Source organism: Vigna angularis, chromosome 11 (assembly GCF_016808095.1).
Source record: "Vigna angularis cultivar LongXiaoDou No.4 chromosome 11, ASM1680809v1, whole genome shotgun sequence".
Classification (NCBI taxonomy): domain Eukaryota; kingdom Viridiplantae; phylum Streptophyta; class Magnoliopsida; order Fabales; family Fabaceae; genus Vigna; species Vigna angularis.
Genome location: NC_068980.1, coordinates 11,307,579 through 11,451,757, shown reverse-complemented (window position 1 = coordinate 11,451,757; position 144,179 = coordinate 11,307,579). Strand labels below are relative to the sequence as shown.

The 144,179-nt window shown below is 35.4% G+C and overlaps 5 protein-coding genes and 1 non-coding gene across 6 annotated transcripts; 1 reads left to right on the top strand and 5 right to left on the bottom strand.

Moving 5' to 3' along the window:
• Positions 1-15,646: 15,646 nt before the first annotated feature.
• On the bottom strand, positions 15,647-19,846 carry LOC108332326 (organic cation/carnitine transporter 4). Its single transcript, XM_017567535.2, has 2 exons — positions 19,367-19,846; positions 15,647-16,979 (listed from the first exon to the last, which is right to left on the bottom strand). Exons 1-2 carry the CDS (start codon positions 19,776-19,778, stop codon positions 15,793-15,795), a joined length of 1,599 nt encoding a protein of 532 aa, XP_017423024.1. The 5' UTR covers positions 19,779-19,846; the 3' UTR covers positions 15,647-15,792.
• A 51,203-nt stretch (positions 19,847-71,049) lies between these two features.
• Positions 71,050-79,711, bottom strand: LOC108334281 (transposon Ty3-G Gag-Pol polyprotein). Its single transcript, XM_017570038.2, has 4 exons — positions 78,286-79,711; positions 78,166-78,209; positions 71,354-76,417; positions 71,050-71,178 (listed from the first exon to the last, which is right to left on the bottom strand). Exons 3-4 carry the CDS (start codon positions 74,372-74,374, stop codon positions 71,050-71,052), a joined length of 3,150 nt encoding a protein of 1,049 aa, XP_017425527.2. The 5' UTR covers positions 74,375-76,417; positions 78,166-78,209; positions 78,286-79,711.
• Positions 79,712-87,817: 8,106 nt separating this feature from the next.
• LOC108332819 (probable terpene synthase 2) lies at positions 87,818-90,181 on the bottom strand. Its single transcript, XM_017568121.1, has 7 exons — positions 90,071-90,181; positions 89,675-89,957; positions 89,190-89,562; positions 88,846-89,064; positions 88,562-88,703; positions 88,225-88,470; positions 87,818-88,141 (listed from the first exon to the last, which is right to left on the bottom strand). The coding sequence occupies exons 1-7, from the start codon at positions 90,179-90,181 to the stop codon at positions 87,818-87,820; spliced, it is 1,698 nt and encodes a 565-aa protein (XP_017423610.1).
• A 10,170-nt stretch (positions 90,182-100,351) lies between these two features.
• On the bottom strand, positions 100,352-100,454 carry LOC128194864 (small nucleolar RNA R71). Its single transcript, XR_008246313.1, has one exon. It is a non-coding gene; the product is annotated as a small nucleolar RNA R71 (small nucleolar RNA).
• An 18,391-nt stretch (positions 100,455-118,845) lies between these two features.
• Positions 118,846-122,197, bottom strand: LOC108333550 (probable sesquiterpene synthase; the record flags this gene model as incomplete). Its single annotated transcript, XM_052871165.1, has 5 exons — positions 118,846-119,368; positions 119,479-119,724; positions 119,805-119,946; positions 120,074-120,292; positions 121,818-122,197. Coding segments are annotated over 5 exons (1,296 nt in total), but the record flags the coding sequence as incomplete, so codon positions are not given.
• A 10,713-nt stretch (positions 122,198-132,910) lies between these two features.
• On the top strand, positions 132,911-136,005 carry LOC108333802 (coatomer subunit beta'-2-like). Its single transcript, XM_052870189.1, has 9 exons — positions 132,911-133,003; positions 133,108-133,271; positions 134,241-134,277; positions 134,528-134,659; positions 134,782-134,930; positions 135,306-135,374; positions 135,539-135,689; positions 135,790-135,855; positions 135,973-136,005. The coding sequence occupies exons 1-9, from the start codon at positions 132,911-132,913 to the stop codon at positions 136,003-136,005; spliced, it is 894 nt and encodes a 297-aa protein (XP_052726149.1).
• The last annotated feature ends 8,174 nt before the right edge of the window (positions 136,006-144,179 follow it).

Here is a 144,179-nt window from a genome sequence, read left to right as displayed (position 1 = left end):
CCTTAGAATGAACTTTAACATTCTTGTAGTAGCACTTCCAGTTTTGTACTCAATTTTGCTTGAATATTTGACCTGTGTGCTTAGGTTAACTCAGTTAATCACCTAAGTGCTTACTTTCATGTAGTGTTTTGAGATGTTGATGCACTTTTGTTGGATGAAAGTAGTGCAATTGCTATTTGTTTTGTCATATCATGCAGTATGTGTCAGATTCGTTTGGTTAATTGTAGGTCTAGTGCATTAGGAATTCAATTTTACACGTTGGTATTGTTTGGTCAAATTGACCTGTCTGCTTAAGCTGGTCGGTGAACTTGTTCTAGTGCAATCACAAATTGTTTGTTTTCCTTGAAAACGTGGATTGGGAGAGGACTATGTAGTTTTAGGCTGCTATGCAGGGAGAAAATTACTTTTCTGTTGTCACTCAAAGCTCTGTTTTTAATTGAATAAAAACTAGAGAAACCAAAATTCTGTCCTTAGTTCTCATTAGACAATTTCAGTTAGCTAAAAGCTCTTTTGAATATTTAGTGCACTTATTAGCATGACCATGCTTTTACTTGTACATGCACTCGTAATATTTGGTTAGTTTACTACTTCTGTTTTGGAACTATTTTCACAAATCAAGCTTTGGTTCTTAAATGTGTTGTTCATGAACATCTTCAAATTGCATGCTTGAACAAGTTTAGTGAAAAGATGAATTTTAGTGAGATTATTACCAAGCTGGGGGAAACTGAATGCTTGCAATGCCATGCATAAGGGAAAATATAAAGAACTTAAACCAGAATATATTTGTATAGCACTAATCATTAAGTACTTTCATCAATTAAATTATTAAAGGTTTCAAATGCTTGTATTTTAATTTGCACTTTTACTTTGTAATACTTATTGTAAATTACTTTTTTTTTTTACGTTTGGTTTGATTCGATATAATCTAAAATCAAGCTTGGCTAATATACTTCAATGCTTGGTCTCTAGTGCTCTTTGGAATTCATCAAACTCTTTTTCTTAAAGTTCAATCCTTCTCTCAATCAAGATAGACCTATTTTGAATATCATTGAAGCTTTCTTGCTTTACCTTAGTCTGGAACCTGATTCATACCATAATAAGCATTTTCCATTGTCTTTTGTTCAAAAGAATTAGAGAGAATAATGGATTATTTTTTATATGAGGTCTCTTTCATCAGTTTCTGTAATCTAAATTGGAATGTATTTAGAACGATTATTTCCATATGGAAGAAGTTGCTTCCAGCTATGGTTAGTGTGCCTCCACTCTTATGATAATTTTCTATATAAATTATAATAGCAAAAGGAATTAAGAAAAATAAGTTAATTAAGGTAACTCATGTTTACGTTCAAATTAACATAGTGTTGGGGATTCAATTATTTAACCGTGTTATGTATGATCAATGCAATGTTCTTTCTATTTTTTGAATGCTATATTTGATGAAAGATATTTTTATTTCAAATGGAATAACATTATAACATATATGTGTGATAAAAAACAAAATCTTCAAATATTTAAATCAAATCCATATATAATTACATTCAAAATCAATTATTTATCATGTTGTGTTTGCTGTTCTTTGACAGTTGTAATTTTTATTGTATTGTTATGTCATAGTTATTTTATTTATATATTTCTAATACTTAAATTTATTTCATATATAAGGTTAATAGTCAAATCCTTGCAGATTTTCATAAAAGAATAAATAAATATTTATTTTTTATTTTATTTATTCGAGTGACTCGTTTATATATACTGGTTGTTTATTTCCTTAACTTTGTTAATGCTTTTTATTACAAGGTTCCTTCATAGTATACACCAACAGGAAGTGATTGGAAGATAGGCTATGGGTTCCTTTTTGGTATTATGGTTACTGCAACAATTGTTCTTGAAGTATTGGCTTATTTGAAAAGATCAGAGATGCGTTCTCTACCTCCTAACTTCCAAATAGACCCTGTTGGAGGAGCTACGTTTCCAAGTAATCATGCCCTTTCTTTCTTTTTCTTCCCTCGTTTTATATAATCTATTTAGTGAAAATGGCGCTAAAAAAAAGAACTTTTAGTTCTATCTACTTACTATGTTATATACCACTTTTATGGAGCAGGGGAATGTGATTGCTACTAGTTTTACAGTTCCACAAACATTGTCTATTGTTTCATTTAAAGCAGCCCATACATAACCAGCTACGAGTTTGCCAAGTTGGACAATCCCTGTTTGGTATTCTCACTCAATTTCACCAGATAGAGGTCTTTCGGTTTTCTTATTCATTCTTCGTCGAATATCTTTTGAAGATTGCCAAGAATGTAAATGACGATTCATAAGAGCTTTCTATTTACAGTTAGATTTTATAATTTGTAGCCTTTTTTCTTCTGGAGATATATGTATTGGAATATAAGAATCATACTTTATTCTTTGTTGAATGACAAAAGATTACATTCATTATTACCTTCTTCAAGAGATATGTTCCGAAAAATGATTTAACTTGAAAGGAAATTATAGAGTTCATCGCATTACTAGCTGCATTACAATTTGCTAATGATTTTAAATGTAGTTCATTGATTCTTTATCCTTTAATCCTGCCTGATTTTTATCGAAGGTTTTTGGTCGTCAGTAATTACTGAAGGCTTTGAGCCGTCGGTAATTACTGAAGGGCAAAGGCCGTCGGTAATCGTTAGCGACAAACGATTTACCGACGGTTAACTGGCTGTTGCTAATCCGTCGGTAATAGACATTACTGACGGCCTTTTGGCTATTTCCGACGAACTACAGCCGTCGGTAATGTCCTTCTTTTTAGTAGTGTGTGGGCTGGACTAATGTGGGGTGGTCTGGGACGACGGGTGATGGAGAGGGTCGTAGTTGGGTTCGAGGGACGGTGGACTAAAGTTGTGCAGCGTTTGATAGCAATCTCATGACCAATTGTTTAAAATTGGTAAACTTGTCCTTCAATTCATTGTATTCCTGGTCACATTGTTCTAGTTGCTGCGTGACGTGGACAATAACCTTGCCAAGAGTGGTGGAAGAAGATGTTGGTGCTTGAGAGTACCTTTTTCCGTCATGTAATTTGCAGCAAGTTGTCCTGCGTCGTAGACTCGTCCTTTGTTTTTCCACCAACGACATCGACCCAACACTGTGTCCTAAGGATGTCATCGTCATGATTATTCTCGTATTTGCAGTAGAACACGACCCATGATCGGATCTAACTTGTGAAAGTCTAGTTGAAAAATCTTCCTATTGAAACATTATGCACAATGTTAGTAAATGACATAGTAACATAAGTTTAAAGTTTAAAGCAATGAATATTAAGATTGTTTGCTTACATGAGTCCTCCGAGCCCTTTCATCAACGAACTGACTAGTCCCCTTCCAAAGATGAGTTTTTGTAAAAACCTCATCAACATGTATAACCCGTCCCAACTTTTTTGTCTATAACAAAATATGAAGTTATATATGTACATAAAATATAAAATACATAAGTTATATGAAACAAAAACAAAAGTAATGAATGTTTACCATGCGAATGACATGTTCATGAATAATGATGGATCCACCTGTATGCATGGTCCCAAACTTTTCTGAAGCTTTTATTCCTTTAGATAGTAGCACACTTATTGTGAAACTCCACTGAATTCCAATAAGCCAGTAAGGAGTTCCATATGTGTTCACTAAGCCAGTAAAGGCGCTCTTCTGCATTGCGTGCATCTCTAAACATCTTTGTTTGCCTATGAGATGCTTTTGTGTGAAAATTTCTTTTAATTTGACTTTCATGTTTAGGTTTCTATTGCACCTTCATCTATAACAATAAATCATAAAAACATTGAGTAGTTAGAGTACTATGTTTTGTTTTAGAACTAACATACGTCAATAAAAAAACACAATCAGTTTTATGGACTTTCACCTTAAAACACTTTCAGAATGGCTTGCTGTCCTCTACAAGTATTGCTCCCCATGTAGGCCATAGGTTCATAAATTGTTGCTTAATTGATGTTGTGATGGTTTGAGAAGCAACCCTAGATGGAAGAAACTTGCATATAAAGAAATAACAGAGGGGGGTCAATCACTGGTCGATCATGGAGAGGGGGGTCAACACCAGTTGAATCAGGATCACCAAATGATGTTGCAATATCTGAAGGTAGTACAGAAGATGAGGACAATATAGAAGTAGGGTCTGTTGTTGGGGGAGGAGTTGGGGTAACAATCACAAGGGGAGGATGAGGGTCTGATGCGGGGGAGGAGGAATATTTGGTGTGGATAACACATGAGGGTCTGTTGCATTTGATGGCCCAACGTCCAATGGACTGGGGACAACAATGGTAGGTAGTGTAGCAGACACCCTTATTATATAGCGTGTCTGTCGTTGCCTCTTACTAGGCTTTGCTATCTCCTTCCCTTTATCACAACGTGATGAAACTTCTTCTATCATTACTGAATTTAAATGGTTTAAAATAAAGTAAAACAAAGTAAAGGATTAAAGCAGGGTTAGTTCATTCATAATATGGATATTCTATTTAGTCATAAAATAAAGTGAATGTAAAGTAATTGCATACAAATTTGAACATGGTATACAATACATCATATATTTTTGAACTTAAATTTTAATTATGTACAATAGATGTCCTAGTTCAATTATCGTCATCATCATCATTGTCTTCTTCTTCTTCTTGTTGTTCTTCGTCGTCATCATAATCATCATCATCATCATTATCTTCTTCTTCTTCTTCTTCTTCTTCTTCGTCTTCTTGTTGTTTTTGTTCTTATCCTTGTATTTGTCCTTCTAATTCTTCAACATCACCATCAAGGTCGTGCAATACAGGTATATGCAGGTATTTTTCAATTTGGTAGGCTTCGTTTATATTGCAACAAACCAACCACATTTGTCAATACTACGAAATGTTGGATATGAGACATAATAAACGTGTCTAACATTAGTTGGTAGAATGAATGGATCGAAGGGTTGATATCTTAATCATTTGTAGTTCAACAATATTAAACCTGAGATAAACTCTTGTACCAATTCTAGAAGGATCAAACCATTCACAATAAAAAAGTATTATTCTCTTTGGAGAAGTACTAGTGTTCTACTCTAGTTCATATATTTTATGAATGATGTCGTAGAAATAATCATAAGCACCCTCTGTAAGGCCTTGGACGTAAACACCACAATTAATTGTTTTCTTTCCTTTGGACCATTCATGAGTATGAAATTTGTACCCATTGATGAAGTAAGTGTGCCATTCTTTCACACATCTCATTGGCTAATTTGTCATATCTCTTAACTCCTGAATGGTGGCCCTTAATGACTGGTTAAAAACCTACAAAGATGCCAAAAAAAAATTTAAAACAAGAGTATTTAGAAACCTTGGTCATATTATAGCAAAGACATAAATACTTGATATCTAAACCAGTTACGAAACTTTGAGTGTATGCGAGCAAAAACACTTCCTTCTACGACTTGCTTAGCCACAAGAAAGGAGTTGTTACATAAGAACACAATTAGTGAGTATATCGCTTTCAGGATTGGAAAGTTATAAGATGATAACATACTCAAGGTATGATTTAACTTCAATGCAAATGATTAACACATGGACGTGAGCAGAGTTGAATTCAACATCAGTTAACCAAGGAATGAACTCCTTGCCTGCATGACGACCAACTTGAAGGAAAATGATAAAGTTGAATGCCATCTTTCAATTTGCCATTGCATTTCATTCCTAACATTATTGGACAACAACATGAAGTTCTTGAAATAATGTAAACAAAAGTATGTTGTCTCTTGGTGCAAGTAGGTTGCACAAATTGATCCTTCTAATTTGTCTTTATTTTTCACAGAACATTTTTATTGTCCCATAAACCTTTCAAAGGGATACATCCACCTATATTGTACTTGTCCCCCAAGCCATGCTTCATATGAAAGATGAACTGGAAGATGTTTCATTGAATCAAAAAATGCAAAAAGAAATATTCTTTCCAATTTGCAAAGAATAATTGGAATATTTTCTTCCATATTTCTTAGCAAATTTTCCTTCAAGGTCATGGAGCACAAATCTTTGAAGAATGTACGATTTAACATATGCATTAGCAAACAACTAAACACAACATGGATTAAAGTCTTCATGAATACATGACAATAATGACTCTTCGAACTTTGAATAACACCATATTAAATATTAGCACATCTAGACAAGTTAGAAGAATATCCATCTGGCGTTTTAACCTTCTTGATCCATCGACAAACCATTCTAGCCTTGTCTTTTGACAATGTGTAATTTTCTTTTGGCTTCAACAACTTGACGTTATCTTGTGCCTTCAATGCCAAGTCTCTTCGACCATAATATAAAGATAATCTTTTTCTTGCGTTTCATTATCTTTTGTCTTCCCACTAACATTCATGAACATATTTTTCAGTCACTTTTGGAAAATGTTTGAGTCTTCTCAAAACTTGTGATGGAGTGAGCCCAAGCAAAGGCATATTCATCTCAACTTGCCCTTTGTAAAATGCCTTTTTGTTTCTCCTAAATGGGTGATCAATGGGCAAGAACCTTCAATGACAGTCAAACCAACTACTTTTTCGACTATAACTCAATAAGAATGACTTTGTGTATTTCATGCAATGCGGACCAACTAATCGACCATGTGTGCTCCAATCGGATAACATACCATATGCGAGGAAGTCGTTAATAGTCCACATCAAAGCTACCCTCATAAAGAAATTTTGCTTTCTTGAAACATCATACATCCAAATGTCACTCCATAGCTTCTTTAAATCATGAATCAAAGGCTTCAAATAAACATCAATGGATGCCTTGGGATTAGATGGACCTGGTATTATACACGTTAAAAACATGCTTTGTCATACACATCTTAGATGGAAGATTGTATGGGGCAACAGTCACAGGACAACATTAATATGGTGATGAGAACGCCTGAATGTATGGAGTAAACTCATCCGAACATAGCTAAGTCACATGTTTCTGGCATCACTAACAAAGACGGATGTTTACGTTTGAAGTGCTTCCAAGCTTCACCACCAAAAGGATGACATAAAATTCCTTGAGTTTTGTTACCATCATGCCATGTCATGTGTTCTGCTGTTTGCATTGAAGATAACATTCTTTATAATCTTAGAATTATGGGCATGTAGAACATGAACTTTACAGGAATTGTTTTTTTTACCTTCAACCTACATATCGAGGTTGCCCATATAACTTGCATTCAAGCAACGATGCATAATTTTTTCCACTGTCGTTGACATAGAATAACATACATCCATTAACACAATAATCAATTTAATTCGCTTCCAATCCCACCTTTGAAATACATCTTTTGGCTTCATAATAATTTTTCGGCAAAGAATTGTTTGGTGATGTCAAATCTAGAAAGATTTTTGAAATGATGTCCAATGCTTGATTCAGAACCTTCCAATTAGATTTACAGGTCATGAGTCTAACACACACTGAAAATTTTGACTCAGTTAACCCTTCAAATACAGGTTGATTTGCCTCTGCCAATAAATTGTAAAACCTCTAAGTTATTTCATTTGGAGACTCTTCATCAGAACTTTCGTATGCTTCTTGTTCAGCATGTTGACTAAGAACATGGTTGACCATCTCTTGCATATGCATAAATTTATTTATATCAAATGTATGTTCAAAAGTTTTTGAACTTGAAGCTGACCTTTTACCACGAGTAGTCAAGGTAGAAGGAATTTCCTCACTATGAAATGTCCAAACCGTGTCATTTGGCATGAACCCTTTTTGGTATAGGTGAAATTTGATCACTTCATCTTTCAAAGGTGGAGGATGCAACTTCATCCCATGCGTGTATATGCAGTCGACGAAGATTGAGAACGAGACGAAGCAACAGAATGCAGAGAGGAGTGAAACATCACCAGTGCATGCAGAGGAGTCGATGGAGGTGGGTGAAAGATGAGCACCTCTAATAGTTTGTTTGTGATGCAGGTGTTCAGTGGATTGAGGTATTGTGATCGTGGTCGAGGTACGTTCGTGAAGGTGGTGGAGATTGCCAACCTCATGGAGCGTTGTGTGAGCTACGGAAGGTGGTGGAGGTTCATCAACATCATTATGTGTAGTTGGTATTGTATGGAAGTATTTGTATTTTTGTTTTGTTTGTTGATAATGAAAGGAGTTTGTGATGAGTTCAACAATGTAAGTATGAGATGTTAACTAGTTTTGATACAGTTCCATTGTTAAGAAGAGGTGGCTGGGTGGTTGCTTGTGAAGGTGGGGGATTGTGGTGCATTAGGGCAGCCAAGTGGTACATTTGAATGTAACATTGAAACTTCTTTTGAAGCTTTGTGTGCATTGTTGAAGCATTTTGTTATATAATAATTTCATATAATTATGTTTACATGTTTGGTTTGTTTTAGAGTGATAGTTTTCTTTGTAAATTGACATTTGAACTTAGCATCTACATAAGGAGAAATTGCTTATCTGATTGGAGAATCTGTGAGTGGAATTACATTGACTGGAAATTTATTGCTCAATCCAACTTTAACTCTTTATACGTCTTCAACGTCTTCAAGAGGTAAGTGTTAAATATTCATTGTTTATAATAAATATATGAATCCGTTAATGAGTGGAGGTTATTTGTAGATTTATGAGGTTGAATATATGAGGTTGAATATATGAATGCAATGTATTATGTTGATCTAATATATATTAATATATAATATATGAATGTATGAATATATTAATTAACTTTTTTTTTGTCAAAAATATATGTATTTAGTTGATAATAAATCAATGAATCAGGTTATTGTGTTACATTATTTATTTTTCTTTAATTTTAATGAATATATGAATGTAATAATGTATATATGAATTATGTTTAATGAATATAAATGCATGATTTTAATTATAGTATGTATATTTGTTTAAGTAAATATAGATGCAAGAAAAAATAGATTTATCATATTTGGTGTAGACTTCAATATAGTGGCCATAATGTTAAGAATCAAAGTGTCGCATTTTTCTTTCATCGATCTGGGTCGACGGTTAGCAAACACTTTCACAATGTGTTGGATGCTATTTTAACTTTGGAATCATAATTTTTAATTCAACCCTCAGGAAATGAGGTTCATCCATATGTCTTCAACAACAATCGATTTTACCCATACTTTAAAGTACTAATTTGAACATATTTGAAGATATTATTTTATCAAAGGATGAAAAATAATTTTGAGTTTTATGATGACTTGTTAATTTTATGTTTAGGATTGTTTAGGGCCATAGACGATACTCATGTTCGTGTAAAGGTGCCAAGATTATATGCTCCAAGATTTCGAGGAAGAAAAGATTAGCCAACTCAAAATGTGTTTGCGGCGTGTGATTTTGATATGAAATTCACATACATTCTAGCTCGGTGGGAAGGCACTGCATTTGATTCAAGAATTTTAAAAAATGCTCTAGATTGAGATGATCTGTTGGTTATCCCCCAAGGTGAGTGTGTATATTGCGAAGTTCAAGATTTTATTAATTAATGTCACTAAATACCTTTATGTGTACAACATTGTAGGAAAATACTACCTCGGTGATGCTGAATTTATGTTGAAAAGCACAATTTTGACTTCATATAGAGGCGTCAGGTATCACCTTAAAGAATATACACGTAGAGGACCACAGAATCCACGCGAGTTGTTTAATCATCAAAATTCATCGTTGAGAAATGTTATTAAAAGAACTTTTGGTGTGCTGAAAAAATGATTCCCTAGCATTGCAAGTGGCACTGAACCACACTATGGATTGGAGATAATGACAAACATTATATTAGCTTGTTATATCTTACACATCTTCCTTCGTGTCGTGGATAACGATGACTCATTACTTGATGAAGTTGATAATGAGGTGAATGAAAGGGAAGAGCATAATGTTTCATCATCTCAAGTTAGAGAAGAGGATCATAGGATTGGTAGTAGTATTAGGGATTCCATAGCAGATCAAATGTGGCGAGATTATCAAAACTCGTAGTTATTGTATTTTATTGTGTTGTATGACTATTTTATTTAAAAATGACAACAACTTCCTTTAATTGTTGTTTAATCTTAACTTCTTACCATTTTTTTTATCAATTAAGTTTAAAATGAATAGAGGGAAAACAATCGCCATTGAGTCCTCTGGTCCTACTAGAGAGTTCATAAAGTGGACAGAGGACATGGACGCACGTGTTCTACACACCATGATTGAGGAATCACGGCTCGGTAATAGGGTTGACGGAAACTGGACATCCCAAGCTTATAGTAACATTGTTGATAATCTTCATAGCTATGAGTATGTGGCAATTACGAAAAACAATGTCAAAAATTGACAAAGTGTTGAAAGACAAATGGCGTGAGGTACATGACCTCTTTGCTGGTTTGAGTGGATTTGGCTGGAATGTCGTTACTATGAGATTTGAAGCTGAGGACGAAGTCTGGGAAAACCTCATTCAGGTAAATGTTAAATACTAAGATTTGGTGGATTCTTAAAATACATAATATGATCAACATTATGTGTAATGTATGTTGTTTCAATCGAGGTCAAAATTCCAGAAGACCGCATATATCCAAGGTTTACTAACCCAATTCCACCATCACCTCCTCCATCTGTGGATGAGTATAGTCTAGGGCAAACTCAATCTATGCCTTTTGTCCCATCTGGATGAACTTCGTCCTCACGGGGTTCTAAAAGGAAGAAACCTATGGTTGATGTAATTGATGCTCAATTTATAAACTGACAACCAGCCTGGATGGTTTCACAAATGTCATTGGATCTACAAATGTTCATTTTGCTACGATTTCAAATGCAGTCGTGTGTCAAGTCGATGCAATGGAAAATAGAAATGAAATACTACGTTCCCAAACCGAGATCCTACGTCACACCCTGACATTCACATACACAGAGGGCGACATGTATGAAATGTTGAATGGTATGAATATTGCTTATGAAAACTTGCTCGAGCAATGTTATGATTTCTTATCTGGAAACCACACATGTGCAAAAAGGTTGATGTGACTTCCAGCACACAAGAGGTGGAATAAGCTATGTAACATGATCTCTGGTGATGATTGTTAAAATGCCTTAATTAATTAGTTGTATTACTATTATGACTTTAAGATGTACCTGTTATTATTAATATTGAATAATTTGTTATGAGTTAATTTGTTGTTGATATTATTTATGGTTTTGTTGAAGTAATTGTGAAATGGCCTTATCATCAACCAAAAGGTCTAGAAAAAGTTGTAAGGGAAAAGAAACTATAACTGAGGCAGAAGTTGATACCTATGTCAGACCATCTGTTGCAGAACAACTAGATCAACGTCGATTCTTCAGTCACAGCCATCAGATGGAAAACTATGCAGCTGATTTCTACACAAGGAATATTGTTCATCCACAAATTATGAATTTTTGATCATTTGCCGGTTCAGGCTTATATTTTCAACATCATCTTCTATTTCAAGGAGTGGTTGAATTTCTCACATTGCAAGGACCCTTCTATCCGGATTTGATCAAAGTTTTTTATTCAAATCTGAAGATTTCTAGAAATAGATATTTGCTCAGTGGGTCAACAAGAGAAGAATTAGATTGAAACCTGCTGATTGGTTGAATGTTGCTAATATGAAGTATGAGGGTCAAAAATTGTGTTATTTAAATATCCCAGATGACTTTCCCTATGAGCGGGAGATGACATTAGCTACTATGGTTAGACCAGAAATGTAGGGTCACCGTGTTAAAACAGTTGGTTGTTTGAATATTAATGATAGACTTCTGCATTATGTTATTGTGCACATGTTGACTCCACGACCTGGAAATTTTGTAAAGTTATTGTAGGAGGATATCTTTATGTTATGGGTGCTTAAAAATAATATAGCTATCAATTGACCTCATCACATCATGCAACATATGCTTAAATGCAAGGCCAGTGACACACCTCTACCATATTGTGGAGTATATGTTGATGTCGATGTCAACACTCATATTGAGACCAAACATCATTTTTCAATTAATTCTTTGAAGAGGTTGAATATTGTTAGTGTCAACAGTGTTTGAGAACACGACGTCGGTGATGATGATGACGAAGAGCAACCACACCATCATGACAACCCTGTGCAACCTCCTCCACATCTTTAAAATACTAATATGATGACTCAAATATAGGAGGGGGTACAAGACTTGCAACAGAGAATGCAGGGTATGGAACAAATGCAGGTGCAGGTTCATCGGTTTGAAGATAACTTGACAAACCTATCCCTCCTCATGAACCAAAAATTTTCTCACCTGAATCAGAATGTGAACTTAATTTTTCATCATTTAGATGATTAAGTTGCTTACTATTCCGTAAATGTATTACATGACTTTTTTGGTTATATTGACTTATGTGTTTCATAACTTACATTACCTATTTTTGAATGTTATTATGTTTGACATTAGTTTTCATACTTGTATTTATCGTTTAATTATTTGTTTCTTCAAATTTAATCAATATCACTTCCATAACAAATAAATTCATACTACTTGGTATAAAATTAATATTTTTAATTTTTTGTAATACTTTTGATTCTGTGATACTTTCGTATCTTTTGTTTTAATTCGTGTTCAGTGCATTTGTTAGCTATACATTCATCATATAAAGCAATGAGACATTGTCTAGCTTTGATCAAATGAGCCTAAAGCATTGACTGAAAGCTGTCCAGTTTCCAAAATCTGCATAAAAATGCATTTCTGGTTTAGTATGATCCAATTTGTTTCTGTCCAGATTTCATGTTTCTCATCCTTTGTGCAATTTTGTTTAATGTTTTTAAACATGTTTCAAGGTGTAGCAACTCATACTAATCATAGAATTGCCAAATGAGTGGTTGAGTTCATCAAAATTTGGTTTCACAACACTGTCACTGTTTCATCAAAGTGTATGCACCGTGCTTAATGTTTTGGTTTGTTCTTAGGTCACTCAAACTCTGCTAGCTGATTCTCTGCAGTTAGATCTAGTGTTTTAGGATATGTTAGAGTCATTATGATGTTGTCTTCATGTGTAATTCCCCCTCCATTCTGAATTCTGGTGTAGTGTTGGTAATTTTCATGCATATTTGGCTATAGCAAGTATGATTTGTTGAATCTTGCTGTGTTTGTGCATATACAACGTTTGAGCAAGTTTATTTTGCCATTTTAAAGGTCTGTGCATTGTTCAAATTGTCATTTTTAAGCCTATATGCAGAATCACCTTTTAAACCATCAAAATTGTGAATTAAATGGAAGTGAACCAATCATTTTGCATTGTGATATGTTTCTGAGTTGTGTAACAATTTGCACATCTATAAAATCATTTTACAAAGTTGTTTGATCACTTAATATAGTTGTTGCATCACTTCCTACAAATTTTGGGCAACTGTTACTATCATTTGATGAATCTAGCTGTTTCAATGATTTCTTCACATTTGAGCAAGTTTGTTTTACCATTCAAAACTTGTGTGGCACTGTTCATTTGGTCAGTTTTGAACCTATATGCAAAATCACCATCTAAACCATCAATTTTGCCTAAATTTGGAAGTGGACCAATGATTTTGTTGTGCAACCTGTTTCTTTGCTGTTTAAGTGTTTGCACACCTTCAAATTGATGATATAAAGTTGCTTGAAGCATCACTTAAGCTGTTCAAATGCTTCCATACATTTTTTGGGCTTAAAAGCACAACTAAAGTGTCATTTTCTGGTGCAGAATTCAATTTTGGTGTTGTTTGAAAACTTCCAATCTTTAAATTTCAATTCTTGATTGGCAAGAGCTGGTTTCATGTTTCTAAATGGAATGATATGATAAAAAAAGTATAGAACATCCATAAAAAGCAAAAGAAAACCATGCAATCCAATTTTGACCCTAAAAATCGAAAATCCAAAAATCTTCACTTCTTTGGGGACTTTCATCAAACACTTTACTACACTTCGAATTTGACCTGCGTTTTTTATTTTCTTGATTGTTTAATATGTTCTAGTGCCTTTCCTAGGTTCCTTTTGAGTCCCTCCTTTGATTCAACGCTCAAACTCACTTGAATTCAACTTGTTTGGCTTCCATTTGTGCAGTTCAATCTGTTTTGACTGAAAAAAGAAACTGGTACAGTAACAAAATTTTGGTGTGACTGGTTTGGTTTTGTGCATTGGTGTTGTGACATTTCTTGAAGTCTCCTAGCCGCAAGAACCCTTCTCTAACAGGGTAGCATAATAGGAAGTGGAGAAATTGCTTAATTGGCTTCAAGAGTTGATCTCCAAGCTATCTTTTGCTTCCTGATCCAACAACACTTCTTTGACTAGCACAACATCTTTTTCCAATCAGTTTGGATATGCACTAATTACAGCCATTGCAGTTTCACCTTTTCACTTGTATTAGGCATAATTTCAAGTGTTTTTCATTCATTATATCACAGAACCTTTGAGGGTTAATTTGCTTTTTCATTTGCAACTTAAGTGTGTTGGAAAAATTCTTTTCAAGAAATTCCAAGTGCACCATTGAACATTGTAATATCTTAGTTTCCACTTCTTAGTGTGAAAGTGTGTCAAGGGGCTCAAAGTGTCACTTGCATTTTCACTTAGGACCGTCTAGCATTTTTCATTTACATTTGTATTCCTTCTTTAAATTTGCTTGAATGTTTTTTTTTTATGTTTTACATCTTCGTGATATATAGGTGCGCGTTTCATCTAGATAAACCTTCTTTAAATTGGTCTCATCACATCATGCAGTATATGCTTAAATGCAGGTGCGGGTTTAGCGTATTGAAGATAACTTGACAAACCTATCCCTCCACATGAACCAACAATTTGCTCACCTCAATCAGAATGTTAACTTAATTCTTCATTATTGAGATGATTAAGTTGCTTACTATTCCGTGAATGTACTACACGACTTTTTTTCTTATATTCACTTATGTGTTTGATAACTTACATTACCTATTTTTGAATGTTGTTATGTTTGACATTAGTTTTCATACTTGTATTTATCGTTTAATTATTTGTTTCTTCAAATTTAATCAATCTCACTTTCATAACAAATAAATTCATACTATTTGATATAAAATTATATTACAAACAAATACTACATTTAAAAATAAATTCATTTTACTAAATTATAATTTTGTTACTTTTTAAAAATTAATTTTAATTAATATTTTTAATTTTTTACTCTTTATAAACATTTTTACAATTAAATATAACATTAACAAATAACATTTTATATTACTTTAATAACTAAGAGTATTTTGATAATCTTTAATTTTTACCAATTAAACAAATTTTTTAAATCTGTCAGATCAATCAAATCTTATACTAATTTTCACAAACTTTACTTCTAAATCGACTCAAAAAATCAATAAAAAATTTAACCACAAATTTTTTCAAATCCATCTGGTCACTCTTTCCGAAACATCTCACACAAATCTGTCAACAAAACATTAGCTAGACTTCTAAGAATTTTATGCCGTCCCATCAAACTTTTTGGCTTTTTTTGCACGAAAAAAGTGAAAACGGTTATTTGACATCCGTTATTATCATTTGATATGGATAAAATGGTTCTAATAAGAGTAACGGTATGGTGATAGGAAAACTTTTGTTGTTGTAAAAGTACCGTTGTCTGAAAAAAAAATAGAAAGAAAAGTATTGGATTTGTTTGGACAAACATGGTTGGTGTTCTTCAATCCTCAAATCCATATAAATACGCGTTACTTTTTCACTCTACAAAATCAAAATAGAAATTAAAGGATCCATGCAGCAACAAAGAGCAAATGATAAGACCTAAACATGTATAATGAGATCAGCAATAATTTACATCAAGCAAGTCCGGCTTCCATTCCGGTGAATGTATCATAGAGAGGTTGATTCATCGTCTCTGGAAGATAAAACGCAAACATTCCTCCCACTATTCCACATGCTGCAAACGCCGCAAACGGCAGACACCCACCCAAAACCACCACAAACGGCGCCAGTATCGCTCCCATTTGCGCTGCCTGCGTGGTGCATCCAAGTGCGGCGTTCCTCACCACCGTCGGAAACAGCTCCGCCGTGTAAATAAACAACAAATTATAAGTCCCGGCCATCCCAAATATCCCCAAAACACCACACACCATTCTCACCACCTTCCACGCTCCGACGTTGCCAATCAAACTCCCTATCAAACAAAACAACCCGCTGAACCACATTGTCGCCACCGTCAATGGCTTTCGCCCAAACCTGTCCAAAAGCACCGCCGTTATTGTAAACGCCGGCATCTCAGCTACGGAGTTCAAAATCACGTTCAGGTAAAGGTTGGTTTCGAGGTTCATAACATTTAAACTAAGCCCGTAGTAGACAACGGAGCCTAAGAAGTTAAGAGCCACCGCTAAGAACAACCTCACACGAGTGATGGGAGAACGAATCACGTCTACGATGGATCCCACCAGCGCGTCTTTGTTTTCCAAGTTTTCGTTTTTGTAAGCCATCAAGGTTATGTCATTACCTGAATTTTGGGTTTTTGTGGACGATGCTTCATCGTCGAGAGAGAGGAAAACACCATCGGGAAGGTTTTTCCCGTTGGAAGAAGCAATGGTGGACATGAGCTTCATGGCTTCGGTTACTTTCCCGCGAACAAGGTACCATCTTGGGGACTCAGAGATAAAGGGTAGGACAAGGATGATGTAGAGGAAGGAGGGGATAGAGGAAGCTATATAGAGATAGCGCCATGATTGGAAGATGTAAGCGATTCCAGAGAGAACTGCAATGCCGCCGGAGAAGAAGTAGAAGGTGGACATGCCCGCCGTGCCGCGCTTCGTCGGGCCGATAGGTTCGGTGGCGAGGACGAAGGCAGTGAGGCCAACGCCGCCGCTGCTGAAGCCGGTGAGGAGGCGGAGGAGTGCGTAGATCCAGTAGTTGGGGGACAGTGCTGTTAAGCAGCCAAAGAGAGTGTTAAGGGCGCAAACCACTGTGAGAGAGCCTTTTCTCCCCAGGGATGAGTCTGAGAGGTGGCCAAATATTCCAGCACCTGAAAATTTACTGTCAATATTGTTTTTGTTTTGTGCCAAGAAAAACAAAGGAAGACAGCAATTTAAAAGTATACTTTTTAATTCAAATATTCATATTATTAAATTTTTTAATATAAAATTGTTTTAAAAAGTAAAACCAACTATTTGTCCAATTTAATATAAAATTATTTTAAAAGTAGTTATATCCAAATCGAAAAGATACTTCATAAAGTAAAAACTCTTAAAAAATCTAAGTATTTTAATTTTAGAAAAAAAATATTTTTACAACTCTTAAAAAGCCAACTACTTCAGTACTCGTTTTATTAAAAATAAAATTATAATAAATGATAATTATTGTTAAGGACCGGCTTTTAAAAGGGAGTTGTAAGTATACTCTTTTACTTGATCTGAGTTTAATAAGTTCTACGTGAATGGTATTAATAATGGAAAAAGATATCTTTTATACAAATTTTTTTTGACAATAATTTGATATAATATATATGTTATTTTTTTTATTAATTTATTATTGTATTGACATATTTTAAATCTAATAACATATATGTTATGTCAAAATATTATTAACAAATTTATATTAATATATCATTGCTTATTAATAATTGCTGTTTTTATTATACAACTCAAACTCTAGTGATGGAGGTGGAACTATTTCTTTCAGCACCAAGTAATGTTAAAGATTCCACTAATAGCTTGTATACGGCCAACCATACATAACACCACAAAACTTAATACTATAAATGTTGTTTATTAATTCCAATTGAACTTTCATTTCTTATAATACACTAAAACAAATGAATTAAAAGATTTAGTGTTTTCGCTGTGTAAAACTCTAACTTTAACGGAGCGTAAGTTTTATGTCAAATAATAACACACAATGCTTATAAATAATATATTGGGAGACGCATATTTTTTTTTACCTACTCTGGCATATCCCGATCACATCGTTCAGGTTTTCCTGATTTTTCGCAAGTTTTCAATTATGTTCATGTAATTTTCAAAAATTGTCATATGTACGTTTCTAGTCTATACACTTTTAATATAAGTTATATTATCAGTTTAATATATTTTTTATCCCTACAACTACATTGTCTTTAACTTTATTGAACTTTTATTTTGGAATAATATTAGTAGACGTTTATGGACACACATGGAGCGTAATCCTGTACTTAAAACACGGCCTAACTATAGCTTTATTGAATTTTCGTTGCATATTTAAATAAGTATGTGCAATAAAAAGGGACTTTATGCAATGAATACAAGTTATAAAAAGTTACAAATATATGTAACGAAAGTGACATGTGAAAAATAAACAAAGGAAGCCAAACAAAAGGAAGGCACATGCATAAAATAAGTAGTTTTGGTAGATAGCTTAAAAGTTGTCATCCACTTGTCCTTGAGATGAGGTATATATTCAAAACCATGAACTCTCAATCAAAATCAACAAAGTAAAGTGCAACGCATCTAAGTAGGTAAAGGACAAAGAAGATAGGTGTGCTTAATAAGTCCGTTTCTCATTCACACTTTTTTCCCTTTTCCTCAATCTCAACCCAACACAACTTAATTTCCTACCTTGAGTCACTTCTAGCTGACTTTTTAATATTTTTCTAGTATACTTCTTCACGCTCATCTCGTTTTCGGTTTATACTTTACGTAATTATTATATTATTCAAACGCTACAAATTAAACAAAGGCCCTTTCCAAACCCAAACAATTACAACCACGACTCCACAAAACAACCAAACATTATGTCATCCTCGAACTTCGTCAACCATTCACAGCCTATTCTAAATTGCTTTTATTAAGAAATTTCAGAAGCTGGTCCACGACAAAAGCTACAAATTGCGAGAGATTACTGGACAAAACGTCACAGCAGAACGTTGTCTAAAAATTTATACTTTTTTCAGTAAATTAATAAAATAGAACAAAACATTATCCCACAATTTTCCTTAACCACATCCTTCGACATTTTTAAACCCGAAAACGAAAGCTTTAATTCCATGATTTGTATGTAGTTTTCATAAGGATAAAGCATATTCTTATATATTCCCTACACACACACACACACACACATATATATATATATATATATATATATATATATATATATAAATGTAAGTTTTCATCTTATAACAAAATTAATATATTTACCTAAGATGTTTTCAAAATTAAAACTAACATTTTTTAAATATTTTTGAAATTTTAAAATATATTTCACCCTCTTGAAAATGAGCGCAACGCCCCTCTTATACAAGAATTTGGTTACTTTTGCATTAATTTTTTTTTAATCAATATTTTTAGATTAACTAAATGATCATCAATCAAACAGTTAAGATATCAAACAGATTAAGCGGATCACAAATGAAGAATCTAGAAGAGAAAAATAACTGACCAATCATGCATCCGGCGAAGAACAGGGCCTGAACTAATCCCACTTTGAACTTATTACCGCAAATCAGACTCCATTCCGAGACGGTAGAGCCGTGGCGGCCGCCGACCCACTCCCACGCACCTGGCGAGAGACCGCAGGCACCGCCAGCCCCCCCGCTGTTGCAGTTGGCGCCGGGGACGCACTTCCAGTCTGGTTCGCGGTCGGCAAAGATCATGACCATGGTGTGGAAGGCCTCGAGCGCCCAGGCGAGGCTGGTGAGGATGAAGTGTTTGAGCTGCCACCGCCCGAACTCGCCGCAGTACTTCTGCAGCATGTCATCGATGCAGAGCTTCTCCGCCGCCGGCTTCTTGTCTTCCGCTGGCAGAAACGGCGAGCGGAGGTCGTCGAAGTCAGAGGGCAGAGTGGCGGCCATTACAAACTCAACACTTTTTTGCGTTCCTCGTGTTTGTTGAATGGTCTTTCGTTACTCAGCAAGACACCAATTATAATATAAGTTGAGAAATCACGTGGTGAGTATGCAACTACATCGTTCGATGTACCCGAGATAAATGTATGTTTATTTTATATTTTTATATAAAAATATTAAAAATTATTATTATTATAATTATAAAAATAATTATAATAATTATTTTTATATTATAAATAGTCATTTTAATTTTAAAAAGTTGTAGAAAAAAGCACTACATAAAAAATCATGTAAAAAATAAATATAAATAATTTTTATAGTTTTATATAAATGTTGATTTATTTTGTAAGCATTTTTATATTATAAATAGTTATTTTAATTTTAAAAAGTGGTAAAAAAAACACTAAATAAAAAAATCATGTAAAAAATAAAATTAACAAAGTAATTATTTTACTTTGAAAAATCTATTTACTTCAAGATAAAATTAGAAAAAAAGTTATATACAATAAAATGTTTTTCTACATATTACTAGTGAAAATACAAACATATATTATATATTAATGAGTATGTCCACCTATGATAATAAAAAAAATAAAAACTAATTTTTCTAATTTATTCAAATAATAAAATATTATTAAATTACGGAAACAATGTTTTTAGAAAATAATTATGAAATTCAAAAATATAAAATAATTAATAAAGTAGTTTATATATACTATACATAAAGATATTTCTCTTTTTGTGTACATATTTATTATTCTAATTTTACCTTTTAAATACAAGTTTTTTAAATTAAAATAATTATTTTATATATTTAGTTTTGAGTAATTGTTTCTTTAAATTTTAACGGTTTTTATTTTATTGTTTTTTAAAAATAACCATTTTTTAATTAAAATATTATCTACAAAATAAATAAAAGTTATTTACAATGAAACTATAAAAATTATTTATATTTACTTTTACAATTATAATAATAACAATAATATTATAAATTAATAGTTGTTCATCAATTTGTTGGATTTAATCATATGATGGATGAGATTTAAATATTTGTATTAATAATAACACTGTTACTTTCTTTTTCTTTTATATTTTTTTTTCTCTTATACATTTCTTCATTATCAGCTTTATTTTATAACATGTTATCAACATAATTCTCTGTCCCATTGAGCCAGTGGAGGCATTTTCTCTCTAAAAACAGTGTCAAGATTCTTTGTAATTTTTTTTTTCATTTACAAGTTTATCTTACATTTTTATTTTGTTATAAGTATTGTTTGACTTTATCAATTTTCATAGGACTTATTATTATTATTCCTTATATTTGATTATTTTTCTAATATTTACTATTGTTATATTAATTTCATAGCTTTGTATATGAAAAATGATTACTATTGATATTTTATATGCTAGTTTCACCAGTAAAAAAACAGCTTTAGAACGCGTCTGATATGCCTCGGTTTTGGCACAACCGGTGCCTATACGTGATACCGCCTCGGTCATTTGCAGAACCGGTGTCTAAAGGGTATACGACTTCGGTCTACAAAGAAACCGAGGCATATATAATTATTTTGAATTTTTTTAAAGATGTTTAGGCACCGGGTTTGTGTAGAACCGCTTTAGAAGCTCGCATACTGCTTCGGTTTTCTATGAAACCGAGTTAATATTCTTTGCTTTATTTTTCGAAGCCATTTAACGTTCTGTATTCCACTCTCGTTTCTGAGAGTTTCTCTTCCACCAGCACCAGCCCTTCTTTCTCTTCCACCAGCACCAGCCCTTCTTTCTCTCCCGCTGCCATCCAACCCCTGCTCGCGCTTCCCCGCTACTGCTCCCTCACCGCCGCGGCCTCCCCGTTGCTGCCTCACCGTCGTCGATCCACTACAGATCCGCTCCAGACCTGCTTCGTCCAGATCCACCGCCAGCTTCGTCGATCCGCTCCAGATCCGCTCCGTCGTTCGGCCTCTTCGTCGCCACCACTTCGTTGCTCCGCCGTCGCCACCTCTTATTCAACACTGCCGCTCCGTTTTTGCTGCCCAAAGCCATGGCTGCATCCCACCCCGCAACCCCAACCCATGACGCGATCTCAGATCTCATCTCCAGCACCGGACGCGATCTCAGATCTCACTTCACCCGGTCTAGCCCCCTTCCGGTCCAGCCCTCTTCTGGTGCCAGTGGTGGTCACGGCAAACCGATTTGGGGGTTAGGGATTTCAATGGGGTTTTGATTGGATTTGGGGGTTAGGGATTTGAAGGGGTTTTGACTGGATTGGGGGTTAGGGATTTGAACAGGATTCATGTATTGCTGATTCAAAAACATTCATCTGTGATGAAGATCACCTATTTCCTGATTCAATTTTTATTTCAATTTTTGGTATCTGAATCTGCTTTGGTATCTGAATCTGCTTGTTTACTTCAAATTTTTGACTGTTCAATTTTTGGGTTTCTGCGTGAGAGTTCTAGGAACAGAGGCTCAGAGGCTGGTGGGAAAAATTAAAAAACAAACGTTACTGCCTCGGTTATTCAAAAACCGAGGCATAAATTCTATTTTTTTTAACCCAGTCAACAACCGAGGCATAACCTCTACCTTTTTTACCTCGCTGGTATATACACCGGTTGTAGAACCGGTGCCTATAACCAAAAGTAACCGGTGTCATATCCTGATAGTGTACTAGTGTTTTAAACATCTCAAACCTTGTGAAATTTGAACTTATAGTTTCTCGTAATACGAAAAAGAATTATTTATTTTGGATATTCAATGTTTTAAAATATTTAGATGCAATGGATTTTGATGATGTCATTAAAAAAATAAATAAAACATTTGAGCAACTAATTTACTCATGTAACAACAATATCATAGAAAGAGATTTCACAAATATTTTGAATTTATTTTATGTCTTCTTGTGACTGAACAAAACAACGAGCTTTTGATGAAAAAATCATGAGATCTGTCTAACTGGTTCTGCTTCATTCCCATAAGTGAATGCAACTATATCTATGATTCATATTTTAATGGTCGTAAATCATGGCCTCAATCGTGATTGTGGTCTTGCTAGTGCTCATGGTTGATCGTTAAGGAATTTTCAAGGAGATAATTTATCATTTGAAATGGAATAATAATGTGAAAAAGTGAAAAGAAAAATGTGAACAATAAGATGAAAATATAAGTTATCATTGAGGTGATAAAGGTCATTTGAGTCGTACACCAAATTATCTTAAAAAATAAGGAGAAGAACATAGTGTTAAGATATGTCAAATATTCTATATTAGACAATCAAATATTGTGTTAGCTATAATTTAGGTTTTATTATAATTTGTGTAGATTTGTGATTGTCATTCCATTAATGGATGAGAAATTATAGGACCCTTATATGTATATATATGTGGTACACTACTCTTTGAAATAATACATCAGAATTATTCTTTAAACCTTTTTATATGGTATCAAAGCCAAGTTAGAGTCTATCCTGACGAGATTTGTGTGGACATATTATTCCACCTACTATCGGACCACCATTTATGTCTAGTCTCATGTTCAAAATGTATATACCTCAGCATGAGGGGTGGTTTGTTGGAAGTTCCACATCGACTAAAGATAAAGCCAATTTATAGTATATAAGTGGGTGTAAACCTTATCTTACAAGCTGATTTTGTGATGTTGAGTTAGGCTTAAAGTTCACTTCTTAAAATGGTATCAAAGCCAAACACCGACATCCTCTACAATATAGGAATCGATGCTTCTTTATTTCATTGAATATTTCTAATGGCTCATTCTGATAAAAATTAATCAGAGAAACATGATTCTGGGATTTCTGCTGCTTCCAAGAACCATACTTCTACTACTACTAGATTTATGACCAAGTCATGTATATCTAAATTTGCTCTTAATATTTATGTGTAAGAATGTGAAATATGTGTTTTGATATAGATTTGTGGTTTTGATTTTGTTATATTATACATTTATAAAGCTTCAAAGATTTTCAAAGATAATTTTTATACTTAGTTTAATCTGATATTATATGATAATATATGACTACTGGAATTGATTAATTTTGGGAAGTTAAGGTTATTAAGTATATTAAAATTTAATTATATGTATGATCATTTGGTATGTAATAGAGTTGTATAGACTAATAGATTGTGTCTTGCTGATAGTGCAACAACTCATACAATTCTCAAGAGTAATATTGTTTTTTCTCATGTTTGGTTATGCAAGAAGTCAATATTAGCATTATTTTTGGTACTACAAATATATTTGAAGACTCCAAAATAGCTATTATACTTCTACCAAGAAGTATAATAGAAACTTATTACGTTTCAAGGATATTCGTCTAAATGGATATTATATTGAGACAAACAAGAAAGGAGATATGAAATATTTTTATATCATTTGAATTGAGTTGAATAAAAAATTTGTATGAGAAATTATCAGCCTTCTCTTATGACTTGTACTACATCTATATTAGTACAATTGAAATGCATTTCATTGTAAGCTAGAAGCTTACAAATCAAAATGAGTTTCTTGTTTTCCATGATCGGTTAAGTCATTTTGAATCTATCATGATATGAAAAATAGTTGAAAACTCATATACAAATTTGATAAGACCATATTAGAAAAAAATAGAAATGAGTCGATCTCATTTTTAGAACGAATATAAGATGATATTTGTGGTCGATACATTCATCATTGGGATCATTTAAATATTTCATAGTTTTAATTAATGTATCAACTAGATGGTCACATATTTGTTTATTATCAATTTGTTGTCATGCATTTGCAAAGTTATTAGCATAATTAATCATGTGAACAACTCACTTCCGAGATTATCCGATTAAGAAAATTCGTCTTGATTTGCTTTTCATGAGTATTGCATGTCAATTGAAACTGAAGTTGAACATTTAGTAGCACGTGTTCATACTCAAAATGGACTTGCAGAATCATAAATAAAATGTATAAAACTAATTGCAAGACTATTACTTATGAGAGTTAATCTTCCAATGACTACTTAGGGATATGCAATTTTGCATGCTACAATATTGATTTGCATCAAGCCAACAAATTATCACAAATACTCTATTATGCAGTTGATTTTTGGTCAATAACTTAATATTTTCATTTAAGGTTTTTTTGTGTGTTATGTATGTTCTAATTTTCCCACCAAAAGGGACTACTATAGGTCCTTAGAGACGATTAAGAATATATGTTGGATACGATTCTCCATATAAAATATCTTGAACCATCAACAAGAGACTTATTTACAGTTTGATTGTCGAATGTCATTTTGTTGAATAAGTTTTTTCCAACATTAGGGGAGAAAGAAAACAATTGGAAAAGGATAACTAAATCACATATACCAATTGCTAATGTTCCAAATAGAATTAATATTAATTCATAACACGCTTGAAGCATGGTAGGCCTATTGGGCTCCAAAGATAAAACCCTAGAATGAGAAAATGATTTAAATGACAAGATGACATAATCGAAAAGGTTCTCAAAAGATTTATTTGACATAATTAATGATTAGGTTCCAAAAGAACCTTAGGCACCTGAAAATGTTGAAAGTAATGAGATCTCAATAAATTATGTCATGAATAAGATAATATGGAACCAAAATGAAGTCAACATTGATGAAACTTTTTCATATATTATAGCTATGAATGATATGAGTGACAATAAGGATCAAGAACCAATGATTATTGATGATTTTCAACAAAGAAATGATTAGCCAAAATGGAAAGATGCAATAGAAGCAAATAAATTTGCTTGCTAAACAAAAGGTTTGTGGACCTGTAGTTCACTCACTTGAGTGTGTAAAATCGTTAGGTACCAATGGACTTTTGCGCAAAAACAAAATAAGAATAGTGAAATTGTTAGATACAAAGCATGGTTAGTTACTCAAATTCTTTTACAAAGACCTAATATTGATTTTTGAAGAGACATATTCACTAGTTTTGGGTGCAACAACATTTCGATATTTGATTAGTCTAGTTGTACAAGAAGGTATGCATTTACATCTAATGGATGATGTTACAACCTATTTGTACGATTCTTTTGAGAATGATATTTATATGAAACTTCCTGAAGGATTTAATTTGCCTAACAAGGAAATTTTTAAAAAGGATTATTTAATAAAACTAAACAAGTCCCTTTATGGATTATAGCAATCAGAACATATGTGGTATAACTATCTTAGTGAATACCTTTTAAAAGAAGGATATTTTTCCTTATATTTATATGAAAAGATTCGAATATGAATTCGTCATAATTGTTGTTTACATAGATGACATATTACAAAGGCAATTGATTGCTTAAACAAAGAATTTGAGATGAAGGATCTTGGAAATACTAAGTTTATTTTGGAATTATATAAATGGACAAGTCACGTTCTTTATGCACTTTATTGGTTGTGAGGCCGTTAGATGTTGATAAAAGTCTTTTTAGACCTCAAACAAATATGAAGAACTTTTTGGTTCAAAAGTACAATATATTAGTGTTATAGGAGCATTAATGTATCTTGCGAATTATACTCAACCTGATATAACATTTGCTGTAAATTTGTTAAGCAATATATAGTTCTTCACCCACAAAAGACATTGAACTGAAGTAAAACATATACTTCATTATCATAAAGGTACAATTGTGAGGATTTGATAAATAACATGAGAGAGAGAGAGAGAGAGAACTTTTTGGTTCAAAAGTACAATATATTAGTGTTATAGGAGCATTAATGTATCTTGCGAATTATACTCAACCTGATATAACATTTGCTGTAAATTTGTTAAGCAATATATAGTTCTTCACCCACAAAAGACATTGAACTGAAGTAAAAGATATACTTCATTATCATAAAGGTACAATTGTGAGGATTTGATAAATAACATGAGAGAGAGAACTTTTTGGTTCAAAAGTACAATATATTAGTGTTATAGGAGCACTAATGTATCTTGCAAATTATACTCAACCTGATATAACATTTGCTGTAAATTTGTTAAGCAATATATAGTTCTTCACCCACAAAAGACATTGAACTGAAGTAAAACATATACTTCATTATCATAAAGGTACAATTATGAGGATTTGATAAATAACATAAGAGAGAGGAGGCTAGCTCACACATCCTCATCTCCACATTCAATTGAAAACTATTGGATACTTAAATCAATGCTGTAATTTCATATCAAAATGGAAATGAGTTTAGTGAATACCTATAAGAATGTATCAATATAAGTTATCAACAAACAATCCCTATTTCATATGGATAATAAAAAAATAAAATTTATTAATTATGTTATTTTCTTAACTATTAATCTTATTATAGTTATTTAGTATTGATTAGCTTATTCTAAACGTGTATAAATTTTGGAATTTCAACTATATTTACTTTCATTAGTAATTTGTTATCATATAAAATTGTTATTTAAATTAAAATAAAAAAATAAGTAAATCTAAAATATGGAAGACCACATTAAATCTTTGACAAAATATTACATTTTATAAAGTTTAGACAAATTATACCTATTATAAAAATATTTAAATAAATATATAATGTAAAAATTAAACCATTTAAATTGCATTTTATGAATAAAAGTAAAAATAAGTAGTTTATTAATACATTAATTTTCATTATAAAAATCTTTATATAGATTAATTTTAATTTAAAACATAATTAATTTTTTTGTTTTTTCTTCTTTTAATATTAAATATGCCGGTATATTAATTAAAACCTATGACCATGGTTTCATAATGTTGCTTATTTTGATACGCTTTAGCATTTTTTTAAAAATAAATTTAGTTATTTAAATTAAGAAATTATTCTTGGTACTTATTTATTTGACAATAACTTGATGTTTTTTATATTTAAAATCTTATTATGTATAAGAATAATTGTGTACAAGAAAATTAATATATAAATGTTGTTGATGGAAAGAGATTGTTGGTCAAGTTGATGATATCTAAATGTTTAATAAAATCTAGATTAATAAAGTTAAGTCTAAAATAGATTGTAAATCAAGCTTGAATACTCCTAGAAATCAAAGTAATTAAACTATAATTAGTTAAGAGAATATTTGACCTAAAAAGAATTAAAACATAACTACAAGAAAAGTTGTTATTACCGACGGTACATTACCAAAGGCCTAAAGGCTTTCGGTAAGTTACACTTTTTGAAGGATTTACCGAGGGCTTCTAGAGGAGTAAAATACCGAAGGATTTAGACGGTCGGTGGTAATGGAAGTGTTAATTACCGAAGGCCTATGCCCCTCGGTAAGTGGTTCGGCTATATGAAATAACAATTTGGGTTTTTCCTCCCCTAATTGCATTTCGCGAAAACACTTCTTCCCCAAAACAGCAAAGCTCTCATTGCTAATCTCACTCTGAACTACCCCTACGCTAACCCCAATCGTCAACCGACATTGTTCCCTAATCCTCCATTGCAAACCGCCGTCCCCAATCTTCAGTGTACAGTTTCTCTTCAAACCCCCATTCTCCAATCCTCCATTGTCGTCGCTCTTCAGTCACCAAAACTGCAACCATGATTTCCAACTCTGTGGCTCATAATTTGAGTATTGCAAACCCAAATGACTTTTTCTACTGTTGGTGCTGGGAACTTGAATAGCTCCAGATGGAGTGCAAACATAACACTTGTGCTCACAACTTGGCGGAATTAACCCTATCTTCCTCACTACTATGTTGTATGTTTTTTCCATAGAATCCAACATAAATTTCTTTTATAAAGTTAGACCCTTTAACAAAGGAAAATAAACACATTAGTACTAGGAAGTGTGAAATCATAATGATCTCTTTATATGCAAAATAGTATTCTTTTGTTGCAATTGAAAAGCTTATAAACATATATGCCACTGTCACACAAATTTAATACAAGTACTTAATCATTTCTCATACCTGAAACTAGCATCCACTTATAAAACTCTAAAATGGGATAAGGGTGACAAACCTTTTCTGACTCTATAGTATTTTGTGGTGAGGACACTAGTCTTAGTGTCCTAAGAGTAGTTTGTTTCACCTTAAGTAGCATAAGTTTCACCTTCTTTTGACACCTCACTAGGTGCTCTAAGAGTAGTCTGTTTTCCACTCCCTTTCACCCTTAAGCCAAGCCAAGCTCACAAAAATCAGTGTTTTGTCTCTTGTTTAATGCACTCAGATTAGACAAAATGGAATTTTCAGCACTTGAAATATAGTGCAGAATTCTCTTTAGGCCAAAGTTATTTTGACTTCATGTGCATCCACTCAAATCCATTTGTCTTAACTATTTCAAGGCATCTTCACTCCACTAACAAATTTGTTTTGGATGATATACACTCAATCTCACCATTACTCAACTATTTGGCTTCTATCCCAAAATTTGGCTATAAGAGTTGCCAATTTTCACACTTTTGCATTCTGGATAACACACTTGAATTCTAAGATTCTTGTTCCTCTCCATTTCCTAAGATGCTACCCTTGTAGGGAAGGGTTGTGCAACTTGAGTTCTCCAATTGGACTTCACAACACCCTTGAAATGAGCCAAAACAATCACCAAACAGATTAGTTAACTTCACCAGATTTTGCACCAGATATTGGTTTTAAAATTGACACTTAGCAAGCCAAAAATCTTTAAAGCAATGAAAAAGGGTATAGAAATGAAGGAGGCACACAATTAGATCCTAGGAATGGTTCTAGAACAGATTAGGTAAAGCAAGAAAATTGGTTGGTGAATTGGCTTAAAATTGGTGTTAAGAGCAACTGAATTAGTGAAATTCTATTTTGGAAGCATTTAGCCTCTGCTGGCAGTTTGCACAAGTCATATTTGGTAAAACAAAGTTGCTTAAATAATCAAATTCAGAATCTAAACTTGTTTATGCAAATTGGCCAATTAAACCACAATTTTTTTAGCACTATATGGGTTTAAGTTGTAGATTTTTGGTATTGAAAGTTTGTTGTGATTAATGCATCAATTTTAGTCTCAATTTGGTAGCAAAAGCTTGGTTCAATTGATTAAAAAGACATGCACTATTCAAGAATATAGAATAATCAAGTGATAGAAAGCATATAGAACCTTGAAATCCATATTAGAGGCCATGAAAATCAAAAGCTCAAAATCTGAAATTCTTTAAGGCATTTCATCAAACACCTTTAAAAATATCAAACAGTTTGCATCTGGAATGAATTTTGAACTGTGATTTTGGTTTTTCTTGCTTTCTTAATCTGTTTTAGAGCCTTTATTAAGTTCCTTTTGAGTGGTTGTTTTTATTCCATCTTTGTTCCATTTGAATTCCTCATTATTGGTTCTAAGTTGTCAACATTCAAAGAAATTGGTTTGTTGAATTCTGGTGCAATATGATAAATTTGTTTGGTGATGTTTGATTTGGTTTTTGGCGGTTTGTGACATGTGGTGCACTATGTAGGTTTGCTGTTCCAACCTTTATTTCTTTGAAACTTGATTTTGGTGGTATGATGGTGTATTTTACTGCATATTTGGCAATAGCAAGGGTTGATTTTCGGTTTATGCTTTTTCTGTGCTATTGGAAAGCTTGAACATGTTTAAATTGGTGTTTGAAAGTTGGTAGTATTGTTCATTTGGTCATAGTTTGTGTTATATGAAGACTACCTTTGTAAACCATCACTTTTTGAGTTAAAATGGAAGTGAAGTAATGATTTTGAGTTGCAAGCTGTTTATAATTCACTTTAGAGTATAAACACAATTAAAATCATCAAACAAAGTTTCTTTAACATTCAGTTGTGTGTTTAAGTCACTTCTATACGATTTTTAGTATGAAACCACCAAACTATAGGGACTTTCTCTAGTGCAGAATTTATTTTCCAGCTACTGTTTGATTATTTTGTTTGCCCAAATTCAATTATGGATTATTAAATTAATGTAATGAAATGTAATGAATAAACCTAAATACACTTTTATTTAATGTGTTAGGGTGAGTTTTTAAAGGAGTTATAATTGTGGCTAGAAGGAGAGGAAGAAAGTGTACAGAGAAGACTTGAGCAGGAAAGAAAAGCAAAGGTGAAGGTATGATGACCTAAACTGAAATTGCATGATTGTATGTGCTATGTTCTATTATTTACATTCTTGTCTCATGAATTTTATCTTGTTCTAAAATGTTGTGAATGTTGAGTTTCAATGTTAAGTTATGTTGATTGGAGTTTTATGATGTTGTATACATTGAGTTTTGTCAAACTCTTGAATGGTTTGAAACTGATTAACAAATATGTAAGAGGTTTTAGACTTAGAACTTAGTATGCAAACCTGAAAGCCTGAAAAGGTCTACTAGAAATGCAGTACAATGGTCAAAATGTGCAAATAATACTAAACTAGCCTAAGAAACAACAAAGAAACTGTCCTAACAAGTTTAGAATGGTAAAACCTATCTAATTAGAAACTCACACTACAAAAACAACCTAGAACTCAAAATTTGGCTATAGGAGTTGCCAATTTTTACATTTTTCCTTGTTGGATAGCCCTTTGAATTCACAAATTGTGCTCCTTGTCCACTTCCTAAGATGCCACAAAGTCTTCACAACACCACAATTTCATACAAAAATGTGCACCAAAGCACATAAAAAACTACACCAGAAATTGTCATTGGACAACACCAAAATATGACTTCAATTGGACAATTTTAAGATGCCAAAAAGCTTAAAAGCAATACAAATAATTGCCAACTTACCTAAACTAGAATACTTTTAAGTAATGTAAACATCCTAACAAGTCTAAAGTATTGAAATCAAGTTAGGAAAGTAGTGAAATGCAAAGAATAACCTAAATATTTGAGTATTTAGGTTGTAAAAAGTGTAGTTAAAAGGTCATAATTTGTCAATTTACCTAAAGTAGACTATTTTTACTTAATGTAAACATCCTAACAAGTATAAAGTATTGAAATCAAGGTAGGAAAGTAGTGAAATGCAAAGAATAACCTAAAATCGGTAGTTTGATTATTTAGGTTCTAAGAAGTGTATTTAAAAGGTGAGAATTTTCCAATTTACCTAAACTAGCATAGTTTTAAGTAATGTAAACATCCTAACAAGTCTAAAGTATTGAAATCAATATAGGAAAGTAGTGAAATGCAAAGAATAACCTAAAACTCAAAGTTTGAGTATTTAGGTTCTAAAAAGTGTACTTAAAAGGTGAGAATTTGCCAATTTACATAAACTAGCATGGTTTTAAGTAATGTAAACATCCTAACATGTCTAAAGTAGTGAAATGAACCTAGGTAACTATTCAAAAGCAAAGAATTAGGTACAACTCAAAATTTGAGTAGTTGGAACCTAAAAAAGTGTACTTACAAGGTGAGAATTTGCAACCTGACCTAATATACACTTATTTTAAGTAATGTGAACATCCTACCATGTCTAAACTAGTGGGATGAAGCTAGGAAACTTGTCAAAAGCAAAGAACAACCGAAAACTCAAAGTTTGAGTATTTGGCACCTAAAAAGTGTGTTCAAAGGGTGATAAATTGCAAATAGACCTAATGTAGAATAATTTTAACTAATGTGAACATCCTAACATGTCTAAAGTAGTGAAATGAACCTAGGAAACTATTCAAAACCAAAGAATTAGGTACAACTCAAAATTTGAGTAGTTGGAACCTAAAAAAGTGTACTTACAAGGTGAGAATTTGCAACCTGACCTAATGTACACTTATTTTAAGTAATGTGAATATCCTAACATGTCTACACTAGTGGAATGAAACTAGGAAACTTGTCAAAAGCAAAGAATAACCGAAAACTCAAAGTTTTAGTATTTAGCACCTAAAAAGTGTGTTCAAAGGGTGATAAATTGCAAATAGACCTAAGGTAGACTAATTTTAACTAATGTGAATATCCTAACATGTCTAAAGTAGTGAAATGAACCTAGGAAACTATTCAAAACCAAAGAATTAGGTACAACTGAAAAAGTTGTTAGTTTTGATCTATAGTTGTTGTTGTGTGATCTTGAATGTCAAACCACCAATTTTTTCATTTGTGTTTCTGTTTGGCATTTAGACCATGGTTGAACGTCTTGCAATTTTATATCCTTGCAGAAATTTGTTATCAAACCTGCAGCCTACCAGGGATTTGTCTGCTGATTGTGATTGTGTAGCTGGTTCTTCACTAAATTTGGTTTGTCACTAGATACTTTTATAGCTATTTGATTGCCTAAATTATGTTAATATGTATTATATATCCATGCTTTTATAAATATTTGATTGCCTAAATTATGTTGATGTATATATTGTATGTTCATGAATATTGTATTTCATTTATTAGGCTACAACTTGATTAAGTTAAGTAGTCATTTAAAATCCTATGGTACTACACACATTCTCAATGCAATGAGAAGGGTAAAAGTACTATAAACACTTAGAAACTACAAAATATTTGGAAGTACTCTATAAAAGAGAAGTTCAGTAGTAATAAGTTGTCTCCCCCAACTTTAATACACAGCCCCTTAGGATGTCTAAGGCATTTCAATACTAAGGACTTCTCTTTGCATATACTTGTTGTATGCTTATGACAGTAGTGTTCAAATTGCCTTCCATGTTCAACTTAAGTAGTAATAGGTTTATTACTTATGTCATATGGAGTGTTACTGTTTTGGCTAAGTTTTTCTTTGTTTGGCTTGTCACAGAACATGGCCCATTTTCCAAACCACCGTGGGTGGATGTACGACTGTTGTTATAGTGGAAGGAGAGGTTTAAAGGAAGCTTTTGTCATCGGAGTTGTTATAGTGAAGAAATTACTTCAACCTCCACTACAGCTAAAAATCGGCTTGAATCAGGTTTGAATATTATTGTACATACATCTGAGATAGATTAATTTTCCTATATGCAAGAGACGATTGACAATGCTCTTCGTCGACATGCTGAACAAGAAGCAAACGATAGTCATGATGAAGAGTCTCCAAATGAAACCACTCAGAGGTTTTACAATTTACTGACAGAGGCAAATCTACCTGTATTTGAAGGTTCATCTAAGTCAAAATTGTCAGTGTGCATTAGACTCATGGCTGGTAAATCTAATTGGAACATTCCCAATCAAGCAGTGGACTTCTATACAAAATTGATGTTAGATTTGACACCACCAAACAATTCTATGCCGAAGAGTTATTATCAAGCCAAAAGATGTGTTTCAAAGTTGGGATTAGAAGCCAAAAAGATTGATTGTTGTGTTAATGGTTGTATGTTATTCTATGACAATGAAAGTGGCAAAAATGATGCATTGTTGGTTGAATGCAAGTTTTCTGGCTCACCTCGATATCATACGATGCATGCTGGACGGAGGCAAAAAAAACCAATTCCCTTAAAGTCCATGTTCTAGTTGCCTATAATTCCAAGATTACAAAGAATGTTTACTTCAATGCAAACATCAGAACACATGACATGACATGATGGTAACAAAACTGAAGGATTTTTGCGTCATCCTTCTGATGGTGAAGCTTGGAAGCACTTCAATCGTAAACATTCATCCTTTTCTAGTGAACCGCGTAACATCTGCATCACCATATTCATGCTGGCCGGTGATAGTTACCCCATACAATCTACCACCTGAGATGTGTATGACAAAGCCTTACATGTTTTTAACGTGTATAATACCAGGTGCATGTAATCCCAAATCAGCGATTAATGTTTATTTGGAGCCTTTAATTGATGATTTGAAGAAGCTATAGAATGGTGTATGGACGTATGATGTTTTAAGGAAGCAAAATTTCCTTATGAGGGCAGCTTTGATGTGGACTATTAATGACTTTCCAGCGTATGACATGTTATATGGTTGGAGCACGCATGGTCGATTAGCTTGTCCATATTGCATGTAACATACAAAGTCATTCCAATTGAGTTATGGTCGGAAAAGTAGTTGGTTTGACTGTCATTGACGGTTCTTGCCCATTGATCACCCCTTTAGAAGAAACAAAAAGGCATTTCGCAAAGGGCAACTTGAACGGATATGCCCTCGCCGAAGTTTACTGGATCACACGTTTGGAGAAGAGTGAAAGACTTGCCAAAAGTCATTGTATGTGGTCAGAATAGGATAGAAGGGTTTGGAGAATGACATAATTGGACTAAAAGAAGCATATTTTGGGATCTTCCCTGTTGGAAAGACAACTTACTAAGACATAACCTCGATGTCATGCACATAGAAAACAATTTCTTTGACAATGTCTTCAACACAGTTATGAATGTTATTGCTAAGACAAAAGATAATGACAAAGCAAAAAAAGATTTACCTTTGTATTGTGGACGAAAAGACTTAGAGTTGAAGGCGCAAGGTAACGGCCGATTCTTTAAACCAAAAGCAAATTACACCATGTCAAAAGACGAGGCAAGAATAATGTGTGGATGGATCAAGGAGCTTAGAATGCCAAATGGATATTCTTCTAAGTTGTCCAGATGTGCCAATGTTTAGAACGATACTATTCAAGGGTTGAAGAGTCATGATTATCATGTATTCATGGAGACTTTCATCCCTCTTGCGTTCAGTTGTTTGCCAATGCCCGTGTTAAATTCACTCATAGAAATCAGTAACTTCTTTAAAGATTTGTGCTACACGACACTAAAGGAAAATTCCCTTAGAAAGATGGAAGAAAATATCCCAATTATTATCTGCAAATTAGAAAGAATATTCCCTCCTACATTCTTTGATTCAACGGAGCATCTTTCAATTCATCTTGCATATGAAGCTTGGATTGGGGGACCTGTGCAATACAGGTGGATGTATCCCTTTGAAAGATTTATGGGAGAATCTAAACGTTCAGTTAAAAATAAAGCTAGAGTAGAAGGCTCAATTTGTGCAGCTTACTTGCACAGAGAGACAACCTATTTTTGTTCACATTATTTCAAAAACTTCATGTTGTCCCCCATTAATGTCAAAAATGAAATGCAATGGCAAGCTAAATCACGTCAAGGTGCATTATCAATTTTCCGACAATTAGGCCGTCATGTAGGGAAAGAATTCACTCATTAGTTAACTAATGCTGAATTCAGCTATGTCCAGGTCTTAATCAATTGTAGTGAAGTTAAGTCGTGCCTTGAGTATGTCATCATCCAACTCTTACCTTTGCAATGGTTAAATTGTTATACACTAATTTATTTCATTTGTGCCTGCTCATTTCTTGTGGCTAAGCAAGTTGCAGAAGGAAATGTCTCTGCTAGAATACACTCAGAGTTTCCCCAATGGTTCAGAAATCAGATCCGTACTTTTTCCTATGTTTTAAGCAAGGTTAATTTGACTCTTGCTTTTGAAATTTTTTTGGGGTCTTTGTAGGTTTTTAATCAGGCTACCACAGTTCAATATTTAAGACATCTCTCCAATTGGCCAATGAGATGTGTGAAAGAATGGCACACTTACTTCACCAATGGTTACAAATTCCATATGCATGAATGGTCTAAGGAAAGAAAACAACAAATTGTGGTGTGTACGTCAAGGGCCTAACAAATGGTTGTTATGATGATTTATACGGCATCATTCATAAAATATATGAGCTAGAGTACAACAGCACTACTTCTCCAAACAGAGTAGTACTTTTTTATTGTGAATGGTTTAATCCTTCTAGAGCTGGTACTAGAGTGGATCCTAGGTTTAACATTGTCAAACTCCACCTGAGATTAAGATATGGACCGTTTGATCCTTTCATTCTAGAAACTAATGTTAGACACATTTATTATGCACCATATCCATCATTCTGCAATATTGACAAGCGTGGTTGGGCTGTAGCAATACAAACCAAGCCTAGAGGTCGCATTGACTCAAATGAGGTTGAGGAAGGTGTTGCCTACCAACTTGACCAAATGTCACAAGCACAAGACATTATTGAAGTTGAATGTATAACTGCATTACACGACCCTGATGGTGATGGAAATGAATTAGAAGCAGCAATACAAGGTGATGAAGAAGAAGAAGAAGAAGAAGAAGAAGAAGAAGAAGAAGGAGAAGGAGAAGAAGAAGAAGATGATGATGATGATGATGAAGAAGAAGAAGAAGAAAATGATGATGATGATGATGAAGAAGAAGAAGATGAAGATGAAGATCATGATGACGATGATTGAATGTTGGACATCTATTGTAGCAAATTGAACTATCATTTCAATTGAGTTATGTAAAATATCATCTTAAAAGTTGTATGCAATTATTTTACATTCATTTTAATTTGTATTGATCATTCCTTAGGTGGATGTATTGTTTCACTTTATTTGTAACCATTTCAATGCAGTAATGATAGGACAAGGTTCAGAACGTCCTGATAAAGGAAAGGGGGTAGCAAGGCTTAAAAAGAGGCAACAGATGTACTTAGGGTGCCTGCTACACTACCTATCACTGCTGCCCACATTCCATCATCCGTGGGGCCTCCTCCTACCCATGCAGTACACCCTCCTCCTACCCCTGCAGTAGACCCTACTCCTACCCCTACAGTACACCTTTCTCCTACCCCTATAACAGACCCTCTTCCTCCTCTTGTGATTATAACCCCCACTTCCCCCTGTGCTTATTACCCCCACTCCTCCCCCTGACCCTAGTTCTATACCTTCCTCATCTTGTATACCGCCTTCTGAGACTGTCACACCATCTGCTGATTCAGTTGGTGATGGTGAAGGTGTTGACCCGCCCCTCCATGATCGACCATGGATTGAGCCAATGGTAAAGGGTAAGATTTTAATCCCTTTTTTTAACCATTTTGATGTTTAAAGATTGCCTTAATTCAAATGACTTTTATTATGCAGGTTTATTCCATCCAGGGTTGCTTCCCAGGCCATCACACGATCAATTAAGCAACAGTTTTTAAGTCCATGGCCTTCTTGGAGAACAATACCTAAAGAGGACAAAAAGCCATTCTGGCAGCGTTTTTTAGATGAACAACCCATTAAACTAATTGTCATTTTTATTTTAGTATGTTCATTAATCAATGTTTGTTTTGTTTAATGTTACAGATGAAGGTGTAGTGGAAACCTGAACATGAAACACAGATACAAAGAAATTTCCACATGAAAGCATATCGTCGGCTATCAGAGATGTTTAGGGATGTTCGCAATGCAAGAGAGCGCCCTTATTGGTTGGGTGAGCACATTTGGAACTCTTTACTACCTCATTGGAATTCAGTAGAGTTTCGCAATAAGTGTGCCAAAGCCCAGAGGAACAGAGCATATGAAAAGGGTGGCACCCTGTTGAGACTTCGGCAAGTGTACCGAATCGTTCAAGTAATAAAACCGGTAAGACCGGGTATCGTTTCCCAAGAGACTCGTGTCCTAGACAATCGTATAATATCTAACTAATTTAGACTAAAGAATGATTCCATGTTTTTGTGGTTTTCATGCAATTGAATTAAAGATAAAACATAAATTGTAAAAGTGATCTTTGATAACGCAAACACTTAGGAATGGAAAGATTAGAAATGCTATGGAATGATATTGTTGGGGGATGATTTCACCTACTTCACTCTTATGTATAGAAAATCACTTCCTCTTCATTAATTAGCCAATGTCAATCTTCTAATTTACTCAAACCCAATCCCTTGGTAGAGAGAGCCTAGACTTACTTCTTAAACTCCAATCCCTTGGAAAACCTAACAAGTTCATCCGCTTTAAGAATTGAGATTCAAGACAACCAAAGGTCCTAGTTCTATCCCTAGATACTATTTCCTTTAGGTGTTTAATCCAGTTCTAGATTCACCCAATATTTCCCAATATCAAACAAACCCTAAAATCATGATATGGTTGAATTACTCATACAAGCTTTAAGTAGAGGAATTAAACACTAACAATCAATGAAAGAGGCATATAATCATTCAAAACAACTGTAATTACATAAGAGATCCGTGGTTACATCAATCCCCAACAAGAATGAAACTAGCTCTCCATGAATGGAGAGCTTGAGCTTACAACAATGGTGGAAATGGAAGAAGGAGGAGGACCCAAGGATGAAGAAGGGTTGTTCCCACAGCTCCTAGCTCGCCTCTGGACGCTCCAATTGAGAGAATTTGTGTCTGGGATGCCAAAGATGTCAAAGCCCTTCTAATTTGGGGTTAAATAAACCCAATCTGCCAAATCAGCAACAGGCGCGCTTGAGACCGCGCTCCAGCGCGCGAAGACTGGAAAAAGGGCGCTCCAGCGCCCTTTTGTAGGGGGCGCTCCAGCTAGCTCCAGTCCTGGTGCAGAGCGCGCTCCAGCGCCCATTGCTCAGGGGGGCTCCAGCTAACTTTTTCCAGATTCTGGTTCTTCATATTTTTGCTGTTTTTGTTGTTTTCTTGTTTTCTCTGGTTCCAGCACTCTTCATTTGATGCAGAGACTTCTTCCAACTAATTAACTTGTATAAATAAAGGGGTTAATGATCAATTTATCTAATTAAAGCTTAAGATGAAACCACTTCTTAAACTAAATGAAAACTAGGATTTACAAGGTAAAAAGGATGAGAAAGAGTTGATATTTTCTCTAATTCAATACTGAATTCATAGTAAAATATGCCACTATCAACTCCCCCAAACTTAGAACCTTGCTTGTCCTCAAGCAAAAGGTATCTGACTGTCAAACAAAACATATTTCAAAGATTACAGTTGGATTCATAATACATTGCTTAACTTGAAACAACTAGAAATGAGTATCATGTTAGTTTTCCACTATGATGCTCACAACACAATCAATCAATCAAATGCCATAGTTTATAAGAGATCAACAGTCATGGCAGGATGCTTTACTAAATTATGTAGAACCAATCCTCACTTAAGATGGTGTTTCACTCTAATGCACTGGTGTATAAGGATGTGTGTCTATCACTCTACTATCAAATTGTCACACAAATCAACTTTGCCATTTGTTTCAACCAAATTAAACACATTCACAAGTAAGTCAACATCACAAGGACTTTCATTGGCTTGTATTGTGGCTGGGCTAAGAAGGAACATGGTTTTTCTGGATAACAAAGCACCTTGAGCTAAGAGATCAAACAATTACAATCATGAATAAAAGTTCTCTTTTGCTTCACTTAGATTACCACCAATGTCGAACTTACACCCAACTGTTTTTCATTCAGTACTTTTCCTTCTCTCTTTTTCTTTCTTCCTTTTTGTTACTTGTATCTTTTAAATTTTTCTCAATTCATCCTTTCATAACAACTCCCCCAAACTTAAACCATTCTCCTGCAGTACAGATGATTTCTCCATTTAGCTCAAGGTAAGGAAAATAGGGAAATTTCATTTGGGCTTTAAGGTTCAAAAAGAGTCATTTATCAATCAAGGTCGAAAGGTTTTGAATTGGTTTCTTTTGGCAATATGTGGAAGAAGTAGGAGAGCAAGATGGCCTTGATCATGTGCAACTAACAAGCAAATGGTTCATATCAGAGAAACTCAGGCAAAGTCAATTGTGATCAAATATGATAGCATTCACAAGAAAATTCTAAGGCACAACATCTCACAAGGTCAACTCGAGGTTCGACAATAACATCAAGCAACATCAAGCAACTGCCATGAATAATGATCTCAGTTAAGCATACAGCATTCTCAGACTTTTTCATGAAGGAAGCAATACAATTTGAACTAAATTGACCCATCTCAAGCATCATTTCATATCAAACCATAAGCATTATGAATCAGCATAAGTCTATCAAGCCAGATAACTAAAACAACTTAACTAAAATTGAAAAACAAAAGCTAACTAGCAACCAAAGTAAAAGAAAGCAAAATAAAAGGTCCTGTGACTCATGATTTGTAGCTCATTGTCAGACTCCTTCATTTTCTGCACCACCTCCCCCAATAAGTTGGGTTGGTCCCCAAGCCATGCTACTTGGGTCGCATATTCCTCTGTTGACATCTCTACTTTGTGGCGGCGTTTGTTTTTATTCTCTTGGAGTTGGATGAAGAAGTCATTTCTGCAAAAAAGATTGAAAATAAAGTTTGCAAATGTGAGCTCACAATGTATGTATTTGTAACAAACAATCATTAGATCACATGATCATGAGTTCACAAGGTCAAACGCACACTAAATATGCAAGAAAAATCACAAAACACAGCCTGGAGCATGAAAAATTTGAAGCAGAAGAGAAAAATAGAGTTGCTGAAAAATCTGGTCTGGTTGGAGCTAGTTGGAGCGCCCCTAAGCAGAGGGCGCTGGAGCTAGCTATGGGTCAGAATGCCAGAAAACTGGATTCGTGCTGAGCGCGCTGGAGCGCCCTTGAGCAGAGGGCGCTGGAGCGCCATACCAGATTGCAGATTTGCAGAATTTCACAACTACACCTACGATTTTTGGAATTTGGCACTTCTTGATGCTCAATTCAGCCCAGATTAACATGTTTTCACTATACAAACTTGATCAAATCCATAAGGATTGAAATTGAGTGCAAGAATGCCAATTTAGGTGCACACTTCCAAAGCTTTATAATTCTACAACTCAAGGCTTCAAATTTTACACTTTAAACATACCTAAACTCAACATAACCATTCAGAACAAACTCAATCACACTAGAACACATAAAAATAGATTGAACAATTCTAAAACACATCAATACACAATAAAACTCAACATTACACTAGTTAACCATTAACAACACAAAAACTACAATTGAAACTAACATGCTCCAAAATAACCAAATCAAATCAAAACATTCTAAAGCAAAATCAAACAATAAAAACACACTCAAATAACAAAATCACACAAAGAGAAAGGGTTAGAAAGCTGGGTTGCCTCCCAGTAAGCGCTTGTTTAACGTCATTAGCTTGACACCATTAAGCTCAAGTTTGATTTTTGATGTTGGAATGCTTCTTCTTGTCATGACACCAACATCCTCTCAGTAATTTCCTAGTCACCAACTTCACTCTTCTAGAATATGGAGCCTCTATCTCAAGCACTCCATTTATCTTTATGTTCTTGATGACCCATAACCTATTCCTGAATCTCACTGGTTTTCCAAGTTTGGGTTCATCTCTTTCCATCACAGGGTTTTGGTGAGCTAGTTTCTCTTCCTTATCTTCTTCGTCTCCCTTCACTTTTGGAGAGAAGCAATTAAGGCTCCTCTTGACCAACTTGGCAGCTTGCTCTGTTAGACTAGTAACTAATAGAAGTTCATCTGTAGCTTTAAGACTAGTCTCTTTGTCTTGATTTTGCTGCCCAGCTTCAAAGACATTGAATGTTACCTCTCTATCTTGGTCCTTTAATTTCAATATTCCCTCTTCCATATGAATGACAACCTTGGCTGTCTTCATGAAAGGTCTTCCAAGGATGAGTGGTATCTCTGCATCTTCCTCCATGTCCATAACTACAAAGTCCACCGGAAATTGGAGCTCATCTATTTTGACTATCACATCTTCAACTACACCAAATGGACATTTGATAGATCTATCCGTCAATTGAAGCATCATTCTTGTTGGCTTGACTTCAAGACCATCAATATTTTTAAGCATGGATAGGGGCATCAAATTGATGCTAGCCCCTAAATCAATAAGAGCTTTCCCTATATCATAGTTTCCAATGGTGCATGGAATAGTGAAACTCTCCGGATCTTTAAATTTTGGAGGAAGAGTCTTCTGCATGATAGCACTGCAATTTCCTTGTACTTCAATTGTTTCCTCATATAAATACTTCTTCTTGCTGAGGATTTGCTTCATGTACTTCGCATAAGCAGGAATTTGTTGCAGTGCTTCGGTCAAGGGCATGGTAACTTCAAGCTGATTGAAAATTTGCTTGAATCGAGCCAATTGTTTCTCCTTCTCTTTATTAGAGGGTATTTTAGGATAAGGAAGGTGTTTCTCTATCTCTATTTCTTTCTCTTTTTGGTTTTTCTCTTTTTCACTTTTTTTATTTTCTTCTTCTCTTCCAACAATCTCTTCTTCTACTTCATTTTCGTTTAGATCTTCTTCTTCTTCATTCTTTTCTTTTTCTTTTTCTTCTGGCTTTTCTTTTTCTTCTTCTTTTCTTCCAACTACTTTCCCACTTCTAGTGAATATGACATTACATTCTTCCTTGGGGTTGACATGCGTATTTGCAATAAATTGTCCACCTTGTTGGTTTGCTAATTGCTTAGCCAATTGACCAACTTGTACTTCCAGATTCTTTATAGATGCATCAGTGTTTTTCTGGTTTTGGATGGACTGCTGTATGAACATTTGCAAGGTATCTTCTAGCTTTGAAGTCCGATCATTCTGAGATTGATAATGTTGGGCAGGTTGATACAGATTTCTACTGCTAGAAGCTTCTTGAGCTTGTCTCCACCCTTGATTTGAAGGATTGGGGAAATGATTGTTGAAGAAGTTTTGCCGTCCTTGATTTCCCATATAGTTGACTTCTTCATGTTGGGAACTACTAGGAGCTTGACAATGACCGTTGGGGTGGCTATCTCCACAGAAATCACATCTCATTACTTGATGATGTGGTTGATCATTGCTTGCAACTGCTGAGGTAGTTTGGCCATATGTTGAGTTAGGAGTTCCATCTGTTGGGCCAGAATCTTATTTTGTGCAAGTAAAGCATCCTGGGCACTCAGTTCATACACTCCTCTCCTCTGTGCTGGAATTCTCCCATGTTGGCTCCTCAAATCAGTGGAAGCCATATTTTCTATCACAGCAATGGTTTCATCAGCAGTCTTAAAAAGTACTGAACCACCAAAGGATGCGTCTAATATCATCTTTGTATGAGGTTGCAAACCATTACTGAAAGTTTGCACTTGCATTTCTAGACTGAATCCATGGCTGGGACACTTTCTCAATAAAGATTTAAATCTTTCCCATGCTTCACAAAGTGGTTCATCTACTCCTTGGACGAAAGTAGCAATGGCCGCCTTCACCTCTGTGCTCTTTGATGGTGGAAAGAAGCGTGCTAGAAATTTGTATTCCACATCCTCCCAGCTCGTAAGACTTTGATTAGGCTGTGACTGGAGCCACGCCTTTGCTTTGCCATTAAGAGAAAATGGGAAGAGTCTCATGTACAATGCTTCTTCATCCTCCCCTTGTACACCCATAGTACCACATAGCTCATAGAAAGTGACCAAATGAGCATGGGGGTCTTCATTGTCTAGGCCAGAAAATTGATTGGAACTAATGAGCTGGAGTAGAGCAGGCTTCATTTCTGCCAGCTTGTCACTCATAGTGGGCCTCACAATGCTTGAGAAATTTCTCGGGCTTATGTAGGTTATTGAGTCCCCTATGGTTCTCCTTGGAGGTGGTCCTGCGCCAGCCATCCCGTTCACAGAAGAAGAATCAAAAGATTCTATGTCTTGATTGTTGAAAGAAGATGAAGATTCAAGAGCAGCTTGTGCTGCTAGAGCTTTTCGTTTCCTAGTGTCACTATTGTTCCTTCTAGCTGCTTTCTCAATCTCAAGATCCGCATGGAGTGGTTCAGATGACACAGTCCTCCTTGTACGGATGTTTCCCTGCATACACTAGAATCACCCAAGCTCGAAGCACAATTTAGCTCAAAAAAATATATAAATGATAAATACAATAAACAGAAAGTTATACACAAAAGATAAAGTCTAAATCGGTTAAAGATCACACAAAAGTCTAGTTTAACACGGGTCCCCGGCAACGGCGCCAAAAACTTGTTGAGACTTCGGCAAGTGTACCGAATCGTTCAAGTAATAAAACCGGTAAGACCGGGTATCGTTTCCCAAGAGACTCGTGTCCTAGACAATCGTATGATATCTAACTAATTTAGACTAAAGAATGATTCCATGTTTTTGTGGTTTTCATGCAATTGAATTAAAGATAAAACATAAATTGTAAAAGTGATCTTTGATAACGCAAACACTTAGGAATGGAAAGATTAGAAATGCTATGGAATGATATTGTTGGGGGATGATTTCACCTACTTCACTCTTATGTATAGAAAATCACTTCCTCTTCATTAATTAGCCAATGTCAATCTTCTAATTTACTCAAACCCAATCCCTTGGTAGAGAGAGCCTAGACTTACTTCTTAAACTCCAATCCCTTGGAAAACCTAACAAGTTCATCCGCTTTAAGAATTGAGATTCAAGACAACCAAAGGTCCTAGTTCTATCCCTAGATACTATTTCCTTTAGGTGTTTAATCCAGTTCTAGATTCACCCAATATTTCCCAATATCAAACAAACCCTAAAATCATGATATGGTTGAATTACTCATACAAGCTTTAAGTAGAGGAATTAAACACTAACAATCAATGAAAGAGGCATATAATCATTCAAAACAACTGTAATTACATAAGAGATCCGTGGTTACATCAATCCCCAACAAGAATGAAACTAGCTCTCCATGAATGGAGAGCTTGAGCTTACAACAATGGTGGAAATGGAAGAAGGAGGAGGACCCAAGGATGAAGAAGGGTTGTTCCCACAGCTCCTAGCTCGCCTCTGGACGCTCCAATTGAGAGAATTTGTGTCTGGGATGCCAAAGATGTCAAAGCCCTTCTAATTTGGGGTTAAATAAACCCAATCTGCCAAATCAGCAACAGGCGCGCTTGAGACCGCGCTCCAGCGCGCGAAGACTGGAAAAAGGGCGCTCCAGCGCCCTTTTGTAGGGGGCGCTCCTAGCTCCAGTCCTGGTGCAGAGCGCGCTCCAGCGCCCATTGCTCAGGGGGGCTCCAGCTAACTTTTTCCAGATTCTGGTTCTTCATATTTTTGCTGTTTTTGCTGTTTTCTTGTTTTCTCTGGTTCCAGCACTCTTCATTTGATGCAGAGACTTCTTCCAACTAATTAACTTGTATAAATAAAGGGGTTAATGATCAATTTATCTAATTAAAGCTTAAGATGAAACCACTTCTTAAACTAAATGAAAACTAGGATTTACAAGGTAAAAAGGATGAGAAAGAGTTGATATTTTCTCTAATTCAATACTTAATTCATAGTAAAATATGCCACTATCACACCCTGCATTCTGGTGGGTCGATCACGATTCATGAGCATGCCATTCGTATGGTAAACTTTCATTACTTTTCTGTTTCTTTCATATATAAGTTATGTATTTTCTATTTCATATGTACACTTCTAACTCTAAATTATGTTGCAGGCACAAGCTCTGAGACGGGCGGTCCATGTTGATGAGGTTTTTGCACAGACTCATGTCCGGAAGGGCACTAATGAATTCGTTGATGAAAAATCTTGGAAGACTCATGTTTAGAAAATAACACTGTTACTATTAGTAATTTTTCATTTATGTTATTTTATCATTCCCTATCATTGCTTTTAATGTTTGAACAGGAAGAATTTTCTACGAGACTTTCACATGTTAGATCTGAACATGGGTCAGCTCCTGTACCGGATGATGCGAGTAATGCAGAAGACGACATCTGTTGGACATAATGTTGGGTCGACATCGTTGGTGGGAAGAAAAAGGGACGAGTGTAAGGTGCAGGACAACTTGCTGCAAACTATACAACATCGGGAGGAGGTACTCTGAAGCACCAACCTTCTTCCACAACTACTACTGACGAGGCCGTTGTCCGCCTCACGCAAGCATTGGAGCAACGTGACCAGGAAATCACTGACTTGAGAGCAGAGTTTATAAACTTTAAGACCCTGGTCATGAGAGTGTTTCTTGAAACTTCACAGGATGAATTCATTATCCCTCCGACCCAGCCACGACCCTCCCTGTCACTTGTCGTCCCTCGGCAGTCCACATTAGTCCAGGTCTCGTCAGTCCAACCCTCATCAGTCCAACCGACATCAATCCAACCCACACCAGTCCAGCCATCTATAGAGAAGCAAGATGATGAAGATCATTCTTATGATAACTACGTAGATTATTAGTTTTATTTTGTTATTGAACATAGTTGTTATAGAAACATTTGGATATTAGAACATTTGGATGTTAGATCATTTGGATGTTAGATCAATTGGATGATTTGGATGTTAGAACATTATGTTAGATTGTTTTATGTTTCATTTATAAATACATGTTCTATTGATGATTGGATGATTCAGATGTTATATTGTTTTTCTGATTAATGATTGGATGATTGAGATGCACATTATGCAGTTTGTATGTGGTTGGAAAATTTTATGCAGGTCTGTTTGTGCGGTGAACAGTTTATGCAGGTTTGTTTGGTTGGATAAGAAATACAATTGTGCGTGAGATTTGACTGGAACTTACCGAAGGCTTTACCGAAGGGCGCAAGCCTTCGGTAATTACCCACGGTCTCTTGTCCTTTGGTAATTAACGAAGGCCACTGTCCTTCGGTAATTACCGATGGCTTCTACCCTTTGGTTATTACCGAAGGTCAAAGCCCGTCGGTAAATGTTAGCGACAAGAGATTCATCGACGGTGTCACGATCGTCGCTAAGCCGTTGGTAAATGGACATTACCGACCGCATCTGGCTGTTACCAAAGGATTATAGCCGTCAATAATGCTCTTCTTTTTTATATAATCTTAGTTGTCTTCATGGGTTAACGTACTTATATAATCAATTAAAACAAAGCTAAATTACAAAATTCAAATATGAAGGATATTAATCGATTTTATTTTCATAATCGATTAATAATATCTATAAGATGTTTCCTTTTAAAATCTAGTTTTCTTCTCATTCCAAAGATACAAATTTTCATATGTAAAAACTAATTGTGTAAGAAAAAATAATTCTAGATTTATTGAAGAGAACAACAATTGAATTTATATAAAATTTATCAAGAAACTATTGAGATGAATTTGATTCTAGAAACTCTTACTTGACATAGGACTGATACGTAACATTTACATTCTCATTCTTTTTACATTTTACATTTCTTTCACTCTTTTTACTTTTTACATTTTTCTTTTCATTCTTTGATTTATGTTCACCATGTAGGAGATAATCTTGATGTAATTGTGTAAAACATTTCGTCTAAAATATTAGTTCTTGATATTCTATATAGTCTAGAATTATTGAGATGTACTTGTCATTGTGTGAACTCTTTTATTATAGTGAAAATCTTCCAAACTCAAATTACTTGAAAAGGAAAAAGATATAAATTCAAGTTGAATTGAATATAAAAATTGTGTGTTGTTTTCATCTTTTATTAATCTTATGTTTCCTTTATGATTTAAAAAACATATAAAAAGTCAACATCTCAATAAAAATTAAAAAAAGTATAATTTTTTTAAACCAATTCATTCCTTCTTTTGATTAAAAAATATTAACTATTAGTGTTTTTTTATAAATGTAAGTTATTCAAAGTTAGGTTATTAAAATAAAATATTAATAAAATTTGTAAATATCTACGGTTAAATAATGTTATTTTAGATTAATTTCTTTTACAAGAAAATAGAAAGCCTTATACCAAATTTTGAAATTCAAAATATCTAAATAAATATCTGAAAATTTATCAATATATTTAAATTTAGTATCTATCATTATTTTGGTTTATAAATAGTGTCAATAATGTTTTAAAGTCACAATTTTATGATATTTCAAGCGATAGATATGTATTTAAAAATTAGTTACTATAAAATGTAAATTTTTTATATATTTTTAATGTATATAATGATAATATTTTAGCAAATAGATAATTAGAAGTATAATTAAGTTTATTCAACTTATTATTTCATTACTTTAACATAATTTTTAATATGAATAAAATATGTAACATCCCAAAATATAGTATGAACTATAGTAGAGAATCATCATATACATGATAGGGTAGAACAATTATCCAATTAAAATATACAATGTTAACTTTACTGTTATCCAAAAACAACTAAATTAAAAACTTTATATACAAACTAAAGGATGATCAAAACTATATACAAGGTTATACTATACTAACTACTCCGCAGCATCACCTCCATCCAATGCTTGCTCTAGAGACACCTCTTCTTCCGCTGCTCACACCCAAAGGATAATCATTGCAGAAGTAGAACACCAAAACATACAAAATACAAGCACACAACAGGGTAAGCTAGTTTAAACAAAGATTAATCTCATACTAATTTACTAAACTTCACACAATCATACAATTCATTCACATCACATAAACTCTTCACATATAACACCACATTGACTTTGACTGTCCGAACTTAGAATGATTGCCGAGCTATGGCGAGTCATGCACTCATGGTGGCTTCTACTGCTTTGCAAAGTCATTGTCAATGGATTTCACCTTACCACACTCACGAGGTTAGTCCGTTATCACTCACCTTGGGCCATACTGGAAGCACCAAGGATTGGGACCTCCTGTTACTCCTCACGACATGGATCAATCCTCTCTACTTGAGAATGAAAGACCATTGGAGTTTCAGGATAACCCCCAAGACTAAGCTCTTGCATTCATTCTAAACTTACTTGAATCTCAATAAGAGATTGCACTTTGAATCACAACATAGGGCACCACCATGTATCCTCTCCTTGAGGATCATGGAATTACGTCCATTAACCATACTTTGAACTTTACACTTTGAAATCACCAAATTTCACTTTGAAACACAACTTACATCAGTAACCAATGATATTACATAATACAACTTCAACATACTTCATAAAGCATTCAATGTTTCATTTAAAACAACTTAAGATCAAAAGAAAAGTGAACTAGAACTGAACCCCTCGCACAGCGCACACATTCGCATAGCGAAACTAGAGGCTTCTTGTAGAGCGTTGTGCGAATAAACCACTACTTGAATCAGACCCCAGACCCCTCGCATAGTGTCCTAGCTCGCTATGCGAGAACCTCAAATAGTGGCCCATGCTCCTTAAGCACTCGCAGAGCGAAACCCATTTGTTGTTCGAATAAAAAGAATAATAGTTCCAGACCCCAACCAGTCGCATAGCGACCTGATTCACTATGTGAATCATCAAACAAAGAGAAACTCTCTCAATCCATTCGCACAATGCACCCATTCACTGTGTGAATGCCTTGGCAGAGAGCATATCGCCAAGGTGACTCGCTGTGTGAATCCATTCGCACAATGAGTCTGCATAATCTGCAGAATTATGCAACTCAACCACAACTTACCAATTCTAAACATTTTTCTCAACTTCTAACAACCCTAGATTGTTGTATATACCTAATTAGACTTGACTAAGTGATTCTAAACCTTCACAACATCAATCTAAAATGTTTATGTACCAAATTATATTCCAAAACTACAATTCTCTCAACCTAGAGGCTCAAATCGAATTCTACCACTTTCCACAGTTTCTTGAACCACTTAAGGACTCAAATAAGTCCCAAATAACTTGTCTAAGCTATCCCAATTAACCAATACCACTTCCAATCCCAAATTCACAAATTCACTACTCCACTTCCTCAAAAAGACTCTAAACCAACACAATTCACTTCACTTTCTACCTCATCACTACCACAACAGATTACTCACAACCAGTACCTCCAACATGAACAATTACAACAATTAGATTCATCCAAACCAATTCATAATAATCATTTTACAGTTTACACAATTTGACGTTCAAATAACACACAATTAAATTGATCGGTCAAGATCGAAGTCCTCAATGCAAGGATCGCCTAAGCACCTCCTGATCGTCGAACAGATAACTCAGTAGCAAGAGATGGTAGAGAGAAGTCAGAGAACTCGGAAAAATAGTGCTCTAGAGAGATGAAGTGTTCTTAGAATAATGAGACGTGTTTAATTCTATTTATATTACAAGATTATTTTAAAATAAAATAATTTGTCTCATTATTTTAAAGTAAAATAATCTGTCTCATTATTTTAATACACTTATCTGTTCTAATCCTCTATTTTCTAGGTCTTGAAATTAAATGTGATAATAAATTTGCTACCATGCTATATTTTTAATTCAATTAATCAAAGATTAATTTTATTCACAGTACTGTATTTTGTCTACAATTTTTTTTTTTCTAAATGATCTACATGATATGTTAATGTTCTTAAGAGTGTATTAAGAATAACAAAAACAAATATTATATTTTAAAAGTTTAATTTTTAATTTTCATGAAATTTGAGTGAATACTTTTTACGTAAAATAAAAAGTTATTTTATGAAAATATAAATAAGATAAACATCTATATTTTAAATTAAAAAAATGTAAGATGATCATCATTAAGCTAAAGATAATTTTTCTTATAATTTTAAATAAATGCAAGTATAATTGAAAAGATGAACCTGATAAAACAAAAAAGAAAAAGAGAAAAGGTGCAGATTGTGGGTCATGAAGACCATAGTGGGTTTGCGAAGTTACTGTCACATCCACTGGAAATGATAGACACTGATAAGTCATAACACGTGGAACATAAATCTCCGCACACTCTTCCTTATGTACCTTCTTTAAGTTCTTTTTCTTTTTCAGAAAAATAAAATCTATAATGAAATTTTTAGTTTAGTAAAATATTATAAAATTTTATATTTCATATTTTATTTTTACACACACACACATATATATATATATATGTATATATATATAAACTAATTAAATTATTAAGTAAAAAGTAAGAATATATAACAAAATAAGAATAAGATTTCTTCATATTTTCTTCTTTTTCTTTTCCGATTAGCATTCAGAACCATAATGGAACATTCTATTGGATTGTTGTTTTATTTGTTTTTTTTTATCAGATTTCATTTTTTTCTAATTTACTGTTCTTGATTTCTGGTGTTTCTCTCCATAATTGATAATTAGAAAATACAGTTTAAAAAACGATCTTTTAAAAAAGTTTAAATTATAAGTATTTTCTACGAAAACTCATTCTCTATATTAAAAACTATTATCTTTTAGTTTAGTGTTAAATCTTATAAAATACAATATTATATTTAAGATTCCTGTTCAGGATATTAAAGTAATATACTATAAAAAGGAGGAGATTATAATTTTGTTGTGATTAGTCTGTTGGGACAAAGTGACCTGGAAGGAAGAAAACAAAATCATTTAATGTCTTTAGTGATTGACATGATTTGATTTGGTTGGTTGGAATAGTTGGTATGAGTTGTATCCAAGTAGATAAGGGAAGAAAGAGAAATAATAAACTAAAGTTTACGGCATTGTAATTTATTGTTCGTAGAAAAAAACAATCTACAACTTACTATAAACATATTTTATTATATAAAAAAATTTAAATTACTTTCACAATGTCCTATTTAAATAACGGATATATAAATCTATTTGATATGTAACTCAATATTTTATATTTTCTTTAAATAATGTTCCTATAAAAAATATTAAGATATTTATCCTAAAATAATATGTATATAAAATTAAAAGTGGTTAATATTTGTATATCTATAATATAAACCTTCTTGCATTATTAAAAAATTTTGAATTATTGATATTATAATTCTTATATAGTTGAAGATGTGATTAGTAAAAGTTTTAATTTTATGATTTTTTTAATCTTTACTTTTCAAACCACTCATTCTTCTCTTTTTGGACAATATTTTTTTTTTGGAAAGTGAATAAATATTGTATTTGTGAAAAATATTTCAAAAGTTAGTATTAAAAGTGAATGAAAAATTAAATTGTAATTAATGTAAATGTAAAATTTTTATTATTATATTATTTATAATATAATTTAATATTCAAATATCCTTACTTGAATGAATTTATGAGTTTAATGGTCCAATGATTCATTTATTTTTATTGAAATAATGTTTAATCAAATTTTGTTAAATTTTAATATTAGCGACATATTAGATTCAGTAAGTTGATATGTTTTCAACTAGAGCATTTTGGTAAAGGACACTTAACTTTAATAACCGATATCTAACTTTAATAGTCAGACAATTAATTTTAATAAGCGATATTTAACTTTAATAGTCATAATCTAATAAGCGATAGATGATATCTAATTCTAATAAGCGATAGATGATATCTAATTCTAATAAGCATACCTAACTCTGGTAATCTATTCATGATAAATAACACCTTTTGATAAACAATACTTGAATCTACTAAATCGACACTTAATAGGTCACATGTAAAATATAATATATCCTAATTTGTCGAAGGATAAAAATCAATGTTAATAAACAGAAGCGTAATTCTGTACGCTTCAATGTTAAATGTGGAGTGATGTGGACAATTCCATGCTTATCTTGTACACGTAGTCTCTTACAGTACAAAGTTGTCATGTGAAGCTGAGCTAGTACTATATAGAATGGTTTTGTCCAGAAATGTTACAACACTTTGAACTTTTAAGAGTGGGTGAAAAGTGGTTGTGGGGGAAGAAGTCACTGTACTAATTTTATGCAAAACTTTTTACTTTTTCTTTTTTAATTTACAATGTTTCTTGGGATGACTTAGCCTTTGTTCACATAAGGTGATTTGTGGGAGATAATTTAGAGAGAGTAATTAAATGAATTTGAGAATAATTTTGTTTTTGTTTTTTTAGTGAATTTGTGGGTAATTGAAAGTGAATTTAGAAGTAAAATTTTTTAGAATTATTATAGGATTTGATTGATGTGACATATTTAAAAAATTTATAAATAATTTATAATGTAGTAAAATGAATTTATTTTTAAATGTAGTATTTGTTTGTAATATAATTTGTAATGCCCCGGCAACTTACTCTAGGCTAAGCACGCTTAATCATGGAGTTCTTATGAATTAAGCTACCGAAAAAAAAAATACATTTTAGTGAGGAGTAATCAAATCAATCCCTTTAAGCTATCCTTCAATTGTATAGTCTCATACCTATAAGTCTCTAGATCCATCTCATTCCGGTGTATGTTCGATTCATCCATGTGTCCCTTCCACTGGAAGCCTGCCAGAAACCGTTCTTTGTTTGTGCCTTTTGCACCGGTGATCACTCCCCGCCCTCGTCAATGTCCGTATGTCACATAATTTACTACCAAGTAGTATCAACTTTTTTTTGTAATGGTAAAAATATTATATAAAATAATAATTATTAATATTATTATTATTACTACTATTATTAATAATATTATTATTATTATTGTTATAACAATAACATTGTAAAAATTATTAATTCCATGCAAATCTCTTCTATTATGAGAGATGAGAATAAATACTTCATCCCGCAATTCTATCTGTACCCGTATTTCATCTCAAAGGAACAAAAAAAAGTTTTCTCTTTCCATCCTCTTAAATCTTCTATTACAGAACGAACAAACGCTTACATACTACAAAAATTGAGTTATTTATAAGTGGATGGAAAGTAAGATAAAAATAATTAAAAATTTAAGGTAATTTTAATTAATATAATAATATAAATTTTTGTATGATAATATATATTTTTAAAAAATTTGTAAAATAATCTGTGAAGATAATTTTATGTAAAAGATCATTTTTTAAAATATAAATTTGAGATAAAATTTTTGTTATAAAACCTTACTAAGAAAGGCATCATGTTTGTTGAACAAAAGTAGGGGCGTAAGAACAATAAACCAAAAGGAGATGTAATGAAAGAGCATATTCATGAACAAATTGTCAACTTGTGATACTCTTTAATGTGAGTAAGAAAGGAATGTTGACAATTTTAAAGTTGGTAAGAGAATCATCACATCCATGACTTTATGGTATAGTGAGAAAAAACGCACTTTCTTATCCAATAAGTAAATTTAAATATATGATTGGAAAATTGATTAAGTAAAATGGAGTAAAATAGATAATTATAATCGGGATTAAAATTTTATAAATATTTAATTTAAATTGAATTTCTATTTTAATATTTTTAAATTTATAAATATATTTAAAATTTTAATTAATTTTAAATATAATATTATTTTGATAAAATTTAATAGTAAGTAATATAAATTTATAATTTATTATAATAATCCTTATTAAAATTATTCATATAATTTATTTAGTTAAAAGTTAACTACATTTATGTCATTTATTCAAAACAAACTTTTATGTTAAAATAATTTAATTTAATATAAATTCATAATTTGAAAAACTAGACTTAATTAACTAGTCATTTAAATAATTTAAATTTGAATAATATGACAAATTAAATAAATTAATATAAATTTTAAATTATAAAATTCGGATTATATTAGGTTAATCAAATTAATATAATGCCCTAATTTGTTGGTGTAAATCACTAATGACAAAGTGTCGTGTTTGGTTTGTTTTACTACTTTTAAATGGTTATTCAAAGTGTTCTTGGAGAGTGTGTGAAACAAAGACAATTTTTAAGGACGAAGATGTAGCCATGGCCTAAGCAATTGGAGTGGTGATGCCAAATGCACGTCATAGATTATGTTTGTAGCACATAGCTATAAAAGTGCTTACCCTTTTAGGTGCTCTTAACTCTCAATGTAAGTTTCAAAGGAAAATGCTTCTTGAGATGATGAATGAATACACGTCTCATGATCATAAATGGTTAAGCAACATGTACAAAATTCATTACATATAGAAAAAAATGTACAGTATATATTTTCAGCTAATATTAAATCCTCTCAAAGGAGTGCGAGCAAAAATGATACGCACCGGATGAGATTGTAAGGAAAACAATTCTCAACATAATTCTTAATAACATTTGTGAATAAGGTAAAAAAGTAATATCAATGAGAAACAAAAAGTAGTTCAAATTATTTGTCACTAATTATAAATATTAGTGAAATTCACCACTTCTTTTATACTTAAGGCCTTAATTGGTATAAAAGATATTACTTTCTATATTGGTTGGAACATTAACGAATATAAAATGCCACTTTCTATATTAATTTGAACATTAATCAGTATAAAAAATCACATTTTTTATAACAAATTTGTATGTACTACATACCACGTACAAACGTGCATAAAATTCAGACCATAACTTTCCTAGAATAGTTTGCATAAACATATAAAAGAAATAAAATAAAAACTATTTTTCTTACTATTTACACATCAAATAATAATTCGTAACCTCATCATGAATACATATAATATTTACACAAAAACTTAGAAAATATCTAACATAACCTTCTATAAACATTTAAAAGGAACAAATCTCACAGCTTCTGAACTTACTTTATGACCTCTTACTCCATTTGGAGACACGTTATTGAAAATCTAAATAGTGAACAATTTGAGTCAATTTATAATGATAAATACTTAAGATATTAGTTATAAAATGTTCACATTACTAAATTCCGTGAGTCAATAACGTTTGCAGATATGATTTTCTGCATATGCCTCATCATAGAATATCAACACTCAAAGCTCCCAGATTGATGTGAGCACTAAAAGTTAAATTCATACAATATCATAAACTTTATAATTTTATTTTCAATAATCTAAAAAATTAACTACTTACATTTGGCGCAATGAACCACAACTTCTTTCAGGTGATATGTGTTCCCTACAACCTTGAATAAGCCTAAACTACTTTGTAAAAGTTAATATACATTGAAATTTGTGCCTAGTATGAAACTTAGTAAAATTAAATTATGTGTACACAAGAAATAAATTATTCAAGAACTTACGTTATTAGTGCACTTTTAATTGTCAGGTTTCTTGTGTAATGAACACAAGAAATAGTTGAGGAATACTTACTAACAAAGGTTAGTGACTCCTGCAAATTCAAACAATATTAGTGTCCAATAAGATTTACATTAATAGAATTTACTTTATAAAAATACATACTTATTGTTGCAAATAAGGTGCTAAGTAGACTTGTTTTTTTTCCTTTTCAAAGACATCTAATAACTCATTTAATTATAAATTTTTTTAAATAAAAAAATTACAAACTTTTTGTAATTCAAAACTAAATAAATTTCACTCCTAAAATGATGTTAAACTCAAAACAATTCAAAATAATAATAAAAAAGTATAATACAATCCACATATAATACGGTTTCATAAGATAATAAATTAATAAAATAAAATTAGGTGGGTTGGTAAGCCAACCCGGCTCACCACGGGTTCAACTCGGATGAGCCGAGTTTAAATGAACCGAGTTGAAAATTGACCCACATAAAAATTACATTTTTTTCAAACCCAACCCGGCTAAAACCAATGGTGGGCAGGGTTGGCCCACGGGTTATAACCCATTTTGACAACTCTAATAGAAGTGAAAGAGATCTTCATTGCCAACTCACCAAGTTGTTCTAGAATTGTTTGTTATAGTAGCTGTGGTGACTATGGCGGTTGTGGCAACAATTCATTCACATTTTCCTCTCCTTATGCTCCAACCTGATATATTTAAAAATCTTAAAAATGATTAGTATACATAAAAAAAGTGCGTAATTAAAATAATTATCTCCTTTAAAATTGTTTTTGCTAATCTAACTGGTCAAAGGATAAAATTTCCAGGGGCTTGCCCCATTGTGTCAACTTCTTGTGTGGCCCCAAGACTCGAGCTATAGCATCTCGAACGTCTACAACCACCACCCTCATCATATCAGTTCTAATGGTTTCGTGGTGTATGATTGACCTTATTGTATAGATTTGGCCTGAGTTAACCAAATAATATTTGTAAAATAAAGAATATAATTCAACAAACAAGTACATCCAAACAATATAATTATACAAATTACCTAAAGCCACAAAGCACTGTAGGGCATCATCATTGAGTCACTCGTAGTCTACATGATGGCATACCCTTGCCATGACCTAGCACATTCATGAAGAGTTGGAGGAATCTATGGAAGATGGGCCTAGATTTTTGCTCTTGGGTCATCTTAAGTCATCATGAAGATTTAGTAGAGTAAGAATAATTTTGGGCCAAGTAGTCTAGATTTTATTTGGATTTTGTATTTTGGGTCAAATAGTTTAGATTTTATTTAAGCTTTGTATTATGGGCCTAGTAGTGTAGGATTTTAATTAGGCCTTTTATTTTAGGCCAAGTAGAATAAGATTTTGACCAAACAAGTCAACAAAGGGGCAAGGCTCAAAGTTGACTATGCTTGGACATCCAAAATGGGTGTGTTGACCAAGGAGTCAACATTTTGGCTAAGCTTGGAAGATAAGGGAGCATGATTTCGTCCAAGGCATGTGGAGGCTTCCCATTGGAGAGTTTTCCTCATAGTTAGTGGTAATGTGTCACTTTAAGAATGAAGAGTTTTTTCATAAGTAGTGGCCACATGTCACTCTCTCATTTGAGAGGATTTTTTCCACTTGCCTCCCTCCTATTGGAGAGAATTTCTCCTTGCTCTCCAAGCCAACCAAGGTGGCTCTTTTGGTTAAAGTTTCTTCCCATTTTGAGACACCTTAGCCTATAAATAGAGGTGTCCTCCATCATGTAATCACCTTTGATTTAGAGTAAAGTTATACTGTCATTTTTGTGTCATACTACTCTTTTAAGGTCATCCTAGGCTAGAGCAACCCAAGTGGCCTCCTATAGCCACCTTCCTCCAAAATTTGGCCCAACCTCTCTTAGGGAACCCTTAAACACATCTTCCATCACCATATATCACTCCAAAACCTCAACCTACTCAACATTTCACACCACCACAAATTCCGCACATCATTGCCTCCATGAACATGACTTGGTTGCTTCTAGATTTGGCTTGTCCTAGCTAGAGCATTGCCACATCAACAAGGGAAAAAACTTGTTCAGGGGAAACATCACAAGTCCCCTTCATGCTTATACAAATAGGAGAATGTTGTTGAGGGGATTCCTAGGCTGGGCTGAGGGAGAGGCTAACTTTTTTCGCACTTCTTCTAAAAATTGTGCCAGCTGTTAAGAAGTGGACCTTAAGCCTAACACAACCCCACAAAACCGGCTTGTAAGGTGAGGTTTGCACCCACTTATATACTATAAATTAGCCTTATCTCTAGTCGATGTGGGACTTCCAACACACCCCCTCACACCGAGGTATATACATCTCGAGCGTGAAACTAGACATTAATGGGTGGTCCGATAGCGGGTGGAACAATATGCCCAACAAACAACAAATATCGCTAGGATAAACTCTAACTTGGCTTTAATACCATGTTAAGAAGTGGACCTTAAGCCTAATACAACCCCACAAAACCGGCTTGTAAGGTGAGGTTTGCACCCACTTATATACTATAAATTAGCCTTATCTCTAGTCGATGTGGGACTTCCAACATGTTAGATATATTATATCTTTTATCTTTTAGTTAGTTTATTATTATTTCTCATTTGTATTTTGGGCTTAGCCCATATTTCTTCTATTATAAATAGAGAACCCTATGTGTGTATTTTACACAAGGGAGATTAATCTAAATATAGTTTTTCACTATATTCAACATGGTGTCAGAGCAGGTTCTCTGATCTTCTTCCGGGGTATCTGTTGTTTGCCGGCGGCCGGCCGCCATGGCCGCCGGCAGTCCCTAAAATTTCAGTGGGCAACCCTTTCTCTTCTTAAATCTCTGCCACAGTCAGCACTAGTCCAGACCTAGTGTGCCACTGCTGTCGTCGCCACTTTCCGCTGCCGTCGCTGCTAACTCCGTCGCCGCCGGCGCCACCACCGCCGGCCACCGTCACAGTTTCGACGGGTGACCTGCGGATCTGGACCGTCTCTTCGAGCGACGGCCAACCACACCGGTTTCGAGAGCCACTTCTCAGTCACGCGCCGCCATGCAGCGGTTCTTTCCGGCCAGTCCGCCGTCACCGCCGCCACCGAACGTCGTTTGCTCCGGTAAAGTCAAGGGTTAGGTTCGCCTTGAGAAGTGCAACCCAACCCTAGTCGTCCCGTCCTCCGAAGCCTCTACACCAGCTGTCACGCGCCGTCTGCCGTTGTCCAGCGCCGTTTGCCGCTGTCTAGCGTCGTTTGCCGCTGTTCCGCGCCGTTTGCCGTTGTCCCGCGCCGTTTGCCGCTGTCCAGGCGCCGTTTGCCGTTGTCTAGGCACCGTATGCTTCCAACCACTATAGGCCCCCATCATCTTGTCAGTTAGTGATTGCATTCCCTGTAGTTTTATCGCTTCCAGCCACTACAGGCCCCATCAATCAGTGATGGCAATTTAGTCCCTACAGTTTTATAGCAATCAACCGCCGCTACAGTCGCTACCGCCTCAGACAGACGCAACTGCGTCAGTTCTTCTTGGGCTAGAGTTTAGCCCGATCTTCTTGTGATACACGGCTAAGTATCACCACTTGGGAGTTGTCCAGCAAAGAATCTTGGACCTCCAACATATCTTTGGATCTTTGATGCCTTTGTTTCAGCATTGTAGCTTAATATTTGGTTTTGTTTTAGTGGTCCAGCAACTGTGATATTCCACATTTCCACCCTTCACACTAAGGGGGAGTACGTTTCCAAGACACTGCAAGTCACATATATATGGGTGTAATCCCTGCAGTTTTGTAGATTTCAGCTATTACTGTTGATCCCGTCACCCATCCATCATTGATGAGGATTTAGTGTAGTCCCTGCAATTTTGTAGCTCTTAGCTTTCAGCTACCACTGTTGATCCCGTCACTCTTCCATCATTGATTGGGAATCAGTCCTTGCAATTTATCATTGTCCACACGGCTCTCCTTCATCCACTTTTGAAGTTGAAGTTTCACAAGCTGCTGTTAGTCTATCTATGTTTGCCTCACACTCTTGAAGACAAATCATCTAGTTCAACACTGAGTTCATCTATTTCAAGCTTAGTTCATACAATTTGTATGTTCCAGCTTGAGGGGGAGTGTTAGATATATTATATCTTTTATCTTTTAGTTAGTTTATTATTATTTCTCATTTGTATTTTGGGCTTAGCCCATATTTCTTCTATTATAAATAGAGAACCCTATGTGTGTATTTTACACAAGGGAGATTAATCTAAATATAGTTTTTCACTATATTCAACACCAGCATATTAGAGCACTTTTTCTTCAATTGTGCTTGCATGTCATAATACTTCTTTTTCATCTTGCTGATCTCCTCCCTTATCTCCTATCTGATTTCTTCTCTGATAGACCTGAGAACTTCCTTAGTGACATGGGCTTTACTATGATGACTTGATAGAGGACTAAAGAATCGACAAATGCCAAATAATTTGTGAAATCAACCTTATCAGCCAAACCACATCACAAACTATTAATGAATTAATGTATTTGGCTATTTCCATCTAAATTCAACATACTTTAACTATGTGTTTAACACGTTAAAAGTCATAAGACTTCAAGAGATGAATATCTCATTAGGTACTTCACAATGGTTGAGAAATATCTTCCTAGATATTCTTCAGGAAGATGAATATCTTCCTAGACTTTGTGAGAACTAAAAATAAGCCAAATAAAACAAAGACATCAATGCCAAAACAATGTAGATATTAAGTTCATATGTTAACCTTTTTTAATGAAGAAAATGCAGAGGAAGTGGACGACGAAGGAAACACGACAACATCACACCACGTGAAGGCAACACCACAAGAGTGCACCACGCCCAACCACCATCGTGAACGTCACTGAAAAGAATGCCCAAACACCTATGAACGAAGAAGTTATTGATGTTGGAGAGGAGACATGAATGCGACAAGACCCTATGTATGAGTAAATGAGTATACATCATTGAGAAGAACGCTCAAACATCACTGAGCAGAATGCCTAAACACCTGTGGATGAGAAGACGAATGTGATGGTGACGACAAACGGAGGAGGGGCAAAAACTACGAGACGATCTCGATGTTGGAGGAGTGCGATGACAACGTGATGAATAAGATGGAAGGAGGAGAGCTCAAAGTCGAGAATGAGAGGAAAGGAGGAGAGCGAATGGAAGATTGTTCACAATGACGAATGGGAGAATCAAAGGTGAAAACAGTGATGATGATATGTAAAGATGAATGAGGTAAGGTGCGAAAGATGGGAAGAATGAAATTAAACATTTTGTACTGGTTACAATGACTAACTAGTATAAAATTTCAATTTCTATACCGATTCTAGGTTTAACTAGTATAGAAAAGCTTTGTAATTTATTACACTTTTGCTATCGTGCCATTTTCTATATTGTGGGTTTAGGATCTAACCGGTGTAGAAATTTTTCTAGTTTATTATAGTTTACCACCGCATTAGTCTTTAAATCAGTTATAGGTCTAATTGACAGAAAAATTATGTAATTTATTGTAGTTTTGTCATTCTGCCATTTTTTATACCGATAGGATATAAAATTGGTATAAAAAGTCTTATAATATTTACAGTTATGTCACTTGACCACTGTTTTTACTGGATAGATTATAACGAATATAAAAACTCGTTATAAGTATTTTTGCGCTAACTCTACTCATGTATCTATGATTTATAGTTAGGATCCTTAAATTTTTTTTCTAAAATAATAGGTTTAATGTCTTAATAGGTCCCTATTTTCGTCCAGAATCTCAAATAGGACCCTTTCTTTTTCGGTGTCTCAATTGGGTCCTTATTTTTGTAAAATTGAATCCAATAGGGCTTTTCTGTCAAATTGATCAGACGGCGTTAAAGAAGGTGATATGTGACGCGCTGACGGTGTAATTTTAATTGACATGGCTTTAAAAAGGTGTGTCAAGTGTATTTTTTTTTAATTTTTGAATTAAAAAATAGAGTGCATGTTGGGAAAATAAAATTTAAGTAAGGGTAAACTTGAGAAATCAAATTAAATTGATAGATGAGTTTTAGGGTTCTGGGAAACTTCATTCCCTTTCTCTTTTATTTTCTTAAACCAAAAACTCCAGCAGTGGGAGTATGGCGGTGCACGTAGGAAAATTCTTCCTCTTCCTCTTCTTGATTCTTCGTACCATGGTTGCGACCTTGTAGGGGAGAAGATCTAATTGTGGTTTTCGGCAGTGGCGTGTTTCGCTTTAGAGCTTGTTGCTCCTTTCGACCTTGTTCGAACTCGCGGAGTAGGAAGAGTAGACGTCTTCCTTACTTCTCTTCTTCTTGGGTCTGTTAGGGGTTTTGTGGGTAGGGGATAAGCTTACCGGTGGCTAGGACGCGAACCCTTCCACATGGCACGGTGAGGGTGCGGCAGCGATGGCGTCCCGGCAATGCTCTGAGGGGGTCGCGGCAGCTTTCCTCCTTCGAATCAACCCGCAATGGTGGATGCGGGTTCAGTTCTGACCATCACTCCTGACGCATTGATCTCTAGCGACAACAGTAAGGGCGAGTGATTGCCTTATCCGGCGATGACAACGTCAACGACGAGTTGTGATTGAGAAATTCTTGACTCTACAATTTAGGGTTCCTTTTGTTATCTGATTTTGAAGATCAAGTTTTGCTGAAAGTGGGAAATTAGGGATTTTCTGATGTAATTGAAATTGCAATGTTTGAATTGGGATCTTGATTTCTGTTTTCGTTTCTAAGCTTCAAATTGATTTCTCAGTTGCTGGGTTGCACTTATTTTCTTTCTTTTCCCACTTTGCCCTTTAAGTAAATATGATTTCCCCTGTCTAAATCTGATTTCCCCTGTTTGCAGTCTTTTTTTAATATAAAATATAATTCAAACATGTTTATAATGTCACGTCTAATTAAACTATGCCACGTAATTCAATATTAAATGAACGTTTTCCCAATTTAACGGTAAGCCTGTAATTGATTCAATTTTATAAAAATAAGGACCCAATTGAGACGCAAAAAAAAAAGGGTCCTATTTGAAATTATAGACGAAAATAGGGACCTATTGAGACATATATGAGGAAATACTTCTATAATGGTTAATGGATGCAATAATATATCATATCATAACATTATTTTAAATTACATATATCATAAGACATATATGAGTCTTCCACACTACAATGATTGATTTTTGCTCGCACTAGTTTGATTTTATGACAATTATTTGTAGTCATGTTTTGCAACAATCTTGTACTAGTATGTCCTACAATTGGAATTATAAGACCCATTTCTTTCATTTTTTTCCTTTTCTCTCTCGCATGTAAATCTTTTTTCTTTTCTTGTAAAAGTTGTTTTCTCTACCTTCATGAGTTCAATCCAACCTCTTTTTCAACCAAATCTTTTTCATATTAGCTGAAAAACTACAAACCCTTTTTAACATTATAGTTTGCGTAAACCAAGAGTTCTTCAAAAAGAAGAAAAGTTCAAGAAAGAAAAACTACTTTAGATAATTGTAATTATTAATTCTGATATAAAATTTGTTCCTTTATGAAGATTTTGTATAAAAAACTTTTCGTGGCATGTAGAGTTTTATACTAGTGCAACAAAAGGATATTGACTCGGTTGTTTCGACTTTACGATAGCAGTTGCAGAACCGAGGTATATTCAAGTGAGGTAAAAAGTTGAGACTTTTGGCCTCAGTTCAAAAACTGAGGCAAGAAGATTATGATTTGGCCTCATTTCAAAAAATCTGAAGCTGTAAAGAAAAAAAAAAGTGGGTCTATTACCTCGGTTGGATACAAAATCTAGGCAATAGACCCTTTTTCCCTCGGTTTTGACCAGAACCAATGTCTAAAGTATGTTTTTTTTTCTAAAAAAAATTGATTGTTTTTGTAACCATTTCAGATCACATAAACTATATTACATTATCCTATAAACACAGAAACAAACACATAAACAAACTTGCACACAAAACATTGTCCAAAAAACGTTGTTTTCTATTTATTGGGAAAACAAAAAACATGAACGCTATCCGAAAAATACTGCACGCAAAACGTTGTCCAATAAACAACCAAACGAAAACATGAAAACCCTAAAATGAAACTAACCTTGAAGGTGAGTTTGGGGTTGAAATGAAACAAAATGAACATCCCAAAGCATCTATTCGAAGAGCACTTGTGCACAAAATCAATCGGTCAAAATGAAAAAAAATAATTCCTAAGCACTTAATCAAGGAAAAATGAAAGAAAAATTGGAAGAAATATTGAAGATGGTGGTCACGAAATCGAAGGCAAGAGAGAGCAACGACGCAGAAGATTACTTCTGTCTAAAAATGCATGTGTTCGCGAAATTTAAACCTAAACGAATGTTATTACGTCGGTTATTTTTTAACTGAGACAATAAGTCTCTACCACCTCGGTTCTATAAAGAGTCGCTGCCAAAAGTCTATAAAAAAAATTCAGTTATTTTATGTTTCGATTCTCTAAACAATCGAGTCGTAGACCCCTTTTAGCCTTAGAGGCATATATGTTTTCGATAATTATAAAAATGCCACTGCATCATTTTATGTTTCGGTTGCGACGAAACCGATGTCAAATGGACGAGTTAAAATCTTTATTTTTTACTCGTGTGAAGTTTTCATTGTAGAGTATATTGGTTGCATTTGTATATTATATTTTCAAGATGCTGACATGAAGAATATTAGTTGCATTTGTGTATGATGTTCTTTAATTGCATATTGGAATAACACATGTTGGAATTGAAAAACATTCCTTAATTACATGTACATGTATTTTATTTTATCTATTTTATCTATTACTTAGATATTTTTATTTTAAATACTTTATCTCATTATAATATGAAAATGTAAAATATAAATTATTATTAAGAAAATGTACTTCTAAAAGAAATATGTCTGTGTGCAAAACATTTAATATATCTTTATACATCAACATGAACAAACACAATATAAAGAAGAATGATTTATCTTTATCACACAATAGTAACATAATAGAAATGACATAAAGTTTTCTCCTTCTAGGGAAACAAGATATATAAGGATGATACAAGTTTAGAATTAGAAAACAAATACATTACACTGAAAGGTAGCTGAAAGAGAAACATTAATGGTGGCAATGCGAGCACAATAAGAGAAAAAAAAATGAGCGATTATAGATGAAGAAAGATTTGAGACGTGAAATTGTTTTGATATAATATTAACATGTATTCTAGCCAAAACTTCTTTTTAGTAAGGAAGAATTTTAAGTCGGACATGGATTTGATGTTGTAGTGACTAATGTCATAACCAAAACTTGTTTTGTTATAGATAAAGATTATACTTTTTTATTTTCTTTTACATTCTTTTTGTTATCTATTTTAAAAATATTTTAATTTTCTACTTATGTTTAAATAAATTTAGTTATTTTGAAATAATTATGATTTTTTATTTTTATTTTGAGACTTTCTTTTTCTTATTTAAGATGTCTCCATGAAAGAAATAAATATTTAGTGTTGATAAAAAAAATGCTAATAAGTAAAAACTAACAATTTTTAATGACATTGAATTTGTATAATATAGGGTTAAATATGTTTTTGATCCCTCAAGTATTATGCGATTTTAGTTTCCGTCTCTCTCCGAAATTTTGATACACTTTCATCCCTCTCCTTTTAAAAAGTGTCATATTTAGTCCTCCATGACTAACAACGTTAGTTTTTTTTACGTGGCTAACGGTGTGCCACGTGTAAGGCTAATTTGAATTTTGTTTCTAATTTTAATTAAAATTAAAAGAAAAAATATTAAATTGTAAGGTCAAAATTAGAAATCTTTTCTTCTTCGTTCATCGGTTCATCCTCATGGGGACACTCTTCCCTCTCCATCTTCAAGGCAGCCAAGGCCAACACTAGCAAAGCTCGCACCGACAGAAAAACTCATAAGAGGGTTCAACCTCTTCCCCCAAAGACCCGAAAGACCCATCAACAAAGCTTACACCCCATCAACAAAGCTCACACCTGCATGGTTTTTTTGACGCATCACACCATGCATGCTTACATCACAACAAATGTAATTCTTAGACTGATTGATGAACATTTGCAAAATTATTTAAAAAATTTATATTTGGATGTTTCTATTACTAATTCATGGTAAAATTCAGTATACTTGTTTTTCCCAACATAATAATTATAAAAACATTATTTCACCTCAAAATTAAATTACGAATCTAGAATGAAAAGTATAAACATATATTTATCTAAAAGTTGATTGTTGAATGTGATTCTAGAAACGTGATGCGAGTTCAAACAAACAATTAATGTGTCTGTGATTTGGGCAGGGAATTTAAGGTGGGTTCAAGCAATGGAGTGGTCTGGTCAAAAAGAATTTGGGGCGTCTTGTGCGGTCCCATTTTTTATGGATGGTGTAGAAGCACTTCTTCAACATGACAAACTTCCACCATGAAATTGGGATAAGGAAAACTGGAATTTGGGAAATTTAGTCTAGAAGATGACACTCTACTTCATTTGCTTCTTTTTCCAAATAAAATTCCGATTCCATTCAAAGCCTCTCATCCATCCTCAATAACCACCACGTCTCTGATATCGCATCTTGGGGTGCATGGTGGTCCTCCACCACCATAGTCGTCCCGCCCGAGTTTTCTCCCATTGCTGTTGCCAAGGCTGCCTCCGAGAGGTTTCCCAATCAGACTTCCATAACTACATTGTCCCTATCGCCAAAGCCTACCATCGCTTCGAGGACATATGTAACCACACCTCCAAGGAACAAATCAACGACCTCGTCAATGTCGCTGCCACCTCTGAGGTCCCCGCGCTCTACGATCTGTGTCGCCTGCCCCTTTGCCAACGGTGCCAAGAACCTTGCGCTGCAAGAGAAGCTCTCGCACTACCTTGATGTTGTGGACCTCCATCTCGTGAAGGAGATCTCGCTCCTATCGTCCTCGTTCTTCGAGACGTAGGGCAGCTCATGATTGTTGGACCTGATGTTAGCCATGGATGCCTTGAAGATAGAGAGGAAAGAGTGCCCCCATCATGGTGAACCCGTAAACGAAGAAGAGAAGGGTTTTCGATTTTGACCTTACAATTTAATATTTTTTTCTTTTATTTTTAATTACAATCAGAAACAAAATTCAAATTAGCGTTACACGTGGCACACCGTTAGCCACATTAGAAAAAAAAAACTAACGTTGTTAGTCATGGAGGACTAAATATGACACTTTTTAAAAGGAGAGAGATGAAAGTGTATCAAAGTTTCGGAGAGGGACGAAAACTAAAATCGCATAATAGTTTAGGGACTAAAAACATATTTAACCATATAATATATTAAGTGAATTCTATAATCATAAATGTTTATTTATTAATGTTGACTTTTAATACTGATTCATGCTAATTTATAATTATTTTTTAAATTAATATCACCATAATCTAAAATAAAAAATTGTGTATAACTTTTGGTCACAAGACAAACTTTGAGATGGTCAATAGTTCCATCAGCACCAACTTTGATTGTAAAATTCACCTGCAACCAACAATAGATTTTTCATATGGTAATGGGATAAGCTATTAAGTTGCACTATTCTTAAAAACACTTAATTCATCTGGCATGGCTTGATGCCAACCAGGATAGACTAAGGCATCGATAATAGATTTTAGGATCATCACAGAAGAAATAAACGAAATGTAAGTAAAAAAAGGTGAAGACAATCTATGTTAACTTAAAGCAATATAATGTGGAGAGGGATTATGGGTAGAAGGTATACCTTTTTTGAAAAAAATTGGAAGGGTAGACTCAGTTGTGGGAGCCGAAGGAGACAAGGTAGTTGGTACTTGAATTGAGTCACTTGGCAGTTGTTCAGAAACACCTGATGGACTAGACACAATTGGAGGAGCACAAATAACATGAATATTGAGAGTATTAGACAGATATATAGCAGAAGAAGCATGATCGTTAAAATAAAAGGAAGACTTATTGAAAGTGACATCTGTAGAAACAAAATATCGATTAAATGAAGGAGAAATATGCTTTCTTTGATCTAGTAAAGCCTAAAAAAACACTTTTGTGTGATTAAGGAGTTAACTTATCAAGATTGGGACTAAAATTATGAACAAAACATGTAGACTCCAAAACCTTTAGAGGTAAGGGGTGAAGTGGTTCATATGGAAATAAAATAGAATGAGATATTTTATTATCTAAAATAGAAGAGGACATGCAATTAATGAGATAACATGAAATAAGAATAACATTCAAAAAATATCGAGAAATGATACCATGAATTAAAAGAGTGCGAGTTGTTTTAATAAGATTTTGCGCTCAGCCACCCCATTTTATTAAGGTATATAAGCACATGAAGTTTGATGGAGAATACCATGACAAGCCATAAATAATTTAAAAGAATGAGAAATATATTCACGACCAATACCACTATGCAAAGTTTGAATAGAAACACCAAACTGAGTTTTAGTTTCATTATAAACGGTTTGACAAATATCCAACAAATCAGAACGATTTTTCATTAAAAATAGACAAGTACATCTAATCATAAATAAAAGTAAAAAAATATTGAAAACCTAAATTAGACTTAACACGACTAGGTCTCCAAATGTCAATGGACTAAGGCAAAAGGAGACGAAGCACGTTACACTATGAGGAAAGAACTAGAAATATGTTTTCTTAATTAACATGACTCATACGAGGTGTAAAATATATTTTTTCTCACCATCCCCATATTGTATGAGACAAATAGATGCATTTCGATTAGGGTCATATTCTATGGTTACTATTCTACCATTTATGTGTTTTGCATTCCGTCAAAAATCAATTTGACGGTATAGACGCTTATGACCTCCCCCTCTATGCCTTGCGGTAATCATTCCTCTGGCATGACGACCTTTACCATAGCGATGTTGTCCATAGATCAAATGATTTCGTGGATTGGATTTGACTTGCCTGTCTACGGTTCCATTGCGTGTGCTTGAGGTATAAGTTTTGTATAAATGTATCGCCATGCTATTAAGTGTTTTGATTTAAGCTCTTTTCTTTATAACAAAACAGGTGGAATAAAATAACACGGTTGTGAATATCTAAATAGGACAAACAAATTGGACAACTTGGATAAGCTAAAATAATTTGTTGCAATTTGACAAGACTAAGATGACCTAACTGAGCATGAAGAAGAGATGGAGACTCCACAACCGCACTAACGTGTGTAGAGGGACGAAGATGATAAAGACTATGAGACTCACATTCGGTGCCAATCACTTGTATAAACCCTATCTTGTAAATAGAGAAAATCTTTGCTAAAAGAAATATTACAATCAAGAGAACAAGTTAGACGAGTAACGGATAATAAGTTAGAAGGAGACCCACGAACATAAAGAACATTATCAATAGATAAAAAAAGAAAAATGTTAACAGTCCCAACACCATTAGCTAAAACTCTAGATCCATCAGTCATCGTAACAAAAGCTAAAGGATTCGGAGAGGGTAAAGAGAAAAATAATGATTTGTCACGAGTAATGTAATTTGTAGTTCCTGAGTCAAGAACCCAAGAGCCAAGAGAAGAAGATAGAGTCAGACCAATAAAAGATGTACCTGTGTGTGCTACAAATGCAGTGGAACTAGAAAGTTAATGATTCTTATAACATTTGAGAAATTTACTAAAAATAACAGAGTCATCGATAATATCGGATGAAGGAGGGTCCTTAGCAAGTGATTGTGAGGGAGGATTAGTCTTAACAGTAGCAACAAATCTATGAGAGTGATCATGTAATGCATAACCTGTTAATCTTGTTGCTTACCTTTCCACAACGGTCACACTTGAGATGTCCTTTCCCGACTTGCAAGAGTGATTGCGATCATGACGTTGAGATACCACCATAGAAGAAACAAGTGTATCATTGATGAGTTTAATAGGTACATGAAAAAGAGTGAAACAAGTATAAGTCAAAGTGAGAACAACAAGTGAACCAAAAATCTAATAACATATATGAGAATATGCATCAGCAAGGTCGTGCAAAGCCAATAACATGAACTTTGACCATTGCTCTATTTCTTAGGCAGAAGTAGAGGTAAGATGCAATAATTCATTAAATTCATGAAAAGGAGCATGAATTTTATCCATATAATCAACCATAAAGTACTGATAATGAGGAGCAACAACATTAAAAAGATCATGATAAACACCATAAAGACGTTGAGTATCATTGGTGTATAAGAATTTGGCATGTTTCTAGATTTCAAAACATGTTTTGTAGGAACGAAAAATTTGTTTTAAAGAAGAGTGAAGGGTACCCTTGTGAACAATACATAATTGAGCCTAAATTTTCAACCAAAGGGTATCCACAACAGAATTAATAGCTATCGTATTCTGATTAATATGTTCAAAATACCCCTGACTCTTAAGCCAAAGTTCAATGCCTGATGCTCAAGTTGCATACTTAGTGTTATCTAACTTATCAATAGATAAATGCACATTGACATAGTTAGTATATATGGATGTGTCATACATACTAGTGATAAGGTCTAACATACTGGTGACAAAAGAGAGGTTAGAAGCCATGAACAAGTAAGAGAGAGTAAAAATCTAAAATCCAAAAAAGGACCAATCAACACAACCACAAATCTCACTAGTGTAGTAAAGGGAAACAACAACGATTATTTTTGCCTATAGGCAGCAGTTCTGAAACCGAGACATATACAGACGAGGTAAAAAGTTTACCCCTTTTTACTCAGTTGTAGACTGAGGCAAAAGAGTTAGAATTTTGCCTCGGTTCAAAAGTAACCGAGGCAGTAAGATTTTGCCACTTTTTCTTTCAAGAACTTTTCGCCTCAGTTCTCTTTTGAACCGAGGCAGTATCTTGGAAAATTCAATAATAAAAAGAAAGACTAGCCAATAAGCATATTATATGACTACATTTTTTTTAAAGGACTTATGCACCGACACTTCAAAATTGGCAACATGTTCATATCACCCATATTATATGACTGTATTTGTTAGGTTCCAGACTTAGGAACCTAATATCAATTCTCACTTTCACTCCAAGAAACACAGAAAGATTGGAAGAAATCAATTGTATTCACAGTAAAAGGTTTGTACAAACAGCACCCAGAGGCATAACCCTCTTCAACAGGTAAGTACCCGTTAACAATCTAAACAATCAACAACCCATAACTCTTCTAACCAGCCAGTATTTATACAATCTTACACGCTCCCCCCCTTAACTGTCCTAGACAGTTAGTTTGTTACACTTATTCCTTCTCTCATACACTAACCACCTTTTCTTATTCCTATCAATACCCCCCCCCCCCCCCCTTCATCATCAACCTTGTCCCCAAGGTTGAAATCAGGGTACTGCTCCTTGATTGTTATTTCATCTTCCAAAGTGGCCCCTTCTGGCCCTCCTTGTTGCCATTCGACCAGCACCGGCTGCACACTTCTTCCTTCTTCGGTCCTCTGCCTCCTTCCCAAAATTTTCATGGGCCAAAACGAAGGCCCCTCTGCCTGCAGGTCCGGTGGTAACTCCCTCTCCACCTGATGTTCTCCTAATGCCTTTTTCACCTGTGAAACATGGAACACAGGATGTATTCGAGCTGTCTCTGGCAACTGCAGCTTACAGGCTGCCTCCCCTACCATCTGAATTATCCGAAACGGCCCAAAGTATCTGGCTGATAGCTTTGGGTGGAGTCTGGTAGGCATCGAGGATTGCCTATGGGGTCGTATCTTCAAATACACCCAGTCCCCTACTGCCACGTTCGCAACCCTCCTCTTTTTATTAGCTTGTCGCACCATAAGATCTTGCGCGCGCTCAAGATGAAACTTCAATTGTTTCAAAGCTTCGTCCCTGGTTTGAAGCTCTTGATTCACAGCCTCCACTAGAGATTCACCAGGAATGAATCTGTGCAAGGAGGGAGGTGCTCGCCCGTAAACAGCCTCAAAAGGGGTGCATCGGATTGCCCCTTGATAGCACGTGTTATACCAAAACTCCGCCCACGATAACACAGTCATCCACCCTTTCGGCTGCTCTGAACAGAAACACCTGAGATATCCCTCTAACACCCGGTTCACCACCTCTGTCTGCCCGTCCGTCTCCGGGTGATACGCGGTGCTCATTTTTAACTGCGTCCCTTGGCCTTTGAACAATTCATTCCAGAACATGCTTAAGAACAAAGGGTCTCTGTCGGTCACGATGGATTTTGGAATCCCATGCAATCGTACTACTTCTCTTAGAAAAATCTCAGCCACCGTCCTTGCCGAATAAGGATGCTTGAGTGGTATGAAATGGGCATACTTGCTCAGTCGGTCCACCACCACCAAAATAGCGTCGTACCCCTGAGACTTAGGCAGCCGCACCACGAAATCCATGCTAAGCTCTTCCCATATTGCATTCGGAATGGGCAAGGGTTGTAGTAATCCTTGCGGTGATGACGCTAAATACTTGTGTTGTTGGCACACAAGACATTTAGCCACGAACTCTGTAATGTCCTTTTTCATCCCCACCCAAAATAAGGACTGAGCTATCCTCCTATATGTCCGGTAAACTCCTGAATGACCCCCCATCTGCGTTAGGTGAAACTCTGCCATCAATCTTGGTAGCCACGAAGACTGCGCCGACAACACCAACCTCCCCTTGTAGTGCAGTCTTCCATGTTCTATCGTGTATGCTGGGTGAGAATTTGGGTCCACCTCTATCTCTTCTATCACCTTACGTAGTTTCTCGTCCTCGACTACCTCCTTCATTACTTCTTCGAAATCTTGCCAATAGGGCCTGGCTATCACCGACAACTCCTTATCTTCGTCGTTCACCCCCTCATCTCTTCGGGACAACGCATCTGCCACTCGGTTGGTAGTCCCCACCTTATATATGATTTCAAAATCGTATCCCAGCAATTTAGCTATCCAATTTTGTTGATTATGTGTTGTGATACGCTGCTCCAAGAGATACCGGAGGCTCCTCTGGTCAGTGTGGACTATGAATCTCTGTCCCAAAAGATAAGGACGCCAGTGCTGGATCGCTAATACCAGAGCCATCAGTTCTTTTTCATAAATGGACTTGCTGAGAGCTCCTTCAGATAAGGCCTTGCTGAAAAAGGCTATCGGCTTCTTCCCCTGCATCAATACAGCGCCAACCCCTTTGCCCGACGCATCACACTTAATGTGAAAGGGTTGCTGAAAATTTGGGAGGGACAATACCGGGGCTGTCGTGACGACTGTCTTCAACGTTTGCCATGCCTCCTCTGCTTTCTCATTCCAGGTAAATCCTCCCTTTTTCAATAGATCCGTTAGAGGCCTGGCAATTTTGCCGTAGTCCCTGATGAACCTTCGATAATACCCCGACAAACCCAAAAATCCCCTCACACTCTTCACTGATTTTGGTCGTTCCCAGTCCACCACCGCCTTTATCTTTTCATCGTCCATCTCCACGCCTTTGTGAGAGATAATGTGTCCCAAGTATTTGACTTGGGTTTGCCCGAACTCACACTTCCTCCGATTGGCCACCCACTGATCCCGTCTCAGTGTTGACAGGACTTTCCCAACGTGCTCCAAGTGCTCCTCCCAGGTTCGACTGTAGACCAGTATATCGTCGAAGAATACGAGCACAAACTTCCGCAAATAGGGCTTGAAGAGATGGTTCATAGTGCTCTGGAATGTTGTCGGCGCGTTGGTGAGCCCGAAAGGCATCACGACAAACTCGTAATGTCCCTGGTGTGTGCGGAACGCCGTCTTCTCGATATCCTTCTCGGCCATGCGGATTTGGTGGTACCCGGCCTTCAAGTCCACCTTAGAAAAATAGGAAGCCCCCCCTAACTCGTCCAACAGCTCTTCTATCACCGGTATGGGAAACTTATCCGACACCGTCGCTCTATTCAGGGCTCTGTAGTCTATGCAGAAACGCCAACTGCCATCTTTTTTCTTAACTAAAATTACTGGGCTGGAGTACAGGCTATGGCTCGGACGGATCACCCCCGATCGGAGCATCTCCGAAACTTGCTGCTCGATCTCATCTTTCATTACATGTGGGTATCGGTACGGCCTAACATTGATCGGACCAATTCCCTCTTTAAGGTGTATCTGATGCACCGTCTCCCTGCTAGGTGGCAACCCCTCAAGCTCCGTGAACACCACGTCATGTTGTTCTAGTAAACCCCCCATCTGCTGCTTCTGTTTTTCAGTAAGGCCTGAACACTTTGGGCTGCTTGTATGGGTCTCGCACAAGCCCAACTCCCAGACCAAAAAACATGTTGCCACCTCATCTATTTTTTTTAAAGCTTCGGGGCCCACCACCCTCCTCTCTAACGTGGGATCCCCTTGTACAATTATCCTCTTATCTCCTTGTCTGTACTTCATCGTTAAAACTCTCTAATCCACCGTCACCTCCCCAAGCTTTGCTAGCCACTCTACCCCTAAGATGACCTCCACCCCTCCAAGCTCGAAGATGTAAAAACGTTCCACGACTTGAGCCTCTCCTATCTCCAACGCTACCTTTTCGCAACAGCCACTGATTCTCTTCCTCTGCCCGTCCCCCAGACTCACCAAATACGGCTGTGTTTTTGTCATCGTCATCCGCAGTTCCTCCACCAACCGTCGATCAATGAAATTGTGGCTCGCGCCACTATCAATTAGAATTAATACCTCTCTTTGTCCGATGTGTCCTCGTAACTTCATTGTCTTGGGTGTCGTCAGCCCTCCGGGGGACAGTGCCGACAACTCCATTGTCGCAAGGTTCGTCTCCGACACTTCTTCGCCTTCGACCTCTTCCTCTTCCTCAACCACAATTAGCATTTTGAGGCCCCTCTCTGGGCAGCGATGGCCGGGGCTGAAGGGTCCGCCGCATCTGAAACAACGACCCTCTTCCCTCCGTTTAAGATACTCCGAGTAAGGTAGATTGCGAACAGTCCGATCACCTCCGCCGCTGGTAGCCAGCCCCTTATTCCGTCCCTGTGTCGCGTCTTTATTAACAGACCCCACACTTTCCGCCGTTCCTCCTCGCACCGTCACCGAACCCGACGCCTTCCCCCAAGAATTCTGATTCTTGGATAACCACCCTCCTCCGGTCTTCGTGCATAATTTCTCCACATCCCTCGCCACTCGCATGGCGGTCATCAAATCCGGTGGATCATGTGGCCGGACATGATCGCCCACCTCTTCCCTCAGACCGGACAGGAAATACCCCATGATCTGCTCCTCGAGTATCTAGGTCGTCTGCCCCACCAGAACTTCAAAATCGCGTATGTACTCCTCCACCGGTCCCGACTGTCGAATGGTTGACAGCCTTTCATACACCGTTCCTCGTGTTCCTCCTCCAAAACGGATACCAAGAGCTCTCTTCAACCCATCCCAAGAAAGGTTCTTGGTTTTCTCTCGCCAGAATCGGAACCAGCTTCCGGCGTAGCCATCCATACTGATAAAGGCCAGTTCCAGTTTCTCCTCCTCCGCCACCTTCTGTACTTCGAAAAACTTCTCTGCTCTGCCAATCCATACCCAAGGTTCGCCCCCCTCAAAGACTGGTAATTCGACTCGTTTCCTCCATTGGCTCATACCTCCTTGGTTACCGTCTCCATTTCTTCCCCCTCCGCCGCTTGGACCACCACCATTATGGTTCACCGATGACTCACTCTCCCCCTGTTGCTTCCCGTGGTTATTGCGATGACGTTCTCCAAGCGCCTTCAAGATTGCCTGGACGTCCTGGCGTATCGCCGCCGTCTCTTGTCGCAACGCCCCCGTATCAGCTTTCATCTCTGTAATTGCCACTTCGACCGCCTCTAAGTGCCCTACCACCATTCTTCCCTCCATCTCTACGTGCGATAACACTCCGATTGGGGATCCGGCAGGTCGGACCAAATGTTAGGTTCCAGACTTGGGAACCTAATATCAATTCTCACTTTCACTCCAAGAAACACAGAAAGATTGGAAGAAATCAATTGTATTCACAGTAAAAGGTTTGTACAAACAGCACCCAGAGGCATAACCCTCTTCAATAGGTAAGTACCCGTTAACAATCTAAACAATCAACAACCCATAACTCTTCTAACCAGCCAGTATTTATACAATCTTACACGCTCCCTCCCTTAACCGTCCTAGACAGTTAATTTATTATAGTCAGTTACACTTATTCCTTCTCTCATACACTAACCACCTTTTCTTATTCCTATCAGTATTTATATTAAGCTTGAATGTGACTGCAATATGCCAGATTCTGCATTTATATTAAGCTTGAATGTGACTGCAATATGCCAGATTCTGTCCTTGCCCAAAAGGGTCGGCTTCCACATAAAAAATTATAAGCAATTACACCAATGCTCCATATATCTGCTTCTGTCCCATAAGATCTATGCAAAACTTCAGGAGCTACATAATATGCACTTCCAAGAATATCATTGAACCTTTCATCTGCAAAAGCTTCTGATCGTTAGCCCAGATATTTTTGTGTTTGGTAAAAAATCAGAGAAGTTAGACTGATGCAATAGGCCAAAACTATAGAGAAAATTTTGCAGCAGAAAATCAGCTTTCTTAGAAATGAGGAAAATGGTATAAAATGCCAAAATGAAAGAATCATTTGCGGTGTGGAACAATATCAGAGGGTAGACAAGGTCACTATTAAACTAGAGTAAACTGTGCATCTTTATATCAGAGTGTAACAACGTCATTCATCATGCATCAAAATCTACTAACTCACACCACCCATCATGGTCATCTAATGCCCTTCTATCTAGCTACCTCTCTAGGACTAGCATACCAGTATCTATATCTTAAATCTCAAAAACTTCAACACTAAAGAAAAAGAGAGAAATATTTACTAAATAGTTTGGTACAATTCAATACATAGCAAACCACAACCAGAAAAATTTCAGGATTATGAAAGTTAAATAAAATACCATTCAACAAGTTTCAGTCACAAGAATTTACTAAAACACACTTTTTAAAACAATAACTGCACCATAAATTAGGCTTAAACAACTTTTAAAACCAGTTTGCACACTTTATACATGCAACAGACTTCCTCAGGAGGAATGGACATAAAAAAATGATTTCCGAGCACTTATACCACCAGATTTTGATATTTATCATTATTTCATTGTACTTAAATATGAGCTATCAAATATCAAGACACAATACTTACATAGACCAATTATCTATTATATTCAATATTATACTTCTGGACAGAACCTATTTTAACCAATTAATTTATCCAACTAACTCTTAGTTAAGGCCAAAAATATAATTTTGCTAATAGAATTACATATTGAACAAATAACCCCATTTTCCCGTATGATTCCAACTCTTTTATAATAATTCCCCACCAATACCTTTTTAATTAGCAAACTACCCAGGAGACAATAAAACACTTTCAGTTCACGCATTTTAGAATAGAACATCTCCAACTCATCCATTTTTCAACATATAATTATAGAACTTGAACCACTATATTTCATATCAATATATCTACTACAATTCATTCGAAAATTCGAAAAGGCTCTGCCAACACAACTATTATCAAACATCCTGATTTAATTTTACTTTTAAACACATTTATATATATATATATATATATATATATATATATATATATATATATATATATATATATATATATATATATATATATATATATATATATATATATATATATATATATATATCCAAGTTTACTTCTAGTTCTCAATCCAGAATTAACTCAATCCTTTTTATATTCTAAAATTTAAAATTCTCCTTTACAAGGAAAGTTCATTCAAAGATCCTTTTAAACATTTATATTCCCAGAAATCAATCCTAATTCATCATATATCAATTTGTACAACCCAGATCAACCTGTAATTCAATTCTTCCAACACCATATTTCATTCCACTAAAGACACAAATACATATTCATTATTTCCTAATAGAACCATAACAAACTCTCATTTTCACATTTTAACACCATTCATTCTTGTATCAGTCTCATTCTCATATTTCATAACAACCAACCAACAATAATTTGGAAATCAAACCTAACAACCAACAATGCCCAACATATATATCAGCAACACTGAATAATTAGAAGAGATCAGACACATGATGCCATTAAGCTAACGTATTTGTTTTCAATAGAGGAAAGTGAGTATATGAACTATATATACAATACAAACTCATATGCTTACATGTTAGAAGCAACAATGAACAATCAAACCATAAGCTATGCCACCTACACAACAATTATTATTGAATTAATTAACTAACTAACTAACTCATTCTATAAACTGTTTTCAGAATCACCATACCATGTGGTGGAGCTCCCATGTCAAGTGCTTCCAGAAGATATCCAAACTTTGTTTCAGCATGAAACAAATCACATGCCAATTATATAGTTGTACTTGTACATACTGCTACCAAATTATCAGAGAAATAATATACAAAATAAATAAAGATAACAAACAATTCTTATACAGAATACTTCAATTTTCAATTCTCCACACACGTGGCAGCTTTACCACAACCTTGTTGTTTCTGTCCCAAAAATAATTCCATGGACTACAACATCTTTGTTCTCCAGATGCTTCTCCACACTACGTATATTTATTCATACCCTGTTAGACAAAAAAAGAAAAAAAATCATCCAGAATAAAGTAAATAAATGAAGTGGAAATACAAGAAGCTGGGCATCCAAACTGGGCATCCAAGAAGTGGAAAACAATCATCCAGAATAAAAGAAGCTGGACATCCAAACTCTTGAGATCAATTTTATCAGCTCTAAGATGCCAACAGGAAAAATCCCAACAATACATCACTCAAACTTTGTTAAACGAGCGATTTTGAAGGGTAGAGCCACCGCCGTGACCCCTACAGATGCAACCAGCACCGCAGCTTTCTCCCTACAGCACCACCGGACAATCACTGCGACGAAGGCGCCACCACGACAACAGATCGCGAGACAAATGGATCACTAAATTGCTCCTTTGCCGCGAGCGCGCAACCGCTGCAAGAGCTCCGCTGTCGCGCCCGTCGCCATAGTTGGGAGAGGAAGCCCCGCCACTGCCTGTAAACCTCCACCATCGCCGCCGCCGCCGCCCTTAAAGTCCTCTTCCGCCCACCCGTCCTCCCGGAGCTACGCCGCACAAAGTCCTTTTCCACCTCCAAAAACGAACCTTTCTCTACCTCCTTCGTACCCTAGCGCAAATCCTTCGCTGCCAAGAACAAATCTCCAACCTCCTTTGCCGCAAACTCGCCGCTATAGTCGTTGGGCTTAGCGATGACAGTAGACAGGCCGCCATCCGTGACGGCGGAGCTTCGTGAAGATGGCCATGAAAGATGAAAAAGGGGAAATATCCTTCGAAGAGAACCCTAATAGAGGTGGGAAATATGCTTACGATTGGAGGTCACGAGGAAATTGGATTCGCGAGTAATAGGTGAGAAAGCAATGCGAGAAAGCGGCGACGACAACCTATCGACGACCCTGTGGTGGAGACGATGATGGAGCGGAGAACTTTTTGCTTGGATGCAGCGAGAGAGAAGAACAATGCATAACTTTTCGCTTGGATGCAGAGAACAGTGCAACAGTAGGCTAGGGTAACTTGCTTCGGGCAGTAGAAATATTGAACATGCCTGAGTTATACCCTTGACCGAAGTAATACACTTCTACTGCCTCGATTTCTTCTTCCGACCGATGAATATACGCACCTACGCTTCAGGTGTTTCTAACCGAGGTAATATAATTATTTTACCTCGGTTCAAAGAACCGAGGCTTATAAGTTCACTCAAATTACAATACTGTCACCGTATTTATATTTGCTTTGGATTTGTGCAAACCGAGACATATTAACCAGGTTTAAAAACCTTTTTTTTACTAGTGTTTAGAACGAGAAGGTTGCAACGAGTCAACAAAGGTGGTTGACATTAGATACGACACACGTGTAGCCAGGAGTAGCTAGGAAAGCATGAAAAATGTGAACTGTGATCATGAGAGCGGGTTTGGACTTTGATGGTAGCGATCTTGACAGTGTTGTGGTCACTTGGCCGAGATGAGCAAAACCATGGTGAACAAAATTGTTTTTGTCGATTAAAATTGATGCTTCGGTCGGATGGTGACAACGACGATGACGATGGCTCTAATTGTGGTAACAAACATTTTTCTAAAGAACCTTAGACTCTAGATACCATGTTAAAAAATAGACTTTAACACTTAATCCCATAAAACCGGCTTGTAGGGTAAGGTTTGCACCCATACAAACACACACACACACACACACACACATATATATATATATATATATATATATATATATATATATATATTATAAACTAATTGATGGGGTTTGCACCTACATATATATTATATATTTATCTCTAGTAGATGTGGGACTCCCAACAATGTTAAGAAGTGAACTTTAAGCATAACTCGACTCATCAAACTGTGCTTGTAAGATGGGGTTTGCACCTACATATATACTATAAATTGATCTTATCTCTAGTCGATGTGAGACTTTCAATACACAACCCTCACACCAAGGTATATACACATTGAGTGTGAGATTAGACATTAATAGGTAATCTGATAGCGACCTGATAGCGAGTGAAACAATTTATCTAACAAACATTAAATCTAATTAGGACATGTTCTAACTTGACTTTGATACCAAGTTGAATATAGTGAAAAATATGTATGAGATTAATCTTCCTTGAATACACATATATGATGCTTTATTTATAATAGAAAACATGATCGAGATAAACTAAAAATGCAAGTAAAAAATAATAATAAACTAACTAAAAATAAAAGATAAAAATAATATATCTAACCAATGAAATTGAATACATATTATAACATATGTATTATATATTAAGTGAATTTTATAATCATAACTTTTAAAAACCGACTCTAAGAAGTAAAAAATAATAATAAACTAACTAAAAATAAAAGATAAAAATAAAATAAAAATAATATATCTAACAAATCAAATTGAATACATATTATAAAATATGTATTATATATTAAGTGAATTTTATAATCATAACTTTTAAAAACCGACTCTAAGAAGGGTTGAGTAAGGAGTGCTAATTTATAACTAATTTTTAAATTAATATCTTAATTAAAAGAATTTTGCGTTGATTAAAATCTGATGTGTTTTAGTTTGAAATTTATTTAATAGTTGATGCTACGTAAAGTTTACACTACAAGAAATTGGCGTATTACCGAAGGGTATTTACAGACGGCCTCACGACCTTCGATAAAAGTGCATTACCGACGGTCAGATAGGCTAGCAGCAAGCCCCACTTATAACAGAACCAAATTGCATAGAAAGTAGGAGTGTTGTCTTGGTGCGCCATAGCTGAGCGGCACAGGTTTTGTGCAGCTGAGCGCCATATCAGTAAAATGCAGAGAAAAGCTTTCTGCTGATATAGCGCGTAGGTGCAGCGCAGGTGCAGCTAAGCGGTGGTCTGGCAGATGCAATTTTTCAGTAGTTTGGACATTCAATCTTGGACTTTTGACATTTTTCATGCATTCACACTCAATCAAAACTAGATTTTCATGTTCCTACTCAATAAAAACACATGGAAATCACAGTGAAACAAATTAAATGCATGAATCTAAAACATGAATGCCATATTCAATACACCTAAACCTTACACCTTAAAACCAGATTTTTACACAGAAACACACCTAAACATATCATAACATAACAAAGCATACTTAATCACACCAAAACAAATGAAAACAGATTGAAGCACTCTTAAAGCACATTAACTCAACAAAACACTTAACATTACACCAATGTAACTATTAACATCACATAAGTTAAATTGCAAACTAACATGCTCCAAAATAACTAAATAAAGCTAAAACACTCTAAAGCAAATTCAAGCAATCACATCACACTCAAACAACAAAATCACACATAAGAAAAGGTCAGAAAGCTGGGTTGCCTCCCAAAAGCGCTTGTTTAACGTCATTAGCTTGACGGATTACTCAATGAAGTGCAAATGTTGTTATTGGTGTGCTCCTTTCACCAACTCTTCTTCAACCACTTTCTAGCCACCAAATCAACTCTCTTAGCATAATTCTCTTCATCTTAGCCCTTCCACTACCTTGACATCTTTAAATACTCAATCCTCTTGATCAACTTTGGCTTGCTAGGCTTGAGCTCGTTGTCTCTCATCAAAGGGTGGTGGTGACTAGTCTTTCTCTTTTCCTTCTCCCTTTCTTCTTCATCTTTCACTTAGCACTTGGAGCATCTTCAAGGGAGGAAGAATTTGGGGCAGCTTGTGATGCTCAACATAGTTGTCTCCTTGTGTCCTATAATTCCTTCAATCCCAGGGTCTTCATGATACTTTTGAGGCTGCAGTCCTCCTTATGTGAACATCTCCCTGCATACACTTAGACACAACTAGGCTAAAGCCACAAATTAGCCCAAATAAAAGTGAAAATCTATTTAGAACAAAAGAGTTAGTTCTATATACAAAATCAAGTCTACATAAGTTAGAAACCTCACAAAAGTCTAGTATTGACACGAGTTCCCCGGCAGCGGCGCCAAAAACTTGTTAGGCGATTTCGGCAAGCGTACCGAATCGTTCAAGTAATAAACCGTGGTAAGACCAGGTATCGTTTTCCCAAGAGACTCGTAATACTAGAAAATTGTGCGATTAACAACTCATCTAAACTCAAGAACAACTCATCATTTAAGAATATGTGTAAAAAGATAAATTCACAAGTAATTACAAGGTTGGACTTTGGTATTGAAGGCACTTGGAAATGGAAAAGACTAGAAATTGTATGAAATGACATTGTTAAGGTTAGTTTTCACCAATGCACTCTTGTGTATAACCAATTTCGTCTCCTCTCTATCAATTTACTAAAGTCAATCCACTAAAACACTCTAGCCCTAATCTCTTAGGTGAAAGAGCCTAGGTTTTCCTTATCAAAGTCCAATCCCTTGGATAATCTAACAAGCAAACCCGCATTAAAGAGCTAGGATCTTAAGACAACATGTGAATCATCTTCCATCCCTAGAATCAATGACCACAAGGACTCTTGTTTCAGTTCAAGGTTTCATCTTACGTCCCCATAACCCATGAAACCCCAAAATCAAGTCATGAACGTCCCCATTACATGCAAGCTTTAAGATTGGAAACAAGAATACTAGCAATTGATAGAAAAGGCATATATATATATTCAAATCATTCAATAATTACACAAGATTCAAAGGCTACAACTAACCCCAACAAGATGGGTTTGGCTCTCCATTTCCATGGAGAGCCTTTAAGCTTACAAAATGGCCATGGAAGAAGATGAAGAACCCAAGAGGAAGAAGGGAGTGTTCCCACGAGCCCTAGCAGCCCTCCAAGCTCTCCTTTGAGTGAGATGCACCTCCAAAGAACCAAAGACCCCAAATGCTTCGAGACAACTTGAATAAATAGGCATTTTGACACATCAGCAGCGTCACCGCTCAGCTGCACCCTAGCGGCAGCCCAGCGGCAGCATTCCAGAGAGCTGGCGCTCAGCTGCACGCCAGCTGCACACCCCAGCGACATCATTCTAGAGAGCTGGCGTTCAGCTACACAAAACCGGTGTCGCTCAGCTACAGCAAGTCTGGTCGGGTGGCGCTCAGCTGCACAGAAACTGTGCCGCTCAGCCACAGCATTCCAAAATTCTCTCTTTTGTTTTACTTGCTTTTGTGGCTAGTTAAGCTCTATACATTGGTGGAGGTTCTTCTAAGCATAATATTAGCTACAAAATAAGGGGATTAGTGATGATAATACATCAATGTAGCCTAAAACACATTTATTTAGAAAACAAGACAAAAGAAGAGGATTAAACAAGTTAGTAGTTAGAAAGGAGTTGATTTTGCTACTAAAATGATGCTTAGATAATGGTAAGAATTAGCATTATCAGGCTGGGGCTGCCATTGCAGAGGGTGCTGTGGAGCTTTTTATCAGGTTTGCTAACTTCCACCCTGTAGTTAACTGCATTTACAAGTTCCTCTTTTAGTGCTGTGGATGCTTCTATTTCTTGATGATTTGATATGAAACTGTACATCACTATGTCAAAACTATGTATTGGATTTTCTGGTTGTTTTATCTGAATCTATACATTACAACCAAGTAATCCAACCAAAACTTATGATTCAATCGCTTGTTTGTTGCACAATTTGTTAGTCTAATTTACAATTCCTTATTCAGAACTAAACTAGTACTAAGTGAACCAACAAATTAAGCTCCCAGACTTCATAACCAAATCAACATCAGCCTAGAGGTTTTATTCTCTTTAGGTTGAGTCCTCTTGTTCAATATAATATTATATTCATACAATGTACTCAGTGCACATTACCCTTCTTTTTCTTACCTTTAAACCAGTTAAGTGTGTCCTTCACCATGACCAGAAATAACTTTACAGTTACCTTTTACAATCCCTCTCTCATTTACCATTTACACAATTTCATACTGGGCCTTGGCCTCCACTTTCTCAGTTTCCCAAACATGGATCTTGACTCAAACACCATCATGTTATGAGTGCAATGAAAGAGTATAAAAATCAGCCTAAAATGTGACAGAAGTAGGAAAATTATAAACATTTTGATTTGATATATGTCTGATTCTAATAATTGGTGCCTTGTCTGGCACCTTAGAATTTAGAAGGATACCAGTGCTCTTTTTAGTTGTCCTTGGCCCATATCTATGTGTCACCTATATAAAATTTTGTCAACATTTATCATTCTGTGGTTCTGAATTTATGTATGTTTTAGTTATAAGGATTTAACTTTATGTTCTGTTAATGGACCTAGAACATGATTCTAAAATAGAGCAATTGAATAGTGAGGCATAATTAAAGATCCTGCCAAATGGGATATTTCTTGAACTTAAAACCCCACCCATTTCCTACTCCTGGAATGTTGTTTTTCCCTATGCAAAATTTCCCATCTTCCTATCTCATTATTAAATCCGAAAGAGAATAATACAGTCCACAACATTTGCCTTTTCTCACTCCTTTAAACTCATGACCAATTTATTATCACACAGCCACTGACCTTACTTCTACTTCTATTTCACTTAATTTATTCTTTCTCTTTTCTATTTCTCCATTCTATATCTTATTGTTATCCTTTCTTCATCTCTTATTTTCCCACACTCTGTCTCCCCAGGAAGTTCCTTCTATTAACACTAAGAGTTCCGCTTCATCATTCACCTTTCACACCACAATACAACAACCACTCCTACTTTTCTTCAACACCAAACTTAACTACATTTTCCTTTGGTACCTCAAGTGTGCTAAAAACAATTGGCACTAACAAAAATGTCCACAAGTTGTACAATGTAACTTACACAAGTGGATCACAGTAGAATCAAACAATTAGGGTCAAATGTCTCTAACTATAGAATGTGGCAAAATAGGTTCACAGTGTTTGAACATATAAGATACCTATCCAAAAATGAAAGGAGTGTAAAAGGTAGTTGGAAAGTTGTGTACTCAGTTCAGAAATTTCTACATATATACACATCATGAAATTGACAATAATGCAATAGTGAAGGTGGAAAATGTACAACAAACACCTGAAACAATGACTAAACTATGTACACAAGTTCTATTTAGCTCAAAATAACCAAAAACATCCTCAAAAAGTAATTCCTAATAGAACTTTAAACATGAAAATGTTAATTTAAAACTTGAAACATTCTGTCAGTAGTAAGTATATTTTAATACTAGTAAATTATACATACACTTACCAATATATTTTTAATGTAACGTATATCAAGAAATACTCAAAACAGTGGGATCTGAAGTAAATATACATAATAGGAACTTAATTTTTACAGTTTAGTCAAAGGAAATTGATCTTCATCATTGGAATAATAGGAAATGATATTTTTTAAGTTGTCTTTTGTTTGTAACTTTTTAAGAGCAATATTATGATAAATTTTTGATCTAACATGAGACAAAGTTGGATAAGTAGTTGTACCTGTCTTTGACACTTGTGATCTGAACATCAGAGCTATGTGAAGTAGTGAGGAAAACTAGTCATTGGAAACTAAATTTTATATATGCAGTTAGTGATGATGGTGAAAACTTCATCCTAAGAAATATTAAAACCTGTACTTCTGTGAGGTCTCTTAAACAGTCCACAGTATAATTGTTGATTGTCTCAATCATTACTTAACCTTGATTTTCTGTATCTGGGTCAGCCCTATGTTGATGTTGGTTTTGCTTCTCTTCAAGTTGCAGTAGTAAAATACATAATCCAGATTGAGGCTTATATCATTTAGAATATATGTACCAGTCTTCTTATTAAACAAATTTATTCCTTCATTATTAGAAAATAAATAATGTTATAGATTGATGATCCTACAATGCAAATTATGTACATTACTAGTTTCATTTTGTTATTACTTGTTATAGAAAAAATTGGATATTAGAACATTTGGAGTTTAGATGATTTCGATGTTAGATCAATTGGATGACTTTGGATGTTACAATATCATTATGTTACATTGTTTTATGTTTGAACTATAAATACATCTTGTATGGATTAATGGATGTTCTATGGATTAATGGATGTTCTATGGATATTGATCAATGATTGCATCTTTGAGATGCACATTATGTAGGTCTGTATATATATCTGAAAACTGTTATGCAGGTCTGTTTGTGTTGTTGGTTTCATAAGAAATACAATTGTCTCTTACATTTCCCTCCAACTTACCGAAGGCTTTTGCCCTTCGGTAAAAACCTACGTTACCTAATTACCGAAGGCTTCAGTCCTTCGGTAATAACCGAGGGCTTCTCCCCTTCGGAAATTACCGAAGGCTTCCGACCTTCGGAAATTACCGAGGGCTTCTACCCTTCGGTAATTACCGAAGGCTTTTGGCCCTTGGTAATTACCGAAGGGCAGAAGCCCTCGGTAAATGTTAGCGACAAGGGTTTTACCGAGGGCTTATTGGCTGTCAATAAGCCGTCTGTAAATACCCTTTACCGAGGACTTCTGGCATTTTCCGAGGGCTTGTGGCCTTCGGTAATGCCCTTCTTTTTTGTAGTGTTATTTCAATATTAATTTAATTTACATCGGTCTGATTTACGCTAACGACAATAAATATAAAAAATTTATGTACAATGCTTTTATCTTCAACAAAATAAAAAAATAAAATAATTATAGTAAACAAATGGAAAGTGTAAATAAAGAAAATGAATATAGATTAGAAAATGAGTGTGAACGACAAATATGAAAAGATTAGTATGGATAAACTCATAATAAAGGAAATAAATTTAGATAAAAAAGAAAAGTGTAATAAGAGATGAAAAAATGAATGTAAATGAAAGGAATTGAGGGTAAGCGGAAGAGACGAGTAAGAAAAAAGGAGACAAATATATTTTAAGTTGTATAATTTTTATATTTCGAATAAGAAAATTGGCCTATATTTAAAAGGGGAAAGATTAAAACGAATTTTTGAAAATAAGGCACTGATCGATTATTTTAAAAGAAAAAAAAAGGTTTGGGACATAAAATATTAAAATAAATTAAATTTTTTCGTCCCCAAAGTTCTAGTATTATTTATTAGAAAATAACATTAACATATTTTTTATAATAGTGAGAGGAGCATGTGGGTCATACAGAAATCTTGAGAACCGAATTATTATAACAAATACAGAAACAAACTAAAAGGTCTTTACTTATAAAATCACTACACCTCGTTACATTGATAATCAAACAAGTGAAAGTAATATGACACAACTCAAATAAGCATTTCACGTAGCATGAATTGATTTTCATATTAGTTCACATTCCATAGTATATGTAATGATACTGTAATAAGGCATGCTCCAGTAATTTATATGGCAGTCAACTTCTCCTGATCGATGGAGACGGGATCCAAAAGCAATGAAGAAACATAATCTTTTAGCAAATCTGCATTTGTATATTTATCCTCATGATTTTCATAAGAAACCTCAGATATACGAGCCAAATTAACTACACAATCCAGCACACACTTTGGAATAATATCATCACTTGACCTTATACACTCTTCATTTATAACCTTCCAACAATCTTCAACATCCTTGTGAATCAAGTTATAAGCCTCTGCTTCTGAAATGCCATACTGCTTCATGCAACATTCCACAGCTGATGCAACATGTACTCTTTCTTGCTCAAACTATTCATTTCAGAAAATCCAATTCTTATATTTTGCAGGAACATATAAAAACAGATTTTAACTTTGATGATATGAAGGAATACCTTGTGTGAGGCCATGTCATCCATTACTCTCCCAATAACTGATGCAGCATTAATGATACTTGGATCACTGAGAATCCAATCCAGCACACTTTCTGTTGCAAATTCTGCTAAACTAATAAATGAAGTTATCATACAAGGGAAACAAGACGTTAAGACTCCATTAGCTTTATACTCCTCATATGTTGGAATGTAATGCTCATGACACCATTTTGCTTCAACCATGTACCCTTTTGTTAAGTTAGAAACCTGCATGTAAAATTACTAATAATCTGATAAGATAAACTGAATCGAGTAAAAGCACTCCAAAGTTGAAAATTTGAAATTAGAATAATCATACAGCTTGCTTAAAATGTGGCACCACAAAGCTTGATTTTCCATTCTCTCTTGTCAGCAACTCTATTTCTTCACACAGTTGTAGAACTGTTTCAAATACCACTTTCATACACTCTGGAAGAGATCGAATATGACTAATATCCCATCTGAAATTTAGAAGGAAGGAATTATTCTAAGAAATCTTAATGTTAGATCATGAGCTAAGTCAACATATATATATATATATATATATATATATATAATTTTCACATTAAAATATATAAGCTCTAGTTTGTGAAACACATCAACCTCTGAATTGCGTTTGTGAAGAGTTCAAGTTCTTGAACTGTTCCATAAGCATCATATGTATCATCTAGAAGACAGATAACATGGATCAATTTTCCCACAAACGTTCTTGGATTGCTGTATTCAGGCTTGTAGGATATTGCCAAACACCAAATATAGCTTTCAACCGATCTGTCTCTTGCGTAAGGGACCAGAGTCACAAAGTTTGAATCTTTCCTCCACCTATTAAAATAAATTACACCTCAACAATTTGTGTATACTTTATTCTGTACGATCTAAAACTTTTTTATGAACAGTGTATTTCAATATACTATATATGCATAGAAATTTAAAGGCAAAAGGCTTACTGGGTGATATAACCTATTTCTTTTTTATGCAAATTTTGAAGAAGGTTGAAATCTACTTTTGCAAAGATCAATAGAGTTTCGTTATGGGAAGGATCTTGTTCAAAGAGGGTCATGCAATGCCTTGTCTCAAACCTAGGTACACTCTTGTAAAGAGGTCGCCTTAAGCAATGGTTGATTTGTGCAGCAACAGATGGACTTAGCTGTTTTTCCAAGGACTCAAGTTTAGTTTTTGAGAAATCACATGCTTCTTCTAGAATGTCATCTTCAGGAGTTCTCAGATGTGAAGCTTCATACAAACTACACAACCCTTGAACATCGCTGGCAAGCGTTTCATTGAAGCTTCCTTGGCCATTTTTAAATTTGTTAAATACATCTGTTCAGATATTGAACATATATAAGAAACAAACCTATTTTATAGAAAATAACTTTATATATATAATTTATTTTTTCTTAAACATCAAAGAGAAAGTTCTACATCTAGGTACCTGATGAAATTCCATATCCTTGTTGCCTTAACAAACGAAAGAGTAGAGCAACAAAGTGATAGTCACCATCTTCATTGATGGTGTTGTGTTTTGTGAAAGTGTTGTAAATTTGTTCCAACGCCTGGTTAATTTCTTGTTGAAAGTGATATGTTACGCCTAAACGTTGGACTGAGTCAATGAAGTTTATTTTTTGTACGATGTTTTGATTCAATGATGATTGAAATATTGATTTGACCTTCTCTTGTAGTTTTTCTGCTTGCTGCTTCATATTGTCATCGGTTTCCTGCAAATATAGTTGCGTGATTCAATTAAGCGTTATCGATTATTAAATAAAGTAATGAATTTATATTTACCTGAATAAAAATTATATATGAAAATAATAGAAATAATTAATACCTTGGATTGAGAAGCATATTGAAGGAAAGTGTCTCCCCATATGGTAGGAGCATAACTCACGCAAGGTCGTCTGAGTTCAGCTACTGCAAGTGTTGAAGATGGAAGGGACATCTTTTGCTTATTACAAAGTGCTTCGAATGAAAAAGTGTAGTTTGTTGAGGGTCCAAACATTTGGCTACATATTTATATGATGACACAGGTTAATGATTTTTCCTGTAAAACTACCAAAGTGAGAACATTAAATTTATCTAATTAGTGGAGTTCTATATTCAATTTTGTTCAAAATTTGCAGAAAATAATTAAATGTTAAATATGTTAATAAAATAGAATTGATGAAATCTTATATGGAAAGACTAAAATAAACGCATCAGTCCATTTAATTACTAATATATAATGCTAATACTAACAAATTGATATAATCTAATTCCATAGAATAACATTTTTGGTGTTCATAGTTTACTTTTAAGTAAAGATTGATAGTTAGATGTTAAACCGAAGCTTAATTGAATAAAAAAAATTAAGAATAAATTATAGTAATTACTTATATATTTTTTATTAGAAGAAAATAGATATTTAAAATAGATTAAAAACAAACGTAAATTAATTTTTAATTAAAGTGATTTAGTAATTGCCAAATTGGCATTAATACATTGTTATTTTAAAATTTATTTGATTTCAATTATTATAGTTAATATTAAATAAAATTATTTTGAATATTAATTTAATTAATATTATTTTGACATACAATAATGATAATAATTTTAAAGGATAATTGTTGTACATGTCTCCATCTTCAACAAAATAACATACAAATAAAAAAGTAGAAAAAAAATTGTAGGGGATGAGATGAGTGTGATAGAAAGAGATGAATATATCAAAGAGATGAATACGAAGGAAAAAGATAAAGACGAAGAAGATAAGTGTAAATGAAAAAAATAAATGTAAATAAATTATATAAGTGTAAATGAATGAGATGAATTTAGATGAAACAGATAAGTGTGGACAAAAGAGATGAAAGTGATGAGATTAAAACTAGACTTTGGATTAAAAATAATTTATAATTTTTATTTATTGTCATGAAGATGCATAGATTCATAACTAAGTCCAAACTAATTTAAATAAGTATTAAAAATATATTATATTTCATATAAAATAATATGAATAGAATTAGTGTCAATTAACCAATACAAACTTTTAAACAAACTTAAATACTAAAAAACTAAATATATTAGTATTAATTAGGTTAATGATAATCTTATTTATTTTAATTAATGTTCATACTAACACAAATAAACAGTTAAAAATAATTAATATTAATTTTCAATTAATAAAAAAATTAAAATAATTGTTTTTTTTAATTGGTTAAACAGACTCTATTAGTATCTAACACTAAACAAACTCTATTAGCATCAAAGAAACTAATGCTAATTTAAAACAAACTCAAATGTTTATTTATTAAAAAAAGTCGAAAAATAATTAACATGAACATAGAGTTGATTAAGCCTACTCTATCAATGCCTATCATTACATATCTATCAATGCTCAAAGTTACATAAATACTACTATTTGACAGTTACATTATTTAAAAATGATTTTACATCTTAAACTTTTTTTTAAACAATTAACCTTTTTTAACTTTAGAGTCTATTAAACACTTTAATAACTTGGAAGGAAGACTGGAAGAGGTTGTTAGTTCAATCCCTATTTAGAAATATAAATTTTATTTAAAGGATTTGGAAGACAGGATGAAAGATATTATAGATTGAATTCTCCTATTAATAAAATATTAACCAGTAACATTTATCAAGAAAAAAAAAACACTCTAATAACATTGCAATGTAGTTGATAATAATATTTAATAAACTAAATTAATATTTTCTTGTGGTAATCCTAAAATTACGTAAATAGCCCTTGTTTTACATCTCTCTTTTATATATACACTTTAATTTTTTAACACACATAATGATTAGTATAATATATAAAACAAAGTCAGGAAAATAAAGAAAAGGATAGCATTACTTCCTTGGGATGATCCTGAATCAAGAAGTAGCGTTAACCTCACCTCATAATAACACCACCAGATATCGCGTTTGTATATTATTTATCGTTGTGCCAGTACTTTGCACACAAAAAATCATTCCATTTCAATGCTTTAATACCTACTTTTTAATACTTTTTATATTGTTTCACGTTGTGCCGCACACAAAAAAATTCTCCATTTTAATGCATTACCTACTTTTTCTAATACTTTTTTATATTGTTGGAAGTGTGACATTTCTTAGGAGCTGTGGCTTTCGAAAACCCTGGATTAGAGTTTTCTGTTGATACATCAATACCAGTTTTTCCTCTTCTGCTTTTTCTTCTGATGAAGTTAGAAATGGATTCTTCCTTTACCGACTAACAATATTATCTTACACCGAAATAAATGAAAACTACAATATAGGTTAATGGAGGAAAACTGTTGGTAATTTTTAGGGATTTAAAAATAGTAGAAGGAACTTGTTATTTTTATTATATATATATATATATGTAATCACTAAACTTCCTATAGGAAAAAACTACTATCGACTGCGTATGCATATACAAAATAAAGCACATCACCACCTTACTAGATAGCCTCTTTTATATTAAAAGGTAGGTTGTTTCTACACCTCCAACCAACAATTTTTCTTATACCTTGAATTTTTTTTTAAATTTCAAAACTATATCTGCAAATTAAAAATGGTACATTTTACGTGTTTCAACAGATTTCAAAATTTATTAAAAGAATCTTTTAACGAATTTCAGAATCTATTGAAAGATTTTTTTTAAACTTTAACAGATTTTGAAATTTATTGAAGGATTTTTAAAGGTTTCAACGGATTTCGAAATTCGTTGAATATAAGAATTATTTTCGGAAATTGGAGGTGTAGAAAGAAACATTTAGAGATGTAGGGAGAAACAACGATATTGAAAACATGGGCGATCTCATATATTTTCTTGGTTTGGAAATTGCTCGAAACAGCTTGAGAATTCATCTTAATTAATGCAAATACACTTTCGACCTCCTTACAAAGGTTGGAATGGTTACATTGTGCCCTCATGCCTATTCCCATTGCACACTCCTCTCACTTAACCAATTAATGAGATTTCCTTAGTGATGAACATACTTTCTCCTATCCTAGATGTTAAGAAAATCTCACGTTACACACATTATGATATTTTTCTAAAATTGAGTATATTATTCATTGATAATTGAAGGACTTTAAATAGTCGTGACACTTAAATATTATAAGAATAAAAATAAAAACTGAAAATAAAATATCAACTATCTTAAAAAATAAAATCTGCTTAATCTATCATAAAATAATATTGTACATAGATAAACATAAAATCATAACTACCTTCCTATTTTATTTTTATCAAAATCAAACTAAATATTACTAGACCCAAAACTAATAAAATAAGATTTAAACAAAATTATTAATAAAACCCTAAAATTTAAGTTTATCCCAACAAACTCCCCTATAAACTTAAATTCTTCCTTCCTTCATTCAGTTTTCCATGTGCATCATCCAACACCGAGTTTGCTTCTTTCAATCAGATTTGAGTTAGATTATACGAGCTCTTGCTAGTCATATCTTGTTTCAAGCATCTTCTCTCCAAGATTTTGAGCTCCAGTTCATACAATCAGTTCTTGTTCACTTTTGCTTGGGTTGCTAGACGACCATGCTTATCCTTTAAATACAGTACCTAGTCCTTCATAAAAAGTGAATTACCTTTCTCAATTATCTAACCCATGCTTAAAATATTTATCTTCAGCTCAGGAACATAGTAAAATCCCTAATCTCTCCAACTCATCCATTCTTCCGCATATGTCGGATTATTCCACGTCCTTTCACGGCCACCTTGGAGTCATCTCCAAAAGACACAAATTTGGCCTCCACCTTGGTGAGTTTATAAAAAAAAAATTCTCGTTTCCACACATATGATTGTTTTCCCCAATATCTAGATATACCATACCGAGTTGCTAGAAATCTCATCAGTCTTTGATTTCAAGCATGGTCCAACATCCGCCTTCTTCAGCTCCTCAAGCTCAACCCTCTATTTATTTATAATTTCATTAGCTTCATCCAGAAGCCTCCCTATCCGCTAAATCTCCTCATCTTTTTTGTTTGAGTTCCTTTTCGACGTTTGTCGCACCTTTTATCAAGATCACTTCATCCATTGTTGAGATCGAATTTTCCATGTCCACTACATCCGAGCTCTTTGCCAGCAACAGGTCTTCCGCATCTTCAGTAAGGAGATTAGTCTCCTCCTTTGTCTCAGTCTTGCAATACTTTGCAATATGGCTAGCCTTGCCACAATTGTAACACTTGCTTGATCTACACTAGTTTGCATAGTGGTCGTACTTGCCACACTTAAAACACTCAACTCCTGACCGATCTCCTTGGCCTTTCCCTTGTCCTCGGTCACGCCCATTCTGTTGATCGGTTTGCTCTTCTTCACTATCATTCTCAAAATTACCTTGGCCACGCCCACCTCATCCTCGGCCTCCTCGGCCTCTACCATTAGGACCTCGGCTCTGAGTAATCCGAGTTTTATTCAAGTCAAACTGTACCTGTAGTGCTTAATCGTCACGTTCAACCTGATCATCCCAATTCCTTCTCTTTTGTTTGTGGGCTTCTAATGACCCAGCAAGTTCATCCACTATGAGAATCGACAAGTCCTTCGATTCTTTAATGGCGCACACGATACTTTTGAAATCTTTTGTAAGGGATCTCAAAATTTTTCCCAACACCCGGCTAGATGGCCTTTGTTCTCCATTCTTGTCGAGTTGGTTGGCCAACTTCTCCACCCGAGTTTTGTACTCGGTTATATGCTCTCTGGGCTCCATCTTCAACTATTCAAACTCTACTCTAAGAGCTTGTATTCAGACTTGTCTAACACGGTTGTCACCTTTATACGCAACCTCCAATTTCTCCCAGGCTTCCTTTGCTTATTTAGCATTCGCTATTTTTTGAATCTCGACTCACCTACTACATTATAGAGGAAATACAATGTTGACCCATCTCTTGCACGTGATTTCTTCAATGTAGTTATCTATGCCACCGTCTGATGTTCGTCTTCATCAGGTTCAACATACCCGTCTTCCACCATATCCCAAACGTCTTGACATCTCCATAACGCCTTCATTTGTAGGCACCAATTGTCATAATTGGTTTTTCTCGTCAATTGTGGCACACTCATACCATTGACAACCTTTGCCATTTTTCTCACACAAAAAAATCAAGCACTCTTTTTTTCTCTCATGATGCTTGACTCTCTCCTCTCTCTCTTTCTCTCTCTCGGTGCTCAAAGCATAAAGCTATAATACCACTCTTAAGAAAATCTCACATTACACACACTCTAATATTTTCCTAAAATTGAGTCTATTATTCATTGATAATTGAAGGACTTTAAATAGTCGCGACGCTTAAATATTACGGGAACAAAAATAAAAACTGAAAAATAAAATATCAACTATCTTAAAAATAAAATTTGCTTAATCTATCATAAAATAATATTGTACCTAGATAAACAGAAAATCATAACTACCTATCCCTATTTTATCTCTATAAAAATCAAACTAAATATTACTAGACCCAAAACTAATAAAATAAGATTTAAACAAAATTATTAATAAAATCTCAAAATTTAATCCCAACACTAGACTCATCGGGTGTCTAATCCATCTCATTGACACCAGACCAAAAATAAACTTTTTTGCTATAGTTTAGTGTGACAATCACTCAACTATCTAAATTTCCTTTAACTAGGTGTTTCATGAACGAACCAAACACAAATAAACTTCCATAGTGTAAGGGACAAGATCACGGATGGTCTCCTAAAGCTTTTATTAAGATATGCCAAATATTCTATTAAGGGATATTAGGCAATCAAATATTGTGTTAGTTATAATTTAGAATCATTATAATTTGTGCAGATATGTGCACCTGTCATTCCTTTAATAGATGAAGAATTATAGGATCTTTGTATGTATATATATGGTACTCTACTCTTTGAAATAATACATCAGAATTATTCTTTAAACCTTTTATTATGGTATCAAGAGCCAAACACTAATATCCTCTACAATATAGGAATCAATGCTTCTTTTTTTAATTGAATATTTCTTATGGCTTCTTCCGATAAAAATCAATCGGAGAAACATGATTCTGGAACTTCCACGGCTTCCAAGAGTTATAATTCTACTGCTACCGAATTTATGACCAAGTCATGTATATCTAACTCTGCCCTTAATCTTTTTGTTGTTACTAAGGGTAGTAATTGGATAATTGATTTAGGTGCTACTGATCATATGACTTGTGATCCTCATATATTTACTAATTTTTCCTTTAATTGTTCTAAAACTGTTATTATTAATGCCAATGGAGTCTCATCTCCTATTGAAGGTATAGGTATTGTATCCCTTTCACCCTCCTTATCGATTCCTGATGTTTTATTTGTTCCTACATTAAACTGTAATCTTATCTCCGTTAGCAAGTTAACCAAATCACATTCTTGTGTGGCCTTGTTTTACCCAACCCATTGTCTTTTTCAGAACATTTTTCAAGGAGAGGATTGCTAGTGTTAGAGAGGGTAAAGGACCATATTATTTTGAAAATGTCTCACAACAAACCCATAAAAGAGGGTTGGCTTATCTTGCGAATGATCACATACAAGATAAAAACAAAAAGAAAATTTGGTTATGGCATAAACGTTTGGGACATCCCTCTTTTGGTTATTTAGAAAAATTATTTCCATCACTATTTCATAAATGCAATATTTCTGATTTTTTTTGTGAAACATGTGTTATGGCAAAAAATCATCGTGTTGTGTTTCCTTTAAGCAATAATAAAACTGATTTTCCTTTTTCATTAATTCACACAGATGTTTGGGGCCTTGCCTCACAATCTACACATAATGGAAAAAAATGGTTTATTAGGTTTGTTGATGATTGTACTCGTGTAACCTGGGTATATTTGCTTAAACATAAAAGTGATGTGTGTGATGTGGTTCGTTCCTTCTATCATCTGATCGTTACACAATTTAACACATCTATTAAGGTTATTCGATCAGACAATGGAAGGGAATATTTTATGACTGAATTAATAGAGTTCATGAACTCTAAAGGCATCTTGCATCAAACTACATGTCCTTATTCACCACAACAAATTGGAGTGGCTGAGAGGAAAAATAGACATATATTAGAGGTGACAAGATCACTTTTGATAGATGGTAATGTCCATCTCATTTATGGGGTGAGGTTGTGAGCTCTGCCGTTTATTTAATTAATCGAACCCATTCTAGTGTGCTTAACTTTTAAAGGCCTTTTGATGTGTGGTCTGATCATTGTATCCTTCCTCCCATAGTTTATTTAGCACCTCATATTTTTGGATGTGTTATATATGTTCACTTACACCCATATCAACGTACAAAGCTTGAAGAACGAGCGATCAAATGTGTTTTTGTTAGGTATGGATCAACTCAAAAAGGTTATCGTGCGTACCATCCATCATCAAAGAAATTTTATATTTCTATGGATGTGACATTTAATGAACATGAATTTTTTTATGTTGATTCTCCACTTCAGGGAGGCAATGAAAGTGAACTGCATAATCATGATGTCAGTATGTTTGATATCTCAAATATCAAATTATATTGTGAAGATAAATTATCGTATGAGGATCATTCTGCAAGAAGTGAGCCAATCCTAAATATGGACACTTCTCTTTTGGATAATACAGTGTCTTCTGATCATAACCAATTGGCTCAATCTTCTCCACAGGTTCAAGTTCACTCTTCAGAGGTACCTTCTGATCCTATCTCTGATAACACTAATTTAGATGAAATTGATCAGGGAATTGATTCTTGTTTGCGTGAGACCACCAACACATCAAACACTGAGTCTACTATTGTTCAATATATTCTTCCACCTCGTTCTAGTCGTGGTCAACCTCCAACTAAATATGAATCAGACCTCCAAGCCAAAGGTAAATATCCCATTAGTAAATATGTGTCATCTCACAGGTTATCTCAGTCATATAATCTCAATTATCTTCAAATTCTATTCCTAGTAATATATAGGAAGCTTTGGCAGATTGATAGGTGTAAATTTTGCTTGTTTTTGTTCCATAAATTGTTGTGCTTTTGAATAAGTTTAAGTGTTAATTCTCATGAAAAGTATATAATTGTTGATTTAAATATAGTTTTGATTGTTTAAGTGTGTTTTGATGCTTTTGTTTGCTTATTTCGGAGTAGAATAAGGATTGGATACTATCACAGACTTGGAGAGTGTCATTGACTGAAGTCAGAAGGATCAAATTGCATGAACGAACGCTCGCCCAACGAACGGACGTTCGTCGCCCAGCGAGAACGCTCGCCCAGCGAACGGACGTTCGTCGCCAAGCAAGGACGCTCGTCCAGAGAGTGGACGTTCGTCCAACGAGTGCATACCCGTGACCCAGCAAGTGGACGCTCGCCCAGCTAGAAGTGGACGCTCGTCCAGCGAAGACATCCAGCTAGGACGCTCGCCCAGCGAGAGGCGGACGTTCGCCCAGCGAGGACGCTCGTCCAGCGAGCAGTGGACGCTCGCCCAGCGAACGAACGCCCATGACTCAACAGTTGACGCTCGCCCAGCGAACGTACGTTCGTCGCCCAGCGACGGACGCTCGCCCAGCGAACGTACGTTCGTCGCCCAGCGAAAAATCACTTACAGCCCTTCTCTTTAAAAACGCGATCCAGAGGCAGAAATGAGGAAGTTAGGAGGGGAGGAGACCAGAGGACGCTGCAGAGCTCGTATCTAGGTGCTTCCATGGTGGAAAACCACCAATTTCCACCGTCCAATCCATGCTTTATCGCTTCTATGATGTATATGTGTAGCTAGAACTCCATTTCACTGGGGTTGAGAGTAAAATTCTGAACTTCTATGTAATTTCTCTATTAATGCATGAACTTGTTTGAATTATGTGTTCTATCTTTATTATTCATGCCTATGATGGGAATCTGAGCTATTTGAACGGTTAAATCATTGGGAAATGTATGAGACCGCGGACCTAGGATAGAACTGCTAAAGGATTTCAAGTCCTAGACATAGGATGGAATTTTTAGTCATCTGTGACATTGTGTTTAAGGCAAATCTGATAACTGAATTAGCTAAGGGATTAGTAATTTAGTTTGAGTGATTATGAACTGTCATCTGAGGGATCAGGGACTGCATGCGCCTAGAATGTCGATGCTTAATTTTGAGGAATTGTGTTAGTAGAAGATTACCGGAGTGATGAACTTGAATTTCAACCCCAGTGAACTTTAATTCGATTGTTTTTACCACTCTAATTTCATCTGTATGCAAATCTTAAGTTTGTTACAAAATTACATTTATTATTCGCTAAATTAGTAAACTTTAATCAATCTGTGAATCAAAACAAATCTCTTGGGAAAACGATACTTGGATTTACCATTTTATATTACTTGAACGATCCGGTGCGCTTGCCGAGGTCTCAACAAGTTTTTGGCGCCGTTGCCGGGGATTTGTTGTTGTTTTCGTTGATTGTTTGTTGTTTATCTAGTTTAGTTGATTTTAGTTATTTTTTTGTTTAAGTGTTTATTGTGACTGTATTTGAATTTTTATGCATAATTGTTATCCATCTGTAGAAATTGTGTCTTTTTGGATTGTTTCTTTTTAGTTTGTGTTTTGTATGAGAAGCAGAGAACAGGTTGAAAATCTACTTTTTGATCCGGAAATTGAAATAACTGCTCGAAGGAACAACAGTAGAAGAAGACAAAGTAGAGAATCCTCTGTTATCTCTGAAGAAATTCTGGACTTTTCATCTGGGCAAGAAAAAGAAGAAATGGAAGATAATCGTACTGGAGAAGGTTCTGGGCAAGGAAGACGTACTCTTGCAGATTATAATACTTTCTCAGGACCTCTGCACTTCAACAGTATTGCAAGACCAGTGGTGAATGCTGCTAACATGGAGATGAAGCCAGCTCTTATTCATCTGGTGCAGAACAATCAGTTTCATGGATTATCCCACGAGAATCCATACACTCACTTGGCTACTTTCATGGAGATCTGTAATACAGTGAGGATTCACCAGGTTCCAGATGAAGCAATCCGACTCAGCTTATTTCCATTCTCATTGGCTGGTAATGCAAAAATGTGGCTGAATTCCTTTCCAGAGAATAGTCTGTCAGTCTGGGATGATGTGGTTGCTAAATTTCTGAATAAGTTTTTCCCTCAGTCCAAAGTCAATAAGGGAAAGCAGGAGATCTCGTCTTTTCAACAGGATGTTGATGAAACTCTAGGTCAAGCATGGGATAGATTCAAAGGCCTACTGAGAAAAACCCCTACTCATGGATTTGATGAGCCTACACTGTTAAATCTGTTTCTTGGAGGGCTAAAATCCCAAACAAAGGTAATGTTAGATGCATCAGCTGGAGGTAATATCAGATGGAAGACGCCTGAAGATGCACATGAACTGATTGAAAACATGGCTGCAAATGATAATGAAGTTCAGAGTGAAAGAGCCCAATTTCAACAAAAAGGTGTTCTTCAGCTTCAATCTCAAGATGCTTTACTAGCTCAGAACAAGATTATGACTCAGCAACTTGAGACATTAATGAAGAATTTATCTCAGCTACCTAAAGAACTGCAGAATGTTTCTCAAGCTCAACATCAGAGTTTTCAAAGATGTGAATTATGCGGAGGAAACCATAACAATGGTCAATGTGTAGTGCAAAGCATGTCTCATGAAGAAGTAAATTATATGGGAAATCAAGGTCTTCAGACGAATTATAATCAAGGTCAAAGTTTTAATCAAGCATGGAGACCTCATCCGAGTATGGGACAAGCTGTTCCGTTCAACAGACCACCTCCACAGAACTTTCAGCAACAACCTACTCTGACAGACAGAACTTCAAAACTGGAAGAAACTCTTCAGCAGTTTATGCAGGTATCAATCTCCAACCATAAAAGTACAGAAGCCTCACTTAGGAATTTGGAGATTCAGGTGGGTCAATTAGCTAAAAAGTTGGAAGAAAAACTAGAGAAGGACTTTGGGGCAAACACTGAAGTAAATCCAAAGAAAGACTGTAAAGTTATTACTACAAGATCAAGAACAATTCTGGAAGGAAGAGAGAATAAAAAAAATTTGATTGAAGAAAAAGATGAGATGAGTAAAGAGGGAGATAAAGAAGAAGAGAAAGAGGATAGAGAAAGTGAAAAAGAGAGAGAGGGAGAGAAAAAGAAAGAACAGGTGTACGAGAAACCTCTTCCATATCCAAAGGTTTTCTCTAGAAAGGAGAAGGAAAGACAATACAAGAGCTTCATTGATATTTTCAAGAAGTTGGAAATCAAGATGCCCTTCTCAGAAGCACTGAAGCAAATACCTTCTTATTCGAAATTCATGAAAGATTTGCTCACAAAGAAGAGAAAGTATATTGAGGAAGAAACTATAGAAGTACAGGGCCAGTGCAGTGCTATCATTTAGAAGTTGCTTCCTCCAAAGTTTAAAGATCCGGGCAGTTTTACAATTCCATGCACCATTGGTAAACTGGCTATTGGGAAGGCGTTAATTGATCTTGGAGCCAGCATCAATCTTATGCCTCTGTCTATGTTTAAAAAGATTGGAGAATTAGAGTTGAAGCCCACACGCATGACTCTACAATTGGCAGACAGATCGATCAAATATCCGCATGGAGTAGTAGAAGATGTTCTGGTAAAGGTAGACAAATTCTTATTTCCAGTGGATTTTGTTGTCATGGAAATGGAAGAAGATACAGAAATTCCTTTGATTCTGGGAAGGCCATTCATAAAGACTACTCGAGTGTTGATTGATGTTGATGATGGAAAGCTTAAAGTGAGAGTTGAGAATGAAGAAGTAAATTTCAATGTTTTTGAAGCAATGTCTCACCCAAATGATGAAGATACATGCTTTCAAACTGATGAACTTGAGGAAGTCTGCATGATTACACAGAAGACGATGCATATATCATCACCTCTTGAAAGAACTCTTGTTGATGCTTGTGAATTTTTACTTGCAGATGAAGAGAAATTAATTGATGAATGTATACAGAGTCTGAATGCTTTAGAGGATATTCCATCTGATGAAGAAGAGATAAAAGAAAAGAAGCTGGACTTGAAGTTGCTACTTTCACATTTGAAGTATGCTTTTCTTGACAAAGATGACAATAAACCTGTGATCATCAGTAATACTTTATCCACTCTGGAGGGAGAAAAGTTAATTGAATTCTTAAAAGTGGACAAAGGAGCTGTAGGTTGGTCAAATTCTGATCTGAAAGGAATAAGTCCTTCTTCTTATTGCATGCATATAATATTCATGAAGGATGATTTCAAACCATTGGCTCAACCACAGAGAGCTTCTTAATGTCAAGCTAAAGACGTTAAACAAGCGCTTACTGGGAGGCAACCCAGCTTTCTAACTCTATCTATTTATGTTTTCAGTTCTTTTGGTTGTGTGGATTGAATCTGAATATGTTTGGTTATGTGGTTTGAATCTGAATATGTTTGGTTGTGTGGATTGAATTATGTTTCTCCAATGATTTGTTTGTGAAATGTGTGTTCGAAGTTTGAATTTGAATTTTGAATTCTGTCCATGATAACTGGCATGATTGTGAGATTGTTATTGCAAAATCTGAGTTTTAGAACTTGTGTTATGATTATATATGATTTGTTCTTGAATCTGATTGATTGTGACCCAGAATTTGAATATCTGAGTGTACTGAGAAAGCTTTGAGAGCAAGTGAGAAGTTGTTATTGCTATGAATTCGGCTTTTGCATAATTCTTATTAATACAGATGCATTCTGGTTTAGAATTGAGAAAGGCAATTGTTTGTTGTTGAAATTAACTACTTGGCCAGATGACTATCCATATGTGAATATTCATCCTTTGATATCCTGTTGAGCCTTATTTATATTTTTGTGAACCCTCAGCTTATTACAGAACAATCTACCTTATCCAACACTCTAGAAGAAGAGAACAAGAAACATAATTGTCAAGAGATAGGTAGAAATTAAGTTTGGGGGAAATCATAATCAGTTGAATCTTAACTTTTTTGAAAAAAAAAGGGGTTATTGTATCATGTAAATATGAAAAAGTATCAAAGTTAGAGAAAAATTCAGAAAATGCGTTTTGTGATGAATGAAGAGGTAGTTGTTGAATAAAGTTTCAATGTTGCTATGTTCTTGTTCTCCTCTTCTTTAGTGTTGTTTTGTTTCCTTGTAAAACCATGTTCCTTCTAGCCAAGCCAAGTTATAACCTGAGAAAGTCCTTTTGATTTAAATCAGAATGTTTGAAGTGTATATGAGATGACTTGCAAAAGTTGATGAAGTAGTTGATGACAATCTGAGTGTGAATTGAAGTTGTAAATACTTGCAGGTTGAGATAAACACAGATTGAGCATAATGGTTTATTCTTTTTCTGGTTGTCTTATCATTTTGGATTCAAGAACTTGTTAATATAGAAGTTATAACATTTGATCTGAATATTTGGAGGTGTAGGTACAATCCTTACTTTTGTGACAGAGATTATGTGATGGAATACTAACTGTTTTGTTGGGTTTGTTTTTCTATTGTTTTTGTTTATTTTCATGAGGACATGAAAATATATAAGTTTGGGGGAGTTTGATAGGTGTAAATTTTGCTTGTTTTTGTTCCATAAATTGTTGTGCTTTTGAATAAGTTTAAGTGTTAATTCTCATGAAAAGTATATAATTGTTGATTTAAATATAGTTTTGATTGTTTAAGTGTGTTTTGATGCTTTTGTTTGCTTATTTCGGAGTAGAATAAGGATTGGATACTATCACAGACTTGGAGAGTGTCATTGACCGAAGTCAGAAGGATCAAATAGCATGAACGAACGCTCGCCCAGCGAACGGACGTTCGTCGCCCAGCGAGAACGCTCGCCCAGCGAACGGACGTTCGTCGCCCAGCGAACGGACGTTCGTCGCCAAGCAAGGACGCTCGTCTAGAGAGTGGACGTTCGTCCAACGAGTGCATGCCCGTGACCTAGCAAGTGGACGCTCGCCCAGCTAGAAGCGGACGCTCGTCCAGCGAAGACATCCAGCTAGGACGCTCGCCCAGCAAGAGGCGGACGTTCGCCCAGCGAGGACGCTCGTCCAGCGAGCAGTGGACGCTCGCCCAGCGAACGAACGCCCATGACTCAACAGTTGACGCTCGCCCAGCGAGCTAGGACGCTCGCCCAGCGACGGACGCTCGCCCAGCGAACGTACGTTCGTCGCCCAGCGAAAAATCACTTACAGCCCTTCTCTTTAAAAACGCGATCCAGAGGCAGAAATGAGGAAGTTAGGAGGAGAGGAGACTAGAGGATGCTGCAGAGCTCGTATCTAGGTGCTTCCATGGTGGAAAACCACCAATTTCCACCGTCCAATCCATGCTTTATCGCTTCTATGATGTATATATGTAGCTAGAACTCCATTTCACTAGGGTTGAGAGTAAAATTCTGAACTTCTATGTAATTTCTCTATTAGTGCATGAACTTGTTTGAATTATGTGTTCTATCTTTATTATTCATGCCTATGATGGGAATCTGAGCTATTTGAACGGTTAAATCATTGGGAAATGTATGAGACCGCGGACCTAGGATAGAACTGCTAAAGGATTTCAAGTCCTAGACATAGGATGGAATTTTTAGTCATCTGTGACATTGTGTTTAAGGCAAATCTGATAACTGAATTAGCTAAGGGATTAGTAATTTAGTTTGAGTGATTATGAACTGTCATCTGAGGGATCAGGGACTGCATGCGCCTAGAATGTCGATGCTTAATTTTGAGGAATTGTGTTAGTAGAAGATTACCGGAGTGATGAACTTGAATTTCAACCCCAGTGAACTTTAATTCGACTGTTTTTACCACTCTAATTTCATCTGTATGTAAATCTTAAGTTTGTTACAAAATTACATTTATTATTCGCTAAATTAGTAAACTTTAATCAATCTGTGAATCAAAACAAATCTCTTGGGAAAACGATACTTGGATTTACCATTTTATATTACTTGAACGATTCGGTGCGCTTGCCGAGGTCTCAACACAGATCCTAGATGGACCAAAGCAATGGTTGAGGAGATGACAACTTCAGAAAAAAACAACACTTGGGATCTTGTGTCCTTACCAAGAGGGAAGAAAACTGTGGGCTACAAATGGGTATTTACAATTAAGCATAAAGTTGGCAGAACTATTGAGAGATATAAAGCAAGACTTGTGGCTAAAGGTTACACTCAGTCTTATGGTGTAGATTACCAAGAGACGTTCGCACCGGTAGCCAAGCTCAACATTGTGAGAATACTTCTGTCACTAGCTGCAAACCAAGATTGGCCTCTTCTACAATTTGATGTGAAAAATGCTTTTCTACACGGAGAAATTTCAGAAGAAATTTATATGGATTCTTCACCAGGCATGACAGATTCAATTGGAATGAAGGTTTGCAAATTAAAGAAGGCTCTATATAGACTAAAATAATCCCCAAGAGCATGGTTTGGAAGGTTTACCAAGTGTATGAATGCTTTTGGCTATAGAGTAAGTAACTCTGATCATACCTTATATTTTAAGAGAGGAAAAGGAAAAATTACAGCTTTGATTATATATGTAGATGACATGATTGTTACAAGAAATGACCAAGATGAGATTTCTAGTTTACAACAATACCTTGCATCTGAATTTGAGATGAAACAACTTGGAAACCTCAAATATTTATTGGGTATTGAAGTTGCGAGATCAAAACATGGTATTTTTCTATGCCAAAGATAATATACTATTGACTTACTATCGAAAACTGGGCTGCTTGGGAGTAAACCAACTCATACACCAATTGAAAAAAATCATAAACTCTTTCAATGCTCAAATTCAGCAAGCATAGATAGAGGAAGATACCAAAGGCTGGTAGGAAAATTAATTTATTTGTGCCATACACGTCCAGATATCACCTATGCAGTAAATGTTGTTAGTCAATTTATACATGACCCACGAAAACTTCATATGGATGCTGTTGAGAGGATTTTGAGATATTTGAAGTATGCTCCGGGGAAAGGAATTTTGTTCTCAAATCATGGAAACTTAAAGGTAGAAAGGTACACTAGTGCAGATTGGGCAGGTTTAAAAGATGATAGAAGATCTACCTCTTGATACTTTACTTTTGTAGGAGGGAATCTTGTAACTTGGAGGAGTAAAAAACAACCTGTAGAAGCAAGATCTAGTGCTGAAGCATAATTCAGAGACATGACACTATGTGTATGTGAAATTTTGTGGATTAAAAATGTTGTATCAGATTTGGGCTTTAAACCAAATGAAGCTATGAGTTTGTACTGTGACAATACTTCGGCTATAGCAATTCCTCACAATCTTGTGCAACATGATAGAACAAAGCATGTGGAGATTGATATACATTTCATTAAAGAGAAGCTTGAAGCTGGAATAATTTCATTTCCTTTTGTAAGATCAGAATTACAATTGGTTGATGTTGTCACCAAAGGAGTGTCAAGAAGATTGTTTAATGAGTCTTTATTCAAGTTGGGAATGTGTGATATCCATGCACCAACTTGAGTAAGGGTGTTAAGATATGCCAAATATTCTATTAAGGGATATTAGGCAATCAAATATTGTGTTAGTTATAATTTAGCATTATTATAATTTGTGCATATTTGTGCACCTGTCATTCCTTTAATAGATGAAGAATTATGGGATTCTTGTATGTATATATATGGTACTCTAATCTTTAAAATAATACATCAGAATTATTCTTTAAACCTTTTATTAGCTTTTACCCATTTCAACTACTCAGCAAGCCCTAAACCTTTTTACCAAATCTATGGCACTTGTCCCTTTCAAACAACTTCATTCCAAGCTGGGATGAATAATATATGGCAATGATAGAATTTTCACAACTTAGAAAACTCGGTACAACTCCGCAAAACAACTTGACAAGCTCAACATCCAACATGACAACCTTGACAACACAACTCGGCAAAATCTAGCACACAGCTTGGCAAGCTCGACAAGTCAAGGACATAGTTTGACAAGCTCAATACACAGTCTAACAAGCTTGGCACACAACCTAGTAAGCTTGACCTAAAGCTTGAGTACACAACTCGACAAACTATTCCTTTGTTTGTAGCTTCCCGCTTTTTTTCTATTTTTCTTTTTTTTATGTAATCGTTCCTCCTTTTAGGAAGGTAAGACAATAATATTATTTTTCTTTTTCTATCATCAAGATACTATTTTATTATTGAGTGTTGTACTCAGTCCATCTGCTCAACCTTCTCATTTACGTTCTATTTCATTTTCATCGACATGTTATGCTACTTCTACTTTTCAACTTTCTTGATACTTGTTCCGGTATAGGGTCGAGTCACCTAAGCCCTGCTCAATTTTCTACGGATGTCGTTCGGTCCACGTTTTCTCTGCTCTCTCCGTCCAATCAAGCCTTGTTCAATTTCCTACGCGCCGACCAGAGGTGTACCTGCTAAAGGTGTTCTGATGCCAAAGTCAATGATAGTCTGATCAGTAGGTTAAGCACTGTAATAAATGTGTAATTAATGAACCCACCTACTTCTTACCTTTGACCTGTATTTATAGTTTTGGTTATGGGCCTTGGATTAACGAAGCCTGAATCACGGCCCAACCAGGGCCCAACGATCCTTAATAAGTGTTTTCCCTTAATCATGTTCGGAGGCATCTACCTCGACCGGTCGGCCTTGCCACTCTTGCCCCTATCGTCCAGGACGTCCGGGCATCCTCAGTACACCAGGCCCCCCAAGCCCTAGACAATTGATTGTCGTTGGGTTTAAAAAGTTAGAAGACCGGTCGACGCTTTTTGAATTGGGCTTTGGCGCGAAAACACGTGTCGTGTTGTCATGGGCCGTCAACCTCGGGTAGTGGGATTGTTGCCTGATCTTGACCGTTGATCATGTTAGATTTCGAAGGTGGAGATGAGTTGGCGGTTTAAATTTTTTTGCTAGAAATAGGAGTGCGGGGTGTTGTCATTTTCACACTTCTCTTTTTCCTTTCATACATACCGTCCGACAACATTCTTTTTTCAAGGTAAATAATAAATGGCTATCGTTAGTGTGAGTTCCTCTGAAGGGTCAGCGGGCAGGGACAACGACAATTCATCTATCGGCGACGGGTCTTCCTTCCCCAGCTCCGTGTTGTCGTCCGTCCTAGACAAGACCGACCGAGAAGGGGGACGGGAGTCGGGCTCCCCGGTGATTGGCGGCGAGAGGGTTATAAATGGGGTTTCACTCTTCTTTCTCCAGGGAGGGGTGGATATTGATGTCGAGCGGCCCGAACCAGAAGGTTGTTGGCCGGTTATCGATGGGTATGGGTGGGCTTCGCACAAGGTAGGCCTATACGTGTCAAACTATAGAACTCGGGGCGAGCTGCAGTGGTGGGTCGATCGTGCATTCGTGGTGCGGGACGGAGATGACTCTTGTTTAATTCGACTGGTGTTAGTCACCCTAACGAACGAGTCTTTTATGGGAAGGAATCTAGCACTGAATACTTTTTCTTTGTATATACTTATTTATTCAACCAAATGTTCGTGCGGGTGCCCTTTACTTCATTCCAATCTGTAGGTATCTGAGGGGGTATTTTTCGAAGAGTATAGCGCAGCGGAATTAAAACTCAGAGAGCGGAAAGGGTGTTCGATCACAATTAAAATTAATTTGGTCCTTTTAGTAAAAATAATTTTTCTTTCAGAAAATTAATCAAACAGTTGATATACGTAAAATAATAAAGAGTGTAAGGAATAGAAAAGTTGACACATTGGATTTTTATCCTGGTTCGATTCAACAGAATCTACGTCCAGTCGTTAATCACTATAAATAGTGATTAACAGTTCCACTAAAAATGGTTTAACAGATTACAATCAAATGAACAGGAATAAAACGAAAAGAACCACTCTACCAACTTGAAGAGAACCGCTCCGGCAATCGACCAACGATTCGCAAGCTTCTCCTTTCACACGACCAGGCAGAGTACCTTGCTAACTTGAAGAGAGTCTGCTCCGACTATCGACACACGATACGCGAGCCTCTCCTTTCACAAGACCAAGCAAGGGAACAATGAACAAAAAGCTCTCTAAGAACGTTCCTCTGACACACAGTGTTCTAAGCTTTCTCAGTTCAAAAAAAATGTTACCTTCTGATTTCTCCAAATCAACTTATATAGCCAAGTACACTGAATGCCAAAGGTCAGCTCCCAACTGCCATGAATAATCGATTATTTTAAGTGATAATCGATTATTCAAGTCCATTACAGAGTTTTCAAAAAAGTGATAATCGATTATATGAAGTGATAATCGATTATTCAAGTATGACTTGTGATAATCGATTATTGCTTAACCATAATCGATTATACTAGTAAAAATTACAATGTTAACATTTTCCTACTACATTCAAAATCTACAAGTTGCTTTTTTAAATATTTTCCTACTACATCCAAAATCTATAAGTTGCAGCATCATCAAAACACATCTTCAGGTTTTACCAATACTCCTTATTGGTAACACAATCAGCCATGCTCCGAATGTTAAACGTTGCCCCCTCCCAATTGCACCCGAACGGATGGGCTTGCCTGCAAGCTTTCGTGGCCGTGAGTTCCGCTCTAGGTATCACTCTCACGTATCCATATTTCTCCACTACTATCAAGTCCGGCCGCTCACGAAGGTCCGCTGGGTATCTCTGAACTCCATTCGAAATTGTTGTTTGTTCAAACCGTATTCGGATTCTTTCAAGAACTTCAAAAAGAGATCCTTCAAAGTGATAATTAAAGATTCCAACCGGTCCGAGTTCCATGACGAGGCGGGCGTTCCCCCCTTTTATTGGACAAGGGACCCTCGAAAGTTACGTGCCACGTTGCTCGGTATTATGACCCCTGCCGAAGTAGACGCCGATAAGATGATTAATACCTTGCCACGCCATATCCCTGCCCGCATTTTGGTTGAATGCCTTGGCCATGAGGATTTTGAGCAGATGGCGTTCAGTATGGCGTTTGCCACTAGCTGTGTGTTGTTTTGATATTAACTTAGCTAAATTTTTGTTTTCCTTTCAGGAGTCATGTCTCTCTCGACCCCTCGCAAGACTAGCTACGTACCTTCGGTGAAGCACAAGGGGATGGTTAGCTCGAAAGAAGGGGATCCTCGCTCGGCCGATTCCAGCCATGCTACGGGTTCCCAATCTCGCTCGAAAGTGAAGCCGATTGATCCGACGACCGCCCAGGAAGTTGCTCAGCAGATTCTGGTTGTGGAGTTGTCGTCTGCGGAGGCCGTTCCAAATATCCTTCCGGTAAAGAAGAGGAAATCCAAAGAATGGGAGAAGTCCTCCTCTAAGAGGAGTCGCCGGGAAGGTAGCGTCCCTCACCTTATTCTGGGCGGTCGTTTTGGTCCGGACTTCACCATTGGAGACTGCGTCGATTTTTGCATGAGCTCCTCTCAGCGGGCTGTGGTTGAACCTTTGTCCGAGAAGGACATCACTAACGTCGCCCTAGAATTTGCAACCAGGGGAGCTATGCTTACTTGGTACCTCCGCAAGTTTGCCGACCGACATGGCGCTGGGGACGTTCAAGCTAAATTGGCCGAGGAGAAGAAGGCTGTCGAAGATCTTCGGGCTTAGATAGAGGCCCTGACTATTGAACATAATGAATGTGGGAAGCAGCGATCTGAGTTGTTGAGGAAGTTGGACGAAGCGAACCGAGAACTAAGGACGATCGTTCAACAACTAAAGGACGCCTGGGCTAGGAGTGACTGGATTATTGAAGAAGCAGGCCGGCTCAAAGTGGAGGTGAGGCGGTTGGGTGAAAAGGAGGAAGAGCTGCAAATTCAAAATGATAGCCTGACCGCAGAGTTGGTAAAGGCCAATGAAGCGATCAGTACTTTGAACACTAATGTGCAAATTGAGCATGAAGAGGGCTTTACTAAGGCCCTTCGTCAAGCGACCTTTCTGTTGGAGGTTGATCCCCTGGCTGTCGGTTTTGATATTTCCCAGGATGTGTATGACGGAAAAATGCTCCCGGTCGGAGGGTCGCCTGTTGGCGCCGAGGGGGCGGTTGATGATAATGGCCGTGTGGATGGTGAGCCAGCCGATGATGATAATGCATGATTGGGCTTAGTGGGAAAGGGATAACTTTTTGCTTTTTGTGATGTTGATGGTCGGGATGTGGACAGAAATTGATTAGTTAGTTAGCCGACCCGTTTATAGGATTTGATGTACATCCCTTTCATTTTTGCAATACTATTTTATGTTTGTTCATTGTTATTTTAATTCGTTTATGATCGTCAATTTATAAACCAAATTAGTCTATGATTTTATAACATTTTTGTCGCTCTACCACCAAGTTGGGTCGGTGGATAACTTTTGCTTTCACCGGGTTTTGGGAAGTAGTGGTTTGTTAATGAACCCACCTTTCCCCGCTCGGCTGAGTAGATGGTTTACATAAGAACACAGTTTCTTCTTGAATCCGGGCGGCAGTGGTTCCTTATGAACTCTCTGTTCACCGCCCGGTTAAGTTGACGGTTCACTAAAGAACTCACTCCTTTGGCTATAGGCGGCAGTGGTTCTTTATGAACTCGTCGTTCACCGCCCGGTTGAGTTGACAACTAAAGAACTCGCTCCTTTGGCTGCAGGCGGCAGTGGTTCTTTATGAACTCGTCGTTCACCGCCCGGTTAAGTTGACGGTTCACTAAAGAACTCGCTCCTTTGGCTCCGGGCAGCAGTGGTTCTTATTAACTCACCGTTCATCGCCCGGTTAAGTTGACGGTTCACTAAAGAACTTGCTTCTTTGGCTTCGGGCAGCAGTGGTTCTTTAAGAACTCGTCGTTCATCGCCTGGTTAAGATGACAGTTCACTAAAGAACTCGTTCCTTTGGCTCCGAGCGGCAGTGGTTCTTTGTGAACTTGTTGTTCACCGCCCGGTTAAGTTGACGGTTCACTAAAGAACTCGCTCCTTTGGCTCCGGGCATCAGTGATTCTTTATGAACTCGCTGTTCACCGTTCGGTTAAGTTGACGGGTCACTAAAGAACTCGCTCCTTTGGCTTCGGGCGGTAGTGGTTCTTTATGAACTCGTCATTTACCGGCCGATTAAGTTGACGGTTCACTAAAGAACTCGCTCCTTTGGCTCCAAGCGGTAGTGGTTCTTTATGAACTCGTCGTTCTCCGCCCGGTTAAGTTGATGGCTTGAGTGATGTGGATAAAGCAGCAAATGAAATACATGAAGCGGTTAAAATCTTGATCGCTTGCATTACCTTCTACAAAAGGAAAGCACATTACAAAAGAAATTTTAACTAAAATAAAACTTCAAATGAGTAGCATTCAATGTGTTTGGGATGGGTTGGCCGTTCAGCATAGCCAGACGGTAGGCTCCATTTTCAAGATCCTCGGTTACTTTGAATGGACCCTCCCACTTCGCGGCGAGTTTTTCGTGGGTAGCCACCCTTCGGGCATCGCCTGCCTTTCTCCACACTAGGTCGCCTTCCTTGAAGCTCTTGGGACGCACTTTGGTATTGTACTTCTTCTCCATGACTCGCCTGCAAGCTTTTGCGTGTAAGACCTAGCGGTCTCGTCTCTTGTCCAAGGTGTCCAACTCGACCCTGAGCTCTTCATTGTTGATATGGAGATCTTCAACCTTCCGGCGTAAGGATGGTTCCCCCAACTCAACGGGGAACATGGTGTCAGTACCATACATCAGGTTGAAAGGCATGTCGCCGATCGTCCCATGTGGGGTGCATCTATACGCCCACAAGACTTTCGGGAGCTCATCTACCCATGCACCTTTCTTACTTCCCAATCTCTTCTTTAGCTCAGCCACTATCGTCTTATTCACGGCTTCCGCCTAGTCGTTCGTCTCGGGGTGTTCTACGGAGCTCGTGACCTGTTTAATCCCTAGACCTTGGTAGAACAACCCTAGTTTCTTGTCGATAAACTATCTGCCATTGTTTGTTATCACCATTCGTAGTAGTCTGAATCGACATATTATCTTCCATACAAATTTTTGTACCTGCTGGGCAGTTATTGTAGCGAGGGCCTTGACCTCTACCCACTTCGTGAAATAGTCGATGGTGACCAGGATGAACTTCTTTTGGGCTCGGCCGGGAGGGAAAGGTCCCACAATGTCCATTCCTCATTGGGCAAACGGCCAAGGCGAGATCAAAGCGTGAAGCCTGCTCGGTGGTGCTTGGGGGATGTTGGCATGAGCTTGACATTTTTCGTATTTTTGAACAACATTTTTGGCGTCTCCCTCCATCGCCGGCCAGTAGTAGCCGGCCCTAACGACGCAGGCATTTGAGTAGAGGGGTAGAGAATCCTCTCTTGTAGAGGTCGTCTCCAATGAGAATATAGTGTGCAATCTTGCGGGCGCTTGCTGGTCAGATGGGTCGTCCGACATCCTAGTCTCATATTAATCTACGAATTTCGATCCGCCAGTCTTCAATATCTGGGCTAGTTAAGGCCAAACACTCTACTGAGGGCCATGATAGGACCTGTCGGATTACTGTCGTTAGTTGCGCCTTTTTCTTTCCACTATTGAGTTTTGACAACAAGTCCTCCCGGGCGTTTTCCTCGCGGGGGATGTGCTTGATATTGACTTGTTCGAACTCTTTGACCAAGGCGTTGGCCTTATGGAAATATCTGAGGAAGTGGTCGTCCTTTACCTGAAAGTCGCCATTCATTTGTCCCACGACCAGTTGGGAATCCGTTAGGCAGATTAATCTGCGTGCCCCCATATCGCGAGCCAACTCAAGACTCGCTACCAAAGCTTCGTACTCCGCCTGGTTGTTGGACACTTAAAACCTGAAGATGAGGGAGTACTCCATCAGGAAACTGTCTGGCTCTTCCAAGACAAATCCGACACCTCCACCCATTCTCTAGAGGCTCCATCTACATACAAATTACACTCCCTGGCCCGGGGGGCTTGTGGTAATTCTACTGCGAAGTCGGCCAAATGTTGGCCCTTAACCGATCCTCTAGGCTCGTACCGCAGTCGAAACTTTGATAACTCTACCGCCCAACCGACCATTCGTCCGACAAGGTCGGGCTTTCTCAAGATTTTCGAAATTGGGTGGTCCGTTCGTACCACCACATTGTGACTTTGGAAGTACGAGCGGAGCCTCCTAGCAGCATTAAGGAGTGCCAGTGCAACCTTCTCCACCTGTTGGTAGCGCGTTTCAGCGTCCTGGAGTACTCTGCTGACAAAATACACGAGCCGAGGCTCTGGCTTGTCTTGTACCAACGCGGCGCTGGTGGCGTCATTCGACACCCCCAAATAGACTTGCAAATCTTCGTTTGCTAGTCGTCTGTTCATGATCGGAGGGTTGGTTAATACGTTCTTGAACTCCTTAAATGCTTGCTCACACTCCGCTTCCCACACCTCTATGCTCGCTTCTTTCTTAATTCGCTTGACTATTGGCCGGATACACTCTGCTAACTTGGGAATGAACCGAGACAGTGAGGTGAGCCGGCCGACCAACCGCTAGATCTCCTTTACATTAACCGGACTTCTCATTTCCAGGACCACCGTACACTTGTTCGGGTTTGCCTCTATCCCCCGAGCGGTTAACATGAAGCCCAAAAACTTTCCTGCCGTCACCCCAAAAGTGCACTAGGCGGGGTTCAGCCTCATATTGTACTTCCTGATCTGTTTAAAGACTTCCTCCAGGTCTTTTATGTGATTGCTGCCCGACCCTGACCGGACCACCATGTCGTCGAGATATACATCCATAGAGCGACCGATCTGCTCTGCGAAGCGTTGATAGGTGGCCCCAATGTTCTTTAGGCCGAACGGCATGACATCATAGCAGTAATTGGCCTTTTCGGTTAAAAAGAATGTCTTTTCTTGATCTGGGGCGTACATCGGGATTTTATTATAGCTGGAATAGGCATCTAGAAAGCTGAGCATAAAATGGTCGGATGCCCCGTCCACCAGACCATCAATGCTAGAAAGCGAGTGTGAGTCTTTAGGGCACGCTTTGTTGAGATCGGTATAATTCGTGCACATTCGCCACTTCCCAGTGGTTTTTTTTAACCATTACCACGTTCGCCAACCATGTGGTATAAGTTACTTCATGGATGAAGTCGACCTCTTTCAGCTTCCTTTCCTCTTCGTTGATGGCTTTCCGTTTTTCCACTCCTAATCTTCTTTTCCTTTGAGCATCATGTCTCGCTTCCTTAAACAACGACAACTTGTACGACATGACGACGGGATGGATGCCAAGCATGTCTGCAGCCGTCCATGCAAAAAAATCACGGGTTGTGCCAAAGGATTGCCCGTAGCTCTCGCTCTATCTCTGGTCGCAGTCCTCTGGCCATGTTGGTAGTCCGCTCATCCTCCTGCCCCAACTTGACCGGGCATAATTCTCCAAGTGGCTCAATCTGGTCGTCGATATTAGTACATGGATCAAGTTCCGCCTTCGCCACCTCTGACCTGACCATCTTACGTCTAGTAGATCGGGGATAGAGTTTCAGCCTGGCTATGTGACATTCCCTGGCTGTCTTTTGGTCAGCCCGGACGGTGCAGACTACTCCTCTCTCTGACGGGTACTTCATAGTCAAATGAGGTGTGGATATTATCGCTCCGAATGCATTCAGACATGGTTGGCCAATGAGGACATTGTAGAAGGTGTTGGCATCCACCAGCAAATAACAGACTTTTCTTTCGTCCCCATCCTGTCCAGTGCCCAATCGAGTGCGGAGATCTACATAGTCACGCGTATCCACCCGTTCTTTGGCGAAACCCACTATCTGTTGATTGTACGGGACAATCAAGTCTTTTGACAAGTCCATGCGCTGAAAAGTCTTCTAGTGTAGGATATTGACGGAGCTTCCCTGGTCAACCAATACCTTGCTCACCCCATAACGTGCTATTTCCGCCGTGATCACCATGGGGTCATCCTGCTCCGGATCTGGTGCATGGAATTCATCATCCGTAAAAGTAATTGCAGGCAGGGACCTCCTAAGCCTCACCACACTATTAACCGACCGAAGGGCACGAACGTGACGCTTTCTTGCCGAGGAGGATGACCCTCCCCCAACGAATCCTCCTCAGATGATGTTAATAACGTCGGGCAACCGACGGTCGTTACTTCTGCTACGGCTTCTACTACGTTGTCTTTCTGATCTAGGACGATCGTTCTTGTTGTTCCGCGTGACGTTCCGGTCGCCTGTCGTGCCAGACTCCTCCACGGGTTGCGAGGTCATACCGATGAGTCAACCTGACGATCAGTCTTGACATATTTCTTCAACTGTCATACTCTAATTAGCTCTTCAATCCTGTCCCTGAGATTTACACATTCTTCCATGGTGTGGCCCAAATTCTGATCGTTCACACAATGCTTTTTCCTATCAGCCCCAAGCGGCGTGGGACACCTCTTAGGCGCCTATATGAGTTTGGCAATCGATGTTTCTTGCAATATTTTAGCGTGGGGGGCGTTCAGTAGGGTGTATTGCTGAAAATGCGGCCCCTTGAGAGGCTCCTTTTGCCTGAACCCCACGGTCTTCCCTGATTGCCCTTTTGACCTTTTTCCCTCTGTTTTCTCCCTTGCCTCCTGAGCTTCTTTCCGATACGACTGCTTCATCTCCTCCATCCTTATTTCGTCGGTCGCCCGCTCACGCAACTCTTCCATTGTCTTTGGTGCTTGTCGGCAGACACTCTCCTTGAAGGGTCCTGGCCTAAAGGCGGGCATGACATACTAGAGGGCCAACTCGGAGCTGAGAGCCTTCGCTCGTCGGACCGTCTTCTGGTAACGTTCCATGAACGCCTTCAATGTTTCCTCCTTCCCCTGTCTAAGGTTTGAGAAATCAAAGATGGTCAAGTCTTGGGAACGGTTGTTGGCGAACTGGTGACCGAACATAGCCTTCAAGACCTCAAAGCTTTCAATAGAGTTCGGAGGTAGGGAGTTGAACCATTCCAGAGCCTCTCCTTCCAGTGACAGAGAAAACACTCGACACCATATCGCCTGGTTCCCCGTTCGAAATTTCATCCGGGTGGAATATGTCTTATGTGATCATCAGGGTTGGTCGTCCCGTCATAAATACTGAGCTGCAGTGGGACGAAGTGTTCCGATATGTGAACGTCCATGATGGCCTGAACGAAAGGTAAGTGGCCGGAAGTATCCTCTTCCTTCACCACCAGCTGTTTGCTTAGTGCGGCACTCTCGGCATGGTCTGCCTTAGGCTTGCTCTTCTCGACCTCCGACTCGGTCGGCCTCCAGGTAGTGTCCGACATACTACTATGCTCAACTGTGCCCTCCTGAGCGGCCTTGTCGTGCTCTTCTTCTGCCTTTTTCCCGACTCTCGACCCTCTTTCCTAGGCTATGCGGGCCGAGCACTCAGCTCTGGCGACCGCTATCTTCGCTTTGTGTCGTAATTTCATCTCCTCCAACCTCTGCTGTAACATCTTGATCATCTCGGTACGGTCCTCAACACTCATATTCCTAGTGGTCACCATTGGGTTTCTAAGTCACTCGGCCCCACGGTGGGTGCCAAAATGTTCCGGTATAGAGTCGAGTCACCTAAGCCCTGCGCAATTTCCTACGGATGTCGTACGATCCACGTTCTCTCTACTCTCTCCGTCTGGTCAAGCCTTGTTCAATTTCCTATGCGTCGGCCGGAGGTGTACCTGCTAAAGGTGCTCCGATGCCAAAGTCAGTGATAGTCCGATCAGTAGGTTAAGCACTGTAATAAATGTGTAATTAATGAACCCACCTACTTCTTACCTTTGACCTGTATTTATAGTTTTGGTTATGCGCCTATGATTAACGAATCCTTAATCACGGCCCAACCAAGGCCCAATGATCCTTAATCAGTGTTTTACCTTAATCATGTTCGGAGGAATCTACCTCAACCGGTCGGCCTTGCCACTCCTGCCCTAGTCGTCCAGGACGTCCGGGCATCCTCAGTACACCAAAATGTTCCAGTATAGGGTCGAGTCACCTAAGCCATGCGCAATTTCCTACGGATGTCGTTCGGTCCAGGTTCTCTCTACTCTCTCCGTCCGGTCAAGCCTTGTTCAATTTCCTGTGCACCGGCTAGAGGTGTACCTGCTAAAGGTGCTTTGATGCCAAAGTCAGTGATAGTCCGATCGTTAGGTTAAGCACTATAATAAATGTGTAATTATTGAACCCACGTACTTCTTACCTTTGACATATATTTATAGTTTTGGTTATACGCATACAATTAACGAAGTCTTAATCACGATCCAACCAGGACCTAACGATCCTTAATAAGTGTTTTACCTTAATTATTTTCGGAAGCATCTACCTCGACCGGTCGGCCTTGCCACTCCTGCCCCGGTTGTCCAGCACGTCCGGCATCCTCAGTACAAAACTTATTATCGTGTTAATAAGGGTCGTACATAAGTGTTATTTCAAAAACCTAAAAAGTTATTAACAAAATAAAATGTTGTGATTTGCGTGAGCTTATTTCATTAACCAGAGCTTAGAAGTTTTTTTTGTTTATCTTAGTTTGTTAGGGAAATATCCTTACTCAAAATCCTACACCTACGTTTATTCAATTGCTATTCATTATAAATTGCTATTCATTATATTAAATAAATTATGTTTACCATACTTCAACCCAAGGCCAAGCAAATGTTTACCATATTAAATAAATTAATGAAAGACGCTAAATTAATCTTTACTTCCTTACGGTGCTAGAGTGGGTGTTTCGTTGGCATGTAGCAAATAATGAAATACTGACACACGAACAATAAATAGCATTGATAATAAATCAAGTTCAAAGTAAATAGTTAAACATTATTTCACAGACAATTAAGCAAAGGACAACACACAAAATTACAACAAACAACGTTCTTCATCACAGCTCACACGTTGTGCCTTTCATGTAGGACGAATCCACTTTCATACCCACATTTGACTCTTATTTATGCTTGGTAATACATAGCTTTAAATGTAATAAAATATCTCATTTTTAGATGTGGAATAGTTTCTCATATCACGGTTTGATCGAGACAAAAGGGATACACAAGAAGTGAAGAGACATAATCTATGAGTAATTCTCCATTTGTGAATTTATCCTTGTGATCTTCATACGAAAGCTCAGCCATGCGTGCATAATTAGCTATACAATCAAGTGCAATCTTTGGGATATCATTTGATTTGAGGCACTCTTCATTTATAACCTTCCAACAATCTTCAACATCCTTGTGAATCAAGTTATAAGCCTCTCCTTCTGAAATGCTATATTGCTTCATGCAACATTCCACAGCTGATGCAACATGTACTCTTTCTTGTTCAAACTATATTAGTCAAAACAAATCCAAATGTTCAATTAGGAACATAATAATTGAGAATAAATAATTAAGACAAATGAATCTTCAACATTTTTCAATCAGAAATGAATTGGTACCCTATGTGAGGCCATGTCATCTAAGACTCTGGCAATAACTGATGCAGCTCTAAGTATATCTGGATTACTCAAAATCCAATCCAATACATCTTTTGTTGCAAAGTCTGCAAGGCCAACAAACGTTGTAGCGAAAATGGGACAACAAGAAGTAAGCATTCCATTGATTTTATATTCATCATAAGTTGGAATGTATCCCTCATCGCACCATTTAGCTTCAACCAGGTAGCCTTTTACTAAGTTGCAAATCTGCATGTAACACAACAAATACACTGATGACATAAAGTTAATATTAAAAAGAAGTATAAGCAAAATTGGAATAGGCATACAGCTTGTTTGAAATGTGGCACAACAAAGTTTGAGTTTCCACTCTCAGTTGTCAACTCTTCTATTTCTTCACACAGTTCTAGAATTGCTTCAAATATTACTTTCATGGACTGTGGAAGGGATTCAGTGAGTCTGATATCCCATCTGAAATTTAAAAAAAAAATATTATAAAAAAATTAAAAAATGTGATGAACCTTAAACCAATCTCATTGCTTTGAAGTCTTTTTCTCATTATTGACCATATAATCTATAATTTGCAAGACACATCAACCTCTGAAATGCTTCTGTAAAAAGTTGAAGTTCCTCAACAGTGCCATAAGCGTCATAAGTATCATCTAGAAGAACAATAATAGTTGCCAATTTTCCTGCAAACATTCTTCCATTACTATATTCAGGCAGGTATGACATGGCAAACAACCAAAGATAAGACTCAACCATTCTGTCTCTAGCGTGAGGAACCTTTTGGTCAAAGTTTGACTTTTTCCACCACCTACGAAAAATAAATAACAACTTCAAAATTTAAAGTCCAAATACAAATATGGTTAAACAATCTTCTTCTTTATGTACTTAAAAGATTATTGATACAATCATATTAATTGCATCAGTCATTTAAGACGAGATTGTTTAATTTTACTTGTATTTAAGATATGTTAGACTATATATCCCGTAAAAGTTATCTAAAATTTTTATTTTATTGATATATTTGGATATGAATATGTGAATATATGGTTACTTTTGAGAACATTTGAAGGGAAAAGACTTACTTGGTGATAGTGCCAATTTCTTTTTGATGCATTCGTTGAAGAATATTAAATTTTACTTTTGCGAATGTCAACAGAGTTTCATCATGGGAACAATGTTGTTCATAGACAGACATGTGATACTTCGATTCAAACCTAGGAACACTCTTATTTATTGGGTGGTTTAAGCAATGATTGACCCTTCCAGCCAGAGATGGTTCAAGTTGAGTGACCAAGGATTTAAGATGAGTCTTTGAGAAGTCACATATATCTTCCAGTATATCATCTCCATGAGTTCTCATTTGTGCAGCTTCATACAAGCTACACAACCTTTCAATATCATTGTCAAGTGTTTCATTGAAGTTTCCTTGCTCATTTTTTAGTTTCTTAAATATATCTGCTCATTTAGTTGAATACATAATAGGCTCAAATATATACCTTAAATATATACCTTTAGTCACTATTTTACTCATTACTCTCTTCACAGAATTCCAAATCAGATGATTCTTGTTTTGTTGGAATCTAGACTCAAATATCTTTCTATGGAGACAAGACTTGTAAATTTTAGATCACAGATGATTCTTGTTTTGTAAGATACATTAGTACAGATTTTTAAGTCAATAACCAATCTGTTAGGTAAAAGTTATATGATCTTTCGAGAGAACTATAATGCTAAATTGTTCCAAAAGTAAAATAAAAAAAGATAGAACTTACATCAAAGAAAGACTAAGGCAATTTACAAACAAAGACACATCCTCAGATAATTTGTTCATTTCTAGTCTCATGTGGAATTTCAAACCAATAGATGTGATTAAAACATGTAAGAACCGAAACAAAATTATCATTGTATCATGATTTGTCAACTCAAATTAACAAAATAAATCCAAGAACGACAAAAATAGTTTTGGGTCTATTCAAGCAATTAAAGAACTTGATCTCAATACTCTATCAAATCTAATGAACATATATTCTAAGCATAGTTTATGAGAAATTCATCCATAAAAGACAACATATATTGCAACAAATTTATGTATTTCTACCATCCAATGAATCAGTAGAATTTAAGGAAGTTGGTTTACTGGAAAAAGAGATTTGCAAGTCCATAAAATATCATCAACTTAAATTAACAAGAACTTACAAAGCAAACATTGAATAAGCAAGAAAAGAGCATGCAAAGATATCATGTTCTGAAGTTGGATCGTGAATAGGGTTCGCGAATAGTTCCACCGGTGGCACTAAATCTTCTACACAACTTCAACCCACACTAAACCATACCTTGAAAGGGTCCGGCAACACTTCGACGACACTCCGGCGATGCTCCGGCGGCCACCGCAAGGGTCCGGCACAGGGAAGGAAGCGGGTGGGAGGAATCGATACTCAAAACGCGCCCTTGGTTGGCTGGGCTGGAGGGAAGACGATGCCGTCTTCGGTTCGTCTGCCGACGCCGGAGCTGCGGCGACCCGCAATTCGAACTGCTTGGCTGGGTGGAAGACGGCGGACACCGGCGGCACTGCGGCGGCACTGGATGGAGCGAAAACGGCAACGGCAACGTCTACGGGCGGCGGATATCCGGCGAGAGTTGTGGTGGCTGGCTCGAAGGTTCGAAGGTTCGGTGCTCCGTGAAATGTTCTCCACCTTCTCTCTCTGAAAACATTTCAATATGAAATTTTCGAAATAACCCTTCAATTTGAATCTGCCCCCAATTCTTTCATTGCCACGTCATTCTTTCATTTTAAAAAACAATTCCACGTGCACCAGTCACATTTAGACACGCGTCCAGTGTTTAAATGTTGTCAAAACAAGTTATTCAAGTATCATTTTCCTTTTCATTATTAATTCGAACTTGATATATTACAAATAAAAATCACATAAAAATGGATGAGATAGGAAACAAACAAAAACCAAAACAAAATAGATGACACTTTATACGGTGATTAAGTTTTTGCCTTTTTATCATAACAATAAGAGTTGTTCATGTTACAAATTATATCATTCGTTATGGTATTGTATAAATTATTGATATGAATAAACTATTCAACCTTACCCCACTATTTTTCAATAATATTTCTTAAACTCTAATATTAGAAAATATGAGCTACATTGTAATCAATCTTCAAGTTAACGACCTTGTTATTGTAAACATGAAAGCGACGTCAATTTTCTAATTTGGTGATTTCTTTTCAAACTTCATGATCTAACACTTGGATGACTTTCTAAAACAAGTTAGTTCATGTATGGAAACACCATTTTTCTTGGGTTAAAAGCATATGTATTATACTAGTTTTTATAGCCGGTGAGTTGCGGGTAACTTAGATTATAATATTTTTTTGTTATTGTATTTGATTAACATGATTAACAAAAATGTCAAATTTAGTTCATTAAAAAAAATTATTATTATTCGTAATATATATATATATATATATATATATATATATATATATATATATATATATATATATATATATATATATATATATATATATATATATATATATATATATATATATATATATATATATATATATCCAAATTACGATATACAACAAGTGATCTCAAATAAAAACATTTATGGATAGAATAATTCGTGAATAAATTTTTTTATTAATAATTTAAATTTCAAAATCGATAATAAAATGTGTTAATAAATTAGTACTATCAAAATCGATTGTAACTCGTGTGCCAATCCGGTTCACTACGAGTTTGAGTCGAGTTGGATTTGAAAAAAGTGTAAGTTTTTTATATAAAATAGTTTTCAACCCGGCTCACTTAGAACCCGGCTCACTGGATTGAACCCGTAGTGGATCGGGTTGAACCTGTGGTGAGTCGGGTTGGTTCACCAACCGATCTAATTTAATTTAATTATTTATTATTTTTGTGAGTCGAAAAGTATTGAGTTGACAAGCTAATAAATTTAAATTTATTGAGGAGTTTATTTTTATTAATAAAAATACATTAGTAGTAAAAAAATTTGTAGTGATAGATGAAAAAACATCAACCTACTGTTTTGTTGAGCGAAACAATGGTCTAAATTAAAGTGTTTCTTTGTATTCAAAGAGTCGTTACTTGATTAATACAACATTTAACCATTTTTTTCTCTCACTGTGTTCATGTGGAAAATAAAAATAGTCATAAATGACCATATATTAATGTATAAATTAATAAAGTCCATTCAATAACTGAAATAATTCAAATACAACCCACCATTTTGTTGAGCAGTATAAAGAATTGATAATGGAATTGACACCAGTGATTGTTTGCTAGAACACGGATTCTCATGCAAACCTCTGGATTTTAAAATTGGGAAATGATACTTCAACAACCAGTTTTGACAACATTTTGACACGGGCCACGTGTCAAAATGCCATTAGTGCACGTGTAATTCATTTTCAAAAATTAATTTGACGTGGAAAATGAAGATTCAGAGCGCGGGTTTGAAGTTTTGGGGGTCATTTGTGGTTTTCAGAATTTGAATTTTTAGGGTTTGGTAGAGAGAGAAACAGAAAGGTAGTGACGGTCAAGAAATCGCGACGGTCGACGGAATCAAAGGAGTCGAAAGAAGACTCGATGGCAGGCTGGGGAGAGAGGTCGACAGACTCTGTCTACGGTTCGGAAATATTACCACAGTCGACGGTCCGGCGACCATCGCAATGCTCCGGTACAGTGGAAGAACCGGCCACCAAAGCACCTCTGCACTCCAAGTCTATCTACGGTTCGGAAATTTCTCACAGGCGACGGTCCGGCGACCACCGCAATGCTCCGGAACAGTCGAAGAACCGGCCACCAAAGCACCTCTGCACTCCAAGCAAGCAACCGCGTCGGCCGATTGCAGACGTCAAACGCCTGGAAGGGTGGCTGGGTGCGACAAAGACGAAGACGGAGTCTCTCTCACGATGCTATCTCACTACCTTTCTGTTTCTCTCTCTATCAAACCCTAAAAATTCAAATTCTGAAAACCACAAATGACCCCCCAAAACTTCAAACCCGCGCTCGGAATCTTCATTTTCCACGTCATATTAATTTCTGAAAATGAATTACACGTGCACCTATGGCATTTTGACACGTGGCCCGTGTCAAAATGTTGTCAAAACTAGTTGTTGAAGTATCATTTCCTTATAAAATTTCATTTGTTGAAAGAAAAATGAGTAAAATAAAATTTAGTATTTTTAAATTATATTATAAGTTTATGTACCTTGTTTACTGGTTCTACTTCGAGCCTTTTGTGCTGAACTATGAATTTCCTTTTTATCTTGCACTTCTACTATTAATCTTCATGGTTCCAATACGGTGTTCACCATAAATAAATAAACCTCGAATACTAAAATTCTAGATGCAAGGGTAGTTCATCATTAACATATAAGATATAAATTATGTATATTTTAAATTAAGAGAATTTGAATATTTTAAATTAAATTAACTTTCGATAAATCTTTCTATAAATAGACAGTATTTAATAAATATAATTGGCTAACTGTGCACGTACTGACGTCACCTGTAAAACTTTCTTTTAAATTAGCTAGTTTACATTAATGCAATTTTCGCCCGAGATAATTTACTATTCACGAGGATTGACCAAGACAGATTATATTTGCTTTCAAGAATTTGAAAGTGAGAAAAAACAATAATTTGCGAGTTTCAAGATTTTCTCAATTTTCGCTAATTTACTGCGATGTGAAGGTATTTTCAAGAAAGAAGAGAATCGATTCCAACTGAAAAACATGTTTTGATTTTAATAATAATAATAATAATAATAATAAGGATTAAATATGTTTTTAACCTCTCAACTATCAAGCGATTTTAATTTTAGTTTCTTTTTCAAATTTTGATACACTTTAATTCTTGTCCTTAAGTAAAAGATAATTTTTCGTCCTTCAAAACCAACGTCGTTAAATTTAATCTGATATGACTAAAGGTGTGCCAAGTCATTTTTTTTTCTCAAACGTGGTGATCTGTTCAGTGTTCAGGCAGTGAGACTTCTCTCTTGTTCATCTCCATCATCCTCTTCAAACATAATGAAAAGATTCAATCTTGCGCCAAAATCGAAACACCCACTTACACAACCAGTGACAATTACAAAGGAGGGATCAGAGAGATATACCTTAGACAAGAAAGGGAGATCAAAACCCCATTTGCGAAGAACCTGGTCTCCTAACACATCATGGTTCTCGAAAAGCCACGACTTAAAGGGAGACCCCATTGGAGGCCAAGAAAGAAGATCAAAACAACCTCATTCCCCAAGCAAACCCCTATTTCACACCTTGATTCGTCTTCTACAATCAATATAGAGAGCATAAACAATAACCAAAAACTCGTCTGATACATACATAGATACTAAACAAGAAATTTCTTACATATTAATAATAATGGACATTCAAAATGACAACTTATTCAGATAGTGCTTTGATTTTATGTCTTCATAGGCATCTCATGCATGACATTTAATGGGGATATCGACACAATATGGTTTGAATATATTTTTTTACATACATAACTGAAAGGAATTCATTATGTGATAAATTGTGTTGTACCTTATAATGTACATATATTTAATATTCCATGTCAAATTTTAAGTTTACTTTATTAAGGGTCTCATCATGATTTTTTTATTATAGGTAAAATAATAATAATAATAATAAAAGTCATTTAATTTTAGTATAAAAATAAAAATATTTATGACTAAATTATATACCGTAAAATATATTATATAAACAAAAATATTACTAAATTATATACTACAAAAAATATTATATAAACAAAAATATTTCAGTATCTTAAAAAACTATTGTATTAATTATTTATTAATTTTACTATTTCAAATAATTTTTACTAAAAAATATATCACTTATAAATATAATTTTATATTACTATACCATTATGTGCAATTTGGCAATTTTTATTTTCTATGTATCAAATCACTACTTTTAATTTATTACATGAGTCAAATTTTTTCACAAACTTTCACAAAATTATTTACAAACTTTACTTTTTAAATCATCTTTAAAAGTACTAAAAAAATAGCACACACTTTATCCTCAAATTCATCTACTCAGTGTCTCTCAAATATTTTCTCAAAAAAAACATAGCCTAAAACTTATTGCTTTAAAGTTTGTATTTACCTCACACAGATTGTTCTGCCTACACACAAAGTATTTTGATAAACGATCATAACACATCCTTATAATTTTCACTGAAAAAAGATTTACCTTGAGTCCTTTAATATATTGTGTGTGTAATGTGTTTATGATGGGTTATTATATGATATTTTTTATTACTTACCCTTGTATGTTGTGGTTGTGTTTTCCATCTGCGATGATCGTACTTGTATGGAAATAGATGATATTGCAGATAAAGTTGGACTGGAATAGCTCGATGAGAGAGATAGAAAATAAAACTTATGGAGTTTTATATATATATATATATATATATATATATATATATATATATATATATATATATATATAATTTTCTTATTTATATGTGTTTGAGTGTGTTATTTTAAAGAACAAGTAAGATTTGGTATGTTATAATGTATGAACTTATGATATGTGTATGGTTTGTTTAAATTCATAATCCAAGATAACTTTTTTTACTTGACATCCTATTTGGAGAGTTACAAATACTCCTAATTATTTTCTAGTTCATCTGAAGTTCAAAATAAAATATCTATGTTTAAATATTAAATATTATTAATTTAGTCTATTTTTTATCTATGCAACTTTGTTTAAGTGATGTATTATAATATTTATTGGTGTATAAAAAAAATATTTCATTAGAATTTATAAAAGGGAATTAAATAGATATTTGAAATATTTTTAAACATGTTGTTTTCTTTTTATAATCTTTTAAAAGTATTTATTAACTTTACTAGTTTTGTTTTGTTAACATTTAAAAAAGTAATAGACATTTGATTATCATGATTCAATAATTATTGTATAATTATTTTGAAAAATATTCTTTCACACACTTAAATTTTTTATATCTTTACTTATTTTTTACTCTCTTCTTTCTTGAAAAAATATAAAATATAAAAATTTACACTTTTATGACCATTTTACCCTTATACTTTGTGTCAAATGAATATAAAAGTGTGTCATGTACCATTACTTAATTATTTTACTTTTATGCAATTGATATTTGGTATTCCAATTTAAAATTTATACAAATATAATTTCTTTATATTTATTTATCCTTAAGACACGAAAATATGTTCTCTCATATTTAATATTGGATAATATCATGTTTGATTTGTCATGATTTTTATTTTTTTTTTATAAAAATTAAGATTGATATTGAAACAATAAAAAAACGTGTATGTATCAGTATATCTTTACTCGGTAAAGATGAGGATAAGACAAAAAATTTATACTCCTCCAATATAGTGATGAAGATAAAATTTTACTTTAAAGATAAAGATTGATAATGAAACTCATATTTGTCTCGTTCCATTGTCATCCCCAAATTTTATCAATTATTTTTTCCTATAAAAATTATCATTGAGGATCAACTTTATATCTAAATGTGAGAATTTGATTTTCCGTTATTCACATGTCATTCATCATGTAAAAATATTAAAAAATATATAAACTAAAGAATAATTAGCACAATTAGAGAAATAAAATATATGGACCATCACTTATCAACAACTCAATTATTTGATTAATGAAGGAGTAGTTGGTCCATTCCCGCATAAAAATTACGATTTAGTTTTGTTGGTCTATCCCAGATAATGATTTGGTTTGTGAATCTGATTAATTCACATAAACAAAATATTAACAAAAAATTATATATAAATGTTGTAACAATAATTTTGTTTTCATGTTTGACATATTTGTTGTACCCTATGATATAAAATTGAAAAAATTGAAAGAAACCAAGTAAATATTAAATTAATATATATACCAAATAAATATGTCAAAAGCTAATGAAAAACTACAGTAATCAATACTAAATACAGGTAAGAGAGTTGGCTTAGGATTAATGCATGAAGTAAAACAAAAGAAAATTAAACTATAATGACATAGGAATTAAAATAAAGTATGTTTATTGTTATGAATTATGTGGTGATGAACCTAAGCGTATCAACACTTTTTTAGGCAAACTAATGGGCTGGCCTATGTGGCTCGCTCCAAATTATCATCTGTAACTCAAATTTCTCTTTAGTTATTAAAAAGAACTTTCAATCAACTATCAATAATTTTACATTGAAAGTGAAAGATATGTAATCAAATCAATGAAGTCAACAAAATAAAAACTCTAAAACAAAACAATTAAATTTTGAAACACACTGAGAAGCACACAATCAAGAAATGTGTTAAATCAAAGAGAGTAAAACTATGAAAAAATTAAGAATATGACCAAAAAAGAACATTACCTTACAAATCAATTTATTGGTTAGATTTAAAATTCACTTCTTAACAATAATTTAAGTAATAATAGAAAATTGAAAAACAAAATAAAATAAAGAAAAATAAGTTGTAAATAATAAGTCGAGATTACTGAGAGAGATAAAACTAATTTGAACATCCAATAGAAAACTCAATCAAAGATAAATTTAAGTCTCAAGAAATAGAGCATGTACGATATATTGTTTTTAGTCTGTTGTTTCAATTTCTCAATACTTAAATTCAAGTTTAAAAGAATTTGTAAAACACTTAACTCCGAGTTTTGTAATCTCTAAATTTAATTCTAAAATCAATATCATTTTAACAATTTATCTCATAAGACTATATCTGACTATTAGAAATAAAGAAAAATAAGAATTAAAGGAAAAATTAGGAAGAAGAAGCTCAAATAAAAGGAAGCTAAAAGAAAATAGTAAAGATGGAAAAAATGACAAAGTAGTATTAGGCACAACATCAATCTCTAAAACACCAAGACTTGAACGACAAACACGCATGCACTCAATTTTCAATTCCTCACCCTATCATGTACTATCAAAGGACTGAATTTTTTAATGCCATTAAATTCTTTTTTTTTTTATCAAATTTTGTTGCATAATTCAATGATGCAATGAATTCAATTTGAAAACTACCGCTATATCTCCTTCAATTATCCACATTATCCATCAAATCACATGGATAACAATTCTCGCTGATGCTATAATGAAGAAAAAATGGACGAGGAGAGAAAATTTTACCACTTTGAATTTTGAATTTCAAAACTAAAAATCAAAATCTCTTAAGCAAGTCTCCCGTCATAAGGAAAATAAAAACATATTATAATACCTAATGAAAAACTATTAAAGAAATTAAAAAAGAAACAATTACTGTATCCTCTATACAATAAGTTTTTCACTCTCATTTTGTCTTTTTGAAAAGTCTCTACCAAACTAAAGCTTGTCTCACATTTTCATCTACCCAATTTCGACCATTTTTTTTTTGACGCATTAATTGTACAAATATGGTCTACCAAATGACACTGTGATTTGTGAAGACGTATTTTAACAGTGTCATTACAGAAAAAATATATATCCAAGTTTGATTCTTGTGTGGATCAGATGCTTCACGATCGAAGAGGTTTCTTTTTCGGAGGTAATTTTTATCTAGAAAGTTGAAAAACTGGTAATTATTTTGACTATTAATCTCAGCAAAATGACAGGTGTGCTGAGAAAATAAGATACTTTAACAAACTCCTTTTCAACCTATTTATAATTTTCTAAAATAATTTTTAAATTCACAAATTAATTATAATTGTCTTATTAATAATAGACGTTATATATTAATAATTTTAATTTATTAAATGATATTTAACTTAATTAATACAATAATTTTTTTTTTTAATTTTGATTATTATTTAATAAATTTTTTGTATTTTAACTTCAATTATTTTCTCATTATTTTTCTTTATACTTAACTTTAATAGTCCATCACTTTTAATTTTATATTAATAAAATTTAGATGTGCGTATATGGGTTTACTTTTCTATGATAACAAAAAAAAGATGAAATTATTATTGTTATAATTACAAAAGTAAATATAACTTATTTTTATAAGTTTATTATAGATAATTATTTTAATTTAAAAAATATCTAAATTTAAAAAAGAGAGTCAAATATCAAGTATTAGTTTTAAAAAGTCACTTAAAGGTAAATTTAGTAAAGTATTATTTTAATTTAAAAAAATAGTTACTTAAACGGTAAAAATAGAAAACAAATGTATACACCAAAATGAGAAATCCATTTTATATGATAGTATAAATTATTCGTTTTTAAATTAATATTTAATTAATAATTTAAAAAAGTCAATTTATGAATTTTAAGTTTAATATAATTTATATATTTAAAAATAAATACGTTTTATAAAGTTAAATATACAAATAAATTCCTATAAGCATACACATAACACCGCAATGAAACAAACAAACATTAGGTAAGCTCTCAGCTTAAATTTCCCTAAATAAATCAAGCATAAGCTCCTTTTTTAATGAAAATATTTTCACTAGTTTTTTTAAGGTTTTAGACACTTTTTTTTTAATTTCTTGTGTGTTTAAATTTATGCTAAAATTAAATTTAGCATTTTAAAATAAATTATCAACAATTAAAAGTAAATTTTTTTACAACATAAAATATTTCTCTTGGATATAAAATAGAATTTGTATATTTGAGGAAATTTAATTATCATGAATTATAATTACAATATAATAAAAATTATTTATTAATATCTTTTCTAAATCAAGTTTTTCTTTAGATATTTTCTCTTAATATTTTATATATTTTAAGGTTTCCTTTTCTTTTCAGTTTTTTATTCATTTTGAAAAATTATTAATAACTAATATTAATCTTGTATGGTAATATTAAAATCTTATGAGTACGCCTAAAGATATTTATTTATTAAAATATAATTTATCTAATACAAGCATTTATTATAAATTTTAGTTTTATAAAAATTAATTTATTATATGATTTAGGATTGAGATGCCTAGCCATTCCAGAATTTAGATATTATTAATCCAAATTTACTAATATTCTTATTCTTAGTGGTAGATGATATGTAGTAGGATTGGTTTTTACGTGAATATTCATCAAAGTTTCATAATAACTAATATGAATAAAACAATAGCAGAAAAATATTATAAAAATAAAGAATTGGTTTTAGAATTGTCTAATACATTACTTGTGTAACACCCCAAAAAAACATTTCTTAAACATCTCACACACAAGTTATTTCATTAATAATAAAAACATCGTACAGTATTACAATCATCCATTTAGGAGTATCATAGTTCACACTGGAAATACATTATTATTTTTTTTAAAACATCATTACAACACTCCTAAATTTATTTATTTATTTCTTTAAACTACTCTTCATTTTTCTGTTGCTTCCTCCTTCACTTGTATTGGTTCGGACGTCGTTCCGGCATCTGCTCCCGTATAACATAAACGTTATACGATCATCGCAAAAATAAGATTTTTCGGCACAAACAAACAAGTAAGGGTGAGCTAACATGCAACACATCATTTATAAAACATGCATAATTGCTTTGATATAAACATCATATAATATTTAGGTCAGACATCCTCATACCATCATACCACAATTCCTATTAGACACTCGTCCCTCAATACCCAATAAACACCACAATATCCAATAGACACTACAATACCCAATAGACACCACAATACCCAATAGACACTCATCCGGATGATACGTTGATGAGTGGTCGCGGGAGGTTATGCACTTGTGATGACTTCTACTTTTTCTTACAAATATACTTCAAAATACTCCATACCATTCACAAGGTTAATCCTCAACACTATGTCCAAAACCAGCACATAGACCAGGATCTCCTGCCCCTCTCACCACATAATTCATCCTTCTCTACTTGAGACTGGATGATTATTAGAGTATCAGGATAACCTCCGACTACAGGACCCTCAACATCAACATATACACTAATACCATATCATTACAGAATCTCTCCATTAGACTCATATCATGCTCATATTCCTCAACTCATATTATACCATTACAAAATCTCCCCATAACACTCATATCATGTTCAGATGCATAATTTCATATCAACATCATAAAATACATTCATCACAGAAATCATACAAGATAAATATATTACAAACAAAATAACAATAATAAAATATTACTATAAATGGTCACCAGACACTACTGGAAAAACGCAATTTACAGACGGCATATTACCGAAGGCTTTGAAGCCCTCGGTATTGAGATGATTAGCGAAGGCTTGTAAGCCCTCGGTAACATTCTCTCTAATTTAAGTCTCAGATTGGAATTTTCGTTCCCCAGTTTCATTTTCTTCACGCTTCGTCGTTTTCTCCAAATTTTCCAATTTCCCTCCCCTTTGTTCTCTTCTCTGAAGCTTCCCCCTTCCCTTCCCTATTCTGCTCGTGCCCTCCAATGTGCCCTCCAATATTGAGCGATTTTGGGACAAGTGAGGGTTGGTTGGTTGACACTGGTTTGGGGATTCTTTGGCTGGGATTGAAGATGACGGTTTGGGGTTCTAAGCCTAGGTTCGCTGAGGCCGGTTTGGTGGTTTTGCGGTTGGGTTGGTTGACGCCGATTTGGGGGTTTTGCGGCTGGGTTCGTTGACGCAGGTTTCGGGGTTCGTGGGAGATGTCCGAAACGCGGCGGCAACGACAGTCTCACTGAAGGTTGGTAGATCTGGAGCGAATAGCATTGCGATGGTGATGGAGGTAGCAAGACGTGCTACGGCTGTTTTTGTGATGGCTCTGCCGGTCTGCGAAGGGGACAAGAGTGTGTGGTTGTGAAACTGTAGGTTTGTTATAATTAATTATGAAATAAAAATGAAATTGACTTTGCATATGTATGAGTTAAAAGTAAAAATTTGGAATTGGAGTCTGAGATTGAGATTGAGATTGAGTTTGAGTTTGCACTTGAAAGAATGGGAGTTCAGCAAAAGCTCATTTCTTTCTTCTTTCATTCTTCTCTTGTATTCATCATGATTCCTTCAAAATCTTCAAGTATCTATATTATATGATTGATTGAATATAATACTGTATGATGTAGTGATTCATTACATGGAGAAAATATTGAACGAATAAATGGTGCTCTTTAAGTGATTTTGTCTTGAAGCATGGTTAGAAAATGTTATTGTATTTTGTACTTTAAAATGAATAGAAACTGGGACTTGTGTGAAATTTACATACTGGTCAATATTTGATGAGTATACTGTGTGCTTTTTTAATCCATATCACACCCTTTTGAAGTTCCAAATGTAAGACCAGTAAGTAATCTTATTTACGAGATCCCAGAGTCTGTGTTTGGAATACATTTAGATAAAATTATGTGCTTCTGAATATTTTGGATGCCTTTATAAGGCTTTCTGTTGAGCTGTGAGACTTAAGCATGTTTTCATAGATTGATAAAATTTGAATAACTGTAGATATTATGATCATCGTTTGGCATTTCCTTTGCTTTTAAAACTTCATATCACGCAAGCTTGATTTTTTCAGTTTCTAGTGTATTGGGTTAGGATTTGTAGTCTTGCTTTTCTATGATGGGTCTTGGTCTTGGCTGTTTGTTTATAATATCATAGCTTATGACACATTCCTTGTATCTTCATAGATTGTTAATAAGGGATGTTAGTTTCTCAGTTTCCTGTTTTATATTTAAATTCTTCACAAAACTGCTGCTTTAAACGGGTTGTTGTTAATTTCAATGGACATTTGCTTCTGTTATTAACATAATTTTATTTATTATATTTCAGACCATGGCCAAATCTTTTGAGGTTACTGAGTTACCAGGTACATGAAGTTATGAATTTTATTTAATCCATTTGTTTTGTATAACTAGCTCTTGATGCATTTTCTAAAAACCACTAGAGCTCTTATGCAACATGATTTTGCAGTTAGATCAGCCAAGTTTATTGCACGCAGACAATGGGTTGTTGCCGGAGCTGATGATATGTTTATTCGTGTATATAATTATAACACGATGGATAAGGTCAAAGTATTTGAAGCACATACTGATTACAACTGTTTTCTTCTTTTTCAGATTTGGAATCTTGGCTCACCTGACCCTAATTTTACATTGGATGCGCATCAGAAAGGAGTAAATTGTGTTGATTATTTTACAGGTGGTGACAAACCATATCTAATCACTGGTTCTGATGATCACACTGCCAAGGTTTTGTTTTAATATTTGTTTTTGTTTGTTTGCTTCTTTGATTTATCTGTTTATGCAATTATATACATACATATATGCATATAACATATGAAGAGGAATAACAGTTGAAACTTACGAAACAGGTATGGGATTATCAGACCAAAGGTTGTGTCCAGACCCTAGATGGTCACACACACAATGTATCTGCTGTATGCTTCCATCCTGAACTTCCTATAATCATTACTGGTTCTGAAGATGGTACAGTACGCATATGGCACTCCACAACTTATAGGTAAAGTGGAATGCACAGATTACTGAGTTATGAGGTTTAATATTATGCTTATTGCATTTGTCACTTTCCTCTAGATTTTTTTTCTTCAATAGTCATCACTTGTGTTGGAAATTGGATTATTTGTTTATGGTTGACTTTTGACCTTAGAGAATAAAACTTATATGGGTCTGCCCTTTTTGTTTATTCTGTTTGTATAAGCACATAAAAAGAGTGGAAAGGTTTATTTTGGTGACTATAATGTCTAGATGTGATTTGAAATTAAGATAACACATATTGAGATTGATAGGACATATTCAGGTGTCTGGTTTTAAGCTGTTGCTATATTTATTGGAAGTATATTTTCAAAATTTGTTTTATGGTTTGATCTGCTTGCAGGCTGGAAAACACATTAAACTATGGCCTTGAAAGAGTCTGGGCTATTGGATACTTGAAGGGTTCACGTCGGTGAGCTTTTTTGTGGATAATTTTTTTGCAATTTCTTAATAAATTTTTTTATGCCCTTGAACAGTGTGAGTGGGAGATTGTTGTGGCAAATTGAGCCTGTATTATGAAGTTTCCTTGCCTTTACTCTTTTTTCATAACCAAAATTATTGGGTGCGTTCAAACAGAGTTGTGATTGGCTATGATGAAGGAACAATTATGGTCAAACTTGGTCGAGAGGTACCTGTGGCTAGCATGGACAACAGCGGAAAAATTATTTGGGCTAAGCATAATGAAATTCAGACTGTCAATATAAAAGGTGTAGGAGCAGATGTTGAGGTGTGAACTCTATAATAAAATTTTGGCTGATTAATTTGCTAGCATGAACTGTCAAGTTCTCTTTATTTTTAGTGACATGTGCAAGTACTATGCTTCTTAGATTGCTGACGGAGAAAGGTTACCTTTAGCTGTTAAGGAGTTGGGCACATGTGATCTCTATCCCCAAGTGAGTTAATATGTTTTTTATATTTTGTTTCATTTTGTTGCCTGGTTTTTCTATTTTTAATTACAAATTTTCTATTTTTAATTATTTTTTCTCTAATGCAAAATTTGGCAAATTCAGAAAGTAGCATTTGTACATGATTTAGCAAATTAGACATTTTGGTACATTTACATTGACCTCATCATCGGCATTTTTCTCATGTTTCATGAATCATGAATCATGAAACATCATGTTACATAAAGATTGAGTAACATATAAGATTAAATTCCATCCCCGTTTAGAACTTGTTTATATACCAATATGTAGTGGCAGGCGTTGAGATGCAAAATTTAGGGTGTTTGAATGAGTGCTTACATAATTGATTTAGTCACAGGTAAGCTTGAACTGAAGTATTATATGTTTTAAACTTAAATTTGAGATAAAGTGGGACATAATTTTCTCAACTCAATACAAAAGCTACATTTTTGGTTCTTTTGTTGTTTTACTTTGTAGAGCTTTAGTTTAGATATATATGCATCACATTCTGCAGCAGCCCAACGCCCTGTTTTTTTTTTCGCCTTTCGGAAATTACCGAAGGCTTTTGCCCTTCGGTAATTACCGAAGGCTTTTGGCCCTCGGTAATTACCGAAGGGCGAAAGCCCTCGGTAATTACCGAAGGGCGAAAGCCCTCGGTAAATGTTAGCGACAAGGGATTTACCGAGGGCTCATTGGCCGTCGATAAGCCTTCGGTAATTACCTTTTACCGACGGTTTTGGGTTGTTTCCGGGGGCTTTTGGCCTTCGGTAATGCCCTTCTTTTTTGTAGTGAGAGAAGAATCAAATGTTTGACAATCATTAAAATAATCTTAATATATAAAAATTCTTGGGGAAACAAGAAGTTGAATCTGGCAGAGCCGGTTAGACAACTTCTAATCCTTCCAGGAAGATGCAATAAAAATTAAATAGAACAATAAAAGTTCTGGGGAAACAAGAAGTTGAATCTGGCAGAGCCGGTTAGAAAACTTCTCGTCCTTCCAAAAAGATGTACTGAAAATAGATAAAACAATAAAAGTTCTGGGAAAACAAGAAGTTGAATCTGGCAGAGCCGGTTAGACAACTTCTCATCCTTCCAAAAATACAATATAAATAAATAAGAAAACAATAAAAGGTATGGGGAATACAAGAAGTTGAATCTGGCAGAGCCGGTTAGACAACTTCTAATCCATCCAAAAATACAAAAATAAACAACTAATAATATACAAATGGCATAACATAATCAACATCACATTTTACAACTATCACACTTGGATCTAAACACAGAAGCATGTTCTCATTCAAAATTCAAGATCATACAGAAACAAAATACTTCATATTCAAGATTTAAGATCAGACAAAAGCAAAATATTGCATATTCAAGACTCAAGATAATACAAAACGAAATACTCAAGGTTAGCTCCCCTTACCTCTATTCCAAACTTAATTTCCTCCTCTGAAACCGTTCTCCGAAAACTTCTAGAATTTCCCCTCTACAACTAGAATTTCCTCCAACTCTCTTCTCTCACAAATTTTTCTAGAATTTTGGTGGAAGTTTCAGCCTTCCCTCCCTTGCTATTTATAGCCAAAAAATTTTACTATTCATTTTTACTATTCATTTTTTACTATTCATTTTTACTATTCAAAAATATTATTTTAATCACCATTTGCTAAATTCTTATCTCTGATGATTCAATTCTACGTGGAGTGTTTATCTCTTCCACAATTTAATTTTTTTTTTGTTTTTTTGTTTTTTTTTTACTATTCACTTTTTACTATTCATTTTTTTTAAACCCTCAAAAATTTCTCCAATCCTTTATTTTAAATTGTTAATTTTTCTTATCAAGTTTTATTATTAATTATATTTTCTACCTTTAAAATTATTACTACAAAAAAAATAATAGATATTATTTATTACAATAGATAACATTTTTTTTTCTTTTTTTTGGACTTTACATTCTCCCAAACAACAAAAATTTTCGACCTCGAAAATTCGACACTTCACAAAAAAAGATGGGGATAAGAATGTTTTACATTATCTTCTAATTCCCATGTAGAGTCACCTGTTTTTCTATCCCAAACTACTCTCACTAAGTCGATAGTTTTCCCTCTAAGCTCCTTTGTTTTAGTGTCTTCTATACAAACAGGTTGCACTTCTACGGATAGATCCTCTCTGATTTGAATATCTTCTACTTCTAAAATGTGAGAAGGATCATGAACATATTTTCTTAATTGAGAAACGTGAAAAACTGGATGGAGTTTGGCTAACTGAGGAGGTAACGCCATCTCGTAAGCGACTGGCCCAATTCTTCTCAAAATTTGATATGGACCAATGAACTTAGGAGAAAGTTTCTTCGAACGAAGAGCCCTTCCTACTCCTGTAGTTGAAGTCACTCGCAAAAAGACATGATCTCCGACTGCAAACTCCAATGGTCTCCTCCTTTGATCAGCATATGACTTTTGTCTACTCTGCGAAGCCTTCATTCTTTCTCGTATCAACTTTACTTTGTCCGTGGTCTGTTGTAGTAATTCAGGTCCTATCAAAGCCTTTTCACCGTCCTGGTACCAGCATAAAGGAGTTCGACATCGTCTTCCATACAAAGCCTCGTAAGGTGTCATTCCAATACTAGCATGAAAGCTATTGTTGTAGGTGAATTCCACTAGAGGAAGTACTTCATCCCAACTACCCAGATGATCCAATACACACGTTCTGAGTAGGCTTCTAACGATTGGATGGTTCTTTCAGATTGTCCATCGGTTTGAGGATGATACGCAGAACTCATTCGTAACTTGTTGCCCATAGCTTCTTGTAGAGTTTGCCAGAATCTAGAAGTGAATCTTGGGTCTCGATCTGACACAATGCTTGAAGGGATGCCGTGCAATCTTACTATCTCTTTTATGTACAGTTGTGCCAACTTAGCCATTGACATTCTCAGATTTATTGCTAAAAAGTGAGCAGTTTTCGTCAATCGGTCAATGATGATCCAGATAGAATCATTACCTCTCACTATCTGTGGTAAATGAGTGACGAAATCCATGGCAATGCTATCCCATTTCCATTCTGGTATGTCTAATTGTTGTAGCAATCCTCCAGGTCTCTGATGTTCCACCTTTGCCTTCTGACAAATTAAACAAGCCGCTACAAATTGTGCTACTTCCTTCTTCATTCCTGGCCACCAAAAGGACTCCTTCAGATCATGATACATTTTAGTCATACCGGGATGTATGCTAAAACGACTTTTGTGTCCTTCTTCAAAGATTAGTCTTTTTATCTCTGCATTGTCTGGTACACATATTCTACTTCTAAATCTTAATACATCATCAGATCCTAACCTAAATTCTTTAGCCTTATCTGTACCAATCATTTTTGTTATCTTTTTCAAGCCGAGATCCAACAACTGCTTCTCTTTAATTAAAATGAGAAAATCGCTAGATATAGTCAGACTACTACATCTAATGGAATCTTCTCCAAACTCCATCTGTAACTTCAGATCTTTGAACTTCTCCACCAACTCTTGTTCTTTGATCATCATATGAGAAACATGAATTGCCTTTCTACTCAAAGCATCGGCTACCACGTTTGCTTTTCCTGGATGATATAGAAGTTCGAAATCATAATCCTTCAAGAATTCCATCCACCGTCTTTGCCTCATATTCAGCTCCTTTTGGTCAAATAAGTACTTCAAGCTTTTGTGATCGCTGAATACTTGAAATTGAGCTCCATAGAGATAGTGCCGCCAAATCTTCAAGGAAAATACCACCGCTGCCAATTCCAAATCATGAGTAGGATAGTTCTTCTCATGAGTCTTTAATTGTCTTGAAGCGTATGCCACCACTCTTCTTTCTTGCATGAGCACACATCCTAACCCCTGATGTGAAGCATCACAATAAATCTCAAAAGACTTACTTGGATTTGGAATAATCAATATTGGTGCACTTGTCAACCTGTGCTTCAATTCTAGGAAGCTTTTCTCACACTTATCCGTCCAAACAAACGGTTGATCTTTGCGAGTTAGCTGTGTTAAAGGCGCTACCATTTTAGAAAAACCTTCTATAAATTTTCTATAGTATCCAGCTAAGCCCACAAAGCTTCGGATTTCCGTCATAGTCTTTGGTTTCTCCCATCGTAGCACTGCTTCCACCTTGGTTGGATCTACTGCTATGCCTTGAGCTGATATAACATGTCCCAAGAATTGTACCTTCTGCATCCAGAATTCACACTTTGACAACTTTGCATATAGTTTCTTTTCTCTCAAGATCTCAAGCACAATTCTTAGATGCCCCTCATGTTCTTCTCGACTTTTGGAATAAATAAGTATGTCATCTATAAAGACTACGACAAACTTATCTCAAAAGGGTTGAAAGATTATGTTCATGTAATCCATGAACAAAGCTGAAGCATTAGTTACCCCGAATGGCATAACTACATACTTGTAATGCCCGTATCTTGATCTAAAAGCAGTCTTCTGTACATCTTCAGCTTTAACCAAAATTTGATGATATCCAGACCTTAGGTCTATCTTTGAAAATACTTGAGCTCCATGCAACTGATCCATCAAATCGTCAATCCTAGGCAAAGGATACTTGTTCTTGATGGTTAGCTTGTTCAACTGCCTGTAGTCGACACACAGTCTAGAGCTACCATCTTTCTTCTTCACCAGCAGTACCGGTGCCCCCCATGGTGATACGCTTGGTCGGATGAATTGTTTTTCCAATAGCTCTTCAATTTGCTTCTTCAGTTCTGCCAACTCTGCTGGGGCCATTCGATATGGAGATGTCGATACGGGTCCAGCTCCAGGTATTAAATCAATGGAAAATTCTACTTCTCGTTGAGGTGGCAATCCTGGTATTTCTTCTGGAAATACATCACTAAACTCATTGACTATGGGAATATCAAGATTTTGTTTATTTTTCTCAATTTCCACATGAGTCAAGATAATGAAACACAGAGATCCTTCTTTTACTTCCTTCAACACTTGTTGTAATGACAACAGCTCCGCTTCTTCAGGATCAGGGAAAATCAACTCCTTCTTGTTACAGTCTATAAGGATACGATTGGCAGATAACCAATCCATTCCTAAGATTACATCTAAACCTTGTAAAGGTAAAGATATAAGATGTACTTTGAACCTACGTCCTTCTACAATGATTGGACATTGAGGACACATCCTCGATGTTTTTATCAATTTAGAGGCCGGTGTAGATACTATAAGATCATACTGCAGCTCTTTTATGGGTAGGTTCAACTCTTGAATAAGAGTTTCAGATAAAAAGGAGTGTGTCGCTCCAGAATCAAACAACACATTCAAGTCTCTACCAGCTATATTACAACATCCAATGATGAGGGTACCTGATTTGGCAGCTTCTGCTCCCGTTAAAGCATAGACTCTTCCAGTCGCTTGTGGCCTATTGTCAATCCTTCCCTATTGAGGCGGTTGTTGAGGTTGAGTCGTTTCTCTTCTTTTAGAGGGACAATCTCTAGCAAAATGTCCTTCAGCTCCGCAAAGAAAACATTTGTTGTGCACATTAACTTGTGGACAGACGCTCTTCAGATGAGGTCCTCCACAAACGAAACATTGGATTATTCTCTGCTGGTGTTGTTGCTGATGAGAATTCCTATGAGGTTGTGGTCTGTCATAAGGTCGATTCCTTACATGTTGTCCAACTCGTGACCCAGATGGTCCTCCCACGCTTTGTAACTTCTGCTGAACTTCCATCTCCCTCCTTAACCTTTCCGCAACTTTGGCATGTTCAACTAAAGCAGAAAACTCTTTAATAGCTAAAGGGTTCAAGGCTAGTTGTATGTCTGCTCTCAATCCATTTTTAAATTTTCTACACCTCCATTCTTCATTTGATGGTTGGGTGTAAAAACGTCCCAACTGTTTGAACTTGTCTGCATACTCAGCCATCGACTTGTCACCTTGCACGAGTTTCAAGAATTCCACCTCTTTTGCATGTCTTACACTGTCCGGAAAGTACTCAGCGTAAAACTTATTCTTAAAAACTTCCCAGCTAATAATCTCACCACCTTCCTGTAATACTAGCTTCATGTTGTCCCACCAGTGTATTGCTTCCCCGAACAGCTGATACTCGGAATATGCCAAACTAGTTTCTGATGAGCAATTTTTCACATCAAAAATCTTTTCCATATTTCTTATCCATAGATCAGCCTCATCCGGACTTGTTCTCCCATTAAAAGTAGGTGGACGGTGTTGTAGAAAGTTTTCTAAGGTCCATTCCCGAATCCTTTGAGCTTCTACAGACGTGTCATTCTCAGATAGTTGCCTTAAGGCTTCCACATGTTCTCTTTGGCTGGCTTCAGAATTTAGCCTAGCCGCTTCTAATTGTTGTAGAGCTGTTTCATGCTGTTGCACTAAAGCAGCGCCCTGTTGTTGAAGAGCAGATGCGATAGCCTCCAAAGCTCTTGCCAAGCTAGGCATCTCAGGGGTTTCACGGTTGGGTTGTCTACGTGCCATTTCTCTCTGTTCACACAGAGAATTATTGTTATTATGATTTATAATATGAGTTTGTAGGATAAATCCACAACTCTTAGGTCGTCTTAAGGACGAACCGCTCTGATACCACTAAATGTAACACCCCAAAAAAACATTTCTTAAACATCTCACACACAAGTTATTTCATTAATAATAAAAACATCGTACAATATTACAATCATCCATTTAGGAGTATCATAGTTCACACTGGAAATACATTATTATTTTTTTTTAAAACATCATTACAACACTCCTAAATTTATTTATTTATTTCTTTAAACTACTCTTCATTTTTCTGCTGCTTCCTCCTTCACTTGTATTGGTTCGGACGTCGTTCCGGCATCTGCTCCCGTATAACATAAACATTATACGATCATCACAAAAATAAGATTTTCTGGCACAAACAAACAAGTAAGGGTGAGCTAACATGCAACACATCATTTATAAAACATGCATAATTGCTTTGATATAAACATCATATAATATTTAGGTCAGACATCCTCATACCATCATACCACAATTCCTATTAGACACTCGTCCCTCAATACCCAATAAACACCACAATACCCAATAGACACTACAATACCCAATAGACACCACAATACCCAATAGACACTCATCCGGATGATACGATGATGAGTGGTCGCGGGAGGTTATGCACTTGTGATGACTTCTACTTTTTCTTACAAATATACTTCAAAATACTCCATACCATTCACAAGGTTAATCCTCAACACTATGTCCAAAACCGGCACATAGACCAGGATCTCCTGCCCCTCTCACCACATAATTCATCCTTCTCTACTTGAGACTGGATGATTATTAGAGTATCAGGATAACCTCTGACTACAGGACCCTCAACATCAACATATACACTAATACCATATCATTACAGAATCTCTCCATTAGACTCATATCATGCTCATATTCCTCAACTTATTATACCATTACAAAATCTCCCCATAACACTCATATCATGTTCAGATGCATAATTTCATATCAACATCATAAAATACATTCATCACAGAAATCATACAAGATAAATATATTACAAACAAAATAACAATAATAAAATATTACTATAAATGGTCACCAGAGAAGAATCAAATGTTTGATAATCATTAAAATAATCTTAATATATAAAAATTCTTGTGGAAACAAGAAGTTGAATCTGGCAGAGCCGGTTAGACAACTTCTAATCCTTCCAGGAAGATGCAATAAAAATTAAATAGAACAGTAAAAGTTCTGGGGAAACAAGAAGTTGAATCTGGCAGAGCTGGTTGGACAACTTCTCGTCCTTCCAAAAAGATGTACTGAAAATAGATAAAACAATAAAAGTTCTGGGGAAACAAGAAGTTGAATCTAGCAGAGCCGGTTAGACAACTTCTCATCCTTCCAAAAATACAATATAAATAAATAAGAAAACAATAAAAGGTATGGGGAATACAAGAAGTTGAATCTGGCAGAGCCGGTTAGACAACTTCTAATCCATCCAAAAATACAAAAATAAACAACTAATAATATACAAATGGCATAACATAATCAACATCACATTTTACAACTATCACACTTGGATCTAAACACAGAAGCATGTTCTCATTCAAAATTCAAGATCATACAGAAACAAAATACTTCATATTCAAGATTTAAGATCAGACAAAAGCAAAGTATTGCATATTCAAGACTCAAGATAATACAAAACGAAATACTCAAGGTTAGCTCCCCTTACCTCTATTCCAAACTTAATTTCCTCCTCTGAAACCGTTCTCCGAAAACTTCTAGAATTTCCCCTCTACAACTAGAATTTCCTCCAACTCTCTTC

What these genes read in the sequence shown, in the direction of transcription:
- LOC108332819 (XM_017568121.1), bottom strand. Translation starts at nt 90,181, where the DNA reads ATGTCCCTTCCATCTTCAACACTTGCAGTAGCTGAACTCAGACGACCT. An exon ending in AATATGCTTCTCAATCCAAG is followed by an intron (nt 89,958 to 90,070) that starts GTATTAATTATT and finishes CTATATTTGCAG; the next exon opens with GAAACCGATGACAATATGAA. An exon ending in ATGACATGGCCTCACACAAG is followed by an intron (nt 88,142 to 88,224) that starts GTATTCCTTCAT and finishes TGAAATGAATAG; the next exon opens with TTTGAGCAAGAAAGAGTACA.
- LOC108333802 (XM_052870189.1), top strand. Translation starts at nt 132,911, where the DNA reads ATGTGCCCTCCAATATTGAGCGATTTTGGGACAAGTGAGGGTTGGTTG. An exon ending in TGAGGTTACTGAGTTACCAG is followed by an intron (nt 134,278 to 134,527) that starts GTACATGAAGTT and finishes CTTCTTTTTCAG; the next exon opens with ATTTGGAATCTTGGCTCACC. An exon ending in GTGTAGGAGCAGATGTTGAG is followed by an intron (nt 135,690 to 135,789) that starts GTGTGAACTCTA and finishes TATGCTTCTTAG; the next exon opens with ATTGCTGACGGAGAAAGGTT.
- LOC108332326 (XM_017567535.2), bottom strand. Translation starts at nt 19,778, where the DNA reads ATGGCCGCCACTCTGCCCTCTGACTTCGACGACCTCCGCTCGCCGTTT. An exon ending in CTTCGCCGGATGCATGATTG is followed by an intron (nt 16,980 to 19,366) that starts GTCAGTTATTTT and finishes GTAAATTTTCAG; the next exon opens with GTGCTGGAATATTTGGCCAC.
- LOC108334281 (XM_017570038.2), bottom strand. Translation starts at nt 74,374, where the DNA reads ATGAAGTACAGACAAGGAGATAAGAGGATAATTGTACAAGGGGATCCC. An exon ending in ATTTCAACCTTGGGGACAAG is followed by an intron (nt 71,179 to 71,353) that starts GTTGATGATGAA and finishes TTGATTGTTTAG; the next exon opens with ATTGTTAACGGGTACTTACC.